The 142,770-nt window shown below is 49.3% G+C and overlaps 1 protein-coding gene across 1 annotated transcript; it reads left to right on the top strand.

Moving 5' to 3' along the window:
* Positions 1 to 46,311: 46,311 nt before the first annotated feature.
* Positions 46,312 to 133,701, top strand: FAM222A (family with sequence similarity 222 member A). The gene is made up of 3 exons (XM_083710154.1): positions 46,312 to 46,461; positions 92,883 to 93,010; positions 130,460 to 133,701. Exons 2-3 carry the CDS (start codon positions 92,929 to 92,931, stop codon positions 131,737 to 131,739), a joined length of 1,362 nt encoding a protein of 453 aa, XP_083566280.1. The 5' UTR covers positions 46,312 to 46,461; positions 92,883 to 92,928; the 3' UTR covers positions 131,740 to 133,701.
* The last annotated feature ends 9,069 nt before the right edge of the window (positions 133,702 to 142,770 follow it).

The following is a 142,770-nucleotide window of genomic DNA, read 5'->3' as shown; positions in this document are numbered from 1 at the left end:
TCAATTTGCATCTGGAGAAAAAACTGTATTTCTGAAACAAGAAAAATAATTTATTTGTTTTTGGATGTTATGTGGTAATGTCAAAGAGCACATCCTCTTTGAAGAGGCATCCTCTCCTGCGTGAGAGAAAGAGGACTCAGAACTGGCCATGCCTCTTTGGAGATGACGTTTGCCATTGTCACCACAAGTAGACTCTGAAATGGTATAGAGATAAGCTGATGCCTGTATAATGGTTTGGGTTGTGGTGGTGGTTTCTTGCCTTTTTAGTGGCTTGAGCATTTTACGATCATTCATTTGTTTATTTTATTGTATTGGTTCACTGCTTTTCTTACAAATGTAATTCAAAGTGAGGATTGATGTTTTTAGTGGCTGGAGAAACCCAGCCAGATGGGCGGGGTATAAATTAGAAAATAATAATAATAATAACAACAACAACAACAACAACAACAACAACAACAATAATTTACATTAAAGAAAATGAAAACACAACAATTCAGATTGAGGGCTAAAAACACAGTTTTAAAAAAGGCAGCACTAAACGTCCCTCTCCGCTAGAAGAGGCTACAATATTCTTCAAATTAAGGGCCTAAACCTCTTACAATTAATAGACTTAAGTTGACCATGTCCCTTACTTTCAATGGGTCTACTCTAAGTAGGCAGCCCAAAGTCCTGGCATGGCTGCACACTCAGAGCCCTGCTTTGCTGTTCCTTCTGTTCCCGGCGGTGCCCACAAAACATGACCACACAGAATCAAATTACAAGAAAGGATATTAGTTGGAAACATTAGGAAGAACTTTCGGACTGTAAGAGCTATTTGACTACCTCGGAAGGTTAAAAACCTCCTTCCTTGGAGGTCACCCCAAGGGCCCTTTCCAGCCCTACAGATCTCTGGTGCTGGAAATGGTGGATTGGGCCCAGTGTCTCTCATTTGAAGTATGCTGCAGGCTTTCCCTACTTTTAAGGGTATTGGAGAAGTCACATGGATGCCGTTAAACCAGAGCTGGAAAGGCCATCAGGCTACCCCACAAAGGGCCGAGCGGTTCTTCTGGCACGAAGAGGCATTTGCAAGAGGCGAGGAGCGAGGCCGCCAAGTGCTGCCCTCGCCACCTGCCTTTCAGCATTGATATTAAAGGCCTTGTTTTGTATTAGGCTGAGATGAGCGCTGGTCAAATAGAATTATGTACTATTTGCTTATGTTTGAAGACAACTTATCATAAAATTAGCCTCTGCGCTCCCTCCCGGGAGAGCCTCTCCTCTGAAACCATTATCCCCCTTTCTAGCTGGCTAAGGATTCCTGGCGGCTGAACCGCTGCCCCCTCTGGCAGGGCTTTTCATTTAGGACCAAGAGCAGGGCTTCCCTCCCAGATTTAAACCAAGGATTTTTGGGGTGCAAAAGGGTAAGTGCAACATCTGAAATAACACCAACAGCCTTGAATATTACGCCAGTGATGGAGAGCCATCAACTTTGGCTTCTGACATCTCTGGGTCTGGGATGATGCTGACCAGGCAACCCTATTCCAAATCATCATCATCATCATCATAATACCCCACCCATCTAACTGGGTTGCTGTTGAACCACAACCTGACCATTGGTCAGGCTGGCCGGGGCTGGTGCGGGGTGCAAGGTGTTAGTCTATAAAACCCTTAACAAATTGGGACCCGTTCACCTGCAAGATGTCTTTGCCCTGTATGAGCCCACTTGTCTGCTTTGATCTGCACTTTTACAGTCACCACATGATATTTATGCTCCATGTTTCTAATAAACCAATCTTTTCATGTAGCAGCACCAACACACTTTGGAACTCCCTGCTTGCTGAGAGCAGAAAGGCCCCTTTGCTCTACTCTTTTAGGCACCCACTAAAAACATTCTTCTTTAGGCAAGCCTACCCAATAGGTGTTTTTTAGCTTGTTGATTTTAATTAATTTTTCAATGTTTTAAATAGTTCTTTTTAACTGTTTTTAATGATAATTTCATTGTCTTGTTCTTTTTGAAGTCCAGTTTGAGGGCTGGTGGAATGGAGGGCAGGGCAGTAGACGGTAAGTGAGGGCAGACAGAGGTACAAGTAGGCAGAACTAACAGAAGCTGGAGCACCGCAAGGCTGCAATCCGAGGTGCCCTCACTTGGGAGAACAGCCACGCTGAAAACACCCACATTAAAAAAAGAAAGAAATCCCAGGCAGAGGCATCCACAGGAAGCTGGCAGGAGCACTTTTAAAGCAGAGCACGGGTCCTTTTGGATTCTCCAAGGATGGGGAGATTCTCAAAGTAGCGGAGAGTAAAAGGTTTGGGACGGCCGCTCTTTCTGGTGAATTAAAGGATGCAGCAAGGGTGCCTGATCTGCATTAAGGTGAGGTGTGGAAGGGCCCTCGGTGGGGAAATGCCACTGTGGTTTTTAGGTTGCAAGATTTTTCCCAGAGAGCTAGTGGCAATATAAAATATCAGACTAGGATCTGTGCTCTGTAAATATGATAAAATAATTGGAGAGCCAGCTTGGCAGAGTGGGAAGGGAGTGTCAGATGAGGATCTGGGAGAGGCCCAGGGTTCAAATCCCGTCTCAGCCACAAAGCTCAATGGGTGGCCTCGGGCCAGTCACTATATCTCTCAGCCAGACCTACCTCGCAAGGTTGTTGTGGGGGATAAAGTGGGGGGAGGAGACCCATATACACCACCTTGAGCTCCTTGGAGGAAATGTGAGATATAAATTGAATAAATAAAAAAATAAAACAGCAGCTGAGGAAGCAGACATGGCTTTCTGTCATTGTGTGCATATTTCACTCCCAGTTCTTACGAAAATGGTCCCTGTGACAGCATCTCTTCCTCTTAAGGAACAGCTTGTGAGAGCCAGGCCCACCCAGAAAAGTAGTTCCTCCCATCTCTTTTTCAGAAAAAAAAAGTTGAAATCATCACTATGCATTCCGCATCCCCTGAGCTTTCCCAGAAAGTCTTGCTCAATATTTCAGGGAGAACACCCTAGGACGTCTGATGTTAGTGAACACATTAAACAGTGATATAAATTTGTAATGAGAGGCTCAAAATGAATGGTACTTATCATTTATGGATGGAATAATTAAAGATACTGTACTTGGAGGCTTTACAGATTTGATATTTTTTTAAGAGAGAGTGAGAGTGAGAGAGAAAGGGCTGCAAATTGCAATCGATGGGGAAGAACAACTACCTCATGGCCAGAGAAAGCTGCAATCTGGGTCAGTCAATCAAAGCCCATTTTGCCTGTGGACAGAACATCCTGGGCACAACCCATAGTTTCTAGATCTATAATGCCACTCCATGCTGGCTTGGCCAGACCCACCTGGAATACTGGGTCCAGTTCTGGGCACCCCAGTTTAAGAAGGATATTGGCAAGCTGGAAGGTGGCAAGAGGAGGGCAGCCAAGATGATTAAGAGTCTGGAAACTGAGCCATTTGTGAGGAATAGTTGAGAGAGCTGGGGATGTTCAGCCCGGAGAAGAGAAGGCTGAGAGGGATAGGACAGCCCTCTTCAAATACCTCAAGGGCTGAGACATTGTTTTCTGCTGTTCCAGAGAGTAGGGCCCCAACCAATGAATTCAAACCACAAAAAAGGAGATTCCAATTAAACATTAGGAAGAGATTTGTGAAGGTAAGAGCCATTCAGCAGTGGAAACAGACTCCCTCCTTGGAGGAGGTGGGGTGGCCATCTGCCAGGACTTCTTTTGTGGCATAGCTGTCAACTGTCCCTTATTTGGCGGGAAACTCTCTTGTCCCGCTGCTGTCCCTTATTGATGATGTCCCTTAAATTTCCCAGGTTTCATGCTCGCCCGGCTCGGGAGGGAAGCAGTGGCTTGGGGTCCTCCGCCGTGCGAGAGAGAGCACGCATGAGCTGCCGCGTCTCCATCTCTCCCTTTTCCCCCCTTAGGGGTGCATCATGAGGAGCCGGGTAAGCAAAATTCCTTATTTTGGCTGCTGGTCCCTTATTTTTGAGGCTGCTGGTCCCTTATTTTCAAATCTGTAAGTTGACAGCTATGTTTTGTGGTGAGTCCAGCAATGCAGGGGATTGGAAGCCCTCAGACTTTGGTCTAGTCCCCTGCTTACTTTCTAGGGGGACATTGGCAAGTAGAGGGGCCCAGAAATGCACCAAGCCTTCCCTGTTGTTTGCTCCCAGCCTCTGGTATTCATTTTTTAAAAAATAAATTATATTTTTCAGTTTTAAGAATTTTACAGACATACAAATCAAATAATTTCCCAATAAACATACATATTTTGACTTCCCTCCACCCCTTTTGCGGTTTCTTACGATTTTAATTTTTAACACTGCATTTCCTGCATTATTCCATTTATTAATTACTCCCTAATTTTTCTTTAACATTATGTTTAACTGCTTGTTTTACGTTAATCCTGCTAATGAATTTCTATGTATACAAAAGCTTTTCAGATATTCCACAATTTCCCCCCATTCTTCTTGGTTTCTTATTGTTCCATTCAGTTTTGCCATTTTGGCATAGTCCATTAATTTAATCTGCCATTCCTCCTTGGTTGGAACAGAATCTTCTTTCCATCACTGAGCATAAATTATTCTGGCTACAGTTGTATTTTACATAACTAGGGGTTGTTGTTGTTGTTGTTGTTTGTTCTTTTGGTAACTCTGTGCCAATTATCCCTAAAAGAAAAGTTTCTGGTTTTTTAGTAAAAGCTATTTTAAACATTTTCTTCAATTCATTATAAATCATTTCCCAGGAAGCTTTTGCTATCTTACAGGACCACCACATATGATAAAAAATACCTTCTTTCTCTTTACATTTCCAGCATATATTTGATTTTGACATATATTTTTGGTAATTCACTAGGTGTCAAAATACCATTTATACATCATTTTTATATAGTTTTCTTTCTGAGTGTAACATCCTGTGAATTTCAGATATACGCTCCACAACCTCCCCAATGCAGCCATTTGAATGTTATAACCTCTATGTCTTGCCAATGTATCATCACTGATTTCACCTGTTCATCTTTTGGTTCCCATTCTAATAACACTTTATACATTTTAGAAATTGCTTGGACATTATTTTCTCATAAGTCTCTTTCAAATCATGAGGCTTAATTTGAAAAGCCATTTTTTGAGTAGGGAGAGCCACAGTGGTGTCTTTCTTTCCAACAATTTTTTATATTTATCCCAAACCTTATATAAAATCTTTCTTATGATTTATAAAACCTTTATGTACTCTGATTTTTCTATACCTTAAGTATGTGTGCCAACTGAACTGAACTTACTATCATGTTCTTCTAAATCTGACACCTGAGTATTCTTCAATGTCAACCATTCCTTTAACCAGCAAAGACAGGATGCTTCATAGTATAATCTCAGGTCTGGCAGGGAGAATCCACCTCTTTCGCTAGGAGTTTATATTTTATTCTTGGTTTCTTCCCCGAAGCACAGGAGGTTCCATTTAACCCTCACTGGAAGGATGCGTAGGAGCAGCCAAAGGAAACACATGTGAGTCTCATGTGTGAACGCAAACGGGTGACAAATGGATTCCGTTTCAACACGGACCTGAAGGCAGGACCCATGGAGGCCTAGTGAAAGTAGACAAGAAAAATGCTTAATGTTTATATAAAAGGGGAAAAAACCTGAAAACTCTGCAGCAAGCATGAGGAACATCTCTCCCCCCTCCGCTCTCTCTCTTTGCTTGTCAATTCTCTAAATTTTTGTCGGCATGGCAACGCCGCAGGTGAGTCTCGTTAAGCTTAATCCTTGAATTACGAACTACCTCTTCAATTGTCTGTAATTACTTTGGGGACGCTGTTAACCTCTCATTACAAACGCGCAGCTACTTTTTTTGGGGGGGGGGGTCTTTTCTCCCCCACCTTTTTCTGCTCCCCCTCCTAGAGACGTAGCTAAGAGGGCAAACGGTGGACAGGCCCCCTAATTTAGCCTTTTGCTCTTCGCAAGGCCAGGTCTTTTGTCTTAGCACTCAGGCATCATCTCATCCCCATCATTAAGTGGAGGACGGTTGCCATGGCAATTAATCATTCAATCCCTCATCAGCAACTTTTGCCAAATGTCACCCTGCTCTTGATCAAATGAGGAGAGCAAATTAAAGGGAGCCGCCTGTTGCCTCCCCCTCCTCCCTCTGGCCGCATTAATAACTTTGAAATGGCAAGATCCACTCTCCGGGGACATTTTGGATCTGGTCGGAGAGGAAGGAGCGCTTGGGGTTCAGGTCTGATCAGCTGAATCCCACTCTGGGGCACCCCACTGTCAGGAGCCAGACTCAGAAGTAGGTCAATGATAAAACACCTGATTTCAGTGATTTGTTCAAAGAAGCAAAGCAGCGCAGGCCTAGTGGTGACAGCAGCCCTTGCCCCCCCCCCATGAGGCATTTGCAAGGGCTGAAGGTCCCTCTTTCCTACCGCTCTCTAAGGCTCCCCACCCAGTTCCTTCCCCAGCAGCTTAAGGCTCTGTCTGCTTCTCTCTCTTTCCTCGGCGTCTTCTAGACCATGGCGAAGGGAAACTGGTCGCAGCAAGAGGGGGAGACTCCCCGGCTTCTTCTCAACGCTGTCTCCTGGGCCCCGTCCTCTCCTGCCTCTGAGCCTGGACCGCTCTCCGCCACAGACTCTTCCTGCTCACCAAACCCTGTGGCCTCTTCCAGCACCGCCTCCTGCCAGTCTGCTCCCTCTTCTTCCTCTAACCCCTCATTGTCGTCCCACCCCCACTCCCCATGGCCCAAAACGTCTTCCCTTGGGGGTCCCCAGCTGGTTCCTCCCACCACAACTCTGTGACCAACCAGTCCATGAAACCTTCCCTGCAGACCCTCTTGGGTGCTGCATTGGGCAGAGGGGACCTTTTGGTTGCTCCACCTGCCCTCAGATGTTTGGTGGGATGGGCAGACCAAGAGAGGACCTTTTCTGTGGCAGCCCCACACTTGTGGAAGCCCCCCCCCCCCCGAGGTGGCCTGGCACCTGCCCTGCAGAGCTTCCTGCAAATGCTGAAGATACACCTCTTGGGCCTGCCCTGTGGCCCTTGAGATGGATGCAGTTAAGACCTGCCTTCCTTCTGCATTTAAACCTGTAACTATTTTTGATATTGTGTTTTAACTGTTGTAACCTGCCCTGGAATGGTTGAGTTGGAAGGGTCCCCAAGGGTCATGTAGTCCAACCCCCTGCAATGCAGCACTCACAGCTGAAGAATCCCCGAGATGACCATCTACCCTCTCTTTAAAAACCTCCCAGGCAGAAGAGCCCCTCACATTCTGCCCATTGCTCCGTCGACCAGCTCTTACCCTCAGAAAGTTCAGAGTATCCTTTCTTGTAATTTGAATCCATTGCTTCAGGTCCCACTCTCTGATGCAGCTGAAAAACAATCAGGCTGGTGTTCCAGTCTCTGAGGTGGGTGAGTCGACATCAGGATGTGTCCCCATGGTCAGGCTCCCCCACATGCTCCCCTCTGGCCTTTCCATGCACCCCGCTGGCCTTTGGCTCTCCAGGACGTCCTCTTGCCATCAAGATTCCTACATTGCACGGGGGTTGAGCCAGATGTTTCTCGGGGTCCCTTCCAAATCAGCAGTTCTATGATTCGGAGAGAGAGACTGCTTAGCCACCAGCATCAAATGGGTTAATCCCAGCAGGTGCCTGGTGTGTTGAATGCAATGTCCTCCCTTTTGTGGCCTGATTCTTGAAAACAATCCTATCTGAAATCATTTTCCTTTTCGACCTGTAATTAGCTAGCTCCGTTTGCTGCATGCAAATTTGAGCCCCTTAATTGCCAGCTCTAACCTTGAGGAGGGTGGGGGCCCCAGACGCCACCCACTTTGCGCAGGCCTTTCTGAGGAAGGGCCTATTTCCTCTGCATGACCCACAGAAAAGGAAACTTGGGGGGGGGTCCCCATTAGTTCTTTCTGACCAATCTAGCTTCAACTACCGGGTGCAAGCAAGCTAGGTTTCAAGACAGAAGAGGGCAGTTCTATATTCTGTAGACAGGGCTTAAATTTGAGTCAGGGTTCAGCACCGGAATCAGTTCTGAAAGGCAAGAAAAGCCTGGAAGGTGTGGAATTAGTAAAACAGGAGGGTATCTGAGCATGTACAGAGTGATCTTTTTCCTCAACATGGAATTGTTAAATACGTTGACATTTTCCCCTTCCTCCACCTGGCTCAGAACAGTGTGCAGGTGTGTAAAGCTCATTTACACTAATCCAGCCAGCTGAATCAAAGAATCATAGAATTGTAGGAAGGGTACCCCAACTCCCTGATAGCTGGGGGGGGGGGCTAGCTGGTTTCTTTGCCCCAGGTGAAGCCTTCAGAGGGGCACCATTGAGGCTCCCAGCTTGTGTGTGTATGTACACAAAGGCATGTGTGGGGTGTGCCAAACCAGGTCTCTGACCCGGGTGAAATAACGCCTAGTTTTGCCCCTAAAAACTAGAATGTTGAACTGGTCCCAGAAATGGGATGTCCAGACCCAGCTTGGCTTCGGACAGCTGCAACCTGCTCTAACCAGCCCTTCTGGGTCCTCTTCAAAGGCAGTTCCACAGACAGGGCATTTCTGGGGTCTACCTGGGGGTTAGCAGAGCAGGGACTCGGAGGCTCCCTCTGTCCAGGCAGGAAACTTTGCAGCTGGTGCATCAGGTGCCTTGGGTGCCAAACCTGGGACAAGGAGATCCTCCAAGCAGTTTCTCTCTCAAATGAACTGTGTCACTGTCAAACAGTGTGAAATATTATTGGGGAGACTCTTTAGGCTCCACTACCTACCCAGCCCCAGCCAAAAGTAAGATCTCAGTGCAAAAGGCTATAAAGCAAAACCTGGATTTCTCCAGCTCTGAAAGCAGGTGGGGCTGCAGCACCTCAGGTTTCATTTTTCTTAAGTCTTTGCGAAGGTAAATTATCTGTGATTTCACTCTGGTGAGCGAAACACCTGTGCTTGCAAATGGCAGAAATAAATAAATAAATTGTGCCAGCAGCAGATGCCTTGTGCAGAGCAGGACAGAGCATGGCCGATCTGCAAGGAATTTGCTTCCTGGTTAGCATTCTGCTGCTGCATGGAAGCGATGCCAGGAGGGAGCAGAATCAAGTGATGGGGGAGGCTGTGAAAGAGGAGGAAACGGGCAGGTGATCTTCGCCTTGGGGGGGGATGCTGCCAGTCTACCATTACTTGCCTTGGGGAAGTGGGTGGCCTCCACAAAGAGGAGGATTTTTAGCATTTGATACAGGACAGAATTCTTCAACCTTGGCTCCCTTGTTGGACTACAACTCCCATCATCCCCAGGCAGCTTAGCCAATAGTAAGGGATGATGGTAGTAAAGGATGATTTTGATACTGATGATGATGATGATAATAGTTGTAGTCCAATAAGATCCAAAGACCCAAGGCTGAAGAAGGCTGGGACAGGACAAAGAATCAGCCGTCCTGAACATTTCAGCTTACATTTTAAAAGCAAGCAAACACAAGAGCAAGTTACTAGACTGCACTGAGGGAGGGGCGAGCCTGGAGATGGGGAGGGTGCCTGTTGCAGCAGAGCAGCCTGTTAGCTGGGGGCTTTAATGCTGCATGTAAAACCCTTGTCCTGACTGAACATAAAACTGCTAATGTCATCTGGTGTGGTCACATTTAGAATACTATGTGCAGTTCTGGTCCCCTCATCTCAAAAAGGAGACTGTAAAGTTGGAGAAGGTTCAGGAAAGGGCAGCCAGAATGATCAAGAGGGTGGAACAACTGCCCTGTGAGGAAAAGCTGTGGCATTTGGGGATTTTCAGTTTAGAGAAAAGACGAGTAAGAGGCGAACCCCCCCCAGAAGATATTGGGGGGCCAAAACTGCTCAGCCCCCATAACGTTGGCACCCCTGTTCTGCATAGCAGTTGCTGGAAACCACAGGAAGGGGAGAGTTGCTCTTGGGCTCAGTTTCTGCTTGTGGGTTTCCCAGAAGAGGCACTGGGAAGATTTGGGATGGCGGCAGCATTGGTGGGTGGGCTCCTTTATATTCACAAGCTCCTCTCTCTCTCTCTCTCTCTCTCTCTCTCTCTCTCTCTCTCTCTCTCTCTCTCCCCACACACACACACACACACACACACACACACTAGCTCCAAGCCAATGCCGAACAGAGTTGATCTTGTTCCATGTAATTACCAGGGAGAGCGCGGGGGAAGTTACACAGCGACTCAATTATAGGAAATTGTAAAATTGCATTAGGGAAGGTGGTGTTTAAAGGCTGATGCATTTGGACAGTTTGTCTCTTTCTGACTCCGGGAAATTGATTAGCCATCAACTGCCTTTGCAGGATGGGTTTTCCCCTCCCCTCCCCCCTTTTCACATATTTGAGAAGCTGGGAAACAGGCACAACATAGACATTCTGTATACCCTCCAACTGTCCCTATTTTCCAGGGACAGTCCTGGAATTACGAAAGCCAGCTTGGCTTCTGATTTGATCCTGGAATGTCTGTCCCTGTGTCCCCCACCAGTGCTGCCCCCACCAAGAAGAGGAAGAGTTGGCGCTTGTCCCAAGCGACAGCGGCTTCAGCTGCCAGGGAGCAACTCCTTGCCTCTCCATGGGCTCCGCTGCCAGCCTCCTCCCTTGGGCAGCTGGTAGTGGCTGGTGGTCCGCAGGTGAGGAGGGGGAAGAGACTGCCAAGCCCAGCCTTGCATGAGGCACCAACTCTGAGGGGCAGGCAGAGGAAAGGAAGGGGAGGGGAGTAGAGCACAAGGAGTCCTGATTTTTAAAAAACTAACTAACAAACAAACAAACACCTTTGTTTGTCCATGTCTAATCTTGCCCCTTTCTAAAATTTATTTATTGTTATGTGTTTTCCTTTTTGTAAATCTACCAAAGAATGAAATGAAATGAAATTGGGATTAAAGGGTATTCTTGGGATGGTGGAGGGTTTCTGTGCTGTTCTGTGGTGGTGATGGAACTCGCCCTTCTTCTGATAGGAAATGCTCTGCAGGAGGTGGGGGAACCAAAAAATGGGGGGGGGTCAGTTGTGGGGAATAAAAAATGTCCCTATTTTCATCAGAGGAATGTTGGCAGGCATGCATTCTCTACATTCAAATGGTGATTGGATGGGTTTCATCTGGCAGGAAAAAGGTTTGCACCCTCTGATTGTCCAGGAAGCAGCTGAACTGACTCACGTTGGCTTCTGCATCAGCAATGTTGTAGTTTCTCAAACCACATCTGCACCTTGCATGATACCCCTTTAAAGGTTCATGGCTTGCCCCAAAGAATCCTAGGAGCTGGAGCTTGTTAAGGACAGGGAAAGTTGTTAGGAGACCCCCTATTCCCCTCAAAGAACTACAGTTCCCAGAACGGTTTAACAACCAGTTCCTCTTCCCAGGGAACTCTGGGAATTGTAGCTCTAGATGGGCTAGGGGCCTGATCCAGTGGGCTCTTCTTGTGTTCTTAACCAGAAGGCATTTCCACGTATTCAGGGATGCTTTCACTCAACCCCAAGGTGGGTGAGGGATGAACAAACACCTGTGGGATCTTTCCCCCACAACCCTGCTCTTTTGGGAGAGCCCATCTCCAGGACGGCCCCTCACCCAGCCACACTTTCCTTCCCTCCCATCAATCTGCTGGATGAAGATGAGCCGTCATACCAGCTAATGCTAATGGCAGAGCTGCCTGCTGCCACAGGGATTGACTGGAGTCATCCAGAGATGGTGCCAGGATCGCACTGAACACGCTGGGTGTCCTTAAAGAGGTACCAGTGGAGGAATGAGCACTGCTGAGCACTTGGAGTCTGGGAAAGGAAAGGCAGCAGTCCTGCTCCAAAGGGCAAGCGAAGGTCCCAGATGCAGACCCCAACAGTTCCTCCTGAAAGATCCAGGAAGCTGGGGGTGGGGGGACAACCTGTCTCTGCGTGGGACCCTCGAGGTCTGCTGCCAGCCAGAGTACACAAAGCTGGGCCAGGTGAACCAAAAATGACAAGTCTCACCTGGTGTTTTCCAGTCGCAGAGAATATTATTACAACCTCCAGCAGGTGGCCGCAAGAATGGAGCTGGGAGGAACATAGCCAGTGCCTGCTGGATCAGGCCAAGGGCCCATCTGCTCCGACATCCTCGTCTCACAGGGGCCAGTCAGATGCCCTTGGGGGAAGCAACTCTCCCTCCTGTGGCTTCCAGCAACTGGCATTCAGAAGCAATGCTGCCTCGGACCGGGGAGGCAAAGCAGAGCCATTGTGGCTAGTGGCCCCTGGTAGCCCTCTCCTCCTCCATGAATTTGTCCAGTGCTCTTTTAAAGCCCTTCTGTGGAAGGGAGTTCCATAATTTAACTCGTATTTCATTTTGTCAGCCCTGAGTCTTCCAACATTCAGCTTCAAGGCCACAAGTTTTGGTGTTAGGAGAGAGGGAGACAAATTTCTCTATCTCCAATTCTCCATGCCATCCATGGATAATTGATAAATTTCTATCATGTTCTTTTTACTCACCTTCTCTTTAGATGAAAATGTCCCAGATGCTGCAACCTTTCTGTTGCACAAGTGTCCTTCAGTGCTGAATTGTTCAAGTAGAAATAGATCAGCCTTCCCCAATTATTGTTGGGCTACTTTGGCTTGTTAAAACACACCTGTGAAATGCAAGCTTCCTCTGGTTTTCAATGTTATGGATGAATGGATGGTGCCCTTTGGATTATCAGTTGCATTTTATTTGTAGTCTTGTGATTTTATAGTTTTATTGTTTTAACTTGTACACTGCCTTGAGAACAATTGCAGTAAATAGTGTATATACTTTAATAATATAGTAACCAACCTCACAGGTGTGGGAATGTTATAGATACTAGGAGCGGATATATTGATTAAATATTATCCTTCCTAACTCATGCTAGTCATACAGCAGAGTTCATTCCCCAATATATAACAGGAAGCTACTTTGCATCTTTGTTTGAATCTCTTTACTTATGCAATCCAATCTGGCATGCCCAGATTGGAGTATATTCCTAGCAAGACCCCTTTGATTCCCTCTTAAAAGAAATACAGACACAAGTCTTCCTTATAAATAATGAAAAGTTTACTCACATTCAGTTCACAGATGGATCCATGAAGGCAGACTTTAGCTTGTAGTTACAGATACAGTGTGGCTTACATCCTTGTAAGGATGGGCCCATGTGCCACTGGCAGAGAGTCCAGGAGAAGAAAAGGCATCAAAAGAGGAGGATGGCTGCGTGACTGGACCTTTTGTGGGGTCTGCAAGGGTCACGCCCACCTACCTGGTCACATGCAAGGGGAGGATGCTCCAGACCAGGTGGAACAGGAAGTTCAACTGGCTGGATCAACACCCCCCGTCTGTGTCCACTCTAGGCAAACAGGAAGTGATGTACTTAACTGCTTATGTTACATCCCACAACAGGGTTGTTGTGAGGACAAATGGAAGGAGGAACCATAGGGGTGCATAGAATGGAGATCTGGATTTGCCAGAAGATCTCTGGTTGATTTTCAAGGTTTTATGATAACAGAAACATTGTGAGATTCCACTCCCCCCCCCAACATAAACCTTTGAAATGAAGAAAGTGTGGAGTAACCAAGACCTAGAAGTGAATTTTTCTATGAGAAATGTGAGCTCTACTAATAGAATCATAGAATTATGGAGTTGGAAGGGTCCCTGAGGGTCATTTAGTCCAGCTCCCTGCAATGCAGGAATCTCAGCTGAAGGACCCATGACAGGTGGCCATCAAACCTCGGCTTAGGAAACCTTCAAGGAAGGAAAGCCCATGATCTTCCAAGGGAGACCGTTCCACTGCCAAACAGCTCTTCCCGTCAGAACGTTTTTCTGAATGTTTAGTCAGAATTTCTTTTCTTGTAACTTGAATCCACTGGTTTGGTTCCTACCCTCTGAAGCAGCAGAAATCAAGGTTGCTCATCTTCCAAGGAACAGCTCTTCCTTGGCTCTGAATTCAAAGCATTAGTCATTTGCCCCGGACTGGGTTGGTGAGTCTTGGGGTCTAAACACAAATCTCATGTCTTCCAGTCTGGATGTGCATTGCCTTAGACACCTTGTTCTCTCTCTCTCTCTCTCTCTCTCTCTCTCTCTCTCTCTCTCTCTCTCTCCCGTAAATAAATACAAATCCAGGACTAGTCTCTACCTCTCAGCTTGGTTAAAGCCCCTCTCCTCCTTTCTGCCCCCTTTGGGCTGTAGTGAGTATTATTTTAGAAATTTAAACCCTCCTTGCCTGCACATCTCCCAACAGAGACTGTCTTTAATGGGCTTACCTTCCACCTTTCCCTTTCCCTTTTTCTCCCTCATCAATTCTTGATAGTGCTGCAACATTAATAGCTTTCCAGGGCCCTCTTAATATGCCCAGGGACATAAAGTGGAGCCTAATCAACACATTTTAGGCAGAATTGCCCACATCCTGGTCCGGGTGCCATAAAAAACGGGTACCCATAGAAGCCTCTGTAATTAAGGCTTCCCTCCCAGCAAATCCATTTATAACGCTGAGGCTTCCCGTGTGCCTGAGCTTTTAGGCTGTTTTAACTCCTGCAGCCCAGGCGACAGTCTTCAATTACACAGCTGTGGATAATGGATGCTTCAGTGAGGGGGGTGGGGAGAGAGGCTTACAGCTATTCTGTTTCCCAGAAATGATAAATGAAAATAGATGCATTTCCTTTTTGTCCCCATTTTGCAAAAATGAAATAAAATATAGTCAGACACGCAGCTAGTTGCAATCCTCTCTTTGTCCTGAATTCCCACACAGATAACAAAAATGTGGGGGGCACTGAAAATGGGGGGGGGGAGATGGGGGCTGGGCCTCCCACAATCCCCTTTGCCTGCAATAAGAGATAAAAGTGGGGGAAATTAGGGGCTGTGTTGATGAGTATAATCAAGTTAATCATAGGCTTGACGAGGGGAGGGCTCTGAACCCCCTTCCCTTTTCACCTGTGACAAGTCAAGGAGGCTTTTCTGCTAAATATTTTGCCCTCTCCTTAGCGTTGGCTCCCCCCTCCAAACACAAGCCTGTGATGGGGGATGCTCCGACATTTGGGGGGGGTAGGCAGTGGGATATCAGTCCAGGTGGGCAGAACTCCTGCAGTTTCTGGGAAGGCCCAGCTGCCCCCAACTCAGCCTTCTTGATCCCTTGTCCCCTACATTGGAGGCAACAAAAGAGAGCAAGGAGACAAGGCACTGGGCCCTTTCTGCCAGGTCAGGCTTTTGGTACACTGAGCCGAGTATTGCCAGCTCTGACTGGCAGCACTGGGGACTTTTTAGAGAAAAGGCAAGTGAGAGGAAGCATGATGGAAGTTGATAAAAGTTATGACGGCATGGAGAAAGCGGAGAGAGAAGAGTTTTCTCCCTCTTTCGAAACCTCCAAGGAAGGAGTTCCTCACGAAGCACCTGAGGGCCATCAACTGGGATGGCTTTTTAAAGGGAGAAGGAGAGCGCCCTCAATGGCTATGGTCACACTGCACATTTTAAGCACTGGTGCCTCTTTAAACAGCCATTGCTTCCCCTGAAGAATTCTGGAGCTGGAGTTTGTTAAGGGTCCTACAATTTGTTAGGAGATTCCCCTTTTCCCCTCAGAGAGCTACAGTTCCCAAAGTGCTTTAAGGAATCGGTCCATCTTCCCAGGGGATTCTGGAAATTGCAGCTCTGTGGGTGGAAGAGGGCACCTCCTAACAACTAAAAGGTAGAAGGTAAAGGATCACTGGACGGTTAAGTAAAGTCAAAGGCGACTATGGGGTACGGTACTCATCTTGCTTCAGGCTGAGGGAGCCAACATTTGTCCACAGACAGCTTTCCAGGTCATGTGGCCCACATGACTAAACTGCTTCTGGCACAACGAAACACCGTGATGGAAACCAGAGCAGCACACAGAAATGCCATTTACCTTCCCGCCACAGCGGTACCTATTTATCTACTTGCACTGGCATGCTTTCAAACTGCTAGGCCAGAGCAATGGGAGCTCACTCCCTCACAAACCGCTGACCTTCTGATTGGCAAGTCCAAGAGGCTCAGTAGTTTAGACCACAACGCCACCCAACACCCACAACAAATTCCCATAATTCTTTGGGGGAAGCCATGGCTCTTTAAAGGGGCATCTTAGGGCTTTAACTGTGGTGCAAATGCAGCCTTCGCCATAATGGCTGGGTGCTGCTCCATTATTGGAGGTGGGGTGCCTCCTCGGCGTAACACTTGCTGGGGATCACGAGTGGGAATAGTGCTCTGAAGGTTCCCTGGCTCTGTGGCAGAGTCTGCCTGGCATGCACAAGGTCCCAGGTTCAATCCCCGCTGGGATCTCTTGCCTGGACTCCTGGAGAGCGGCTGCCAGCCTGTGCAGACAGTACTGTGCTCAATGGCCCAATGGTCTGATGCCGCACAAGGCAGATTCAGGTCCCGCTTGGGGGCTTCCATTGGGGGTGCCTGGTCAGTCAGTCTGAGAGGAGGAGGCTGGTCTCGCTGGGTCCCTTTGGTCTGGCCCAACAGCCAGGCTTCCCTTAGTGTTCTTGGGCATGGAGAGCAAATGTCAAAACTGTCTTCAAACTCAGGCGCCGACCATTCTGTGCCAAGGAAATCCTGAAGTGTGTAGCTCATTAGCTGCTGTTTGGCCTTATTACTTCTTCTTCCAATAATCGTTTTTTCCAGAACTGCCAATGTTTTCCCATTCCCATCTGGAATTTAGGCAGTAATATGGCTGTCTGAAAACAGGCGAGATCCCAGCAGGAATTCTGCCAGGCTCTCCCTCTCCCTCCCTCTCTTTCTCTCTCCTGCTGGTTTTCCTTTTGTCACCACCTCCCCCCTCAACAAAGGTGCCTCCCCCAGGAGGAAGAAAGTTCAGTCAGCCCATGCTAAAATATACATGGCTTCCTGCTCTGTATAAATATTCAATTGAAGGAATGAAATGCCACAAGAGCAACACAAGAATGGCATTAGTGCTATTTGGGTCAAATGTGCCACGCAGGGGAATTCTGACTTTGAGGAGCCTTGGGATTCAGGGGGAGCTCGAGACTCTCCTCTCGAGGAGACCTCTGAATGAAGCAAACTGGTAGTCGGCTGAGATCAGGCTGTAGGTCCATTTGTTCTGGCTTGAAAACCCAGCACTAGGCTGGAAAGAAGTCCTTCTTCACTCAGCGCATAGTTAAACCATGGAACTCCTTCCCACAGGAGGCAGTGATGGCCATTGACCTGGAGGGCTGCAAAAGAGGACTGGACAAATTCATGGAGGGGGAGAGGCCTGTTCATAGCTACTGGCTTGGCCTCCACGTTTGTGGAAACCACCGGAGCGGAGAGGGCTCTTTGTACGGATCCTGCCTGTGGGTTCCTCATCCTGGCGTTTGGTTGGCCACCGTGAGAACAGGGGCTGGACTAGATCCAGCAGTCGAGCTCTTCCTTTGTTCTTAGGAGCTGCTGCAACAACAACTGTGTGCTAGTCCTGTGCTGTGTCTGCCTTCTGAGCCGGCCCCAGGAAGCTGCTCTGGGTAAGGGGGGGGTCTTCATTTCAGACAGAAAGGGCCTGAGAGTTTCTCAAGAAATGCTTTTCAAGGTCAAAAGAAATTCAATAGATCTAGGCTGTGTGTGGACTACGTAGAAAAACCAATTGCTTCTGGAATGAAATGCTGTGTGCATACGCACCCTGAGCCTGGGGCTACAACCATCCATTTCCCTGAGAGTCAGACTGCTGAGCCTGGTGAAGAGCCCTTCTGAGTAGACAGGTGCAGAGGATTGTGCCTGGCAGCGCTCAGTGCCTGATCAAGAAGATGTGAGGTACTGCCAGTATTTAAAATAAGCTATTGTCTTTCCCATTGTGGATTTCCATTGCCTAGTCGCATTTTGTGTGTGTGTAGAGGTTGGCCTTTTTACTGATCCCTCTGATTTATTTTATCCCTTGTGACTTGTCTCTTATTCTATAGTTTTCCTTGTTCTTGGTGTTGTTGAAATGTGGATGCTGAAATAGGCCAGCTGTTTTGAAATGTTCTAAGCCACCTTGAGTGTCCCCTTTTTTCGTTCTTAATGGAGAGGTGGGGTATGCATAGTTTGAAAGAAAAATAGGCACATCTTGCCCACTCTTTCTCAATCCAAACTAGGTGAGTGTCCATCAGATCTCAGCCTTTCCTAATAAGCATTCATGGCAGAGGAGGTGAAAGGAGGCAGATTTTGTTGGTCAGGGTGGCAGGGTGGCTCTTCCAGGAACTCTGCACACATAATAATCAAGAGCCGCCTTCAAAGTCTGGGTGGGACTCCCCCTTGTTTAATGGCTGAAACTTCAAAGCCATCTCACCCTCATCTCCACCAAGCAGCAGTCAAAGCATCTCGCAGAGCTCCGCTCCCCATTAAGGATCAAAGTCCTGCAGCTGCAAGTGATTGCTTCAGTGCCTGGAGAACTTGTGAAAGCCGGATGCCCTAAAACAGGGGGCTTTTGCCTCCCACCCTTAAAACAGAAGGGCTACCAAATGGCACACATTTGGACACCCCGGGGTCTGTGGCCTGCTTGGGCTAGCACTGCAGGGAGCAGCCAGGTCAACTTTGATGGCCTTGCAACTTAAGAGAAGGTGCTGGGGATTAAACCTGTTTACAGGCTGGGGGTCTGCTGATTTCAACGGATGGAGGATGGAGGATGGAGGAGGGATCCAGATCTTTTTCATAAAATGCAGCAACTGTCCTCTGAGCCATGGGCTTCTTGCAAGAGCTGAAAAGACGTGTGGCCCCCTCTGTCAGGCCAAGCAAAGGTTGCAAACCGTCCTGCAACGAGCCCAGCCTCACTGGCCCTTGATGAAACAGGGAAAGGGGTAAGGAGGCCGAGACGGACAGCCACTTGCACCACCCTCCAGCATGGCACATGAAAATAGGAATGGTCCATCACTTTAGAGTAGAAGGTCCCTATTTTCAAGTGCAATGTTGGACATCAGAAGAGCCCGCTGGATCGGGCCAATGGAGGCCCATCTAGGCCAGCCTCCTGCTCTCACCGTGGCCAACCAGATGCCTGTGGGAAGCCCTCAAGGAGGCTTTGAGCAAAAGAGCTCAAGGAAGACTGGCCTTCATGACCTCTCCTTATAGATCCTCTTCCGCCTTTGGCTAATTAGCATTCAGTGTCCTTTTGTGTCTGTGTGTGTGGATGGGGTGTTATTTGTTTTATGGGGTGTGGGTGAACTGGCCTGAGATCTTCGGAAGAAGGCGGTATTGAATTAATAAATAAGGAGGCGAAGCATAGCCATTATGGCTAGTAGCATGGCTAGTAGCCTTATCGTCTGTGAATTTGCCTAATCCTCTTTTAAAGCCATCCCAGTTGGTGGCCATCCCTGCCTCCTGTACGAGGGAGTGCCATAGTCTGACTCTGCACTGCTTGAAAAAGGACTTTCATCTACCCTGAATCTTCCAACATTCAGCTTCACTGGATTTCCACGAGTTCCAGCATTATGAGAGAGGAAGAAAAACATATTTCAGTCAAATTCCTCCATGATATGCAGTTTCATAACTTCTAGAATGTCGCCTCTTACTCAGCAGCGGAGCATATGCCTGCGCTGCCCAGGGCGGGCGCATGGGGGGTGCCCCCGAGGGGGCAGAAGAGGCCCTCCCACGCCCCACAGTTCAGGGTAGGAGAGGGGCGGGGAAGCTGCTGCTCACCCTCTTCCTGCTCTCTGCCACCGGGTCAGACATGCGGGGCTTCTGCAGGCAGGTGCGAGGCGCCACCGCCACGGAGTGCGCACGGCAGCGCTGCCGCCGACTCTCCTGCTCTCTGCCGCCAGGTCAGACCTGAGCCGGCAATAGGTGCTGCGGCCGGGGCTGCCTTGCCATGGCTGAGGAGGGCTGCTCTCCGCCACTGGGTCAGATGAGCTGCCGCTGCCAGGCGTGCGATGTGCCGCGGCCGAGGAAGGTGGGCAGCAGCGCTGCCACCCACTTGCAGCCGCATTTTGTTGCATTTGTTGACTGAGCTAAAAAGTTTCAATACGTATTATGTTGACTTCTTGAGGTTAATTAGTTGTCAGATGAAGGTATGAAACTCGTTTTAAATATTATTTTTTTAAAAAAAAAAGTCTCGTGAGCCCCCAATTTTTTATTTTATTTTAAAAACACATATTTTTTGCCATTTTGTCACCCCCTGAGTGATGACAGCCAGGTGGCCCACACCCACTGCACCCCCCTTCCTACGCCGGTGCTCTTACTCACCTTTCTCTAAACCAAAAAGACCCAAATGCTGCAACCTTTCTTCAATGCATTTTGGTGCCCAGGGCAGGTTGGTACACCCCCCCTCCCGGCTGTTTCATGTACAAAAGCTGACGGGCACTTTTAACTTTACGTCTGCCCTGGCACCAGGACGGCATCTTCTGTGGTATCTGAGGGCAGCAGAACCAGCTCCTTTTGGAGGTGGAAGGAAGGCAGCTCTGCCATGGCAAATTCAGCTTGCCTTCCCAGCCTATGATGGCTCCTGGACGAGAGTTGCTTGTGTCTGTACTGCCAGGCAGGGCACCCTTTTGCTAAAACAGCCGTGCACCTGGGGCCAGGATTGAGATGTTCCTCTGCTAGAGATGCATCTTGGTAACCTTGCACCACGAGGCCCTGGATGCATCTCTGTCTAATTACTGCAGCCTGACCTGATGGAAATCAGTCCCTAGGTGATCAATGCAGAGAACGCCATCCAAAAGGGGAAATGCTATAATGGTGTTTAAATTGTTTTCAAGGCAAAGTTTAATTGGGACTGTGCACAAGGGCATTGTGCTAGTTGCAATGAGATAATTGAGCACCTCAAGGAGTCTTCAGTGTACACGGACAGCCTTGGAGATCAATTACTCTTTCCTTGAGTTGCCCCATGCCCCATCCACCACCCCCCCAAAGATGTCAAGATGTATTATTTTTGTAGCATTCTTAGGAAGGGAACGTATAGCACTAGCCCGGCTGGGGGGCGGGGAGTTATTATTCTTTCTTTTAAATGAAGTTTCTAGGTGTTGTGATTATGGTGAAGAAAAGTAAAAAAAAATGTGCCAGCTGTTGTTGTATCTTCTTTTCTTAAATAAATCTTGATCAAGCACAAAAGTAGAGCATCAGAGGCCATTTCAACTTTCCAAAAATTTCAAATGGACTTAGCCTCTCCTCTCAGTGCTCAAAGTACTTTTTCTGCAAGGAAAACCCATTGCACAGGCCTGTGACACAGGTTTGCATAAAATTCAGAGGTGCTAACGTAGACATATAGCTGCAGATCTTGCTAACTTATACCTATAGATGCAGATCTTCCAAAGGTGAAGCGGCCCTGTAAGCGCAGGAAAAGGAGAGCGAGAGAGATGAGAGGGGGGAACTTTGAAGGAGGAAGAGTTATGGGGAGCCCATTGCATAATACCCAGCCAGGGGCCCCTAAAGATACCCCTGGCAACTGTTATAAGAAAAAACCCGCTCCTTTTCCCTTATGGGGTATCCAAGAGCCCGTATAGAGTCTTTAAGTGGGTTCCCTATCGGTAGGAGAAAATAACAGAGCCCAACCAGAGATCTGCAATTCTGGGCTGCATCAATAGGAGTATAGCATCTAGATCAAGGGAAGTAATAGTGCCACTGTCTTCTGCTCTGGTCAGACCTCACCTGGAGTACTGTGTCCAATTCTGGCCACCACAGTTCAAGAAGGACACTGACAAACTGGAACGTGTCCAGAGGAGGGCAACCAAAATGGTCAAAGGCCTGGAAACGATGCCTTATGAGGAACGGCTAAAGGAGCTGGGCATGTTTAGCCTGGAGAAGAGGAGGTTAAGGGGTGATATGATAGCCATGTTCAAATATATAAAAGGATGTCACATAGAGGAGGGAGAAAGGTTGTTTTCTGCTGCTCCAGAGAAGCGGACATGGAGCAATGGATCCAAACTACAAGAAAGAAGATTCCACCTAAACCTTAGGAAGAACTTCCTGACAGTAAGAGCTGTTTGACAGTGGAATTTGCTGCCAAGGAGTGTGGTGGAGTCTCCTTCTTTGGAGGTCTTTAAGCAGAGGCTTGACAACCATATGTCAGGAGTGCTCTGATGGTGTTTCCTGCTTGGCAGGGGGTTGGACTCGATGGCCCTTGAGGTCTCTTCCAACTCTATGATTCTATGATTCTATAACCAGAGAATACTGAGAAGCAAAGCAGCTAGTAAGCCTGATCTTTACTGATCGGTTGCAACAGGGACCTCACTCACCACACGCAGGAGGGAGGAACCCAGAACAATGGTGTGCGCAAGCCCTTATATAGACTTTTGAAATTGCCCGCCCTGTAGCTCAAGACCTCCCCCCCCAAAAAAAAACCACATCATACATACATCACAGAAGGAGGCGGTCTACAGCAGAAATACTGTTTGCCAGGATGCCTGATTGCTTTATGTGGGCAGCCTGGCCATTCTTTAGTGATGGTAAATACTTTAATTCCTGGATCCAGGTCACAGGCTCACCCTATTCATACAAAAATACAGTGGTACTTCGGGTTAAGTACTTAATTCATTCCGGAGGTCCGTTCTTAACCTGAAACTGTTCTTAACCTGAAGCACCACCCTGAAGCAAAGGTCTTAACCTGAAGCACTGTTTCTGGGTTAGCGGAGTCTGTAACCTGAGGCGTATGTAACCTGAAGAGGTGCCACTGTACACCCTTAAGACATGTAATCAAAAGACAATGGAGGGGCTTTCCCATTTCCTTCCTCCTTGCAGAGAAATATTTGAGATCAATTTGGGAGAGTCAAAATAGTTTCAGGATTGCTCTCCTGTTTATATACATGGGGTTTATATACTTATGTATGTGTTTGCCTTGTACATTTATCAATGCTTGTTTTATATTTGGGACCTTAGAATTCTTGTAACACAACCATGAGGTTTCCATGAAAGGTTTGTCACCAGCCAGAAAGGACAGAAGAAAGAACGGATTCAGACAGAGCTTGCGGGATGCCTCTTGCGATCAGACGGAGAGAGATGAGTTGACTTGCAGAAGTTCATGCCCTTAGATTTCTGGCCCTGCTCTTCACTGCAGAGTCTACCTCCCCGCACCCCAGCGCAATTTCCAGTATGCCCACCGCCCACTGGCAATGTGTGGCAGGTTTTTTGGGAGTGGGGACCTGTGCCCAAAGGCAGGACCCTTCCATGTCCTGGGACACTGCACTTTGGGAAGTGCATGGAATCATCTCCAACACAAAGTCTCTTTGGAATCCACAAGCAGGTGTGGGAGGGGCCAGGTGAGCGGAACCAAGCCCAGTTCAACCTGCATCTCCAGCACCCCAGGAACCAGTCTGCTCTGAGTGAAGTGTGAATATTGCACATATTTATAATATTAGCTCAGAAGGACAGTCATGAGCAGGAAGGCCTGGTGCCTGCGATGGACCTTGAGGCCAAGGCCCTTTGGGTCACCAGTCAGCTTTTCAGTGGAGAGGGACTTCTGCAAGATCTCGCCTCCCTGGGATCCACACACCTCCTTCCAACCTTCCTAAGAGGAGGTCTGTGTGTCTGTGTAGCCCCCCACCCCCAGGAAAGGGATGGAAGGGAGCATGTGATGGAAAGGGGCCATGTGGCTCTGGAATGGCAAGCGGCTCTCAGCAGCAGACAGGGGAAAGTGTTTTATTATCCTGGTCATTAAAAGCACCATTAAAATCAGAACTCTGGGGCAGGAGGGGCCATTTGAACTGCAGCCTCACACACACACACACCCCTGGCACACTGGGCTGGCCTATTGCTCTCTGTTGGATGTCGGATTTCCTTCCCCTCAGATCTCCCCAAATGGCCCCCATTTGTCCACCACACTGTCTGAGTTTTGTCCCTTTGTGGCCTCACCCCAGTGCTCTCTTCTCAGCATGCTGCACCATCAAGTCAGAGCGCCAGAAGGTTCTTCCAAGTGGCCTCCCCTCGTCCTCTCACCTTCAGCGTCAGATGCTTACCTCCAAGCGGCATACGCCTAGATTCTGCATTTTGCCTTATCTTCATTTTGATTCACACCATAATTATGTTATGATTTGTTGTGACTTGACTGCTTTAAACAAATAAATTTTATCTACTTGGCTTCAAATGCATTCGCTCTTGCTCAGCTTTCATCGCTGTCTCCTCTATGAGCTTTTCCCTGGACTTTGCCCCACTAGTCCAGACAAAAATCCTTTCTGAGTGAACACCCAACCTCTTAATGGATGTTATCAATGAGACATTTCAGATAACCCTGGAGCTGGTGATTTGGAGTCTCAAGCTAGACTGCTCTTTCTCCTCCTGCCATCACCACCTCCTTCTGTTCAGGCCATAAATGTTACCTATTTGTTGGAGGCTCATAATCAGCATGATGTCCATGGAGGGGGGAGCACCGCTTGGCTGTGAACCAAACAAAATCCATCTTCATTGCGGCCAGCCCTTCTTTTTCCTGCTGACCCTTCCCGCATTAGGAACATTGCTGGCGCACCCTTTGTCATACGACTGCTCTTCCACCAGAGGATTTATAAGGGAGATCAGGCATCCATCACAGGGCCTCGCAACCATTCATAGACTGGATACATCTTCATTAATCTTCCCCGTGTGTTCCAGGTCGCTGGGGACAATTCCTTGGAAAGGAAACCATGCACTCCTGATGAGGAAAGGGACCTCTGCCCATTAGTATCCATTAAACCCAAAGTACACACTGCCAAGCAAGAGAGAGATGTGCTGAGGGGCGATCCTGGACTCCAAATGCCACTTGCTTCCTCTATCGCCTAAAGGAAGGCAGTGTGTGACTCAGCCTTGCCCAACCTTGTCCCCCGGGGGTGTTTAGGACTGCAGTGGGAGGAGGGCACCAGCCTGGGGAAGGCTGTCTTCACTAAGTGGTTATTTATGGCCTGCATATCTCACAACTGTCCTCCAAGAAAGTCAAGGCAGCATACACTATTCCACTTCCGTCCCTATATTTTTCCTCACAACAGCCCTGTGAGGTAGGTATGGGCAAGAGAGAGCGATTAACCCAAAGCCACCTAAAGAGTTTCATTGCTGAATTGGGATTTGTCATTGTTGTAGTGAGTATGTCTTTATTTAATTTTATAATGCCCAAAAAGGTTGTCTTTGCGTAGACAAATAATATTTGTGTTATTTGAGAGTCAAGTTTAGTTCCATATTTGCCATGCTTGCGACGAGGGCTGTCTTCAAAAAGATGGCTGCACTCTCTACATAATAAAGGGATGCCAAATGATATGAAAAGTGCCTGGAGATTCTAGTCCTTGTTGAAATCTCTAATTATTTGTAGCTTTCTCCATTGTAGCTGTATTTCCGAGTGACTGGTGTCAAGGGTCCAGTGTAAGATTTTGGGCTGTTTTCCTCTAACTTGCAATTCCTTTCTAAGATGTCAAGATAATATATAAGACCAATTCTTTTCACAATATTTCTATATTTGTATCATCAAAAATATTCAGTAGCATTGATTTTGGACAGCAAATGGTCTGAATGCATGGGATTCATTCCAATCTGTTACCTCCAAGGATGTGGACAGGATACTTGGACGAGTGAAACCGACCACCTGTCGGGGACTTCCGGGTTAGCGCCATCGGCGAATGGCAGAGTTCCTCCGATCGGAGGAGCGGGCTCCGTGGAAACTGGGTCTCCCCACCGCGGCGAAGGTGGGGACCCACTAGAAATCCCAGGTGGAGGAAGCCTGGGAACATGGGGTTCGGCAGGGTACCAGGAGCGCCTCCCCTACTCGCGGGGAACCCCATTTTGGGGCTCCAGAGGGAAGCGGGCTGAGCGGCGCAGTGCTGCGAACTGATTGCTACTTTCACGGAGGGAAGCCGCATAGCCATTGCCGGAGAGCGCTGATTTTTTTCCTGTCGACAATTGGACTCTAAACAAGTACCCGTGAGTAAAAACGGAAAATTGGATCAAGAAACACCCTAATTTGGCACCGAAGCAGGAAGGTTCAAAACAGGAAGTCCGTCTTCCGCTTTTTGTAAATAGACTGAAGCAAAAACCTTGTAAGCTAATAGCCTGGAAAGTTGTTTGTAAAGGTCGAAATTTCCTTCATTTATAACCACTAAAACCCCCTTGGAAGCAGGAGAAAAGGGGGGGGGGATTTGACTGTTTAAGCCCGCAGGAGAGGGAGTAAAGAAAAATAAGCTTCCACCGTCTCAAACCTGGGAACGGGGTGTCAGAGACAGAAATTGTTGGAGACGTCCATTGACTGTGAATGGAACATTTTGACAGATAGCTAAAAAAGAGAAACAAACTGATTTTCATGTTGCCTTCTGCATTCTAAAGAAACAAAATATTTGAAAATGGAAAGTAACTTTCTTTTGTTGGACATGCTTTAAAAAGATGGACACAAATAGAAATTGTCTCCTCTAGAGGGAGCTTGTCAAATTGTAGCTGAGGTTTACTTGGCGACTTTACAGCTGTGAGATTAAGATCGTGGGACCAGTCTTTTGACCTTGAATAAAAATGTGTTGGGAGGAAGTTTTGGTGCTTGCTTTTTGCAAGACAAATGCTTTGCTGGAGCAGTTGCATGAGAAGATGGATTTGATGAATGAGAAGTTGGATTTGATGACTGCTGTAGTCAGTGAATGTGGACAAACAGGGAATACTGACACAGAAATCATACAGGGACCAACTCAGGAAACTGGTTTTACTGGGCAAGTGCAAGGGCAGATGATAATGGAGGAGGTTGCGGTTGCACCTCAAGCAATACAAATGGAGAGATCCGAGGCCCTGCAGGAGCATAAGCCGCTGTTCTGGAAGATTGAAGTTGGACTGGGCCAGGGGGAGCCTGGAGCTGAGGAGGCTCTTAACTTTGGAGGGACTTTGAAATATGCTGTCAAATATTTTTTGGATTATATTGATGACTGTGGGGAGTGGGACTGTGGGAAATGGGCTGGTCTGATGAGGGGAGATGGAGATAATTATGGGCTGGAATCTCTCAGAGACCTACTTCTCAATGAGAAAGGAAAGAAATTAAGAAAGAGAACAACAAAAGACAAGGAAAAGTGCAAGTATAAACAACAAGAAGAAGATCTGCAGAAGGGGCATGGAAGAGATTTAAGAGCCTCGGACATAAGATTACCAGGTTGATGGACGAGATGGAACGGACAGTAAGGACTGACATAACCCGAGACCAGGAAGAAGGGACGTTGGATGAAAATTGGAAGAAAGTTTATAAAGAAAAATTTTTATTTTAGGAATTAGTGTAAAATTAATGAATATTAGGGAAAATGTTGGAATGAAACTGTCTGGCTTTAGTAGAAATGATATAAGGAGTTATGTATAAATAAGCATTAAGTTTTAAGTTTTAAGGTACTTTACGGTAAGATAAGGTTAAATAAAGTAAGGCAAATTGAACAACAGAATATGGTGAAAGATGGAAAGGATTTGCTGAGTTAATTAATAGGTTAGACTGTCAAGATAAATTATTCAATAATAATTGAAAAAGATGGAAAGAATTTGCTGAAATAATTAATTAAGCTAGAATACAAAAAGGGAGGTGTGAGGAGGTCAAGGAAACAAGCAAATGAAAGATAAGATATGTAATATGGGATTTGTATTTTTCTTTTTTTTCTTTTTTGTTGCTGTGTTGTTGTATTGGTTTTTATGTATCTTTTTTCCTCTTTTTTTCTTCTCTTTTTTGTAATCTTGAAATTCTTAATAAATATCATATATATATATATACCGACCACCTGTCTCCTTGATCCTTGCCCATCCTGATTAATGAAAGCGAGTCTGGAAGGGCTGGGCGATGGGCTCTGCGGGGTGGTGAATGCTTCCCTCTGTGAGGGAGCCTTCCCAGACCCGCTGAAAGAGGCAGTCATTAAACCGCTTCTTAAAAAAACATCTTTAGACTTGGCCAATATGGCCAACTATTGCCCAGTCTCAAATCTTCCATTCTGGGCAAGGCGATTGAGCGCGTAGTTGCTGAACAACTCTAGGCACGCCTGGATGAAGCAGGCCATTTGGATCCCTTCCAGTCTCAAGATTCAGGCCTCACCATGGGACTGAAACTGCTTTGGTTGTGCTGGTCGATGATCTCTGGCGGGTTAGGGACAAAGGTGAGAGCTGTTTCCTAGTTCTACTGGATCTCTCAGCAGCCTTTGATACCATCGACCATAACATCCTTCTGGATCGTCTAGAGGGGCTGGGAGCTGGGGGCACTGCTATACGGTGGTGTTGGGGGATGAGTGTTCAGACCCCTGGGCTCTCACTTGTGGGCTGCCTCAGGGTTTCATCCTCTAACCCATGCTTTTTAACATCTGCTTAAAGCTGCTAGGAGATATCATCAGGTTTGGGCTGGGTGTTCATCAGTATGCACATGATACCCATCTCTACCTCTCTTTTAAATCAGAAACAGTGAAGGTGGTGAATGTCCTGTGTCTGGAGGTGGTTGGAGGATGGATGGTGGCTAATAGATTGAGGTTGAATGCTGACAAGACAGATGTACTGTTTTTTGGGGGGGACAAGGGGCAGACAGATGTGGAGGACTCCCTGAATGGGGTAACTGTGCCCCTGAAAGACCAGATGAACAGCCTGGGAGTCATTTTGGACTCACAGCTGTCCATGTAGGCGCAGGTCAATTCTGTGTCCAGGGCAGCTGTTTATCAGCTCCATCTCATACGCAGGGTGAGACTCTACCTGCCCGCGGACTGTCTCACCAGAGTGAGTGTTATCTCCCACTTGGACTACTGCAATGCGCTCTACGTGGGGCTACCTTTGAAGGGACCTGGAAAGTACAACTAATCCAGAATACAGTATCTAGACTGGTGGGAAGACAGGCAAACTAATATCAGTGTACAATCATCAGTGTTGAAGCAATGATTCTTCAACATCAACTTCGTTGGACTGGTCAAGTTTGTGCGGATGCCTGATGATCGTCTTCCAAAGCTACTACTCTATTCTGAACTTAAAAATGGAAAGCGTAATGCTGGTGGTCAACAAAAGAGGTTTAAAGACTCTCTCAAGGCAAATGTAGTATAAACACTGACAATTGGGAAATACTGGCCTGCAAACACTCCAGTTGGAGATCAGCCTTTACCAAAGGTGTCATGGGCTTTGAAGACACTCGAACTCAGGACACTAGGGAGAAACGTGCTAAGAGGAAGGCACGCTTGGCAAATTCACACTGTGATCAACTCCCGCTCGGAAACCAATGTCCCTACTGTGGAAGGACGTGTGGGTCCAGAATTGGACTCCACAGTCACTTATGGTAGGTAAAGGTAAAGGTACCCCTGCCCGTACGGGCCAGTCTTGACAGACTCTGGGGTTGTGCGCCCATCTCACTTAAGAGGCCAGGGGCCAGCGCCGTCCGGAGACACTTCCGGGTCACGTGGCCAGCGTGACAAAGCTGCATCTGGCGAGCCAGAGCCGCACACGGAAACGCCGTTTACCTTCCCGCTGGTAAGCGGTCCCTATTTATCTACTTGCACCCGGAGGTGCTTTCGAACTGCTAGGTTGGCAGGCGCTGGGACCGAGCAGCGGGAGCGCACCCCGCCGCAGGGATTCGAACCGCTGACCTTTCGATCGGCAAGTCCTAGGCACTGAGGCTTTAACCCACAGCGCCACCTGTGTCACTTATGGACTCATTATTAAAACTGTGTTTATGGAAGACAATCTTACTCGGCTACAAGTGATCACCAAAGAAGAAGATAACACTGGTCCTGAAAGATCTACATTGGCTCCCAGTACGTTTCCGAGCACAATTCAAAGTGTTGGTGTTGACCTTTAAAGCCCTAAATGGCCTTGGCCCAATATAACTGAAGGAGCGTCTCCACCCCCATCGTTCTGCCCGGACACTGAGGTCCAGCTCCAAGGGCCTTCTGGCGGTTCCCTCACTGCAAGAAGTGAGGTTACAAGGAACCAGGCAGAGGGCCTTCTCAGTAGTGGCGCCTGCCCTTTGGAACGCTCTCCTACCAGATGTCAAAGAGAAAAACAACAACCTGACTTTTAGAAGACATCTGAAGGCAGCCCTGTTTAGGGAAGTTTTTAATGTTTGAAGTTTTATTCTGTTTTTAGTGTTCTGTTGAAAGATGCCCAGAGTGGCTGGGAAAATCCAGCCAGATGGGCAGGGTATAGAAATAAATTATTATTATTATTATTATTATTATTATTATTATTATTATTATTAATTTGAACCAGAGCTGCTTTGGTCCTGATCCAATACTGAAGTCACTGCCTTATGGGGCTGAAAGGTAATCAGCTCTCCCGAGTCACATACAGCAAAACAACGGCTGGTGTCTTCCCATCACATGCAGCCATTCTCCTGCCTTCTTCTACTCCAATGGTTGCTGGGCGCTGACAGAGAAGATGTGGAAACGCAGCATGCACAGAATCATGGAACTGGAGAGCTGGAAGGGACCCTGAGGTTCATCTAGTCCAGGGGTCGGCAAGGGCTGGGCTGGTCAGGTCCCGCGGAGATCTCTCCGTGGGCCAGATCATGCGCATACACAAAATTTCCGGCGTCTGGGCATGCGCAGATGTGATTTTCAGGACTGCCAAAGCGAGTCCCCGGGCCGGCTTAGCGCTTGCAGCCTATGGGCCGCAGGTTGCCAACCCCTGGTCTAGTCCTACCCTCTGCAGTGCAGGAATCCCAGCTACAGAATCTCTCACAAGTGACCACCCAACCTCTGCCGAAAAGCCTCCAAGGAAGGAGAGTCCGCCACCTTCCATGGTGGCCCATCTCACTCTCAAGCAGCTCTTCCTGCCCTGCCTGATGTTTAGTCAGAATTGCCCTTCTTGTAATTTGAAGCCATTGGTTTGGGTTCTATGCTCTGGAGGAGCAGAAAACAAGCTGGCTCCACCCTCCATGTGGCAGCCCTTTGGACACGGGCGCATCCAGGATTTTTGTTGGGGGCAGGCCTTTGGGGGGGCAGGCTTTTTATTGGGGAGGGGAGAACCTCAGTTTGCTATGTATTTTTATTGATTTTTATTTATGGGGGGGAGCTGCCCATGCCTTCAGATATGTGAAGATGGCTCTCATATCAGAGGTGGATTTAGGGCAGTGCAACCGTTCCCCCGCACGGGACGCTGAGCCGAAGGGGGTGCCACAGGTGTTGCAAATATGACGTAGTGCACACGTAGAGCAGAAGGCAAGGGGCTGGGGTATGTGTGCCGGGTTGTGGCCTTGCACAGGGCACCCCTAAAATTCAAAAGACCAAAGCCCCAGCTCATATCACCTCTCAAACTTCTCTTCCCCAGGCCAAACATCCCCAGCTCCTTCAACCATTCCTCATAAGGCTTGGCTTCCAGACCCTTGATCATCTTGATCACCCTCCTCTGCACAAGTTTCAGCTTGTCAATATCCTTCTTAAATTGCGGCACTCAATGGGACACAGTACTCCAGGTGTGGTTTGGCCAAGGCAGAATACAGCAATACTGTGACTTCAGCAACAGTCCATTGGGGTCCTAGGAGGACCTTCCCCATATCTGCGTGGTTGCAGATCCCCCCCCCCCCCATTTCTTCTGAGATGCAGGAAAGACAGCAAGTTGGGTGAGCTGGAGATTGCTCTCTGGTTTTTTATTTTATACAGACATTCCTTTTCTAGAATTGCAGCATAGAGAGAAAGAGACACAGGACTTTCACCAGTGGGGGCTGATGTGATGCTGCTGGGGGACTGAGGAGATTGCAAATTAGAAAAAGTCAATGTTGATTTCCCCCCATTTTATTTTAACAAGACATGCTTCCTTAATGCAAAAAGCTCCATGCACTTTGGGCAAACACGTGTGGGAAGGTGCCCCCCCCTTCCTCACAGCCTCTGCTCAGAAGCAAAGGAAGGTCCAACTTCAAGCTGTTTCAGCCCCTGGTAAAAGAATTGCTGGACGTGGCAGCTCTTTTGGGGGGCGGGGCGGGGGGGGGGAGATCGTATCCATGCCATCTTTGTTCCAAAATCAGTATTCTTGACTCTACCAGGGAAAGGAGGTCCCTGTCTTCTGTGGGGCCACCCAGCCTCTCCCCCCTCCGCTTGGCCTCTGGGCCACATCACTTCTGATAGGTCCTTCTGCTAGACTGAACCCCACCCCCCACTCTTAAAGGGCAATTACTCCCATGCCTAGAGGGACTCTTATGTAGAGCAGAACCATAATTATCATTAATAATGAGAAAATGGGCTGGCAAAGAGCCAGGCTGTGATCTATTTGTGTAACTGCTATGGGGGAAGATGGCTTCATACCAGCTGGGAGGACAAAGCCTCCCCACCCCCAGTGTAATCCTGAGAATGGGAACAATGGTCTCCTCTTCCTTTGCTGAGAAGGATCACTCCAAGATCTTGGGCAGGGGTCCTGCTGAAACGTAAATGTGGGACCTGCCTTGAGAGTGGGGGGTTTATTACCAAAAAAGCCCCCACAGAGTGTTATGGCAAAATCCGTGGCCTGGAGTACCACTTTCTCAGATGCCCCCCAAACCTTCTACCACCCAAAATCTGCTTGTCTTTCAGGCTCTTGGTTGGTTTCAGTTCAGCAGGTGGAGTTGACCAGCCCTCTCAGGAGTTTTAGGACAGTTTCTCTTGGACGGTGCTGCTCTGCCACAGATTTGTCCTTTAACCAGGGCTGTTTTCTCGCTGGAACACAGTTCTGGCCCCTCTCAGGTGGACGGCATTGCCATTCTAAGGCAACAAGGGAGGCGTTCATGATGAGTTCCTGCACCTCTTGCACTACCTTAAACTGACGTCTTGTCTTAAATGGTGTCTTGTTTGGGGGCCACATCTTGGTGGAAAGCAGGTCTACACATTTTATAAATAGAAATGTTCCTGCCTCTTTCCACCTTCTCCTTGTTTAGTCTGCTGGTTAAAGGCCTCCCTCATCCAGGCTCCTGAGGCTCACGGGGCAGCTGGGAACAGAGACCCTGCCCTTTTCCCTCCCGTTATTTATGTTTTCCAGTTTGGAGGGGGGTTGACCCACAGAATCCACATCAGGATGGACACCCAGGCTCATCTTGAGGGAGTGGCGCCTGCTCCAGGTTTGGCTTGTGCCCTCTGCACCCACAGGGGTGATATGGAAATCTGCCTTCTACTGAGTCACACCACTGGTCCACCTAAACCAGTGCTGCCTGCACTGACTGGCAGCTGCTCTCCAGGGTTATAGGCAGGGGTCTGTTCCTAGACCTACCTGGAGAGGCCAAGGATGGGACTTGGGACCGCCTGCATGCAAAGCAGGTGAACTCACTAGATGGGCTGCGGTGGGCTTACCTGTGTGAGGTGAGAAGCAGCAGCAGTGACCGGGTGCAGGTGACCAGGGGCCCCTATTTACATAGTTGTCAACTTTTCCCTTTTCTTGCAAGGAATCCTATTCGGAATAAAGGAATTTCACTTTAAAAAGGGGAACGACAGCTATGCCTATTTACATTTCTCACAATGGGATACAATATGTTTTTTTCAGGATTGGGGTAGAGAGCAATTGAAGTCTTAGCTAGATTCACTGAACAGGTGGTGCAGCAGGTGCTGCTCATAGAACTAGGCAGGGGCAGAGGTGGGTGAGAGGTGTTGTGACGTGGGGTTTGTGATTTCAGCTCTCTTGACATAATATGCTGGAGACAGTTCTCTAGTAACACTTCTTTATTAAAGCAACAAGACTAAGACTTGAGGAGGGGAGAGCTACATTTATAGGGACAGGGAACAAGCTAGAAAGGATACATTTTGGAGGGAACAATATCAGGCAATCACAGTCCTGCCTTTTGGAGGCAACCAATAAGACAGAGGATCCAAATACAGCAGCTTAAATGAACCAATAGTAGCTGTACCCTCTGGAACCAAAAGGCAGTTACTTTACCCTAATGCAATACAGACAATAATAATACAGATATAAAATCCTTTGACTCAATACACAACACCCCTCCCCCCCTAGTGAGCACAGCAGACGTAATCTCTCAGGTACTGTGGGGTCCTACAACTTCTACTTGATCTCCTGACAACAGGTGTTGCCGGTTCTGGATTGGGTGTCACCTGTGGTAGGGGGGCTGCTATAGGGGTTTCGTCAGAGTCCCAGACATCTCAGGGTCCCCTACCTGTACCTCGTCATCCTGAGGACCAGCAGACCCTGGTTCATTTGCTGAAGCCCCTGGTGATTGCACCTCTGGGCCATTTTCACTCTGGTCTTGCAGCTCTGCGTCGTTAGCCAGGGATGAATTATCAGACTCCTCCCTGCTGAGCGCCCGGCGCCTCAGCTGATCTATATGTCTCTTCCAAACTTGCCCATTTTCCAAGGTCACATAATAGGACACAGGTCCACTAGTCCGGTTGACCACACCAGCCACCCACCGCGAACCTCGTTAATAGTTCCTCACCCAGACCAGATCTTCAGGGGCGAGATACCTTGTTGTGTCAGGCTCAGCTTGGGGGGTTGCTCTTGCATTACGGTTTGGCATTTTATCCGGGTGGACATAATCCAACACCGTTACCAATCTTCTACCCAAGAGCAGCTCAGCTGGCGACTTGCCCGTCGCAGTACACAGCGTCGCATGCTGCAAAAATAACATTCGCGCGATGCGAGCTGACCAGTCACCCTCCATTAAGCGCGCAATGGATTCTTTGGCTGTTCTTACCATGCGCTCCGCCTGCCCATTGGAGGATGGGTGAAAGGGTGCGGATGTGACCCCTCTTATGAAGTTATCAGCCAAGAATGCCCTGAATTCTTGGGATACAAAAGCTGCCCCATTATTTGATACAATGGTCTCAGGTAACCCGTGGGTTGCAAACAGCTGCCTCAACACCTTGATTACGGCAGCTGATGCCATGCTAGGGACCATCGCCACTTCTAACCATTTGGAATATGCATTGACGATAACCAAAAAGACCTTCCCCTGGAATGGCCCAGCAAAATCTAAGTGCAGCCGGCTCCAGGGAGATCTGGACTGCTTCCACCAGTGAACTGGTGCTCTGGCCACTTCTGGCCGCACCTCTTGGCATGCCTCGCATGTTCGTGCCCATTGTTCTATGTTCTGGTCCATTCCAGGCCACCACACATAACATCAGGCTAGCGACTTCATCCTGACCATTCCCGGGTGTCCCATGTGAAGCGTCTCAAGAACCCTGTTTCTCAGTGGTGCTGGGATGATCACCCTATCTCCCCACAGGAGACAACCCTTATGCATGGATAACTCGTGCTGCCTTGTCGCATAAGGCCTGAATTTGTCTTCATGCGGACCACCTGGCCACCCCCTCCCCACCCAAGTGAGCACACGGGAGAGAACAGCATCTTTCCTCGTTTTCTCAGCAATATCAGTAGCCGTTACAGGAGCCCCCGGAAGTGTTTCCAGCATCATTATGTGCTCCGCTGGAGCAGGATCCTCATTGCTCCCGCCAGGAAGGGGCAATCGACTCAGCGCATCAGCGTGGCACAACCGCTTCCCCGGCACATGGGTCAAGGTGTACTGGAACCCGTTCAGGAATATAGACCAACGCAACATTCTGGGGGAGAGAATTTGTGGTGTTTGTTTGTTCGGGTTGAACAACCCCAACAGTGGTTTGTGGTCCGTTTCAATGGAGAAATGACGACCGTACACATAATCATGGAACTTTTTGATTCCTGCCACAATTGCAAGCGCCTCTTTGTCAATTTGAGCATAGTTGCGCTCCGTGGCCGACAACGTACGGGAATAGAAAGAGATGGGCTTTTCTGACCCATCCGGTTCCCTATGACTCAGCTCCGCCCCCAGACCGTATTGAGAGGCATCACATGCCAGGACCAGCGGCTTCGACTCATCATAATGAGCAAGGACGCTCCTGCTACTCAGCATTCCTCGCAAGGAGTCAAAAGCCTTCTGCTGCTCCTGCCCCCATCGCCACACATTCTTTTTCTGCAACAGTCTATGTAATGGTTCAGCTACCGAAGCTTTCTGGGGTAAGAACAAATGATAAAAGTTAATAAGTCCCAGGAATGACTGCAACTCCGTCTTGTTCTGTGGTCGTGGTGCCTCGATGATGGCCTGTTAAGAGGTCTGCCGGGGGTCTTGCCATTTTTTGATGACGTTTTGATTGCTGGAAAAGACCCACAGGAACTGGTTGCGCGTGTCCGTGCAGTGTTGCTCAAGTTCAAGGAGGTGGGGTTGCAACTAAAAAAGGAAAAATGCAGTTTTGGGGTGCCAACTGTGGACTTCTTGGGGTTTAAAATTGATGCATCAGGCATCCACCCCACAGATGCTAAGGTTAGTTCTCTAGTAACACTTCTTTATTAAAGCAAACAAGACTGAGACTTGAGGAGGGGAGAGCTACATTTATAGGGACAGGGAACAAGCTAGAAAGGATACATTTTGGAGGGAACAATATCAGGCAATCACAGTCCTGCCTTTTGGAGGCAACCAATAAGACAGAGGATCCAAATACAGCAGCTTAAATGAACCAATAGTAGCTGTACCCTCTGGAACTAAAAAGGCAGTTACTTTACCCTAATGCAATACAGACAATAATAATACAGATATAAAATCCTTTGACTCAATACACAACAAGAGGGGGCCCAGGACAGGGGTTGGCTGTGCCTCCTCACAGGGCCCCAAGAGGCGCTGATGCCTGCCTGCAAGTCCTGTGTCCAGCTCGGCACCACCACTTAAGAAGGACGTTGACAAGCTGGAAGGTGTGCAACCAAGGAGTGGGCTAAGTTTAGCCTGGGAAAGAGGAGACTGAGAGGAGATATGATTCCCATCGTCCAATATCTTGAGGGGTGTCACCTGGAAGAGGGAGCAAGCTTGTTTTCTCCTGCTCCGGAAGGTAGGACCCAAACTAAACGATTCAAGTTACAAGAGAGGAGATTCTAACAGGTGGTCAACTCTCCTTCCTTGGAGGTTTTAAGCAGATGTTGGATGGCCATCTGTCAGGGATTCTTTATCTGTAATAATAATAACAACAACAACAACAGTAATTTTATTATTTACACCCCGCTCATCTGACTGGGCTTCCCCAGCCACTCTGAGCAGCTTCTAGCATGTATAAAAACATAATAAAACACCAAACATTAAAAACTCCTGATATAGGGCTGCCTTCAGATGTCTTCTGAAAGCTGTGTGTAGTTGTGCCTCAGCTGCTGAACACCTTGGGAGTCAAACATTCTGGCTCCCGAACGATCAAAAACTGGAAGTGAGTGTTCTGGGTTTTGAATGTTCTTTTGAAAGCTGAACGTCTGATGGGGCTGCGCAACTTCAGATTGGCTTCCTGCAGCCAATCCGAAGACGCGCTTTGGAAGTCGAACGTTTTGGAAGTTGAACAGACTTCCGGAACGGATTCTGTTTGACTTCCGAGGTACAACTGTAGTTCTTTATCTCCTTGACATCTGATGGGAGGCCGTCCCTGCATTGCAGAGGGTTGGACCAGATGGTTTTGGGTATACTGTATCTCCAAACTCAACCATTCCATGATTCCCACTCCAGAGCTGCTCAACTGTCAAAGAGAAATAAAAGCCTCTGGGCTGGGCTGCCCACACTCCCTGCAGAGACTTCCCCCTCACTCTCACTCTCCCCCCGCCCCCATGCACACCCACATGGGCCACCCACCCAGTCCCCCCTTTGCGGTCTCTGAGCTCCATCTTGCAGGCAGGGCGGCAGCAGGCCTCCTCCCTCCGCCCTGGCGGCCCCTTGCTCTGCCTTCCTTGCCTCCTTCCTCTGGCATTGCATCTTGCTCAGGAGAGACCTGGCAATAACAAAGAGCCCCTTATGACAGGGCCTGCACAGGATATGAAATGCATGCCAGCGAGATAAGCCGCCATCGCCCGTCAGTCATCCTGTATCTCTGGTGGCATCAAAAGGTGCGTGACGAGCCACAGCCAGCTTGGAGTGACGCCGGGCTCTTTCGCCTCCTCTCTTTGCTCGGCTTCCACCCTCCTCTTCCTAAGTGTTGTTCACGGAGGAATAAGACCAGAAGAAAGGCACTTCCAGCAGGCTGCTTTTAGCCTCCTAATGTGCGGAAGGGAAATGAAGAGAAGAGAAGAGAAGAGAAGAGAAGAGAAGAGAGAGATGCTGCGGTGGGACTACTGGGAGGATTGGGATCAGAACTGGGTGCAGTTTGACAGGGTAACAGACTTTGTTGGGAGGTGTTAGACCCTCCTTCACTGGAGGCTTTTAAGGAGAGGTTAGGTGGCCACTTGCTGTGATTCCTGCGTTGCAGAGGACTTTTTTTTTATTTATTTAATCATTTTTTCAATACAGACATCAACCACAAAAAACACATACAGCAAAAACTACAATAACACTAATAATACAATTTAACAATTCAGATTTGAGTACTGATATACCTATAACTACACCCTTTTAACAATATTTCCCCACCTCTCCTCCCCCTACTTCCCACCACTTTCCGCCTTATCGCTTAAGTGTTCCTTCCAAATTTCTTCATATTTATCCATTCTTAATTTGCATCAATATGCAATTTGTTCGTATGTAACTAGTCTGTCCGTATTGTCAATCCATGTACTCAATGGGATCTTTTTGCGGCTCTTCCAATTCATCAAAACAAGTTTTTTTGCTTCTAATATGGCATGGCACATCCATTTTTTTTGCATTGCAGAGGGTTGGACTAGATGACCAAAGTCCTCATCCAAAGCCTTACTGGTGGACCCGTCTCCTGCAACCTCAGCTGTCCATCCCCCCAAACCCCACATCCCTGAATGACTTCCTGTGAACTAGAGGCGGCTATACAGAAAGCACAGACTGTTTCCTATGATTGACTGTAAGAGATTTGTTGGGTCTGAATAACTCTTGGAGACTATAAATAAATTGCGGGGGGGGGGGGGGTCAACAGCTGACCTCTTGACCTTGACAGCCCTGCATGTGGGAACTGATCCTAAATTCAGCACTGATGTAAAAATACTGCAACTGCATGTGGCCTACACATTTATCCTGCGGTGCACTTTATTCTGCAAAAACTGTCACCTGGTCACTCTTCCTTAGGCAAGAACTAGCAGGCAAGGTCCCTTCTTTTCCAGGATAAGGGAAAATAGCCTACATTCAGGTATCTGGGTGGAAAGAGGGATGAATAGCATTACTGCAGGATGTTCAGTGTACACAGCATTTTAGAGGGCGATGCAAGCAAAGGTTCTCTGCCCTGAACAAATTTTGGCAGCATGCAGAGCTGCACAGACTGTAACCAGAATTTTGGTAGATTTCTCCAGAAAATCTGGCTGCCTTTCCAAATCTGGGGCTAACTATTTTCATTTTGTATTGCCTTTATTTTGTCAGTACTGATAGTTCTCATTTCAGTGCAAGGCCTATGGTGTTCTTTAACATTTATAGGCCATTGCATTGCACCATGGGTTTTGTAGTCTTTAAGGCTTTATAAAGAGCAAGCCCCCCCCCCCATATCTCCCTTTCTTTTTGTGCTTCTTTAGCTTGTAAGCACGGAGATGGCTGGGGTTGTGGGTGAAATGGTTAAAATATCCTTCCCAGCTGCTGTTGTGGGTGAGGAACTGCTATTAATTAAAACCTGAGTGCTGGAAGGGCAGGTTGCGATGCAGGGATGTGGTTCCTCTTGGCACGTCCTTCAGCCTATTGTCTTCTCTGCCAATATGGGGAGGGTTTTGCAGAGGGTAAGAAGCAATGATTCCCACGTATTGATGGCCGAGCAAATCAATGCTATCTCCCTGTTCCATGCGTAGGCACCCATTGATTTTTGTTGTTGTTGGTACCTCTCTGTTTATGTAATGTCTGAACTTTGCACAACTCAACCGTTTAATGTGCAGAAAAGAAGGCCTGTTGCCATGAAAACAGATCTCTGGATGACAGCGTAATGCCGAGTTCTCCTTCTTTCCTTGGACTGCACTGAATGTATTTTAACCTTGATAAGTCAATAACTTTGTACAAAAGGGAGCAGAAGCTGATAGGGCTTTGAATGCATTGAAACCTCCCCCCCCCCCCCCGGTTTTAATTCCCAGGAAATCGCTCCGTCCTGCAGACCGCTGAAAGCCATTTGAAATGAAAAAAGGCTGACATTTTGAACGCCAAGAAGTGGCCTGTTTCTGCATTCACAAAGGATGCGGGGTTTATTTTATTTTATATCTTTCCTGCTTGGTAAGAAAGGCAGTAAAGCTGGAGAGTGATGGAGGCAGATGTGTGGGGTGGGGCGTTCGAGGAAGAGGCCTCCACTCTCCCTTTTCCAACTGCATCAGGAGGGAGATGGGGGGGGGTAAGATTGACAGAAGCCTAGAGGGCAAGCCTTTGCCAAAAGCAAAGAGGGCCCCGGCCCGGAGGGAACAGGTTGTGCTTGCCTGTGACAGTCCCTTGAACAGTCTGAGGGACTGGCAGAGGACCCAGAGGGAGTGGAAAGGGAGACATGAGGGTGAGGTGATCAGGTTGTGGGAGATTTGGGGACCACCCGTGAATTAGTCTGGGTCCTGGGTGGGAGCCAGGAGGCTGATGAGGGCTGCCCGAGAAAGTGCATTAGAAGGGGGGTGGGACTGCCATCAGTACTCAGGGATGGGACCGCTAGCAGTATCTTTTTATTAGGATTGTATTGATTTGTCTTTGCCTTGATACTTCTGGTGTTGGGTTTTTAATATTTATGTTGTTGTTTTAATTTGCTGCACACCTGTTAGAGATATTTTCTATATTAAGTGGTATAGAAATGGCCTATAAGTAACTGTCCTCTATAGCTATGGGGCAGATCACATGCTTGGTGTGCAGAAGGTCACAGAGTCAATTCCAGGCTCTCCGGGGATAAGAGAATAAGAAGAGCCTGCTGGATCAGGCCAGTTCCTGCCTCCCCAGTGCAGCATCTTGTTCTCACAGGGGCCAACCCACAAGCAGGACCTGAGCTTAAAAAGCACTCTCTCCTCCAGCGCTTTTGGGCAATAAATCATAAATCAGCTGCTGCATCCTCCTCAGCCAGCTTGGTTGCCCCTTTCCTGCTCTACAATATTCATTTTGTATTGCAAATGCAGTCGCACCATGGATTTGCATAATGGCATTAGGATACCAGCAGCTTTGTTTTCTGTTCCTTTCCTAGAGATTCCTAACCTGCCATTTCCCCCCTTCCTTTTAATGCTGTATTGTTTTTAACACTTGATTGGGGGCCACCCAGAGTGGCTGGGGAAACTCAGCCAGATGGGCGGGGTATAAATTTATTATTATTATTATTATTATTATTATTCCTGGCTGCTGTGCACTGGTTCATCATCTTCACTGAGCTCTCTGCTGTGACCCTAAGGTATCGCTCCTTGTCCATCACCGGCAGTTCAGACCCCTTGAGTATAAGAAATTAAGAAATTTTTTTGCCCCCCACATCATCATCATCATCATTGAATTTATATACCTTCCTATATTCTGAGGTCTCAGGGTCTCATCATGTGCCATTTTACAATTGTTTCCTTTGAACTGGACTTGCAATTTTATCTCTGAATTGTGCCTTTGGAGCTCTTAACAATCCCTTTTTATTTTAACAACCCTGAACAATCTACTATCTTCAGCAAACGTGGCCCCCTCACTACTCACTCCTAACTCTAGATCATTTATGGACAAGTTAACATCTTCCAGTATCTAAAGGTCTGCCACATGGAAGATGGAGACAGCTTTCTGCTGTTCCAGAAGATAAGATCTGAGCCAATGGATTCACAGGATTAGAAAGGAGATTCTGATTCAGTATCAGGAAGACCTTTCTGGTGGTAAGAGCTGTTTGACAGTGGAACGGACTCCTTTGGAAGGCGATGGACTCTCCTTCCTTGCAGGTTTTCAAGCAGGAGCTGGATGGCCATCTGTTCAGTTGTGACTCATGAATTGCAGAGGGTTGGACTAGATGACCCTCGGGATCCCTTCCAACTCTACAGTTTTAGGATTCAAGAGATGCCAGTCCTTGGGAGACTCCACTTTCTATTTCTCCACTTTCAGAGAGCTGTTCATTTATTCCTACTTCCTGTTCCCTGGTGTTTAGCCAATTCCTGATCCACAAGAGGACCTCTTCTCTTATTTATTGACTGCTAAGCTTACTTATAATAAGGGACGCGGGTGGCGCCGTGGGTTAAACCACAGAGCCTAGGACTTGCCGATCAGAAGGTCAGCAGTTCGAATCCCTGCGACGGGGTGAGCTCCCGTTGCTCAGTCCCTGCGCCTGCCAACCTAGCAGTTCGAAAGCACATCAAAGTGCAAGTAGATAAATAGGTACCGCTCTGACGGGAAGGTAAACGGCGTTTCCATGTGCTGCTCTGGTTTGCCAGAAGCGGCTTAGTCATGCTGGCCACATGACCCAGAAACTGTGTGTGGACAAACGCCTGCTTCCTTGGCCTATAGAGCGAGATGAGCGCCACAACCCCAGAGTCGTTTGTGACTGGACCTAACAGTCAGGGGTCCCTTTACCTAAGCTTACTTAGGAGTCTTAGGTGAGGTACTTTGTTGAAACTTTTTGAAAGTTCATGCATGCTGTGTGATGCGTAAGACCTCTGCCTGGCACTTTAAAGCGGTGCTGCCAGTCAGAGCAGACACCATTGGGCTAGATGGATCAACGGTCTGACTCTGTGCAAGGAAGATTTGTGCAGGGATGGTGGGGAGGGAAAGAGCACCAGCTTGGCATGCAGAAGGTTCCAAATCCAGCCTGCAACATTTTCTCTATGTAGGGTTTGGAAATGATGCCCTGTCTGAAAATCTGGAGAGCTGCTGCCAGTCAGTGTAGCCAATACTGAACTACTGTAAAAAGACACATCATCTGACTCGTATACAGCAGCTTCCTGTGATCCCATACCTACAATAAAGTAAATATACATATTTGCTTCCTAGGGATGAAAGTGAAATTTGTTCCATCCACATTTTAAAGTAACTCAGCCTCATTCACTGGTCCCAGATTTACATGCAGATTGAAGGACAGCAAACGATTGAATGAGAATTTTGTGATGCAGCTTTAGTTTCTAAATTGTGTGCAAAATACATGTATTTTATTGGGAAATGTAGTATTTTTCTGCATACAGAATGCAGATTTTTAGGGATTAATTTTTCAAAATGAAAAAAATGTGTGTGGAATTTACAAGGGTTTTTTTTTAAATCTACAAAAAATGGACTTGTGATTGAGCACATGTGAAACTGGATGAAATTCACAATGCAGCCAAAATAAGAATCATTCAGTCAGAAAGAACCGCTCTGAAAAAGATTCCAGCATCCTCTTCTAACAGTGGTCAGCCAGATGCTTGCGGAGCCTGCAAGCAGAACCTGAGCGCAACATGGATTCTCCCCTCTTGTGATTGGCAGGAGCTGGAACTCAGAAGCATTGCTGCCTCAGGCCACAGAGGCAGAGCAGGTGGCTAAGAGCTGCAGACGGGCAGTCTTCTCATCTGCAAATCTGCCCAGTCTTCTGCATTGCAGCCATCCCTAATGACATGTCAGGTTCAGTTAAAAGCAATGGTGTTAAAAAGGTGTTTAGATCTCCAATTAGATTTAGATTTTGGATTTGGGAGAGAGTGAAGCTCTTCCCTGTTTGGCAGAATCTCAGCTATCAAAATGAATCTGCTACCCAGGATGCTGTTTTTTATTCCAATCAATTTAAATTGTAAATAATTTAGGCTACTTCAAAGAATGGAAGGAGGATATTTCTAAATTCATCTGGCAGGGGGGAAAGCCAAGAATTAAACATAAAATTATGATAGATATAAAAGAAAGAGGAGGCTTTGCCCAGCCAGATCTGCAAATGTACTATGATGCAGCCTGCCTGTGTTGGTTAAAAGAATGGATTACGTTGGATAATGCAGACATCCTGGACTTAGAAGGTCATTTTTTAAAAATTCAGCTGGCATGCATATCTCTGGTATGGGAAGGTGAAAATTTATAAAAGTTTTGTGAATCATATTCTAAGGAAGAATTTGTATAGAGTTTGGGAGAAATATTAAAATCTGCTGGAAAGGAAAACACCTTTATGGCTCTCTCCTATCGATGCTATTACAATTAAGAGAGTCAATATGGATAGACAGGGAATTGCTGCACTTTACAGAGAGGGAACCTAAACTGAAATCAATGGAAAGTGTAAGGAGCCAAGTTACAGACTGGTTACAATATCATGTTGCATGAAATGTTTAAAATAGACAGGAAAAATGGTTTTTCAGACCAAAGCTCACAATTAGAAAAAGAACTTCTACAAAACAAAGAAAAACTTTTATCTAAAACGTACAATCTAAAATGCTCCACCTGGCCTAGGGGGTGGGGCCCAGACTCACCCAGCCTTCTATGTTAAATATGTATTCTGTAGTTGACCTCCTTTGTAATGTTTTATTTTGAAATCTTTAAGATACAGTCATATCTCATGTTGCGTCCGGTTCAGGTTACGTCTTTTCAAGTTGCGTCCTGCGGCAACCAAGAAATACTGGAACGGTTACTTCCGGGTTCCGCCGCATGCACATGTGCAGAAGCACTAAATTGCGCCGCATGCGCAGACGCCGCTCTTCTGGATGCAAACGCTTTGAGTTGTGGACGTGCCTCCGGGACAGATTACGTCCGCAACTCAAGGTTCTACTGTAATATTTTCTTCTGTTATGTCACTTTGACTGTATGCTCTATATTTGACTTTCTTCAGATTGTTTTATTTATGTTTTATTGATTTAATATGCTGTAAACAGCTTTGAGATTTTTCTTTAAAATATAAAGCGTTATAGAAATTAAATAAATAAATAAATAAAAAGACAAGCTTGTCAAAGCCTCTATGACAGTTTGGGCAATAGATATAGGACATAATATAGATTTTAATCTCTGGGAAAAACTTTGGAAGAGCGATCTGAAGTTTACAGCATGTTATTCTTTGAAGAACTACTTGAAAATGATTTACAGATGGTATTTAACTCCGAGTAGGCTTGCTAAGATGTATAAGACTGAATCAGATAAGTGCTGGAGATGCAATGAGGGTGAGGAAACATTCTTTCATATGTGTTGGACCTGTAAGAGGGTAAAAGAGTATTGGGAAATAATTCATAATGAATTGAAAATATGTTTAAAAGTACTTTTCAAAAAAACCACACACCCGAGTCCTTTTTGTTGGGGATAATTCAGATGGAAATTCCCAGATGTAAAAAAAGGTTATTTATGTATGTGACTACTGCAGCCCGTGTTTTGTTAGCACAAAAATGGAAAATGAGCGAGGTCCCAACTAAAGAAGAATGGCAACTTAAAGTGATGGAATATGCGCAGCTTGCAGACCTAACATATAGTATAAGGGAACAAGAAGAATATACATTTAAAGGAGATTGGAAAATGTTTATTGCTTATATGGAGGGAAATTGTGTACACTTGAAAACGTTGCCAGTATCAGTGGCGTAGCGTGGGGGGTGCAGGGGGTGCCGGCCGCACCGGGCGCAACATCTGGGGGTTAGGGGGCGCAAATCCACAGGTTAGGGGGCGCAAATCCATGGGTTAGGGGGCGCAAATTACTTGCCTTGCCCCGGGTGCTGACAACCCATGCTACGCCACTGGCCAGTATTAAGATAAATTCAAGAGTGTAAATAAGTCTTGATGGATGTAATAATGGAATGCTGAATGGTTTAGTTTATGTAAAATATGCAGAGATTTATAATATGCAAAATGAACCATGGAAAGAGAAGAAGTCATTGATATTTTAAGGTTCCTTAAATGAGTATTCTAAATTGTAAAACAGAAAACTATATACACACACACACACACACAGTGTTTAGAATGAAGATGTGAGTTTTTAGTTTGCAGTTGCTGTTTTAACATTCCAAAGCCTCCCCTTGCTTTATCTTTTTTGCAACCTGCTTTGAGGGTTCTTTTTTTTTAACAAAAGTCAATCAAGCGGAGTCCCGGCCGGGGAGTCGCCTTCCGCCTCGGCGGGTCCCGCGCTCGAATTTCCCCGCGCAAGAGCCACGTGCCGCCTTGCCGGCGGGGGCGGGGCCGAGCGCGAGAGACGCTTCGTGGCGTCGCCGGGGCAACGGCTGCCGGGGAGACGGGGGCGGGGCCGAGCCGCGTGCGCCTTGCGCCGGGGAGGAGCGCGCGCGCCCCGCCGCGCCTGGCCGCCTGCGCCCGGCTCGCCTGCGCTCAGTGTCGCCGGAGCCGCCGCCGCGGACGGAGCGGGCCAGGAAGCAGCAGCCGCCGCCAGCCGGGCAGCCAGCCGGAGGCCGGAGGCCCGCCCGTGGAGCCGCCTCCGGGGATGCGGAGCCGCCAGGACCCGGCTGCCGCCTAGCCTCGCCGAAAACCGGATTTGGGCTTTGCAGCCGCGCCACCGCCGCCTCGTCCTCGGTTTGCTCCGCGCCGGGGCAGCGGGGGCGCCGCTCGCCTTCCTGGGCGCCGGAGTGGGAGAAGCCTTCCTCTGCCGGCGTCGCCCGGAGCCCGGGAGCGCCCTTGGCCGCCTGGGGGGCGCGGCGCCCTTCCTGCGCCCCGGCGGCCGGCGAGGGTCCGGGCGCACACAAAGGGAGCAGCCGCCCGCCGGCGTCCCCCGCTGCTGCTGCCCTCCATGTCGCCTCGGCCGGGCGGCGCGCGGCCCCGGCGGGAGAGGAGCGCGGCGGGCGGCTGGCTCCCCCGGCCCGCCGAGCCGCGGCGCGGCCCTCGCTGCCCGTGAGGCGGCGGCCCATGCCCGGGGGCGGCGGCCCGGCCCGCGGCGGCTGCTGCTGCTGCGCGTCGCCCGACCCCGCGCCGACTCGACCGCCCTGGACCTCCGCCTCCTCGCGCGCTCTCCGGCCAGGACCTCCTTCTCTCCCCGCCGCGGCTCCATGGCTCCCCGGACGCGCCGGCTGCTCCCGCCGGGGGCGGCCTGAAGAGGAGGAGCGCGGCGGCGGCGCTTGCCGGGTAAGGGCCGCGGGGCGACGGGGCTCCGGCCTCGGGGCGGGAGAGAGGAGGCGGCGGCTGCCGAGGGCCCATCCTTCCCGGGGCGGGCAGGGGCGCCGCGCCCCCTCCTCTCTTCCTTGGGCTTTTCCCTCGCGCCTTTTGTTAGCCGCTCTGAGCCTTTTGTCGGGTTCTCTTTTTGCCACCAAGCTGCCTCTCAGTTGACATGCCTGTTTTCGGTGCTCGCGACAGCCCTGCCAGGTGGGTTGAGCTGAGAAATGTCAAGTGCCTGCCCCAAGGTCACCCCAGCCCCACAATAACTCCTTGCTGCCGTCCCATCTGCCTTGCTTCATGGGGGGCAGCGGGGGGGGGGGCATTCTGCTGCGCCCATGCTGCTCCTGCTAGCAGGGGGTGAACTTGCTGGCTGAGCTGCAGGTGCCTCTGGGGGCGCCGGAAAAGGGTGCTTTGGCCCCGGGCCAGTGGGAATCTCCTTGCCTGCCTGGAAGAGCCTTTTTCGCGGGGGGGGGGGGGGAGAATTGCTTCTGCTTAGGCCGGTGAAAGTGTAGTGAAGCTTTCTCAGAACTGACAAGAGAGTGGTGTTTTCTTTGATTACCTGGCAAGCCTTGTGTGTGTTGGAAATCACCTGCCCCCCACCCTGGGAACGTGTGTGGCGGATGGGGGGGTGTGGATGTACCTTCCAACTCTGCAAGTCTGTGATCTGTGTGGAGAGGTTGGTGTGCCCACGTGCCTCACCCCCCTTGGTCCTCCTTGGGGCAGGAGCAGGAGGTGGGCATGTACCTGTGGTTTTTAATTTCTAAAGGAGCACAGGGGTGCTTTTAATGAAAAGGGTAAATGTTGCTGACACATCCTCATGGCAGCAGTGGGATGGAGAGCAAGGGAGATCTCAACCAGCCCACCTCAGCAGTACATTGATTTTCTTTTTAGGCTACTGTTAGGGATTCTTGTCATTGCATGTAAATGGAGGGGTTTTGGGTAGCGAGAGGAAATCTGCTGTCTTGAATAATACAATATTTTTTTGAACGGAGTGGAGGGTTGACAAGTAGACCCTCCTTCGCAGAGATGTGTAACCGGGGGGAGGGGCTGCAGATGTAGCTGGACCCCCCTTTTTAAAATTAAATTATTGAACGCTTCACAAACTTGCATGCTGCTGTGCTCCTGAATGCCCATTGCCCCTAACTTGGGCACATTGGCTTTAGAGGATGCTCCAGCAGCCTCTGGAGGGCCACACGTTTGCCACCCCTGCTGTGGAACTACCTGAGCCTCTTGTGCGCAAAGGGGGGGGCGGGGGGGGCAAAAGGCTTTTGCCTGGCTTGCAGCTGGTTGCTGGTCTGGTCCACCCAAGCAATTCTGTCTTTGGAACCTTAGATAAAATGCCCGGGGAGGGGTGCAGTTCCCTGGCTGCTAAGAAGCAAACCTCCATGTGCAGGGGCAGTCTGCATGATGGCGGGGAGGGGGCGGGGAGGTAGAGACAGAGCTTGGGGGCACCTGGCTGGCAAGTCCTGCGAACAGGACTCAGTGGGTTTGACCCAGCAGGGAGATGATCTTCTTGATGTTCCTCAGTTTACTCATTTAGTCTGTAGATTAAGAGAAATCCCATTTTGCTGGAGGAGGTGGAGGCTTTCCAGAACCTGCATTTTTGTTTGTTGTGCCCACATCAGGGGCTAATTTCCTGTTAAGATCATGTCCATCCTTGAATCCGGAATCTTTTAAGAAAGAACAAGCTCTGAGAAGTAGGAGTTTGCTTGGCTGTGTTGTAAGAGGCACAAACAAATGCAGCAAACATTATCTCCCCATCCTCTTGCAATACAGCTCACCTTCCAGCTGGCCCTTATCTTTCCATGAAAGGAGTTTACAGTAAATGTGTTTATTCCCCCACCCCCCTATTTTTTTTTAAAGTGCAGTCTCTGCATAGTGCCTGATGGGTTGGGCTGCACACAGTAATTCTGGGTCTCAAGAGGCAGAGGCGATGCAAGAGTTAAATTGCAGTGAGGCTGTGTGTGTCTCTGCCCCCCCATCCCTTTTAAGCTGATCTAGTTCCTTTCACATGACCAGGGATGGATGAGCGCACTAACCTTCTTCTCTCTGACTGAGCAGGAGCAGAAGAGCTCCCTTTAGTGTCTCTTACAAAGAAGCTGTTCAGCCAAAGAGCATCTCGTAATCTGAGGTCGGAGGCATCTGGCGAATTAAGGGCAGAAACTTAGGCGAGGGGTCTTAAAGGGGCCGTCTCTTAGGTGGGGAAGAGAGGCGTGCCTGTGAATGGAGATAAGGGGAGCTGTGTCAGATGCGACTGGTCTTTGTATTTAATTTATTTATATCCCTTCCTTTCCCCCAAATTGCCATTCAGGGTGGCTTCCAACGTTTAAAAACAGCACCATTGTAATTATTTATTATTAGTGGCATTTATTAATCGCCTTCTATGCCATTGTCTCAAGGCGATTTACCCATAAGATAATGACAAACAGTTAAAAGCATAAAAACAACCAGTACCTTTAAAAACAAGACTGGTGCCCTGACAAGTGGTGAAGACCCCTTTACCCAGCTGGGGAAGCCTGTCAGAACATTTCCAGGAGGTGTCAGCGGGCAGGGAAGCTTTTCCATAGAACAGGGGCAGCCACACTAAAAGCCCTTTTCCAGGTTCCTGCAGAGCATGGCTCTCCTTCCAAGGGTCTAATTACCCACCCAATGTCAGCAGCGTTATTGGCCCGTGGCCAGCACATTCTTAACGTTATAAAATATAAAGTAGTGAAAAAAGCTAGTTTAAAAAACCAACAGTTGTAATACACCAGACCCCGTTTAGAGCCAACAGTTTGCCCTGACAGCTGCCCAGTGGTCAGCGCTGCCTGCACCTCCCTTTCCAGACACAAAAGAGGGAGCCCGTCTGGCCTCTCTTGGGAGGGAATCCCGCCTTCTGGGAGCAGCTGTAGAAAAGGCTTGCTCTCGCATCCCCACCAGCATCTGGTGCTGAGGGGACTGAGAGAAGGTGCTCCCCTGAGGATCTTTGCCCCTGGGCAGGTTCAGGCCATAGATTTACTGGTCATCAGCAGCACTTTGAATTGTGCCTGGGATCAGATCAGATGTCAGTAAAGTGGTTTTAACTGGAGAGTAGCGTTCCTGGCTGCTGGTTCCCACAGTGGCAAACTGACCCTCTGGACTTAAGGACCCCAGCCTCCTCCTCTCCCCGTGGCTCAGCAAGAGAGCAACCCTGCCTGAAACCCCGGAGCACTGAGCCAGGTGGGCCAAGGCGGCTTCCTGCATTCCCCAGCTGGTCTTGGGATGGTGTCTGTTGCAGCGAGGAACTTTGGAGCTCACAGGGAGAAGCACCTGCCCAGTTGCAGGTTCTAGGAGAGGGACCTACGCCTGCTACGCAAGGCCAGGGTGCTTTTCTGGGCTGCTTGGGAGCTGCACTTCAAAACGTCTGGAGGGCACCCGGTTGGCGAAGCCTGGATTGAACGTCCTCCTGCTACAGTCGTTTTCTGCAATGTACTCCCATGCTGTTGATCCACATGGATGTGGTGTGGCAGCAGAGTAGGAAGCTGTGGTTTATAACTCTGTGTTAGGAGCTGATATGTAAATATTCTGGCCTTTGAGCAGACCTATGCTCCTTGCTTTGTAGCTTAAAAGGTAAAGGGTTCGTTAGGTTCAGTCGTGGCCGACTCTGGGTTGCGGTGCTCATCTCGCTTTATTGGCATGACTAAGCCGCTTCTGGCGAACCAGAGCAGCGCACGGAAACGCCGTTTACCTTCCCGCCGGAGTGGTACCTATTTATCTACTTGCACTTTGACGTGCTTTCGAACTGCTAGGTTGGCAGGAGCAGGGACCAAGCAACAGGAGCTCTCGTGGGGATTCGAAACACCGACCTTCTGATCGGCAAGTCCTAGGCTCTGTGGTTTAACCCCTTGCTTTGTAGTTTAAGACTAGCTAAATTGAGGGATGGGAAAGACCACCTTCATGTTCTATCAGCGTCCATGGTTCTTGGGTGCCAAAGCCAGATTTAAAATTTTATTTTTTTAAGCTGGTGCCTGGAGTTTTCCACCATGGGCTAATTGCAGACCTTAGTTGGCAGATAAAAACCATATGTAAAGTAGTTATTATTCATTTTTTAGAAACTTAGGTTGGAGCAAAAGTATGTAAGCTTTCAGGCTTTGTAGGTGCTTTGCTAGGTGAAATGTGAAGGGAGCAACATTTCTGGCGCAGATGGAACAGGTTGGCTTAGTGGCTGAATACATTTTCGCAAGGAAAAACCTGCTTTCCAAATAGCCCAGCCCTTGTGAACTTTTAAAGCCTGCGTACCTTTTAACCCGACTTAAGTCACTTGAGTGAAAGATGGTAGCTGTGGGGTGAGGAACCTGTGGTCTGAGGGCCACATTCCGTGCTGGGTGGCCTTCCAGGGCCATGTGCAAAAGTGGGCACAGCAACAAATGTGCGATTTGCCTTTTTACTACAAGGCTGCTTTTTCTCTCTGTGCTGCATCCATCCAAGCAAGCAAGAAGGGGGGGGGCTGGACTTGGCCCCCCAGGGCTGCAGTCCCGCATTCCTGATTTAGAGGGTGCTGCCTTGTAAGTGTTTTGCATGGATTTGGCCTCTCAGCCATAACGCTCTATGATGGCCTTAGCTCCCCGCCCCCCGCCAGCACACCTCACAGGGCTGTTGTGAGGCTGAAACAAGATTGCCTTAGAATGGCAGAGTTGGAAGGGACCGTGAGAGTCAAACCCAGGACCCTCAGATTAAGACTTTTGTGCTCTGCTGAGTGAGCTAATGTATATGAAATGATAAAACAAACCAAAAAGGGTGGGGGGAGAAACTAAGGTAAATGGTAGCTTTTAAGGTTGTAAGCTCCTTGGGCAGTGGTGGAGTTGCTTGTATAAAAACCTTGAAATAGTCGGGGAAATGGAAAGAGGGAGAGAGTTTATTTGGATTTGTAGCGAAATCTCAGCTCATTTCCTCCTCCTGTGCTGGAACCTCTTGATAATGACGGTGCCTGCTGATTATAGAATTGATCATTTGAAACCAAATAAAACCCTTGGCTTCCTTCAACTTTATACACCTTTTGAAAGGCTCCAAGAATTTGGTGGGTCTGTCTCCCCAAGTGGCACCTGCCACTTTCTTTTCCCTGCATAAAGATCCATCTTCGGTTTTAACAGGTCGATAAATCTCCGCTTCCAAGTCCCACCTCTCAGTTTCATGCTGCAAGATATTTCAAGCCTGAAGAGGGAGGGCCATTAAAAATGCAAGGCTCTGAGCCGCTGGGTAGTGATCCGGGGCTGCAGGAAGGCAAAACTCACCCTTCCCCCCTTTTCTTCCTAAGGTAACACTAATGTCTCAGCAAATGAAACTGATCTGTAGAAAATGTAACTTGAAAAAAGAGACATTGCACATACCTTTGTAAATCAAGAAATCTTTATAAAAATCTCTTTTTTAAAAAAAAAAAGATGTTGGCCATGTGCTTGAGTAGTGAAATGGGACTTCAGTGGCCCACTTTCTTGTTCCCTGAGACCACCTCTTCTTTCCATGTGTGAGGATAAAGAAATATTTCTTTACAAAGTGGATTTCAGTTGAGAGTGGCGCTCAGAACTTGTTGAGAATTTGATGGCCTTTCACTTTGGAAGAGTCCTGATCCTGCAACCCAGTTGCTAAGACAGTGGCTGCCAAAGTGACTACTTCTGGCCCTTGGGGGAGGGGGGGTGCTGACGGCGTAAATGGCTATCAGACTCTGAAAAGCTGGTATCACCGGATCACATCCATCAGTTTCATTGTATTAATTAGACTAAGTAGTTTTAATTAGATTTTGCAGTAAAGGTGTAATGCATTGTTGCAGTTTTGAATTTTATTGTGTTATTATCTTCCTTGATGGGTCCTGCAGACCACTATTCTGAATCATGCTTCTTATAGGGCAGGGGAGGGGGCACTTGGGGTGAATTCATGGAGCCAAGGGGGGGCAGTGGCTGGGGAAAGTGTGGGGCCCCCTGCTCTGAACTCTTATGTGCAGCAAACCTGCTACTCCTCCCTGGAGTGGAGAGGGAGGAGAGGCAGTGGAGGGGCGTTTCTGAGTTCCCGCTGCTCCTGCTTGCAAGAGAGTCGTGTCAAGTGGCTGAATGTGCCACACAGCAGTGTGTAAAGGCTGCAGGTGTGGGGGCCATTAATGGCTGCCCTGGTCTGCCTGCCTTGCCAGCTGCCCTTACTAAGCCTCCGAGTAAGCGGAGAAGCTAGATTTTTGCCATCCACCGTGAAAACATGCTTAACTTTTTCTGTAATGAAAAGAAAACACAGCTAATGTCATTTTAAGAATAATTTAAAATGTGTTACCCAATTGCAGCCCATTTTGCATCCTTCTCCAGGCTGCATATATGGGTTGCTTTGTTTTTTATTTGAAAATAATGATCTTGAGCTTATTACAGCATGATACTTAACAGTCTAAAATGGAGAAAGGGGGAAAGTGGAGGTCTGAGTAAACAGGGATTCTTTATAAGAGGTTCTTTCAGTTGCACCAGAGACTTTCCTGAGTCCTTTGTATGGTGCATGAGGTTCTCCCCCTCCCTCCTGTCCTCCTGCCCACACGCAGAGTGCCTTCTTGTTCCTGAACAACCACAGGTGGTCTTCTTTCTCTGTGGCAACTAGTACTTAAGGGACATATCCTGATGGGGTCAAAAACTCTGCTTTGATCCCTTGCCAGCCTGTAAAGGAGGAAAGAGCTGGCCTGTTGCTAATGCCTTGAGAAAATATGTGACTCTCTGGACAAGCTGCTATGCCAAATATAAATGACAAATTGCATTCAGGACTTTCCAGGCAAGCGAAGGAGCCAGAGAGGAAGGACATTTCTCTCCTTTTTCTCTTGCCTGGTGCATTCTTTGGAAAAAGCTAATATTCCTGCAAGGTAATTCAATCAAACAACGATTCCTGTCTGCAAATGCGGCAGAGAGGCAGGCTTACAAAAGCCCCTGCTTTTATTATCTCCTGCTTGCTCGAGAATTGCTTTTCTCCCTCGAGTGAGCTGGCTAAAGCTGGCTTTATTATGTTAACCTATTTGTGTGTCAAGAGCTATTGTGCCGCTCAGTATCTCTGTTTGTGTTTGCTTGGCACTGCAAAGAAAAGGGCAAGGGAAGGGAGAAGAGGAGGAGAAATGGCCTGCTGGTCAGTGCCTGGCACTTGGGGGGGGGGCAGCACCCCTTGCTTGCGTCTCCCATGATTGCTCAAGCCCCAAGGAGGGGTCCGCCATGATTATCAGCCTGCTGCCTAATAATGTCTCCCAAAAAGCGCACCTCCTTGAGTTTTTGTAGTGTTTGCGGCAGGGATGCTATTTCTACTTTGGTTGTGCAACCTTTGCTCACCTAGTGCCCCTAAATGTTTTAGCCTGCAGCTAGAGGCTACCAAGGCTGCTGAAGGCTGCGCCCCTATCTGCATCTAAGTCTCCCTCCCTCCCCCCGGTTTTGTAGTATCTGACACAGACCAATGGTCCTTCTAGTTCAGTATTGCCTACACTGACTGGCAGCAGCTCCCCAGAGTTTCAAATGGGTCTCTCTTAGATGCTGGGGATGGAAGCTGGGTCCGTCCTTCTGCATGCAAGGCAACTGCTCTACCACTGAGTGAGTTATGCCCTTTCCCAGATCATTAGCCCAGCTGGGGAAACCCAGTCAAATGGATAGGGTATAAATAAAAAAATTACTAAATGTATAAAATGAATTGGGTGGTATAAAATATATGCAGGGCGAAAAAGAACCATGGAGGTGGAAGTCTTTTGATAAGAAATTAGAGAATGAAAATGTAAGATGTGTATTATAGGCCTTTGAAAGTGCATAAATAAAAATCCAAAAAACTAAATAAATTATTATTATTATTATTATTATTATTATTATTTGCCAAGTCCAGTCGGAGCAGGAGTGTCTTAAGTTCTTGGACAGAGAAGAATTTCCCCTCCTCCTTGCCTTTGCTGCCCCAAAATATTTTTAACTGGATGTGGCCACCCAGAGACCTCCTGCCCTCATTTCTTTTGTCAAAAGAGCTCAGGACAGTGAGCTTGATGCTTTTCTGGTGTATCCTCACAACAGCCCTCCGGGGTGGGCCATCCAGTGTGCGAACAAGTACCTGGCCCAGGATCTGAGCTGTCCTGTCCAACATTTAATCCCTTTGCCACATCAGCTGGGTGTTAAATAACTGAACCCCCAAAATGTAAAAATCATGGTGGTTCCTTTCCCCTCAGCTGCTCCTCTGAGGATTTAATGATACTGCTTCAATAGACCAACAGTTTGGAGAAAATGAAGAAAGATGTTGGGTTGAAAGTATTCCAGGATGGAGAAAGCTCTTGTTGTTTTGACTGAGAATTAGTTAATTAATTAATTAATTAATTAATACTTTTAATTATTTATACCCTGCCCATCTGGCTGGGATTCCCCAGTCACTCTGGGTGACTTACAGCATATATAAAACATTAAAATATCAAGCATTAACTTCCCAATACAGGGCTGCCTTCAGGTGTCTTCTAAAAGTTATGTATCTTCTTGACATCTGAAGGGATGGTGTTCCACAGGGAGGGCGCCACCACCAAGAAGGCCTTCTAAGAAAGCACTTTAAAAAGAAAGTATGAAGGAGCCGGTGGTCTTTTTGATTCACATGTCCCAGGAGTCTGCAGGTAAAGGGTGAAAGTGCATGTGACAGGTGTATTGGGGTAGCCCTACCCCCACTGTTAATAACTGGGGGGCGGGGGGGCGGGTTGCATTCAGTTGCATTCAAATGCCTTTCTTTTGAAATGAAGCAAAATGCTGTCACTGAATTGATCTTTGCTTGATCCCATTGTCAAGTTGGCCCAAGTCCCTTTTCCCTGTGTTGTGGAGGTCAGGGCCCCGTGAGATTGTGTCTCCTTTTCGTAGATTCTGGAATCCTGAGCCGCTGGTCTTTTCTTGCACGGACCTCACCAGGTCTAAAACGGATTGGGATCCCCAAGTATCCTTCAAGATGGATTGAGTCATCCAGACTCAAAGGCGTAACTGAACCCCGTTTACCTTCCTGGGTGTGTCTCCGGACTTTCAGTACTGTGGGGACTTGAATAATTTTGAAGGCTCCACCCAGGGTGGGTGCCTGTTGTGACCCTGTCTGAGTGAATGGCCTCCTCCCAAAGCAGGTGGGAAATCCTGCCGTCTGCCTCCTCACGGGATGCCATGGAGCCACTCTTGGACACTCCCTAAACATGCAGCCAGCCAGCTTACTGCCCCCAAGGAGACTCAAAAATGGGGGTGGGTGGGGTGTCAACTCCTCCATGTGCAGGGAGCCCCCACGACCCAGAAGGGCTACCTTTTCTTCTCTTTTTCATAGCAAGTTATGATTTATTGATACGCCGTCTTTCAGCCCAGAGGAGACCCCGAGGCGGCTCACAAACAATGCAAGTGCAGATAAACACGTAGCAATATAAATGCGGTGAGAATGAGACAGACGAGTAACATTTCCAGAGTATTTGAGGGCATTCATTTTCCTGCCCCAAAGACAGCAGATTGTCCCCCGCAAAAACATGAAAATAAAGAGAGAGCCACAGGGAGGACTTAAAGTAGCAGCTCCTCCTTTTAAGGGACCAAGGAAGGCGCTGGGAGGCAGGTGCAGCAGCCTCTGTCCTTGAGAGCGAGTTACAGGTTCCTACTTTGGATCTAGTATGAAAGCTTCCTCCAGCTGCCAGAAGTTTGCAGACGCCTCTGGTTGGGAGGCCAAATTGGATTCCCTTTCCTTGTGACATGGCATTAAAAGCCGGGGGGGGGGGAGATGTTTGTTTAAGCCTGTTATGGGTCTCTTGGTGACCCCGAGTGCACCCTTCCACCAGGGCACATGAAATTCTCTCTTGGCCAGAGGCTGTGGACGCACTTAGAGTTGGGCTGAACGTTACCTCACTTAGCTAATAAGCTGACGGGGGGGGGGGGAAGGTTAGGATGACCTCTTGAAGATGCACACAGCCGGATGTGCCCCCCAGGGCTGTGAGCTACTAAAGACGGAAAGGTGTGCAGATTCCTCGCTCAAGACAGATCTTTCCTGAATGGCAGATGGATGCTGTCTCTGGTTAAAAGGGGGAAGCCTACAGCCCAAAGGGTGTCTGGCTTCTGTGGGGGAAGGACACAGAGCCCCAGGGGCCACTGAACTGCCTGGGGGCCATTTCTGGAAAAGTTGTTTTGCTCCTTGGTAAGAAACAGCCAAATAATGAGCATCAGGAGCCCCAGTTTGAAAGTCCTTGGTCCTCATCGGCTGCTAGAATTAAGACAGGGGCACATTAGCCCAGCTTTTGTCCATCCTCTTAGCTTGGTGGCTTCCATTATCTCCTCCCGTTACTGCTCTCCTAGAGGGCTGTGGTGGACACATGGGAAGGTTAAAAGGGTGTCTCTGTACATGTGCTGTTATCGTGCCCTGATTCTAGAGCTGTGGTTCTCTTGCTGTTTTGTGCATTGCATTGATTTTGTAGCTGTAATGGAAATGCTCCCTTCCTCCTAGAGGTTTTGAGGCCCAGCACTTACTATTTTAGAAAATGAGCATCCAGTGATTGCCCCCCCCCCCCGTCACCTTGCAGTAAATGCTGTGGGAGGATTGCAGCACAATTCCATTTCTGTGAGCTGATGGGGATCCTTAAAACAACGCCTTGTAAATACCTGCCCCTCTTTGTCACCTGGAGGCGATTCTGACTGTCCCCTGGGTGCTCCCCGGCTCCTTTTGCAAGGAGCTAGCTTGGTCTCTGGGGAGCAGAAGTGCCCCCAACTGGGGCTTTTATTTAACCCTCTTCTTCTGCCGTATCTTCAATGGGCAACCAGTCACAGGCCAAACAAGGTGCCTTAGCTTCCCTTTGCGTTTATTGCAAATGCAAAACCAGGGCTTGGGGGGTGTCTGGAGGGGGAAACGCAGCTCTGCGCTGGGCCGGAAGCCATGAATGCAGCAGCTCAGTCCCATCCTGTTCCCCCTCCGCCCGCTTCTTTCATCCTTCCTCCCTCCCTCCCTCCATTTCAGGGTCTCGTGGTGGCTTTTTCCTGGAGAGGCGCACAAACGCATCTCTTTATGGCTGGCTGTAAACAAGCTTCCAATAAAAACAAGTTAATGACCTGAAACCGACAAGAGCCTGCTGGGGATTTTTTATTGCCCTGGAGACTCCTCTTGCCAACGAGGAGACGGAGCAGCAGGGCTGTCGTGCCACCCCCACCCGTCGCCCCAGCCTCCTCCCACCGCCGCAGAAAGGCCAGGTGATTTCTGGTGATCTCTGCTGGGGCCACCTCAAGTGCTTTAACTGATTCCGACCTTCCTTGGGCATTTAGTTCAATAAAAGTTGCAGAAAAGGGCAACCGAGGAGCCGGAGTTACACAGAAGATGGAGCAAGCGTGTACCAGTGGCTTCAAGCTACAAGAAAGGAGATTCCGACTTAAGTATCAGGAGGAATTTCCTGGCAGTAAGAGCTGTTTGACGATGGAACAGACTCCGCCTTTGGAAGAAGGTGCTGGACTCTCCTTCTGTGGAGTTTTTTAAACACAGGTTCATAGAGTAATGGGAGAGTTGGAAGGGATCCCAAGTGACAGGAGCGAGTGAGCCTGGGTTCTGCTTGCCAGTTTCCTACGGGCAGCTGGGACCAGGATGCTGGGGTAGATGTCCCCCCCCCCCCAGCCTGATCCAGCGGAGCACAGGGCTCTTCTTGTGTTCTTAAACTTGCTCAATGTCTCTTGGTGGCAGTTCACTGTCCCATTGTGTGTATATGTTACTGGGGGTGAAAATGGGTCTGATCCATTCCTACTAGCCCGTAACTGTCTTGTGGACTCATAGCATCATAGAATGGTAGAGTTGGAAGGGACCCTGAGGGTCATCTAGTCCAACCCCTTGCAATGCAGCCATGACAGAGGGCCATCCATCCTCTGCTTGGAAACCTCCAAGGATGGAGTCTGTTCTTCTGTCAAACGGCTTTTACCATCAGAAAGTTCTTCCTGATATTTAATTGGAATCTCATTTCTTGCAACTTGAATCCATTGGTTTGGGTTCTACTCTCCAGAGCAGAAGAAACAAGCTGGCTCCATCCTTCATGCAACAGCCCTTGAAATATCTGAAGATGTCTTTCTCATGGGGTCGGTCACAGTGAAGTATGTGAGGATAAAAACTGTCCCTAAGATATCCCTGCCCCTCTGGGAAAGGCCTTCCATCAGCTGCTGCTCCTTTTAAAAAAGAAGCCTTTTGTTTCACCTGCCTAACTTCTGTAGGCCATTTTTTTTAGCAGTAGGAGGAGAATGCCATGGGGGGGGGGAGCTGGGAGCAAAGCTGCCTTTGTGGTTGGTAAGCAAGCCCTAATAGAGCTTCAGGGGCTTCATCTGCCCCACACAGCCAGGCTCTGTTGCAACTTGCAGGATACCCAGGACCTGGCAGGACGAGCAAGAAGTGGCCCTCCTACTCCTATGCCATAATTTGCCAGCTGTGTTAGCGCCCTGCTTTAATCTATGACCCCAGGCAGGTTATTGAGTGTGCAGTTAGTCATCCGAGAGCGACTTTATGTTTTAGAAGACCAATTAAACAAAAGCATGCTTCTAGACCACATGGGACCAGAGATGTAGGCAATTGCAGGTGAAATATAAGGTATCTGAGAAATGTTGGGGTGGTGTGTGTGTGCTCCAGGCAGCCTTTGCCCTGTTCCACCACTGCAAGAATAAAATAGGTGAAGAAAGCAGAAATATGCATTGAGAGGTAATTTTCATGCGTTCTCTTGGACACGGAATGTTGATTAAGAATCTGGATCGTTTTAAATATTGAGGCCCTGCCGATGGTATGCAAAACGGAGAGTTCTGTCCATGGCGGAAGAGTTCCATCACAAAGAAGGAGCTATTGCTGCTTCTGCCCCAGGTATAAAGCCTGCCCCCAGTCCCAGGGTGCAGTGAGTGGAATAGCCGGGCAACCAGCAAAGCCTCTTGCTGAATGACGCTAACAAATCAGTGGCTTAGAAAGAATTAAATTTGCAGCGACTGTAGCTAAACTCCATTCACATGTTGAGAATAACAAGTTAACACACTGAGGAGGTGGTGAGAGAGGCCTGTAGCTTTTGATGCCTGGTGCACCTGGCTGGATTGGGTTGAATTGCCGTGTATATGTTACAAAGCAGCTCTTGCCGCAACAAATGATAGATCGGTTTGCCTGTTCATCATGACTCAAGGATCCCCCATGGATCTGGGGCAGAAAAGCACAGATTCGGTGGAACTAGTTGTGCGTTTAGGCTGCAGCCTGATGTTTGTCATTGAAGGAGGTTGGACTAGAGGACCCTCGGGGGCCCCTTCCAGTTCTGTGAAATATGGCTGGAGTCATCAGCTGGGGGTGGCGGGGTGAGCTGGTTGCTTTGCTGGATTCTTGCATGGACCCCTTCCTAACTGTGCCCTCGGCACCCTGATGGGTTTGCCCCAAGCCCCAGCTCCAGGGGGGCGGGCAGAAGCTGCTGGCTTTCTGCACCTCCAGTTGCCTGGGCAGTTGGGTGCGGGGAGAGAGGGATAGAGAAGATTGAGGCTGGGGACCATTTTTCTAACTCAATAACTGGCAAGACAAGACGGAGTCTGCAGTCCGGAGATATAATTAGTTTGCAGCCACTGCACTTCCTTGATTTAGCTTCCTCGAGCTGAACAAGACAAGGCTGCTCGACCCAATTAGTGGGTACATCCCAGCAGATAAGAGGCTGTTTCTCTGGTCCAGAAATCCGGGGGGGGGGGGTATAAAAGAGTGGGAGGAGAAAGAGAGAAATTGTTTGGGGGTCTTTATTCCTCGGAGTTGGAGAGATCTGTGTGGTTTCCTATAAACAAGATAAAATTTGTTAGCTGAAAAGTTAACAAATTGTCAACTGTAAAACCAGTAAAACTGCTTCTGACCTCAGGGAGTCACCCCAGACCACTGAGGGCCCTCCTGGCTTGGACTGGAAGGTTTGCTTGCCATCCTGAATGGCCAGTTGTTTTTGGGAAACCCCCAGCAAGGAAGCAGGTGAGCCGCCCCGGTGCCTTGGGTTCAGCATCCCAGTGCTGCTGCTGGGTCAGACTCCAGCCTGCCTTGTTCACCCTGCTTCCAGCAGTGGAAGCTGAGTGCAGAAGCAGCGCCCTCCTCTCCCTGAGGGTGGGACCCAAACCAAGGGGAAGACAGGGGAACGGACTCCCTTGGAAGATGGCAGGTGCTCCTTCATTGGGTGGCCGTCTTGGCAGGGATACTTCAGCTGCGATGTCTGCAATGCAGGGGGCTGGACTAGATGACCCTCAGGGTCTTTCAACTCTACGATTTCTTGTGATCCCAACCATCCTGCCTCTGACAGTGGAGCTAGGAGCCATTGATGTCCCCATCCTCCATGAGTTTGTACAAACCCCATTGAAGGCCCATGAAGTTGGCAGCCATTGGTACATGTTGCCCCTGTGAATGGATTTGCTGCCCAAAGAAGCTCTTCTTGTCGTTGGTGCTGGACCTGCCATACCACGTTTCACACCTCTCTCAAGGGGAAACATGGTGGCAGTACATGACATTATGTAGTACATAGTTAAACTATGAAACTCCCTCCCACCAGAGGCAGTAGATGGGTCAGCCTTGCCGGCCTCCCCCAGCTCTGAACCGGAGTGTCTCTAAAGATAGCACCTCTTTCTGTATCAGGGAAGGTCAGTTTGAGGGGACAAATTTGGCCTGGCCCAGGGAGGGCCACCACCTTGGATGGCTTTAAAAGAGGATTGGACAAATTCATGGAGGAGGGAGCTATCGGTGCTACTTGCCACAAGGACTACTAGCCACAACCGTTAGGCTCTGCCTCCAGTAATGCTTCCACCTATCAGCTGCTGGAAACCGCAGGAGGGGAGAGGGTTCTGGTGCTCGGGTCCGAATTTGCAGGTTTTCCACAGGCACCTGGCTAGATGGGCCACTGGCCGGAACCACCAGGCTCTTCTTTTCTCCTTTTGCTTGGCAGCCCAAAACGTTGCAATGGTGCCCCGAGCTACAGTCCCCAGGGATGGGGGCTTATCAAACCACTCCGGGAGGGGACCGGGGTCTCCCTGCAGCTGCCAGCATCCTTTGCAAACAACAGCTCCCAAGGTTCTCTGGACAAAGCCAGGATTGTCTGACGTGGCATCATAGCGCTTTCAACATATGTCGTGAGTGGGCTGGGGTTGGCAGGGCGCTGGGACAAGTGGTGCAGCCCTTTCTGTCTGTGTGCATCCCCTTTGTAATGTTGTGCGTCAATTCCAAAAGCGTGAAATAGACCCTGAAGCTCCAGTTTTCCTTTGTGTTGGCTGGCTTAGATGCACTCATACCTGTTTTTTGAATTCTTATCCCTCCCTACTTTCCTCTCTTGTTTGGAGGCAGTTTTGTGGCTTGGCTCCCTTGCTTGTGTCTCCTGGATTTGTGCACGCCGTGGGTCCTGTTCTGAAGGCGCTCAGTGGCAGAGTGTGGCACAAGGCCGCAGGTTGAGTCTGCGATGGCTACCAGTTGAAAGACTCTCCGGGGATAATACTGCATCTGATGTTGTAGGAATGGTATAAGGCAGCTTCCTATAGTCCGTGGGGGTGGGGGAGACAATGAAATGATATTGTTTTCCCTCCCCTAGCCAAGATCTCACTCAACCCCTGGTGAAGTTGAGGCTGGGCAAATAAATTAAAGCCGGCAACAGATCAAATGGCTGAGAAGACAGAGATGATGGATCGCCAACGCTTGGTGTTTTGGAGAGGATATTTAAAAGGGAGTTGCTAGAGCTGCCTGAAGCTCCATCTGGTCCAGCTTCCTGAATCCAAAGCAGATGCCTCCAGGACGTCCACAGGCAGGATAAGAAAGCAATAGTAGGTCTCCCCTTTAGCACAACCCATCAGATTGGCATTTGGAGAGGGAGAGAGAAAGTGCCCCAGAACATGTTTATTCTGTTCTCGCCTAGTATGAGCTCCCTGAATTTGTTTACCCCTTAAAAAAACCCCTACTTTTTTTTAATTAAATACATTTTATTAGTATTTTCCACACAACAACAACAACACGAAAAATATCGAAAAATAACAATACTTTTTTAGTTTTTTGAATGTTGGTTTTTGTGTGTTGTGTATTGTTAAACAACCTACATTTTAGTGTGCGCTAGAATCTCCCCGTTGGATCAGACCAAAAGCACATCTAGTTCAGCCCGGCTTCCCACCATAACAAACTAGGTGGCCTTGGGGGGGCCCCCAAGCAGGATATGAGGACAGTAGCCCTTTCCTGCTGTGGTTCTCCAGAGCAAGCTAGACTTTGGTAAGGGTCATTCACTGGCCAGAGTGCTGCTGCTTCTTTATTTATGTATGTATGTATGTATGTATGTATTTATTTATTTATATTATTATATTGTTGAGCTATGAGGGTGGACATGGATAGTCAAAGAAGGGGTTTGATCTCTGTTAAAGCTGTCTCAGTCGGTTTCCCACACCATATCTTGTGGCAGGGAGTCCCTGAATAACTCTGGCCCTACACATAGCAGTGGACATGCCTTGTACCTGGTGTTTACCTCTATGGATGTTGGTGATCTGACACTAAGTAAAAGCGAAACGAAAGAAGTGCCATGGTCAGATCACTTCCTGGTGCAACTGGACTTCTCTGCGACCCTTCCCCTCTGCAGGGAGGTGGGACTGATTCAGATGGTCTGCCCCCACCACTTAATGGATCCAAATGGTTTACAGAGAGTGGTAGGGGATGTCTTATCCTATGTTGATGGCCTCTCGGCTGATTCCCTGGTGGTCCGCTGGAATGTGGAGTTAACCTGGCTCTGAAGTGCCCTCTCCGATTGCATGGAGTTCAGATGGCCCCATGGTTTTCCCTGGGGCTGAGGGTGTTGAAACGGCTAGAACATCAGTGGCCAAAAAACTCATTCCAAGTTGGGCTAAATATGGGTTAGAGCTCAACATTGAGCCGACCAAGTGGTGATGGCGAAGATGTTCTTCGCCGCCTCTATTGCATCTGCAGAAAACAGTTGCAGGAGACTCTTTCAGGTGATGCGTAGGGTGATAGAAACACCTTTGCCATCGGGGTCCAATAAGAAATCCAAGATCTCCTGCAACAAGTTTTTTGCGGGTAAAGTGACTCGAATTTGGAAGGAGATAGACTCCACCATGAGAGCAGGTCCAGGCAGGAGATTCCCAGAGCTCTGTCTAGTCACGTTGTAGAGGGTCAGTTTCAACCTGTTACCTTTGAGGATGTGGACAGGCTGCCTGGCCTAGTGAAACAGACCCTCTGTCTTCTTGACCCTTGCCCACTCTGGCTCATAAAAGCCAAGCCTCTTGCTGGATCCTAGCCAGGATGGCTCTGCCTGCCTCCCCAGTCAAGGCAGCAGCGCTGGAAGGTGCGGGGGGGGGGGCGACGCTTGTGCTCAGGTCCTGCTTGCGGGCTTCTCAGTTTGGGATTGGGGCACCTGGCTGGCCACTGGAAGAAGAGGATCCTAGATTAGATGGGTCGTTGGCCCGATCCAGCAGCCTCTTCTTACGCCATTATGAGTGGAGCTGGCTGGCTGCCAACCTGACAGCATTTCAGCTCCCACTTAAAATCTCTGATCGATGGTCAATTGATCCTTCTCTGAAAATCAGAGCCACTCAAGGCAACACGAGGGTGCTACGTGAAAATGTGTCTTTAGTTTTCTTTCTTTCTGGACTCTTTCCTCTTTCCCCTCCTGGCTGAACATATATCCACCTCCTGCCTCATCCCCCCCCCTTACAATGTCCGTTGTTGCTGCTTTTAGAGAGGCACTGACCCTTGTCCTATTCCTGCTCCAAAATTTGTTACTGCAATAAAGCCGAGAGGTTGTTAAAGGATGTCAGGGATATAAACTGCGTACTAAAAGTTCCCTGTCGAAGCTTTAGATTGTACGAAATCTTGGTTTAATTGCCTCTTTGCTGGATTTATGCAGCTTATTCAGTAACTCTTTATTTTGTGTGTGTTCCAGTTTTCTTCCTCCCACTCTTCTGTCCTTTACTCTTCAGGTGTAGTTGGAATCAGCTTTGCACTCAAAACATCAGCTGCTCCCAGAGAAGATGAATCACACCCACACCCACCAGCTCAAACCAACATGGGCCAGGAGTCCAAGGGAACGTAGAAAATTAGGCTGTCAGCTGCAGACTTCTGCTACCTAAGAACCTCCCGCTTTTTGTTTGCCATTTTACTTATCAAAAAAGGCCAAGTCTCTAGTCCTCCTGACTGTGAAAGCGTGCTTGGAAAGAGCCTGTGTGCAATGCTTTCTGGGCTGGGGGAGAGATGCCTTTTCCTGCAAGTCTTTGGCACTTCTTTCCAGTGGCAAGATCTGTTGCTTGTAAGATGGGGGGGGGAGGTGTTGTTCCTGCTGGTTTTGTTCCCTTCCCACAAGCAGTGGGAGTCTCTGCCTGGTTTCTTGGCAGAAAACTCACTGGGTTGGCTGGCACCTTTTTCTTGGCTCTCCCAGTTTTTTCCTCTGGCAGCCGTCACAAGAGCATATGCCACCTCCCTCCCTTCCTCTTCCTCTTCCTCTTCCTCTTCCCTAAGTAGGTAGCAGGGGAAGGGGGTGCTCTTTGAGGTTTGAGACCTGGATCATGCAACCCTACTGCTGTGTGTGGGTGTGGCAGTCTGGGGGCCACCTTATCAGGCCCCCAGGACTCTTCCCATCCACCCCGCCCCCCGCCCCAGCCCTGTTCTGTGCCTCCATGGAGTATTTTTGCCTGCTGGGAGGTGTCCTTGGGCAGCAGTGATGCCCTTGGAAGATGGAGAGGTGCGGGGGGGGGGGATGCTCAAGCCTCTGACTTTTTATGTAACTGGAATGTAGCTTTCTGGAGTGAAGTCTTTGCAAAAGGAAGGGGCACATTTAGTGCCCTGGTGCCACCCGTGCCACATGGCTGCTGGAAGCTGCCCACAAGGAAATGTGGCCCTTCAGACAGAAAGGGCTTTCTGTCCCTATTTTAATGCAACAGGGAGACAAGTCATTGGTTCTTCGGTGAATGACTCTTCTATTGCTTGAGAGCCAGTGGCACAGTGGTCAGTGTCAGACTAGGACCTGGGAGACCAGGGTTCAAATCCCCACTTGGGTGTGAGGCTGGCAGGCTGGGTGTCACGGCCCTCATAGGGCTGTTGTGGGGTTCAGATGAGGAGGGGGAGGAGAACGCTGCCTCCTGCCTTGAGCTCCTTGGAGGAAAAGTGGGAGATACATGCAGTGAAAAAGCAAGATGCCGTCCCAGACAGCCCCCTCAATTATGTGTGCTAATTGTGAAACAGAGGTAGACTATAAATATCAGTATAACTTTTTTAAAAAAATTGGGGGCATGGGTGAGGTCCACGCTGCCCAAATTCTCTGGGTTTGCAAAAAAAAGGGGGGAACAGAACAGAACAGAACAGAACAGAACAGAACAGAAAGGTCCTCTGTCCAGCAGGAGGTGGACTCAGTGCAGCTGATTTACCTTCTCTCGCTCTCTCACTCTGTGTGTGTGTGTGCGCGCGTGCGTGTAAATATGTAAAATGCGCACCCCCCTTGCACATGCATGCACCCCCCACCCCCGGTGGAGGGGGCCCCTTCTCCCACCACAGGCCTGCCCGCTTGCTTGCCCGCCCAGCTGTTCCTGGGTTATTAATGCACGACGCTGATCATGGGCTCCCGTTGTAATCATTAAAACTATTAGAAGGGAAATGTTCGCTTGAAGCTAATGTCAGCCTCTCTCTGTTCTGCTTTGCAAACGCTCACAATTAATGCCAATCAGGAGCCAGGAAGGAGCCAACTTGAAATTGCGTCTGTTTGATCTCATTTGTCAGCTGTTGCCGTTCTGTGTTGTACATTTTCATACAATTGCTATAAACATAGAAGGGAGCTGGGGGGGGGGGAGTGCTTCATTCTCTCTCTTCTCCACCCCCCTTCCAAGTGAGCATTCACCATTGTTCTGTATGTTCATTTTAATCATTTTGTATTTCTCTGCCTGTCATCTGGTCCTCGCAGGCAGCCTCGAGTGGGGAGAAGAAAGTGGGCCTTTGTAAAACAAATACATAGATCTTGATAGATGCCTCATTTTCTGATCCGGTGGCTGTGCGAGATTATCTGCAGCTAAATAGGAAAGGCCTGTTTAAATTCCTCTTTTCCGCAACGAGCCGCTTGCTTTGCTCTGAATGTAGCAGATGTTTTACTAAGGCTTGTGGGGGGGTTGGTGGCTCAGTCTGCATCTTTTTTCTTTTAATGTTTTAAAGGAAGTTATTTATGTGTGAGGAGAGAAGTGCAAAATCAGGGATGGTTTGACGGGGTTTGCAGCACTGCTCTGTTAACCTGAAAATAATAATAAATTGCATGAGGTAAGCAAAAGGAAAAGTGGACTTTTTAAATTATTTGGTTGATTGGACCCGTTTAAGCGTTGGGTCAGTGCAGCTGCCACACAGGTGAAGGAAGGGGCTTCTCAGGAGGCTAGCCCTGCCCCCAAGACCCACCTTCACTAACCTGGGGCCTCCAGGTGTTTGGGGCACAGCTGGCATCAGCCCAGGGTGCTGAGGCTAAGGGGGGATGGAGCCCAGCATACCTGGAGGGCACCAGGCTGGCCCAGGCTTGTCGTGATGTCACTTTGCAAACCAGCCACACTCCTGGACAGTGCGCTGTGAGTCCTGCACGGCAGGGGTTGGGTGACCCTCGGGGCCCCTTCTGTGCTGGATGCTCCCTGGTCTTGGAGTCCTGGATTCCACGCAGCTTTTCCTCCAGCAAAATCTGGGGCAGCTCTGTAGGAAGAAGAAGAGTGTGGATTTGATATCCCGCTTGATCACTACCCAAAGGAGTCTCAAAGTGGCTGACATTCTCCTTTCCCTTCCTCCCCCACCACAAACACTCTGTGAGGTCAGTGGGGCTGAGAGACTTCAGAGAAGTGTGACTAGCCCAAGGTCACCCAGCAGCTGCATCAGGAGCGGGGAAGCGAACCCGGTTCACCAGATTACGAGTCCACTGCTCTTAACCACTACACCACACTGGCTATCCTGTGTGTCCTGTTTTCCTACAGCAACCCTCAGCCCCTCTTCATAGCCAGCCCATGGGATTTGGACACAGGCTGCCCCTCCCTTTATGTAGAAGGGGCTCGTAGACTAAGGTTATCAGATTTTTATCAATTAATCCAGGGACACTTTTCAACTTCAATGGATTTTGTACTGGGGAACTGATTTGTAAATCCGGGGACTGTCCCTGGGAAACGGGGATGTCTGGTCGCCTTATCATAGACCCCTCCCCACCTCCCAGATTGACCCGTTTCAGCACCAGCCTGCCAGCTTGGCAGGCAGCAAAAGTGGCTTGATCTGACCAAAAATTGTCAAACTTCACAGTCCTAACAAAAGCACCCTAAAATTTAAGCTCACTTCATTCTAGCAATAAAAAAGTGAGGAAATATGTTAAAGGGGCACCAAAAATAGATTCTCTCAAGCAGTACTGATATATCGCTCAGGGCCGGTATGAGGAGCAGACCGTGATGTCGGCTTCGCTCAGCGGTATATCTCTGAGTGAAAGCGCCATCCCACTCTGCCCTCATGGCAGCGGAGAGGGAGAAGCCGGCTGTCTTGGCGAGGGGCTCAGGCACTTTGTCCCTCCGTCTGCATCCGCTGAGCAGTTAACCACTAGCAGCAGGAGCGGGCTGGGGCTGTCCCTTCCCGCTCTCCAGCTGAGCTGCGCAAACAAGCCAGTGAGCTCCTGGGTGAAACCGCCTCAGTTCCCCAGGTGAGAGCTGGGCAGTTTCACCTGGTGTCTCACAGGCAGAGGCCAATGCAGCTTGTTTTTACAACATTGCAGTATATATGTTTGGCTGGTGATACACCACAATGTTGAAAAGCTGATATTGCCCAGCCCTAATAGGTGAGTGGAAGGTAGATCAGGACTTTCAGTAGATTACTAAGGATTTCTGAATCCTGCTTTGTTTGCAATAGTTGTCGGTGGGCCTCAGGGATCTAGAGTAAGGGAAGAAAACCCAGGTCCCTCAAGGGGTCTTGAAGTGCACCCCCTCACCCCCTGGGCTCGATTGCCGTTGGAAGCTGTTGGCCATCGCTCCATCTCGTGGCACGTGAGCTTTTGTGTGAATGATCAGGTTATATTGTCTGCTCTGCATCTGCTGCCTTCTGATTTCCATTGGGTGACCCCTGAGTTCTAGTATTGTGAGAGACGGGGTGGGGGGAATTCCCCTTTCTTGTTTTTCTGCAAACTGATATTCTAACCTCCTTGCAGCCCCCCCCCCCCCCGGCTCCTCTTTCTAACCTGGCAAACACACAAGTCCAAAGTGCCAAATGACTGCAGTGGTTGCCTTGGACAATGACTTTATGTTGGTGTCCAGTGAACCTGTCCTACAAGTTCATTTCTTGGCATCTTTTGGTCTTTCTTTTGCAGCAAGTAATGATTTAATGTTTGAATATTTCCCGACAGAAACGAACCACACCAAGCTTGCAAGTAGGGTTCCCATTTCAAGTCCAAACAAAGAGTTCAACATGGCTCTCTCTGTTCCAGTGTTTTTTAATATTTCATTGTTCCTGGCACAAGTTATTATTTTATTTGCTCCAGAAAACCCTACAGCAACCTCCTAAACCTGTCTCTTCTCTCTTCTCTCTTCTCTCTTCTCTCTTCTCTCTTCTCTCTTCTCTCTCCCCTCCCTCTCTCCCCCCACCCACCCAGCTGAACTGTCTCATTTAAAGAATTGCATCCATTGTAGACGGGTTAGGGGTCTGGCTGTCTTAGAGCTTTGTGTTGCAAAACAGTGTTGGGGGTGATGGACGTCCCATCAAACCGTAACCCGATTAGGCAGGGGAGGGCCACAGCAGAGGTTGGGAGCCAATGGTGCTTGAGGACATTCTTCCCCAGGAGCCCCTGAATGGAAACCCCATCTGTCGACTGGTAAAGCCTTTCTCTGCTCCCGCTGTGTGCCTCTGATAATGGGGGCCGCCTTCAAAGGAGCCCCCCTCCTCCCAAGCAAGAGTTGGATGCTTCCTGAAGGCCCGTCCCAGGAGGGGAGAGAACGAGTGGTGGGTGCGCTGCAGAGACCCTATTGTGTGCGTTTGCCCTGCACGAGGGAGATGGGGCGAGTCCCAGACGCCCCAGACAGTGGGAGTGAGTGAAAAATGGCCCTTCCATTCAGCCACGACAGCTCCTTTTTGCAGGTGGCTCCGGGGGCGAAAGGTCAGGAAGTCGGGCAGCTGGCACAAAGGCGAGGCAAGGAAGCCGAGCATGAAGGCGATGGGAAGAGATGCTGCAGCCAGTGGGAAGGAGGGCCAGGAGGAGCCGCACTGGTTTCCAGGCAGACGGGAAACGAGGTGCCCTCTCCACTTGCATGGAGTTTCACCCCCTGCCACTGAACTGTGTGCCCGCCAGGAATGCCCCTTCGTGAGCCACATTCCTGAGAATCAGAAGCGGAGCTGGACCAGATTGGCCTGGACCAGATTGGCCTGTGGTTCCCCCCCTCCCTCCAGTTCCCTGCTGAAAGTGAATAATGATGAAGAGACCGGTGCAGTTCACAAGGAAGGGTACTTCACAACCGGGGAGCCACCACTGAAAAGGCCCTGTCACAGGCCAGCACCAACCAGGCAGCCCCTGGTGGTGCCACACAAGGATTTTAGGTAGCAAGGCTGGGCAGGACTCTTCTCTGCCTGAGATTGTTGAAAGTTGCTGTCCATCAGAGTAAGTACTAGGTGAAATGGACCACTGGCCTGACCTGATTATCAGGCAGCTGCCCATCTTGCCCAGGCAAGGGACTGAGGCTGAAATTGCGCACTGTGGCACACAACAGGCTTCTGCAGCAGCACACAGATGCAGACTTCCAAGGCGCCCGTCTCTGTCGCAGGAGGTCAGGACACTTCCTCCGCTATGACCTGATCCAGGGGTCAGCAAACCTTTTCAGCAGGGGGCCAGTTCACTGTCCCTCAGACCTTGTGGAGGGCTGGACTATATTTTGGGGGCGTGAACGAATTCCTATGCCCCACAAATAACCTAGAGATGCATTTTAAATAAAAAGGCATGTTCTACTCATGTAAAAGCATGCTGATTCTCAGACCATCCGCGGGCTGGATTGAGAAGGCGACTGGGCCGCATCCGGTCCCCGGGCCTTAGGTTTCCTACCCATGAGATCAGTGCATCGCTCAGCCCTTTCAGCTGTTCTCCAGACGTTCCAACCAGGTACTCCAATACAGCTCCCACCAGTTTGTGCTGCCTGGGACTAAGAAGCCTTGTCGTGCAGAACACCTGGAGGGCCCCAGGTCGGCAAAGCTTGCCCTCATTTCCTCCTGTCCCTTGCAGGAGTTCTCAGTAGGGGGATTTACCTCTTTTTTTCTTCCAGAAGTGGCTGGATGCAAATGACCTTTTTATTTGTCTAAGGTAGATCTTGGGTCTCTTTGCTAGAAATTGCCCTGATTAGATTATATATAGTGCTAATTCTGCTTTTCTTAATTAATAAAAAAATCAAGAGTGCCTCTGAAAGTGACTGTGCCCAATCAATAGGCTGCTGACAGTGGCATAATTTGTAATTCCATTTGTAATTTTCCATCAGACATCTGTCTCGGTTCCTTGTGAGTCAACATAGATCTGTGCAACTTTACCCAACTGGCTCTGTTCCAGCAGTGTGGGGTGACTTTCCCCCCCTGTAGCTTAGATGGATCTCTGGCGTCTGTCGCCATCAGGGTGAACACACTTTCCCCTGGTCCCAAATGCTGATTTATAACCAGAATGGTATGCACTTTGTGCCTTAGAAAAAGCCCACACCCAGCCCTGGAGGACCCACAGTCTTTATCCCCATAAAGAACAGAATTCTGCAATCTTGCAGATCACTGAACTTGACATGATGTTGAGCTTCGGGCAGTGAAGCCTCTGGCTCTGATTGGTTGAGCTTCTGTGACCCTACAGAACAGAGCCTGGGAGCTGGGGTGGGGGCAGACTTCAGACTTGCAGGGTCTGCTCAATGTTGCCCCCTCCCCAACTGGAAGATCCATTAATTGGAGCCTGATCTAAAAGGCAAAAGGCAAAACTTGGAATAAAAGTATTCTGAGCTCAGGAAATTGTTTTTGAGTACCAGAACTGAACCTAATATAATGTACTTTGTTATCCACAGCTTTCTATATTTCAGTGTGGTGGTAGTGGTTAAGAGCGGTGGACTCGTAATCTGGGAAACCGGGTTCGCGTCTCCGCTCCTCCACATGCAGCTGCTGGGTGACCTTGGGCCAGTCCCACTTCTCAGAAGTCTCTCAGCCCCACTCACCTCACAGAGTGTTTGTTGTGGGGGAGGAAGGGAAAGGAGAATGTCAGCCGCTTTGAGACTCCTTCAGGTAGTGATAAAGGGGGATATCAAATCCAAACTCTTCTTAGCCAGTATGGTGTAGTGGTTAAGAGCAGTGGACTCGTAATCTGGGGAACCGGGTTCGCTTCCCCGCTCCTCCACATGCAGCTGCTGGGTGACCTTGGGCCAGTCACACTTCTCTGAAGTCTCTCAGCCCCACTCACCCCACAGAGTGTTTGTTGTGGGGGAGGAAGGGAAAGGAGAATGGTAGCCACTTTGAGACTCCTTCGGGTAGTGATATAGAGGGGTATCAAATCCAAACTCCTCCTCCTCTTCTTCAGCAGTGTAATTTGGAAAGGGGGGTGGGATTTTTGCCCCTTCTACTTTTATATGGTATGGTGGGGATTTAGAGATCCTTGATGATCACCTGTAAACCACCCTGAGATCTGCCAGTAGATCCCAGTCCACCTTCTCTCCCCCCCCCCCCCCGTTGCAGATTGACGTACAGTGTATTTATTTCTCTATGCAGATTGCATTCTGTGGACATCATTCACTTCCTGGGGCTCCCACGGGAGAAGGGCAGCATATAAAAACAAGCTGTATTTGAAAATAGTAAAACAGCCAAATTTAAAACACTTGGACAAGCAGATATGTTTTGACCAGGGTTGAAACCATTGTAAAATCCGGTTCCTGCCTCGCTTGGCCGACAAAGAGCCTCTTTGGAAGATGGTCGGGTGTAGAAGAGGGGTTGTCAACCTGGTCCTTGCCGCCCACTAGTGGGCGTCTCAGGATTCTAGGTGGGCGGTAGGGGCTCTACAGGACAAGCGCTGGTGGGCGGTAAGGAAATTTGACCATCAAGAAAGATGCATTGGTGGGCGGTAGGCATAAAAAGCTTGACTACCCCGATGTAGAAGAGCATGAGCAGAGCCTGCCGGATCAGGCCAGTGCCATCCGGTGCCCATGAGTCCCCCATGAGATGCTTGTGGGAAACCAGTAAGCAGGACCTGAGTGGGAGAGCCACTCTCCCCTCCTGCAATCTCCAGCAGCTGACATTCGGAAGCATCTGGGCCTCTGACTGTGGAGGCAGAGCACAGCCATCCAGGCTAGAAGCCGCCCATCGCCATCACCGCCTCATTCCTCTTTTGCAGCGAGTCTCATAGTCACACCTGGGTCCCAAGCGCTTCAGGGTTCTTCTGCCTGCCTTTTCTTTTTTTGAAGCAAACCATCGCTAGGTTTCCCATTCAAAGTGTGATTTGCCCATGTGGACAAAACGGGCAAATGGCAGTGGGTTCATTCAGACGCAGGAAACACTGAGCTTTCCTGATCATAATGCCAGCACTTCTTCTTCCCCGTTTTCTACCTCTTGTGTGATGGAACTGTGACTTTTTGAGTGATGTGCTGGAATGTGACAATAAATACCTTTCCCCCCCAGTGGGTGTGATGTGGCACAACAACAACCCCCCCTGCCTTCCACACAGGCCCAAGGGGTGCATCTTCCAGGTTAAAGAGACTTTAAGTGGATCTTTGCTGGACTCAAACAACATGGATGTGAGCACTAAACGTGGCCTCTATTCCACTAGTTTTCCAGAATGGCTTTTATGTTAGGTGAAAACTCAAGTATTGTGCGGAAATTGTCAGGGGAAACATCAGGGGAATGGAGCAAACTGCTGTGTGAGTTCAGCCTTGGCTTTGCTTCAAGCTAGACGCAACAGGATTCTTCAGCTGAGATGCCTCCATTTCCAGGGGTTGGGCTAGATGACCCTTGGAGTCCTTTTCAACTCTACAATTCTACAAAGAGAGAGTTGTTGCACACAGTAAACCGGAGCGCATTAGCTCATGCATGTGGAAACTGAAGGCTTCTTAAGGTTTGTTCTTGCTGCTCCAAGCTCTGCTTTGCATTTTGGCTGCCCTGGGCCAGTCAGTTGGGTAGGTCATAATTCAGTTTTTAGGGGGCAAGTGCAGAGTTCCAGCTTGCTGGCATTCGTGTTAAATTTATGTTTTACTTTAACCCAGGTTTAAAGGGGCATTTAGTATATTTGAAAAATGAAAATAAAGCATGCTTGAAGTGGGATTTTTATCTGTTCTCTGGCAGGCTGCAGGATGAGGCCAGTGGGTGTTGTTTACCTTGCTTGGGTCACATCCTGCACAGGCCAGCTGCAGCTTCCTTCAGCTTTTGAGCCTCTGCTGCTTTAGACTTTCCTTTGCTGATAAAGATCAGGTTTGAATGGGAGGCCTGCCTGGACTAAATGTATGCAAACTAAATCAATTTGCAGATAATGATTTACTTTGCTTAGTTTTGCTCTTTAGAGACTTTCGGGGGTTTTTTAAACTGTGGTTTCCCCCCTTTACTTTTGCTGGGGGATGGAGGGGAAAGTGTGCTCTGTGGATGGAAGAGATAAGAGCGGTTGGGAGCCTGAAGTACATGGAGGGATTAGCTTGGCTGTCTTTGTTCCATGTTCATATGGGCAGATTCAGAATCTTGAGTGCCTACGATTGTGTTGTGGGTGCGCACACCAGAAGCTACTGTTGCTGCTCATGTGGCTTTCTCGCAAACCCCACCAGCCCCACACTCCCCTTGCCAACCCACAGCCTTCCCTTTACACCTCACCCAGACCCCCTAGCCTCACAGCTCCTCTGTGCCCCCCCCATCCCTGCTTTAGTCAAAGCTGCCTTCTCCTCATGCAAATCCAGGACTGTGACGCTGGGATGAGGCAGATCACTTCCTCCAACGGGGACTGCATGTTGACTGCCTTACAGACACATAGGTGGATAGGTAATTAGAAAACAAAGCGTTGCTGGCTCTCCTGAATGCAAAGTGAAATCCTAGAAGTGGGGGGGGGGGGCTAAGCAGTTCTCTCTTCAGAGTTTGTCTTTTGGGCTTTGCACCTCACCATTCACCTCCTTCCCCTCCTTGGAGGAGCAGATGCAGCCATTCAGAATTAGCAGGTCTGTGCAGGTGACATGATTTACTCAGCTTGCAGAATCCTAGAAGCCAGAGCTTGGCAGAGAATGTCGTTAGATACTTCCTCACACAAATAAAGATGCAGCCTTGACGAGAGCTGGGATAGCCTTCTGGAAGTGGATATGCAGCTGGTTAGATATGCTGCAGGGCTTCAAAATGAGAACTCTTGGTTTCATGAACTCTCCAGACCACACATTTTTCTCAAGTTTTCCCCATAATCCATGAGAACTAGGAACTTCCTTTAAGAGAGAGAGAGAAATTGCCGTAAGGTCGAATTCCATGCCTTGCTTGGGGAAAATGCTGGTGTAAGGAATCTACAGCTACTGTCCCTGGGTGCCAGGCCCTTCCCACACTCGCCCTGCCATGTCTCCAGTCCAAAGCCTGGTCTTCCTTCATTTTGCCAGCCAATTATGTGCCTTTGCTTTGCCTTCTGATCCTCTTGTGTGGCTTTTCTTTTTAATCTTGAAATGAAAAGATTCAGACGTAACATCTACCACTCTCTCCTATATAAATAAAGGCATAGGGGCTCTTACTTGCAGAGCAATCTTAGGCATGTCTACTCGGAAGTAAGTCCCATTGAGGTCCCTAGGACAAGCACATGGGATGGCAGCTTTTAATGCCTTTGCAGATCCACTTTGTCCCTCTCTTGCTCCCTCCCTCCCTGTCACTCACTTGTCATGGGCTGAGCTTTACAATAGTCCACCTTCAGCAGAGAAGAGCTCCTGAGGCAGCATTTTTAATGCAAATGAGGCAGAAGAAGGGAGTTACTGGCTGTATTATGAAAATCCACTGTTGGAGCAGGAAGGATTTGGGGAGACCTCCCATATTGTATACATGAAGGAAAGTCGGGACCATAGAATGGTAGAGTTGAGAGGGATACCCAGGAGTCATCTAGTCCAACCCCATGCAATGCAGGAATCACTGGCAGATGGCCACCCAAACTCTGCTTAAAAACCTCCTAGGAAGATGATGGGAGCTGGTCTCCCTCCCAGTAGCAGATGGAGGGCTGCCCCACAGTTGTAGCTGGGGCACAGGGGAGGAAAACTCAAGGAACATCCATTTTTGCAGGGTAGGGGTTTTGTGACCCCCCCCCGCTGCCGCTGCCCAATGTTGTTTTGAAGAAGACAACCGAGCTTCTTTAAATTAACAGACTTAGCGGAGCAGGGGAGGGGGGGAGGACGCCCCCCGGTCCCCCCCCCCCGGTATTATCTGTGGAGAAGCCCCCTCTTTTAATCAGCAGTGTCTGTGTCTCTTTAAGATCACCAGGCTTTTAAAGATCACACAAGGGGTTAGAGGAAAATTACCCTTGACTCTTAACATGCTAATATAATCTTGAACCACATCTTCAGAACGGCAGCTAAAATTGCTTTTTAGATTAACATTTAATTATTAACAGGTCTCTCTCTCTCTCTCTCTCTGAGCTAGCAGGCTGCTCCCCCCCCCCCTTGCCAAATATATTAGGCGGGTCTGATGCAGACATTTTCAAGTGAAGGTGGGGGGGAAGGAGGGTGGCAGGGAGGAAGGTCAGCCATGCCTCCGACAGCCCCCCCCCCCCCCCCGGTCTGCTTTATTGCAAGCCGTTGGCAAGGTGCTAGTGAACTTTCCCTTTTGGGTTTTTTATATTTCCCATAATTTACAGAGGGGTGACCTTTCCCCAGATTAACTCATTCTACCACCCAAACTGTCAGCTTTGCTAATTGAGTCGCCACTCATTTTCCTTTTCAAGGTTGAGCATAAATTACACCGCAGTTTCCAGCTTAGCAACCTGGGGGGAGGAGGGAGGGACACACACACACCCCACACACCCCACACACAAACACGCACAGTAATTCAGCAGTGACTAGCCTTGGAACATGTGAGGAAGGAACAGAGGGTCCTTCTGAACATGTGCAGAGTGCATTGCTATCCTTTCCCAGTGTTGCAGCTTGGAGTGGGCTCAGGTGGAGTTGCCTCATGTGGTCTTGAATCCTCGAGCCTCTTGGGACATTGGGGTTTTTGAAGAGGACGTGAGGAGCTGAACAGTTGGTGCCCTTAGGACCATCAAAATGTAGAGCTGTAAGGGACCCCAGCGGTCATCTAATCCAACCCCCTGCTTAGGAAGGCCAGAACAGCCTGGCTTAGGAAAGTTGTTACAGGTTGGGTTTAATAATTGGGCGAGGAGCCTCCAAACTGCTTTTTTGTGCTGACATTTGTTTCCTTGCAAATGGCTCTTGAGCAGTTTTCCTGATCAAGCCAAAAAGAACATTTTGAGAAGACAGGGCAGATCCCTAGAATTCGGGTCATGTCAAGTTTGGTGAGTTGCTGAGCCTGCCAGATGGGATTCCACCAAATGTGAAGCTTTAACACTTGGCTGATGGTAAAAGCTGGATCTGATGAGGCTTAAAACAGACCGGAACTATAATCTGTGTTGAGGTTTTACCCTCCAAATGACATCCTCACAAGAACCCTGCTGGGTAGGATAAGCTCTGAGAGAGGGGGGGCCTGTCCCCCAGCAAGCTCCGTGGTGGAGCGGAGATTTGAACCCAGGAGTTCCCTGCCCTACTCCAGATTGCGACACCACACTGACTCTTGTCTGGGGTCCAGATTCGGCCCTTGACCGTTCAGCTTACCGGGGACGTGGAGCCAGTCTACCTCACAGGGTTGCTGGGGACTAACATGAACTTGTGAAATAACCATTGTGGGAAATGGTATTAATGTTCCTGGCTGCTATATGTAATGACCTGTCTGTGCACCAACTCGGTGCTAGTGCTGTACAGACAAGGGAACTTTGGGTCCAGGTCAGGGGAGGTAATAGTCCTTCTCTCTTCTGCCTCGGTCAGAGCCCTCCTGGATTCCTGTGTCCACTTCTGGGCTCCCCACTTGGAAGAAGGATGTGGACCAGCTGGAAGGTGTGCAGAGGAAGGCAACCAGGGGGATCAGTTATCTGGAAACTGAGCCTTACGAGGAACGGTTGAGGGAGTTGGAGATATTTAGCCCTGAACGGTGACAGGATCACCATCTTCAGATACCTGAAGGGTTGTCACATGGAAGAGGGAGCAAGCTCCAGGACCCAAACCAGTGGATTGAAATAGCAAGAAAGAGATTATGACTAAACATTAGGAAGAAATTTGTGACAGTGGGACAGACTCCCTCGGGTGGTGGTGGACTCTCATTCTTTGGAGGTTTATAAATAGAACTTAGATGGCCATCTGTCCTGGATGCTTCAGCTGTGATTTCTGCATTGCAGGGGGTTGGACTGGATGACCCTTTGCGGTCCCTTCCAACTCTACAATTATGTGATTCTGTGGAAGTTTATGGACCTTCTGCCAGATGGATTTAAAATTATGACTAAGAATAAAAATAAAAAACCAGGCAGGGGAAATGTTGTGTATCGGTGGAGATGTTTGAATGGTCTGAGGACCGATTTTGGTAATGAAGAAGGTCCTGCGGAGGGAGAAGGCATCATTCCAAAAAGGGACAGAGCTTGGAGAAAAGATAGCTGCCTTCCTGTCAGGTAAACAGAGGCAGCCAAATGGCATGGCTTTGAGGCTGCCATGGATTGTGCCAGAGCAGGATGCCCAGCTTTTGACCTGCTGGGAGAACCTTTTGGGATTTTCTCCTGTGCCAGCCCTGCCAGGAGATGTGCAAGGGGATAGAAGTGCGGAAGGTTGTGCAGGAGAACATCCCAAAGAGGGGATTTGGCTCCCGTGTCAGTGAATGCTCTGGTACTACCATTTTCCTTTTCATTTGCCAAATTCTGTTGTAGCCCTGAGTGAAACTTGGTGCTGTCTGAATTGGGCACCTCTGCTTTTGATGGGGTTTGGGGAACTCCTGAGCATATTGGTAGGGGGAGGGCACCAAATTTGGAAGATTTGCCCATGATGCACATCTTGGATTGAGAAGATGAATTGGGAGCCCTGCCTTTCTCCTTTGAAGTCTTAAACCACCTGTCCTCCTGTGACTGGCAGGCAGATAGCCCTGCTCACTTGCCCAGGGGCCCGTGGGTGTCCTGAATGCGTCTCCTTCCGCAGCCCTGATTTTGATCCCTTCATCCCTAGAAGTCCAGTGTGCTCACTATCCATTGTGCCACGGAGCCACCTGTTTGGCCTGTTGAGATTGTGGCAGTTCCCAAATCTTCAGAAATTGTCTTTGGGTTGGTTAGCGTTTCTTCAGCAGCCTCTCTGGCTCTGAATGTGTCTCTCTCCTCCGCTCTGGCCTCCATCCCCTTTCCCTTTTATCTCAGCCTTGCCGGGCAAGGGGGGAGAGAAGGACCTTATCTTGCCACAGGGACCTTCAGCGCTGGAGATAAGGCCCATCTTATCGCCTGCGGATGTCAGAAAAAGTGCCAAAGAGTTCTTTCATTGGCGCATTAGATGTCGGCTAGGTTTTTTTTCTTTTATTAAAAAAGTCACAAAGACCTTGGACTTATAAATAGCCTCGATTTTAACGATAGGCTTTCAAAATTAGCAGGCGTTAAGAGAAAAGGCTGTGAAATGGGAGCTGAAAAAAGCAGTTGGTTGCCATAGGGTAACTTTTAGAAAGGCAGCTATTTTTAAAAACCGGAGAGTGGCGGATATTGAATGCATTGTGTTGTACCGTTGCTTTACGGGAAGCCTGAAGGCAAAAAGGTGCAGCTGATCTGTTTTGAGTTGGCAGGTGCGATTCAGACCCTCCACCATTGATGGTCGACAGAAAATGCCTCTTCTTGTCCAGAGAATCTGGGGTGGAACTCCCCCTCCCTCCCTCCCTTTCTGCCTCCTTGGATCCTTGGCCCCTTGCCCACATCCCATAATAAGTTTATGGGATGCAGTGCCACAAGCTGCTTGGTGACAGCCACTTGCCCAGAGAGCTGTAAAGCACACAGATCTCTGGAAGAGGAGGGGGGAAATGTCTGTCCGCAGGGACTTGCCATGTACAAGTGTCGTCGTCCCCCCCCCCCTTATGTGGGGGTTGCATTCTGGGCCCCTGCGCACATAAATGAAATTGCATAATAGGGAGGACATAGAGAGAGACTCGCCCTGGAAATCAGTCAGGCCGCTGCCTCCCTACCTGGAGGGGGGGGGAGCCTGAGCAAGTGGCGGCAGCGGCCACGGAGGGCGAAAGCCTAGAAAGGGGCCCAGCAGGGCCTTTGGTCTAGCGTCCTTTCGTGGAACCTCCATGTTCAGAATCGGTGTACCTGTGAGTATGAGCTCCTGGGGATGAACCACAGAGGAGCCCTGTTTCCCGTGTGGCTTCCTAGGGGCACTTAGCTGATGACTGCGGAAGGGGGCAGGACCTGGCCTGATCCAGCCCTCCTGCAATGCACAGTTTTCCTTGCCCTTGAGTCCTGGGAGGGAGTCATTCTCTCCCCAACCCATTTCTGTAGGTGACCTGCTATATTCAGCCCAGATTCAGCACTTCCGATATATTTCAGGAAGCTGTTTGTTTGCCTGTTCTCTGGACAGCTCTTAAGATACCATAAACAAATTTGGCATGGTGGTTCCTGAGATCAAGGGCAGGTTTTAATTTGTGCTCGGATAAGATTGGACACCATTTTGAATCAAGGCTGAACCTTTGAAAACAACATGGATTTTAACAATGGATGTCAAAACTGCATTATTTGTTCCTGAGCCATGGCTGCTGGTTCATTGCAAGAGGGGTCCTCCTCCGCCTTTTCTGAGCTGCAGCTTGCAGGGCAGAGGGCCCCCCATTTCTCAGTATGCCTGCCTCCCCCCTTCTCTCCCCCTCTGTAAAACAAAACCAGAAGGAGCTGTGGGCATTGGTGCTGACGGGCAGCGTGCCTTAGTGTGGCCCAGTGGTGGCTCTGGCCTCACCAGGATGCTGGCCAGGGTGCAACGGAGATCTTGTACCTGTAGAACTGCCTCTTCTTGCGGTGGGCAGAAGATGCTCTAGGAGACAAGGGGACCAAAGCATCTCTCCAGGTTCAGGTGGTTTGAGGTTTTGTGGCTAATTAAGAGTGATGTGACCTTTTCTAGGAGAACCTGTCAGCGGAACTTATTGGGGGGGGGGGTATGAGAAGGATGTTGGCGCCCGCGGCACCCTTTGCCTCTTTCCCTTGCCACGTGAGTTTAGTGACCCAGAGAAGGAAATGGGGATCCACAAATACAGTTGCTAACAAACGGTGATGGCTAGAAATTTAATTTTGTTCTGGAAAACCTGCTGGGAAGAGTCTCAGAAAGGCAGTGTCTTGTGCTAGGATCAGCGTCATGTAGGTTGGATGCTTTTGAAAAACACCTGGTGCACTTAAACTTTGCCTGTGTGGAGCAGAAAGCGCAAAAAGGCCGTCTCTTTTTCTGACAGTGGCTTCCCAATACAGCCGTAATTTGTGGGTCCTTGGAGAGAAGCCTCCCTCCCTCCCTGGATCATGAGGATCCCCAGGCTGCTGCGAGGACGGAGGCTGTATTTCTGCACGTAGAGAGCACCTCCATCACATTCGCTGCATCTCTGCTTTCAGAGTTTCATCAGAGGCAGTAAATGCTTTTGAGTAGCCATTGCAGGAACTGCAGGGAAGGAGAGTTGCTCTTCTGCTGGGGTCCTGTTTGCAGGTTTCCCATAATGAGCATGTGGCCGACCATGGTGAGAACAGGGTGCTGGAGTCTTGTCAGCCTTGTCCTGCAGGCTCTCTTCCTTCCTATCCATTGCAAGGGTGACCCTCTGCTGTTGTGCAGTTCTTTATTTCAGGTGAAACAGAAGGCCAGCAGTCCTTTTCCATCTTAGCCGAATACCCCAAATAGACCCAACTGGAGCCTGGTGCAAAGAGTTGTGGGAGCTGGGGGGGGGGCTCCAGAGCATACCCCTTGTGGCTAGTGGCCATCAGTAGCCTTATCCTTTAAAAATCTGTTCAGTCCTCTTCTTAATGCATCCACACTTTGTGGCCATCCCGGCCTCCTGCTGCAGGGAGTTCCATAGTTTAACTATGTGCCGTCTTTTTTTCTGTTCCAAATCTTCCAGCCTTTCGCTCTCTTGGGCTGTTTTGCATCCCAGTGGCCTGCTGGATGAGGGAACTGGTGGGAAGTGTATTTCTCTAGGAGACTAGAGCAGCAGCTGGAGGGGCTGCAAATGGGTCTCCAGCCTCCATCTCCACTTTCAGTGTCCATATTATAAAGCCCAGACAGCAAACTCTGGCTAAAGTGGGCAGGAAGAGAACTGTGTGCTGAGCATGGTCTCTTGCTCTATCTCTGGCCAGAGCCAGCTTGGAACTCAATCTGGGGTGGTTGGGAATTAGTTCAAATGCAGATGAAGCTAACTAAGCTAATGTTAAGCATTTGAACAGATCAGCCTCAAAGTCTCATCAGCTGATTCAGGGCCTTGCACTGTGCCCCCTTCCCTTTCGAACAGTCCTCCTCAGATGACAGTCAATCAGGACAGCTGGCTTCTGTGCCCCATCTCGGCCCCTCCATGTGCAGACCACGATAGGTTGACGTTGGGGGGGGGTGTTTCTCATGCTGGATCTCCTGTAGGAATTAGGGATGCAGAAGGTTACAGCTTTGCAGGATTACTGTTTGTGCATTTGGGGTGGGATCCTAGAAGGGTCCCCAAGGGACATCTTGTCCTACCTCCAGAAAAGGAGGAAACTCAGCTAAAGCACAGGTGACAGGTGGCTGTTCAACCTCTGCTTAAAAATCCACTGCCTTCTGAGGGAGTCCATTCCACTGCCAAACACTTCTTACCCTCGGAAAGTTCTTCCTGGTGTTTAGCTGGAATCGCCTTTCTTGTAACTTGGCTCCATTGCTTTGCATCTTCCCCTCTGGAGTGGCAGAAAACAAGCTTGCTCCATGTGACAGCCCTTCAGATATTTGAAGATGTGTTTTTATGTGTTTTTTAGATTTCTGGATTTTGTCTGTGTTGCTTTAACTGATGTAAGCAACCTTGAGTCCTGGTTGGGGGGAAAACATGGAGTATAAATAAATGTTCTAATAATAATAACAACTCACCTGCAGCTTAAACTCCATGTTGGGAGATCCCCTCTCTGCCCCATTTCGAGACACACAACCCCCATGGTTGGCCCAGTGCATTTTCCTGCAAAATCCAAGCAGCTTTTCAATTTTGAGGCAGTAGGGTAGGTCTGAAAGTGAGAGCATTTGCTGCCAGTCAGTGTTGACAGTACTGAGCTGAATAGATCAATGGCCTGACTGTACAAAGCTTAGCCTGTTCCTAGTAGGTTTGCTCCTTCCATAGGTTTCATGGCAGCTCCTGTCTGGCAGCGTACCTTGTGCTCATGCCGCAGAAGCTGCAGTGGACCCCTGGCAGGGCTGGGGGGGGGGGAACATAGCAGATGGAGTACCCCACTAGAGATGTGGTAGATCAGCCTGGCTAGTTGGTCTCCCGCCACTCTCTGTTCCACAGCCTCCAAAGCTCCCTCAGGCATTTCCTCCTCTGCCTCATACCAAGCCAGACCTTCATGACCTAGACCACCAGAAGAGCCCCTCTGGCTCGGGACAGCGGGGTCCCCTTCAGCACAGCCTCCTGTTCTCACGGTGGCCAGCCAGGTCCCTGTTGTGGGGAAGAGCCTCTGGCCGCCTTGGGCTTCCAGCAACTGGCATTCAGAAGCGTTGCTGCCGTGCAAAGCTAAAATTTGCATTTGTTGCTTTGCCCCCCTTTTTCTCTGGCATGGGGCTCCTGGAAGGCTGTCCATACGTGCCCTTGGTCTGCAATAGGGTCCCTCCAGGCAGAACTGCATGGAAAGAGACCCTGATGCTTCCTTGCACTCGCATGGTTGCTGAGCAGTTTGGGGTCTGTCTGTGCATGCTCCATGACATCACAGCAGATGAGCCAATCCGATGGGGAGCCTGGCAGGCCCCCGTGCAAACCAGCTTGACCTTGTTACCATACGGATATAAGAGGCAACTGGTTTTGCGTTAACCTGCGCCCTGTCTTCAGTTCCAGGAGTGGGTCACCTCTCAGGTTTGAGGTCTGTCATAATGTAGCACGTCACTCTTTGTGTGATGAGGAAAATAGGAAGCTGCAGTTCTAAGAGTTTTCGCTTCCCAGAATTTCTTCCCCAGCCGCCTTTGCTCCGGCTTCTCCAGGTGGCAGCGTTGGTCTCCGGGGAGAGGAGGGCTGCCTGTGGATTTGCCAGGAGGATTAACACAAAGCGCCAGGCGGGCAGGGAGGGCCAGCAGCAGCACCCTCCTGCCAGAGACCCAGATGGCGAGTACCTGTTGGCTGGTCATCAAGAGCTGGAGGAGACGGCAGGTGGGATGAGGCTTAGGACAAGGAGGGCAGGCGAGGGATTGGAGCAGCGCCATGGCTGTGCAGGAGAAGTGCTGCGGAAAGGGGACGGGCGGACGCCTTTATTTCAGGGAGCATCTCAGCTCTGCAAATAAAGAACGCTGTATCTGTCTACTCCAGGGCTATTGTTATTGCTATTTATTTACATTCTGCCTTTTCCCCAGACCGGGACTCCAGGCAGCTTATGGATAAAAATGCAAAAACGGAGAGAAAACTGGGAAAGCTAAAAACATAGAAAGGATAATAATTTTAAAAAGCAATTACAACAATAATTGAAAAATGTTTTATTTTTACACACACACACACCCCAGCACAATTGGACAAAGCAGCAGTGGCCTGACCCAGTCTTGATACTTAAAATTATTATGGTCACTTTCCCTCCCCCCTATGGTCCCCAGGCTGGGTGCAACCTTAAAAGACAGTAATAAAAGCAAGTTTAAAGCTGCTTACAGTCACAGAAATAGGGTGGATTGTGAAAATCTGTATCTCCAAATGTCCAATGCCAGGGTAAAGAGGCACATAATGACAATGCACCTCTGGGGGGCAGAAGTTCTTCAGCTGAGGGGCCACCACAGAGAAGGCCCTCCACTCGCAGGCCACCACTCCCTGCCATTTCTCAGGGTGGAGGAAGTACTAGGAGGTCCCCCTCTGCTGATGGCAGCACCCAAGTGGGTCTGTAGGGAAGGAGGGGGTCTTTCAGATATTGGAGGCCTGAGTTGCTTAGGGCTTTGGACGTTAACGTGAGCACCTTGAATTGGGCCCAGAAATGAACTGGCAACCAGTGCAGCTCGTTTAAATCGGGTGTTATGTGGATCTGAACAACACCGGCTGGTAATCTGACAGCTGCATTTTGGGCCCATGAAAGTTTCTGAGTTGTCTGCAAGGGCATTGGCCTCCCCACCCTTTGGGAGCGACCAGGGATTGAGCCTGCGACCTTGGAAATGGTTTGGTGGAGCACTGGCTTCTCATTCGGCTGGGAGAGGCTGGCTGTGTTCAGGACACAGGAACCACCCGAGAATTGGAAACTGTGGACCTAGTCCAGGTGCAGCCCCATGGCACAGCCCCACTGTGGCTCAGCCATGCCTGGGGAGTGGCAGCAGGAGCCACAAGGAACCTTGTGTGGCCTCGGTCTTCTCTCTGGGAACTCACTTGTGGGCCTAGTGTGATGTGCAAACTGGGAGTGTCAGGATACCTTAAGTGAGAGGAACATAGGCCCCTTCCTGCAAAATCTGCAACACATGCATCCCTCTGGCTGGTTTTTTTGCACCTTGCATGAATTGCATCTGATTGCGCCCTAAAAACCCCACCTCCTGCCTGCCTTGTGGCTTTTGTTGTTGTGGAGTTTAGCTGCTTCCCAGCGCTCTAGCGGCTTGCTAGTTCCCTGTATGACCAGGCCAAGGTTGTAATCCTGGCATTGTGGAGGTGAGCAGCTGGCTGGCTTATCAGTCAAGTGTATTCAATTCCCAAATAAGCCCTGCTCTGTTCTCGGATGTGTGCGCGTATATGTATTTTCTTCTCTCCAACTACATAATTTCTGACTGATTGTGATATCATATTTTAAAATTACCAGAAATCAAAGCCGGGAAATGGATATCGCTGCTTTTTACCACGAGCTGCATTAACGAGGGACATATAACGAATGCTCCTTTCTCTGTGTCTCGCTCCTTTTCTTAAAGACAGTAATAGGAGAAAATTGGTTTTGAAACAGAATAAAAGTCCCTTTCAGAGGAAAATCACTTCTTTCAAGGTACCTTTGCAGACAGTAAAATAGTCAGTGATGAAAGGTGGTTGTGTGATTGTCTTCTGCTTTTAGAGAGAGTCTGCTACAGATGGGGAAATACAAGATTGGGATAATTACATGGTAACGAACTCTTGTTGTGAAATTAGCATCTTAAGAAAAATAGTGAAAAAGGCTTTTATTCATGAATACTTCATTACTAGGAGGAAAGTGGACCAATTTGGCAACTCCAGGCACCTGTTCAGGATTAAATAACTTTTCTCTTGGCGCACCTTTCCCTCGCAAGTGTAGCATGTTTTTGCCGAACTTTTTGGCTGAAGGAGAAATGGATCCTTTGAGGTGGTCCGGAAAGGGACAGCAGAAGCAGCCTCTTCAGCCCAACTGGCCCTGTGGGAATGGCTTCAGAAAGGTGCAAACACTTCTGTGGTTTTTGAAAAATACCAGAAATCAAGTCAGGTTTCCCTACGCACAAGGAACAGTTGTTCAAACTTTGGCACACCACATGTGCTGTGTGCCTTGATTGCTACAAGAACGGGCAGAAGGGGGAAATGTATACTTGCAAAAACTGTTTAGGAATAAAAAAAAATTGTACATTTTGGAACTGGTTTGATTTCTCCTTTTTGTGAGTGTTTTGCTTTTCAATATTTTTAAATTTGGTTTTCTACATCTTGCTGTTTCTCCACTAGCTCAGTTTTTAGCTACTCATTCTTTTTTACTTTTTCAATGAAATCTGATATAATATGCACACATTTATAAGTGGCACCAGTGTGACCTGGTTTTGATGCAGGGACTTGAACCTCCCTCCCCACAGGACAAGAACCCACAAGCAGGATTTGTGTTGAGAAACAAAAGATTGCCTCTGTTCTTATAATAAACTGCAAAGTGTCTAAGTGCGTACTGCTGTGCAGCAACTGAGTTTTAAAAAACTATTTGAAAGCCTGCATATATACAGTCATTTGAAAATAAATACTTTTATCATTCTTATTATTTTTAAACTCACTAGCTACCTTTTTTGCCATTGCAATCCAAAGCAACTCGCAACAATATGTAGATAACATACATTAAAACCATCACAAAACAAAAGCGTAGAAAAATAGAAAACACATTCATGGTTTAAAAAGGCAGGATTAAAATATCCTACCCATCCAAGGGGCCACAGGTAGTTAAAATACCAAAGCTCTGGTGAAAATGAAACTTTTTGCCTGGTGCCAAAAGATGCGTAATGATGGCGCCAGGAGGGCCTCTCTAGGGAGAACATTCCACAAGTGGGGAGCCATCACGGAGAAGGCCCAATTCTCGTGTTGCTAGCTCTGGACCTCCCATAGAGGAATGCGGGAGGGACAAAGGGCAAAATAAACAGCAAGAAGCAGCAAAGGTTGCAGGCAGCATAAAAACCTGTTTGAGCCCAAGCCTGTGCTGAGCTGGCTACAGCAGCAAGCCAGAGACATGAAGCGCTGCCTCTGAACATGTGTGCAGAGACCCCTTCAGTTGTTTCATTCCATTATGAGATCTGGGTGGGTGGGGTGCTTTGAAAATGTATTTTTCTTCCTTCCTTGGTTTTAAATGTACCCGTCTGGTTTTTTGCTTCCTTGCTTGCAAGTTGCCTTAGAACTGTAGAGGTGGAAGGGGCCCCGGGGTCACTCAGTCCAACCCCCTGCAATGCCTTGAGTTGCCATTGGTAAGAAAAGGTGGCCCATAAATTTACTGTGCTATCGCACAGCCCTTGTAAAGGGAAGGTGTCTCTTGGGGTAGGCGGCCTCTCTGGCTGACCGCTCATGGCTGCCCTGTCCTGCCTGCCTGCCCCCTGTTTGAAGGCCAGAGTTCCCTCCTGAGGTTGCCTTTTCTCTCTTGGGGGACGAGTCACGAGGCAGCAAAGGACACAAGTCTGTTTGGAAGGGAGGAGGACGATCCGCAGGGAGGCTGAGAGCGAGCAATTCCTTGCTGTCCATGCTAATTTATCAGCCTGGAGAGGAGACGACCAGCCATTTCCGCTCACGCCTGTAGGCTGCGTTCAGGGGGAAGGACGTTGGGCTAAATCGTGCTGACATAACCATTAACCAGTTCACTCCAGTCAGAGGGGACGGACGGTGTGCAGTCTCCCACTTCATGAGCCGTGATGAGGAAATGTCCCCGGGGGGAATCGTGCCAGGGGCAAAATGCCAGAGCAGGAGGGAACTTCCCTGCCTTTCCCCAGCACCCTTCCTTGCGCTTCTGGGCGGGACGAGGGCCGGCCGTGGCCCCTTCTGGGCTCCCACCCGCAGAAACATCCCAGGAGGGGTGACCCTGAGCCTGGCCAGCCAGCAGCCGCCCCATTTTGGCCAGGCACTTTCCTCGAGGACCCCTGGCGGTTTTGTTTGCTTTCCATGCAAATGGAGTTGGTGCAGCATGGGATTGCAACTGCTTTCCCTCAGCTTTATTAATTTGAAATTTTGTCTGCACAACAATCTTCTTTTAAAAGCAACCAGAAGTTTACTTACATTCAGTTCACAGTAGGTTCCCTGAAGGCAGGCTTTAGCTTGTAGTTACAGAAGAGAGTGTGGGTTCATTCCATATGGGGATTGAACCCATGTGCTGCTGGCTGAGAACCAGCAGACAGCAAAGGGCATCAGGATGGAATAAAGCGAAGAAGAAGAAGAAGAAGAAGAAGAAGAAGAAGAAGAAGAAGAAGGGAAGATGGATGTGTGACCAGCCCTTTTATGGGGTCTCCCAGGGTCACGCCCATCTACTTGGTCACATGTAGGAGGAGGATGCTCCAGACAGGTGTGACAGAAAGTCCTCCTGGCTGGAGTAACATCCCCCTGTGGGTCTACTCTGGACAAACAGGAAATGTTGTATTTGACTGCCTTCTGTGATGTTACATCCCACATAATTTAGATTTTCTTTTTGTTTCCCTTACCACCACTCTGAGATTTTAAGGGCCTGCCTTAGTTCCACCTGTGTAATTTCTCCTGGGGGCGTTTTGCTCGCAGCCTTGGGGAAATGGTGCCTGCTTCCATTTGGCATATCCGAAGGAGGAGATTTGGTGGAGGCAGAGGGAAAGGCTTAGCTGCAGGTCTTGCACCTGTTCTTCTGGCTTCGTCCCTGTTCTGCTCCGCCCATCCCTCCAGCATTTCTCAGGAGGTTGCTTCTAATTAGCAGCCCAAAAAGGTTTCCATGAATTGTTTGGAAGTCACCCGGAGCAGAGCAGGGACACTGTTTTATTCCAGTTCCCTCTGCAGTCAGGATTGATGGTGAGGAAAAGGGATTTGCACACAAGCTGCTCCTGCGCCCGCCATGCCGCAAGGGTGGGAATCCAGACTGAAGGATCAGGAAGAAAGGGGTGGAGATCTGCTGCAGGGTTTAATCTGAGTCCAGGACAAAGAGCTGATCTTTACATGGACAGCAGTCACGTAGGACCCTGATATTTGGCACTGCTTGCAGATTAACAGGCTGCATTTTTTTAAAAATGGCCCCCTTTGGGGAAGGTGGTACAACTAGGGCAGGGGTAGGCAGCCTAAGGCCCGGGGCCCGGATGTGGCCCAGTCGCCTTCTCAATCCGGCCCACGGACAGTCCGGGAATCAGCATGTTTTTACATGAGTAGAATGTGTCATTTTATTTAAAATGCATCTTTGGGTTATTTGTGGGGAATAGGAATTTGTTCATTCCCGCCCCGCCCCGCCCCCAAGAAAATATAGTCCAGCCCACCACATGGTCTGAGGGATGGTGGACCGACCCAAGGCTGAAAAAGGTTGCTGACACCTGAACTAGGGGGTTAACATTAAAGGGCAAAGAGCAGCAACCATTTACTTACCTGTGTGTGTATGGGGGGCACCATTTATTTTGTCTTTTTACCTTGGGCACTAAAATGTTTTGAGCTGTCTTGTGTTCTTGGTGGTTAAAGAAAACATACACTGAGAGAGACAGCATCCCTGCATTTAGAAATGAGCAGCTAAGGGAGGAAGGCTGTAGCTCCAACTTTAACCATTACCTGCTAATTTTCTAAGTGTAAGGATTATTTTATTGTAAAAAAAATGAGAGGGAATCTAAGCATGCAATTCCCCACCTACAATTATGGTAGTAAAGTTCCAAGAAATAGTGCACAGTTGTTCTAAAGAGAGGAAAATCTGCTCCAAACCTATTTATGATGCCTGGGCTTAGACCAGGAATATGTTAGGGAAGATCACATCGCTATCTATCTAGATCAAAGGCCAATTAAAAAAACAAAGCCTCATATTTCAAAAATGCCCATCCTATGAAGTGCCCCTTAGGAACAACTTTTAAAAATGCAATCTGAATATGATACAGTCCAAACATTTTCAGTCATAATATCTTAAAATAAAATCCATGAATTTTTATCTAAGATATCTAGATAAAAGTCCGTTTTTCCATTTAAAAGAAGTAGTGTGACTTTTTGAGGTTAACCGTACATCAATATTTTGAATGTTTGTTGCACTGGTTAATATTTAGACCAAGATGGGGAAACCTGTGACACACACCCCCCATCTCCCACCCCCCTGAGCCGACATGCCAAATGGTCAGAAATGGTGGGAGGTGCATCCAGCAGCGTCTCACCCCTAATTTAGCCCCCGAGGTGTTTACTTTCTGGGCCATGGGAAATCCGGCTCTGGCTGCTCCTGGGTTCCAGTGAGGCTTTCTGGAGCAACAAACCAGACATCTTAATTCTTGCAGCAGGCAACAAGTATGCATGCCTCTTGGGTGATTTGCACGAATCCGGATGTTGGAAGGCTAATTTTAAGTCAGTCCACCTGGAAACAAGTGGAGGCAGTAGGGAAAGAGGGAGAGTTGTGCCTTTCCTCAGAGACAGCCAGGCTCCGGCACTCCTGAGACCAAGAGGCAGCTTTCCTGATCAGATAACCTTGTCCTTCCAGGCATATGCTGAGTTCTTGCAAGCTGCCTGATGGTTTAAGCCGACCTCCCCTTCTTTCTTCTCCCCACACTTGCTTGTTGCTCCCTGGGTAGGCCAGTCTTTCCTCCAGCAGCCAGAGGTCTGTGTGTGAAGTGATATATGCATCCTGACAAGCAGCTGTCAGTGGATTTCAGCATGGAAGCATAATGGAACAGAAACCTCCTCTCGGAAGGACACTGTCTGCTCCTTGTACATTGCCAGCCGACCTTTTCCCTGCGCCTGGTTGCAGTGGCAAGGCCATTCCAGACGTCACTCAGGGTGGGGAGGAACGAAGCATAATTTATGCCATGCGCTGCACTTCCCAAAGGATAGTGCCGTGTGCTGAGCTCCAAAGGAGCACATTGGTGGCTTTGGCCTCTTTCCCCTCGCCTTGACTTGGATCATCTGGATTTCAAGGGCAGCCTGAGATGGGGCAGCTGAAAGCTCCTGAGCCCGCATTCCCCTTTTGCCAGAGGGAGGGTGGAGCAAATGCTGCATGCTGGGGGGGGGGGGGGCATTTGCTACTTTTCGGGTGGAGGGGCGACACCCAGTGTGAGTTGAGTGTTTTCTAAAACTTGGGGAAAGTTTTGTGTTTTGTTTGTTCCCATCAGGTGTTGCTGGTAAAACTTGCCCTGTTGGGAGGACTGTCCTATCAAACAAATACAAGGATTCTTTGGTTGTGATTTCTGCAATGCAAGGGGTTGGACTCTGGGGTCCCTTCCAAGTAGACAGTTTTAGGATTCTGTCATCTGCTGGGAAAAGAGCCCACATTTGTGCCACTTCAGCTTTTATTGATGCTTCTAGGGTTATTCAGCTTTTATTGATGCTTCTGAGGTTATTGGGGGGGGGGGGGCTTGGTGTTCCTACCCACCCAGAAGGAAGTGATAGAAAAACACTTTTGGAAAACTTCCATAGTTGACTTTCTGTCGCGTCCTTGGATCAGCCTGCTGAGTCCTCCATGGTGCACACATTTAAATTGTAATGCTCAGACCATTCTGGAAGTCACTCAGGGCTAGGACAGAAGGCAGTGGGTGCGGGGTGATTAAGCATAAGTAATTTAAATAATGTTGCCAAGACTGTCCAGATTCTGCACCAAGAAAAACAATAATAAAGCTGGATTCAGCAAACTGTGTGTATTATGCAAATTAGGCAACTAGGCACAATATGTCTTATTTGCTGTAATTTATTTTCCTCTCTGCCATTCTGCATACATTATTCTGGCTTTGTTAGTCATGGGTAGGGCCTCAGAAATTCCCTAGAAATATCATTCAGCAACTTCTGTTGTTTTGAGGCTTCTGGCAGTATCTCCCTCGTCCTTTCAAGCACATCTCCACCACCATAAGGCCTATGTCCTTCGCTTGTCTTGAATTCAGCTGCCTGGTGGTGCACTCTGAGCTATTCTGTTTAGCAATCTTCTTATTGACTCAGTTTGCAAGGTCCTCTGAAGTGGGAGAATCACACAACTTAGTCTGCATTCACACAGCAGTTTATTCCACAATATTTCCCTCTTAATTTCTGCATTATATTTGAACTTTCATGCAACTTAAAAGCCACTTCCATAAATTTAGCAGAATATAGTGCAAGTTTAGTGCTCATTTCAGTGTTATTTCCAACAGATTTTTTTACTGGAAACAAATTACATGGGAATGAGTGCTAAACTTTCACTATATTACGCTATATTTCTGAAAGTAGCTTTTACATTGTTTGGAAGCTCAAATATCTCGTGAAAGGTAATAGCTAGGGAAACATGAAAGTGGAAATAAACTGTTGTGTGGATGCAATCTGCATTTTTCCTAGGCTGTCTGTGATGTCTGTTATTACTGACTAGTGAGGTTCTAGGGGTCTTAGTAGACCACAAGCTGAACATGAGGCAAAGCCAATGCTATTCTAGCCTGCATCAACAAAAGTCTAGTGTCCTGATCAAGGGAAGTAATAGTCCCACTTTCTTCTGCCTTGGCCAAAGCACACCTGGAATATGTTGTCCAATTCTGGATGTCACAATTTAAGAAGGATGTTGACAAGCTGGAACATGTGCAGAGGAGGGCAACCAGAATGATCAAGGGTCTGTAAACCAAGCCTTAGGAGGAATGGTTGTGGGAGCTGGGTATGTTTAGCCTGGAAAGACTGAGGGGAGATGTCTAAAGGGTTGTCCCATGGAAGATGTAGCAAGCTTGTTTTCTCCTTCTCTGGAGGGCAGGACCAGAACCAATGACTTCAAGTTACAAGAAAGGAGATTCAGAATCAACATCAGGAAAAACTTTCTGAGGGTAGGAGCCGTTCAACAGTGGAATGGGCTTCCTCGGGGGGTGGGGGGTGGCCTCTCCTTCCTTGGAGGTTGGATGGCCATCTGTCAGCGATGCTTTAGTTGAGATTCCCGCATTGCAGGGGGTTGGACTAGATAATTCCATGATGCTATGACTCCCTCCAGTTTTGCTGACTGACGCTCTTCCGTCTTTTTGGGTCCCCCGCAGCGCACTCTGGATTGACGCCACTGGAGCCTTTTCCCGGCCACCAGTCATGTTGGCCTGCCTGCAGAGGACACAGAACCCGCCCAGCCAGCACCTCACCTGCCCAAACAAGGCCCTGGAGCCACGCAAGTGTGAGTAGACCCCCTCGCTGGTTCTTCTGCGGACTCGACTCACAACTGCCTTCACACAAACCAAAGCTGGTGTTAGTCGTAACGATTCCCATTGTGGGACACTTTCCAAGGTGTGCCTCTGTGGCCACATCTCCACCATGTGGGTTAAATCGCTATGGAACCATTTACAATAGCTGCAGCTTCCCCCCAAGAGTTTTGGAGCTGCGGTGTACTGGGGGTGCCAAGAGTTGTTGGGAATGTGCACCCCACACACACACTTAACAGAGATTGATTGTGAAGCCACCCTGGGAATTGTAGTTCTGGGAGGGAAATTGCTGGGACAGTTATCCCCTAACAACTCCCAGCACCCTTAACAAACTACACCTTCCAAAATTCTTTGGGGGAAGCTTAAAGTGGCGTTGTAATGTTTCAGATGTATGGTTTGAAGGGAGCTCAGCCCGTGTGGCCAAGGAATGGCCAGGGATAAAGGGGGAGACCTAGGTCCCTAGAGCGGAGGAGAGAGTGGAAAGTGGGTGGGTGCTCAGGGGTAGCCTGCAGTCTGGGGGCCATGGCAATCGGCCTAGTTTCCTCCCCCAGCAAAAGTGCAGCCATTGGTGGCATGGGAGCGGCGCTCTCTCCATCCCACGAGGGTTCTGGGCTGTTGCTATTTTGGCTCAGCATCCCTTTGCTGGTTGGTGGGGGCTGGGAGCAGAGAGCCGTTTGACTGGAGTGGGTGGGGTGGGGGTCGCACTCTTCTGAGTCTTGTCACATGGAGAAACACGGCCCCCTGAGTGAGCTTGACCAGGGTTTGGCATGGAGAAGGATCCCTGGGCTGAGAGCAAATGCGAGGGTGGCAGTCGGAAGGAGAGAGAGAGAGAGAGAGAGAGAGAGAGAGAGAGAGAGAGAGCGCGCCTGTGCTTTCTCTGAGCAGGGAGAACGGCTGGCCCTTCCTGCTTCCCCTTGATGCTGTCTGGCCATATTGAAAAGTATATTTGTTTAGCAAATAAGAAGAAGAGGAAGGGCAGGTGGGAAGTGGAGACGGGAGCTGGGCTTGGATGGATGGGGGAAGTGGGTTCCCGTGGCTGGGGTGGGGAGCACCCTTTGCTGCCGTGCTGCGACTTGGGTGCTTGCCAGCCAGGGCCCCATGCAGTCAACGCCCCGAAGGAATTGCTCCCTGCCTCCCCTTCCTTTTTATTTCCTTCTCAGGCCCCTGTAATTATTTTTCTGGGTTTTGCTGTGACTCTGCGGCTCCTGATGAGTTGGCCTTTCAGATAAGCCGTAAACTAGTTACATTAAAATAGGTTCCGAAAGGTCACTCATCAAAGCACCTGTTCCTTGCGGTCTTTGTCTCTCCATCCAAAGCTGTGATTAAATGTCTATTTAATGAGCCCGGCTGAGGCTGGCTGCGGTGACCTCTCTGGCTGCAAAGGCGCATTAAGAGTCTCAAGTGATGAATGTGTGTTTTTAAACCAGAGGGCTGGGTGTTGGGGGTTCCCCCCCCCCTCCCCTGTCTTGCATCAGGACCCCTCTCTCCTCTTCTCCCTTCAAGTGTTTGCCGTGTTCCAGGCCTGGAGATGAACATTTCTGCAGCATGGGCTTCTCAAAAACAAATCATGCCAGACAAATCTCATTTCTTTTTTTGACAGAGTTACAGCCTTGGTGGGTCAGGGGAATGATGTGACGTCATGTATCTTGATTTCACTAACGCTTTTGACAAAGTCCCCCAGGATATTCTTGCAGAGAAGCTGATCAAATGGTGGCCTGCGCAGCATTTGAGGAACTGGACTTGCAGTCCTTCTTCCCCGTCCTCTGATGGACGGTTGTTGGGGTAATCGGAAAAGATGGCTCTTCTTAGAACTAGGCACGATTTAGAAGCGACTCTGATTACTTAATTTGCTCCTGAGTATCTCGGCAATTATCTTTATGGGCCTTATTTCTTGTCCTCTGGCGTCGTTTCCCTCGATATTAAATGAGCCCACCTCACAGCGTGGCAGCGGCTGGCCTGCCACCACCACAGAATCCTATTATCCTGCCTGTACTGCTGAATAATTTTGTATTAATTTCACATCAAAGGTGAGCCTGTTAATGTTGGCCTCCCGCCTGTGCTGGAAGGCACAGGGGATGCTGGCATTTCTGAGGCTCTTCCTCTGCCTTTCTCCTCCTGCTGTGGACATGCTGGCTGGCTGCCCTGGGGGGCTGTCAACAAGCACCCCTCTCTCTTCCCAGTTTTCCTTCTCCCGTTTCTCCTGGGCTTCCTTCGTCTCGCATAGTGGTGCATTTGCAGCAGGAACGGTGAGCTTGTTGCCCTCCATAAGTTATCGTTATTGTTTATTAAATTTGTATAGCATCCTTCACCTGTAGATCTCTTCAGAGGGTCTCATGTCTGTGCCCCACATGTGCCCCAATGCAACCAGTGCTATGGCCCTGGTGGGTCTGGAAGCTTGGCAGTGAGGTCCTGCTCACTGTTGTGGCTTCTGTGGTCCCTGCCACAGGGCGAGGGGGCAGCCTCAAGGAGGTAGTGAGGGCCAAGGAGTCAGGGCTGGTTGTGAGCCTCAGTTGTCCATTTGAGACTTGTGGGTATAGAGCAATATATAAATTCTAATAACAACAGTGATGGTAGTGGTGGTGAAGATGTTTCACTCAGAGCCAATTCTCCAGCTGCAGTAAAGGTAAAGGTAAAGGTACCCCTGCCCGTACGGGCCAGTCTTGACAGACTCTGGGGTTGTGCGCCCATCTCACTTAAGAGGCCAGGGGCCAGCGCTGTCCGGAGACACTTCCGGGTCACGTGGCCAGCGTGACATTGCTGCTCTGGCGAGCCAGAGCCGCACACGGAAACGCCGTTTACCTTCCCGCTGGTAAGCGGTCCTGGTTTATTTTTAAAGAGGTAACTGACCTTGCACCCGTCTCTCCTCCCCCTGCCCCCCCCCCATGGATGCATCCTCCACAGAGCTGGATCCTCCTCTCTCTGCTCCCACCTGCAGGAGGACAAGCCTTGGGGCCGCCTTTCTTCTTCAGCTAGGCACCCCCTGAGTGCTGTGCCGCTAAAAATCGGGGCAGAAATCAGCCTGCCCTTTCCGTCTCTGGGGGGAAAGCGCTTCTCTCTCTCTGCTGATTAATTTAGTAATGGATTTCTCCCTTCCCCTTTAATATATGATTTTATATATTTTTCATACCAGGCAGCATTAGTGTGCAAAGCAGTGAAGTTTTAGAAGCAATCAATATCCCTGAGCTATGGAGCATGTGGAGCATTATTTCCAACTCTGATTTGGGGATTAGCTGGTCCTGCAAAGGGAAGTTTTTATATATATCCCTTTAAAAGGAGTAAAGGAAAACCAATAGTGGGTGAGTCCAATGGTCAAGAAAGCAGTTTCTGCCCATGCCATAGAGGGAAGTGAGGGGCAGATGGGGCTCGTCCGCCTGGGAAAGGAGCCCATCTAGGAGAAGGAAAACTCTGATCCTAAACCTCCACTGCCTTGCGGATATCTTCAGGAGAAGATGTTGACATGAGCCAACAGTGTGACGCGGCAGCTAAAAAAGCCAATGCAATTCTGGGCTGCATCAATAGGAGTATAGCATCTAGATCAAGGGAAGTAATAGTGCCACTGTATTCTGCTCTGGTCAGACCTCACCTGGAGTACTGTGTCTAGTTCTGGGCACCACAGTTCAAGAAGGACACTGACAAACTGGAACGTGTCCAGAGGAGGGCAACCAAAATGGTCAAAGGCCTGGAAACGATGCCTTATGAGGAACGGCTAAGGGAGCTGGGCATGTTTAGCCTGGAGAAGAGGAGGTTAAGGGGTGATATGATAGCCATGTTCAAATATATAAAAGGATGTCACATAGAGGAGGGAGAAAGGTTGTTTTCTGTTGCTCCAGAGAAGCGGACACGGAGCAATGGATCCAAACTACAAGAAAGAAGATTCCACCTAAACCTTAGGAAGAACTTCCTGACAGTAAGAGCTGTTCGACAGTGGAATTTGCTGCCAAGGAGTGTGGTGGAGTCTCCTTCTTTGGAAGTCTTTAAGCAGAGGCTTGACAACCATATGTCAGGAGTGCTCTGATGGTGTTTCCTGCTTGGCAGGGGGTTGGACTCGATGGCCCTTGTGGTCTCTTCCAACTCTATGATTCTATGATTCTATGAAAAGGCTCAGAAGGAAGCCCTCCACAAATCCAGGGTGAGGACTCTAAGACAGTTGGATGGTGCCGTGTTTGCCTCCTTCTAGCAACTCCTGCAGCCAAGCTGGTGCCAAACGTCTGGCTCTGCTTTCTTTGGACCACAATAGCGTGGCTGAGAGCGGGTCTTGTGTTTGGGCTGCCCAGGACCTCTGTACACACTGCCTAGGCTTGTGCCCAGGGGAGGGGGGTTCATTTCAGTGCTGCTGACACAATGGCTTGACTTCACCCCCAGACGTGCACTCCATTGTCTCTCAAGAGAGATGGATGCCAACAAGTTATATCCCACCTTTTTCTCTAAGGAGCTCAAGGCGGCGTATGTGGTTCTCTGCCTCCTCCTTTAATCTCCACAACCACCCTGTGAGGTGAGTTAGGCAGAGAGGCAGGGACTGGCTCAAGGTCACCCAGTGAACTCCATGGCGGAGTGGGGATTTGAACCCTGGTCTCTCCCAGGTCCTAGTCTGACACTCTGACTTCTGTACCACTTTGGCTGCCGGCTGCCCAGCCTTGTTTGACGCAGCCTGGATTTATAGCCTGGGAATGTTTTCTTGAAACAGAGTAACTCGGCCCAGCCTTCCTTGCCACTGTCTGTCAGCAAAGCAAGGTGGACCACAAAAGGGGTCGTGACCAGACTGAATCTGTGCCCTCTCTTTAGCTGTGTCAGGTGATGGTCTTTTTATCTTCAATTTCTCTCGCCCCACTTCTGTGTTTATAGGAGCATGGGGCTTTACTTTAAATTATAAATCAAACACCCCCCTCCTCTGCTCAGCTGCCCTCTCACTCCTCTGTTGTCTCCCTGCAACTGCAGAGCCCTGGCTCATATTTTAATTAAATGTCACTTTCCGCATGCCTCTGCCTTTGCACTTTGCCTTGCCTGTATCTGCTCCTGGAACCCCGGCTGCTGTTTCTACTACAAACGCAGGAAGTCTGTGCTGCCGCTGTAACGGCTAGAGATCAATATTCTTCTCCTGAGCTGGCTGGTGTCTTCTTCCACGAGCAATTAAAAAATACCTCTTGGAGGGGTCTCAATGGAGCCGATCAGTGGGGCATCTTGAGTCTGGGACATGCATCTCCTGTCCCAGGTCCTGGTGCCTCTCCTTGAGCTTGCGGTCTCTGCCTTCCACTGCTCACAAAGCGTCAGGCACCCCGGCCGACACCAGGCTCCCTGCTCCCTTCTTTGGCAGGGTTCAACTTTCCTTTTTCTTGGAACGAAACTGTGGAACCAAGTTGGTGGCCCTTGTTGCCCTTCTGGCCTAAGTTGCCCCCTCCAACGGACCATCTTTAGGGGTCATTAGTTTCAGAGATGGCCTGCTCCAGAGCCGGGGGAGGCTGGCAGGGTCGGCCCCCGGCAATTGTGCTGGGCTTTGCAGCAAATGGCAGGAGCCCAGGAAGCTTTCTCTTTTTTTATAGAATATTTATTAATTTTTTTAGTAATAATACAGTAAAAGTAAAAAAATAACAAAAAATAACAAAAATACAAAAATAAAAATAATTAAAAACACACAGATTTTCCATTGCTTATTTTCCTTTAGCTTGTTTCCCGGACCTCCTCGGACCTCCCTTTTTTGTATTCCAATTCAGATAGTTAGTTCAGCAAATCCTTACCATTAAATTTTTACCTGTTTCTAACCCTTTTTTTCATATTCTCTTAAAGCATTACAGCTGGAAACCACTTAATTTCTATCCAACATCATTCTAACATTCATTAATTTTACAATATTTCTGTAGGTAGTCTTTAAATTTCTTCCAATCTTCTTCCGCCAACTCTTCTCCCTGGTCTCGGATTCTGCCAGTCATTTCTGCCAATCCCATATAGTCCATCACCTTCATCTGCCATTCTTCCGGAGTGGGTAGGCCTTGTGTCTTCCAGTACTTTGCAATAAGTATTCTTGCTGCTGTTGTAGCATACATAAAGAAAGTTCTATCCTTCTTTGGCACCAATCGGCCGACCATGCCCAGGAGAAAGGCCTCTGGTTTCTTCAGGAAGGTATATTTAAATACCTTTTTCATTTCGTTATAGATCATTTCCCAGAATGCCTTAATCCTTGGGCACGTAGGAAGCTTTCTTGTCCCGTTGGTCCATCTAGCTCAGTATGGCCTACACTGAGTGTTGGAAGCTCTTCTGAGCTGCAGCCGGGAGACCTTCCTAGCCCTACCTGGAGATGCCAGGTTTTAAACCTGGGAGCTTCTGCATGCAAAGGAGAGGTCCTGGCACTCAGACCCAGCCTACGCTCATGAGAGGTGGAGGGAAGAGGGGGTTTAGGCCATCGGACTTTTAAAAATGGGCATGCACTTGCGGAGGTGGCTGTGCTGCTCAAGTGATCCACCAGATGTGATCCGTTGGCTTCCTATCAGGGACTCCCTGCTGTTGGTCACCCTGGTGAGCTCCTTCCGGAAGATAAAAATCTACTTGTCAATAATAATAACAGCAACAGTTTTAATACAACAATCATCAGCTGTGTACAAATGCTGCTGGGTATTCCAAGAATACCACTGTGCAGATTTCAATATTTTATTTAATATCCTTTTCCCTTGATGATAGAAGCTAATAATCCCCCCACATCCCATAATTACTATGTTTTTCAAACCTTTTTTGCTCCCACAACATTAAGGCTTTGAAGATGCTTCCGTGTTCCTTGACAGTGCCTCATGGATTCGTTGACCAGATCCCTTTTTGGCTGATCAGATTCCCAGCCCTTAAGTGGTGGGTCATTTTTGCAGGTATCAGAAGAGACTTGCTGGATCTAACCAAAGGTCCATCTCAGTCAGACCCTGTTTTTCAACAACCCCCCCAAAACATCCCACTGGAGAAGGCTGGGGGTGTCCACAGTAGCTTTGGGGTGCTGGGTGGCTGTCTCTCTCCTGGGGGGGAATGAAAGCCCATGGGGTGGGGAATAGGGGGTGGACTGGGCCTGCAGCACAGCTGATGTGTTTGTGGGTGGCTTGCTGGTCCCCTGGGTCCATTGGTGCACCTTTATCTGTACCTGAGCACTTTCAGTTTTATGCCTTCCCAGCCATACTGGGGGGGTGGGGGCTTGACGGGACTTATTCCTGCCGTGTGTTGCTGTCCCCTCCCCTTAATTAGTAAGAACACAAAAAGAGCCTCCTGGATCAGGCCAGTGGCCCATCTAGTCCAGCAACCTGTTCTCACAGGGGCCAAGCAGATGCCCGTGATGGGAAATCTGCAACCCCCAACACAGATGTTGGGTCACCCCCAGCCCCCCAAATAGAATCAGAGAGTGTTATCTTGCGCAGTCTTCTCTGTTTCTGTCTCTTTGCCCGCCCCCTTGGATGGAGGCTGATCCTGGCCTGCCTTCTCCCCCATGGATGCAGAGAAGGATGAAAGGAGGAGGAGGAGGAGGAGGAGAAAGACAAGAGGGAAAGAAAAGTAGCGTGAGCGTTGACAAGACTTTTCAGAAGTCCTCTTCCAAGGCCCCATTACACAGTGTCCTTTTGTGTTCCCTGAAAGTATTTTGGCAGCTTATCTGCCAAAGGTTTTCAGCCTCTGAAATGCTCAAGTGGGAGGTTCAGGGATGCTTTTGAGGCATCTGTTGCTGCTGCTGCTGCTGCTGCCGCCGCCGACTCTGAATGGGATAGCCTTTGGGTACTTTGAGATACTGCTTTCGACGACTAGAACTTAAGTGCCCCTGCCTGTATGCGCCAAAGACCAACGAAAGCTCTTATGGGCATTCAGAGGCACACTAATGCGTTGTGCATGCATGAATGGCGCCCTTTTCTGAATTGGGGGTGTGTTCTGCATTCTTCCCCAGGGCACACACAAAGCTTCCTTGGGCATAAGGGGGTCCAAGAGACTTCTTACAGAACGCCATTGTTCAAATCTCACCTCGGTTGAACCACGTCATGTGACTGAGTTCAATCTCAAAGTGCGGGAGACCTTTCAGTTCAGTGAAAAGTCAAGTAAGAGGTGGCAGGATAGGATCGTAGAATCATAGAGTTGGAAGGGACTGAAAGGGTCCTCTAGTCCAGCCCCCTGCAGTGCAGGAACCTCTGCGAACTTGCACCCCCTTCGCTTAAATCCTATGCAGAAAAACTCAGAATCCTGCCAAATGTATAAAATTAGGTGGGGCCTGGAGAAAGAGGAAAGAGAAAAGTTTTTCGTGCTCTCTCATAACCCTGGAACTTGTGGACATCGAGTGAAGCCAGGTGTTGGAAGATTCAGGAGTTTACCTCTATTTATTTCCAGCTATCATTCATGCCATACTGGCTGCTCTTAGGAGGAGGGGGAGCTAACAAGTCAGATTATTTAGAGCAGGGGTTCCCAGTTAGCTAGGTACTGCAGACCTTATTTTTCCAAAGCCAAACCATGGACCCTCTACTTTGGAAAATGTTGATATCTCCATGGTAGGTTTGTTATGCGAATGGTGTCACAGATCCCCTGGGTGGATCACATGGACCCCCTGGGTTCCGTGGACCACCAGCTGGGAGCCACTGCATTAGAGCAACAAAGGAAGTATCTAGGGGCTGCTAAAAGGGTCCGGATGAGGAGGCAGTGCCTTGGTGGGCAGTTGTGGCCTGTTAGAGGTGGCAAGTCCTCGGATCTTCACAAACTCTTTCCTGGTGCCTCTGGTGGCAGCAAATCTCTTGCTTCTTTTGTGTGCTTCCAGTGCGCTGCTGCCCTGGTGTTTCCTCCCATCGCAGGTGTGTCTCTGAAAGGGGAGATAACAAGAGCTGCTTGTTTACCAGAGCCTGCCAATGAACAAAAGGGCTTTGACGCTGCGTTTCAAATGCCACCTCTTGCAGTGAAAACACTGCTTTTGAGCATGATTGGATTTCGTGCCCAACCAGAAATAGGAATATTTTCCTAAATGTGGCAAGCACTGCACTCGCCGGTCTTTCCAGCACATAACGCTCTGTGTCTCCCATGTTCCCTTCCCAAGAGTCCCCTCCTCTGCAGGGCAAAAAGAGAGAGGGAGGTTCAGGTATTCATTAATCATAGATAGTTGTGTTAAAAATATAAAGGGAACAAAATCAACAAATCAGGTTTCTGTACAAAAATCTGGGCTATTGCATGTAAACGATACTGTCAGCCTAATCTGCAGAAACCTTTTTGTGTGTGTTGTGGGTACGGGGCAGTGGGGGGGCTGCTGCTTGGTGTGGTCTATTTCCCTGTGGCACACCCCGCCAGAAAAGTTTGCCTGGCCAATTCTTGGGCTCAGCCAGAAATGCCCCCGGCCCACATGCCCTTGGTGGGCAGGAGCCAAAGGAACAAAGTAAGCGGAGCCACCAGTTCTGCTGTGCAAAAGAGCAGAAGTTTCTCCATGCCCCCCCCCCCAATCTGTCCACCCTCTAGCCGAGAAAAGGGAATGGGCACAGCTCAGTGGCATTTGCTTGGAGCAGGGGGAGGGAACCTGGGCAGAGTCTGGCGGGCCAGATGGATGGAGAATGGGGACCTCTGCCTGAGGACCCCCACCCCTAGGCAAGTTGGAGGAGGCTGGATTGCAGGGGGTTGGCCAGGGTTCCCCTCTGTGATTCTTTGGTGAAGCTGCCTTGGCCCTCTGGATTTTAACAGCTGCATGCAAAGAATCCTGCCCTGTTGTTAGATTGTAGGATATTTTCAATTCTTTCTGTTGGGTTTTGTTTAAAGCTCCGCTGTGCCAGAGGTGGAAAATAAGATGATAAACTCCCACCTCCCCACCCTTCAAGAGCTCTGTTGTTTTCCGCTCTGCTTCCAGGTGTGATACAAAACACCCAGCGGATCTGGGAATGTGCCTGCTGTACCTCAGAGACACAGAGAGCCTGTGGAATTTGCGGCACTGCATTTTCTGTGCTACCTTCGCATGTGATTTTACACATGCAAGCCTGTTTACCAAATCCATGTCAAGTTCACCTCCATGCCTTTTGCATCTGTTTTTGCCCCAAATTGTCCACCTGTAGCAGACCAGCCTGTAATGTTTCTTTCTGCATAAAATTGCAGGCAGCTGTGGATTCTTAATCTCTCTTTCTAGGAAACAGTCTTAAGTTTGTTGCATAGCAGTGGAGCCTGGCTTTTTCTGGTCCACCTGCAGAGGCAGCAGGAGGGCGTTGCACTTGTGGAAATTCCCTCTGTTGAGTGTTACGGCTAAAATCTGGGTGCGGGGCTACACTGCCACCCAGATCGTCGGACTAAGTGTCCGCGGGTCCCTGCGGAAGAAAAATGAGCTCAGCCGGACAGGAGCAAAATGCGGAGATCCAAGGTATATTGCGCAACAGGTTCAAGACCAGATTGAACAGCGAGAAAGGGGTGACATGAACTTTTGAAACTCCCTCCATGTCCCAGAATACAGTGCAAAATACATCCCAGTTACATCATGAATACATTAAGGAAAGGTTGGGTTACACAGATTACATCATGAATACATTAAGGAGAGGTTGGGTTACATCGCATTAACATAAGGAAGAGGGAGGGGGGAATATGCAGAGCTGGAGATATGCGCAGATAAGCACTTCCTGAGTGTATGCATAGTCTGTCACCTGGCATTGCCCGGAGGAAAGGTTTGGCAGAGTGATTTGACAGGATTAGGGTCTTGACACCTTACTTGAGGAATTAGGGGGGACAGGGGAGGGGTGATGGAATCCTAGAGAAATTGAGCAAATATATTGTAGTGAAGAAGACATGCCCCCCCCTTCCGTAACATGAGTGATAAAAACTGTTTTAATTGCATCTGCATTTTTTAAACAACAACAACACCACCTCTTTCAATAGCTTCCTAATTAATATATTATACTAATTTTTTATTATAATAATTTTTATTGGTTTTTACATATACTTTCTTACATAACATCATAGTGTACAAAAGTAAATAAAACATTTGGCTTCATGAGCCTAGAACTTCCCCCCTCCCCGACTGATGGTTTTCAAACCTATTCTCTATGTACTGCATTTTCTTATATAATCTTGTTTACATACTAAATTAACTGTAATAAGTTTGACCTTACAAAACTTCTTGTAGCCCTACTAGCGATGTTAGTTATTTACAATTGTCCTTCAGATATAACACAAATTTATTCCAGTCTTTCAGAAAAGTCTGATCCTGCTGGTTCCAGATTTTTCCAATCAGTTTTGCCAATTTGGCATAGTACAGTAATTTCATCTGCCTCTCTTCTTTTGTTGGCAAATCTTCTTGTTTACATCTTTGGGCTAATAACATTCTCGCTGCAGTTGTTGCATATAAAAACAATGTTTCATCCTGTTTATGTATTTCTCGGCCTACTATACCTAACAGGAAGGTGTCTGTTGTTGTTTTTTTATAGATATATATATTTCAACATTTTAAAAATTTCATTATATATCATTTCCCAGAAGGCATTCACCTCCTTACAGGTCCACCACATATGATAAAAGTACCCTCTTTTTCTTTATATTTCCAACATTGATTATTTGTTCTATATATTTTTGCTAATTTCACTGGTGTTATATACCATCTATACATCATTTTCATTATATTTTCTTTAAGTGAACTGCATGCGGTAAAATTTACCCAATCCTCTAACTGTATATTATGACCAATATCATTTGCCCAATGTATCATTACAGATTTAACTTCTTCATCTTTGGTATGCCATTCCAAAAGTAACTTATACATATTCAACAATATTTTAACTTTGCTGCCTAATAAATCCATTTCAAACCTAGATCTTATAAATTCAAATCCATTTTTCTTTTTATCTTCTCTAAACACTTCATTTATTTGACGATAATGCAACTAATCTTTTACTGACTCTTTTATCTCTTCATAAGGTTTCAATTTCCACTGGTTATCCATCTCTTTCACCAAATCTCCACAGGTGGCCCATTTTTGTTCCATATTTAACTTTTTTATAGATGTTGCCTCTAATGGCGACAGCCACCATGGTGTTTTACGTTTTAATAAACTCTTATATCTACTCCATACCTCATAGATTGATTTTCGAATTATGTGGTTCATGAACTTTTACCATCTCATACCATAAATATACATGCCCCCTAAACCTATTGTCAAATCCTTCCAGAGCTAATAGATCTGTGTTTTTTAACAATATCCAATCCCTTAACCAACACAGGCAAGAAGCTTCATAATACAATTTCAAATCTGGCAGGGAGAAACCTCCTATTTCTTTAACATCTGTAAGCAATTTGAATTTTGTCAGATAAATTTTGTTATTACTTTTTGCCACTCTTTGAAATTACCAAGCCCATTTATAATTGGGATTGACTGAAGATAATTTCATTCTTCCCCACACTTCTAGATCTCTTTTAATACCATTCCATACCAGTATATATCTTTAAACAAATTTATATTTTTGATGTTAGCCAGATTCCTAAATATTTAACCTTTTTTACCACCTCAATACCTAATTTATGTTGCAATTTGTCTTTTACATATCGATCCATATTTTTAACAAGCATTTTTGTTTTCTTTTTATTTAATTTAAAACCTGCTACCTGTCCACGTTGTTCAATTCTTTCCACTGCTTCCATTGCACTGGTTGATGGGTCCTCTACTGTTATAACTAAATCGTCTGCAAAGGCTTTCAATTTATATTCTTTTCGACCGACACCAGTTCCTTTAATCTTGTCAGTTTTTCTCATATTTCTTAGAAGGACTTTCAGGGCTGTTATAAATAATAATGGCGATAATGGGCAACCTTGTCTGGCAATCTAGCTTTTTGGTCTGAATAGATTGCTCTGATCCCTTTTATAAAACATTGTCCCATTTCCATTACAGTGGTACCTCGGGTTAAGTACTTAACTCGTTCCGGATGTCCATTCTTAACCTGAAACTGTTCTTAACCTGAAGCACCACTTTAGCTAATGGGGCCTCCTGCTGCTGCCACGCCACCGGAACACGATTTCTGTTCTCATCCTGAAGCAAAGTTCTTAACCTGAAACAATATTTATGGGTTAACAGAGTCTGTAACCTGAAGCAAATGTAACCCGAGGTACCACTGTAATTCCAATGTTTTATTATAAATTCCCAAGAATAATACCCATGGTATTTTGACAAAGTTGCAGGAGGAAAGTTTTTCTCTTGTGCGCACCCATAAAATATCACCTTAATTTCCACGTGGGTTTACACAGGAGCCGAGACAAGATTCCCAAACCCTCCCTTGACTCTGCCCTGTTCAGCTGCATTCCCAGGTGTCCCTGGCAGCTGCTCCTATGTTAGGACCATGGAAATAAATTCTCTGCCATAGTTGAAGACAGGAAGTTGGGTGGCCTGGAGCTGACCCCCAGTACTCTTCCATCTTGCCAGGACTTTGCTGACTGACCCCCAGGTTTTGACTCAGCAGAAAGCGTTTGGAGTCTCCATGTTCTTTCTTGGTTATCATTGCATGGGGTGTCATTGGTCCCTGGTAGCTCCAGGTAGGACTGAGAATGTCCCTTGGCTGAAACACTGGAGAACCACGCACCAACTCTGCATAGAACAGTTTCCCAGTATTGCTATATCTATATTCATTCCTTTTAAGTGCATTTTATTGTTGGTTTGCATAATCTTAATTTATGGCCCAAATGCTTGTCAGCCTGCACCTTTATCTTAGTCTTATCGTGGTCCTCTCTGATGGGCATTGCTGTTTTTCAGCGAGAGGAACGGGGCTTTGTCTGTGGTGGCACCCCACTTGTGGAACTCCTTGCTCCTTTGGAGGTGCAACCGCCATCCTCATACTTGAGTTTTGACCATCAGCTTTATCCACCCAGGCTTTTCAGATAAGCTGGTGTTTGTGCGGTTGTATGTGTTGTTCTATCTGCTGCCTCACTAATATAAAGGCTCATGCATTGTCTGGGGTTTGATTTATTTAGGCATTTTCTCTCTCTTAGGTTAGTTCGGCTTTTGTTGTATTTTATGTTGGAAACCTTCAATAAAAAGCGATTAAAAATATATAGGCATTTTGATGATTGTTGTTGATCTGGTTTATTGTTGTGAACCAACCTACAATCTCAATTCATTTTATTTTAATTTTTATTTAAAAGCATTTCCTTTGCTTTAGATTTTGAAATTCGTAATTGATGCAAATCAAATAAACAAATGCATAGGTCATTCTCGCCTTCTCTCTTCCTAATCTCCCTTTCCTGCAGCTTGGCTTGCTTTGGCTTGCAAATTCTGGCCCCTTTCTCTCTGCTTGCAGCCCTGTAGTAGTTGTGTTGCACATGCCGGGAACAGGTGGGTAGATGGACCTTCTCCACTATTGCATGGCAGGAAGTGACAGAGATGCTGTTTTTGGGTTTCCTTATTCTCCAGTTTACCAAGCTTAGTGAGGGGCGGGCTGGGGGAGGGGGCAGTACCCACTGCACTCGCAGCCAAAGCCACAAGCGGGGGGGGGGGGGAGTAAGCTTGTAAAAAACAAGACTGTGCATTTTTACTGGTCTGTTTTGCAATGTGCCTGCCTTCCTTTGCTGCCCTGTTTTATATGCCCATATCCCTGGCCATAAAAGGTAAAGGGACCCCTGACCATTAGGTCCAGTTGTGGCCAACTCTGGGGTTGCAACGCTATTCTCGCTTTAATGGCTGAGGGAGCCATGTGGCCGGGTCATGTGGCCAGCATGACTAAGCTGCTTCTGACGAACCAGAGCAGTGCACGGAAACGCCGTTTGCCTTCCCGCCGGAGTGGTACCTATTTATCTACTTGCACTTTGACGTGCTTTTGAACTGCTAGGTTGGCAGGAGCAGGGACCGAGCAACGGGAGCTCACCCCGTCGTGGGGATTTGAACCGCCGACCTTCTGATCGGCAAGTCCTAGGCTCTGCGGTTTAACCCACAGCGCCACTCACGTCCCATCCTTGGCCATAAAACATGTTGAATTTCCCTGCCCCCCTTTCTCTCCCCCTTAGTTTCACGAGCTGACCTTGGGCCAGTCACCCTCTCTCAGCCTAACATACCTCGTGGGGTTGTTGTGGGGATTAAGTGAGGAGGGGGAGAACCCTGTTTGCCACCCCTGAGCTCTTTGGAGAAAGAGGGGGGAGTCTAAATGGAGTGAGAACATTTTTGCACTGGAGGCTCTGCTCTTGGTTCGGCCCCTTGCCAGTGAAAGGAGCCTCCAGTTAAAAGCTTCAGGCGCCGCTGCTGCAGCCCTTTGTGCTTTGAGCGTCTTCCGAGAGTTCCCTCCGCCGCGCTTGACCAGTGGGGTCCGTCAGCGCAAAGGAGGCCCCTTCCCTTCCCGCGAATCAAATATTAATCTGCAGCCATTCAAGGAGGATGTTGCTTAAATGGCAGAACAGAGAGGCTGGGAAGCGCCTCCGGCATCCTGCAGGGCCCTTCAGTTGCGTTTATGCGCGTCCTCTGCGCAGCCTCTCCTGTCGTCCTGACATCTGCCCGCCCCTCATCTCTGCGCCTGCTGCTTCCTTCCCCCGCTTCCCTCAACTGGGTGGCAGAGAAGGCCAGCAGTTTCACGAAGGCAAAGCGTTGCTGCTTCTGCAGCTGCAGGTGCCTCCCTCCTCAGATTCCTAAGCCCTTCCGCAAAAGAGCTGCCTGAGTTCTGTGGGGATTTTGATTTCTGCCTCACGTAGAGCAGCGTGACCCGGAGGAAGGGCATTTCCAGAGACTCCCTGGTTCAGATCTCACAGAGGCAGCAATGCTTCTGAGTACCAGCTGGTGGAAACCACAGGAGGGAAGAGCTGCTCTCGTGCAAGGATCCTGTTTGTGGGTTTTCCAAAAGAGGCCTCTGGTTGGTGGGATAGATGGGCCCCCATTGGGCTGATGCAGCACCCAGGCTCTTCCTGGGTTCTCAGGTTGCACCTCTGCCACGGACTGCAAGGCGGGTGTCTCTCTCTCTCTCTCTCTCTCTCTCGCAGTGCCTTAGCTGAACCACGGACTGCTAGAAAGAATGGAGTGACAATCAACGTGTTTGCATCTCTTTTGCATACAGAGATTTGCTTCTTCCTTTTATAGATTTAGAGGGATTTCATGCACAAGTGCTGGTCTTTAAAGCAGAGGACTGAAGGTCCAAAGTAACTTTTGTCCCATGCAAAGTCTGTGGAGAGATGTCCTCAGATAGCCTGCAGTGCCAGGGCTTGGGGAAGGGCACCTCTCTCTTGCAAACAGGATCCCCTGTGGCATCTCCAGGAAGGGCTGGCAGAGGCTCTTGCCTGAAACCTTAGAGAGCTGCTGCCAGTCAGTGTAGACGAGACTGAGCTAGATGGACCAATGGTGGCATAAGGCAGCCTCCAACCTTTTCAGGCCCCCCCCCCCACACCCAGCTTCTTCTCCCCAGCTCAACCCTTCAACTCTTAAGCTAACTGAAGAGGCAGGGCACTTCCAGATGGCTGTTTGTTGCAGGATCTTCAGAGGATCTAGGCATAGATGTCCAGCCCATATGTCCAGCTCCCCCTCCCAGTGTTTAATCCAGATTTACCTTTGGGGGATGGGGGACCCAATAAGTTGTCAACAACCCACTTGCAACCTGCCTGAACAACCTGCCTCCCAAGAGCAGCCCAGAGAATATAGCCAGTGTCTCCATTGCTATGGAGGGGTCAGTTCCTTGCATCCAGGTGGGACTCAGAGAAATTCTTCCCTCCCTGTTTGTGGGCGCGTGCACACACACACACCCCCGCAGGAGCCACATAAGGAGCTCTTGACAAGACCGGCTGGTGCAGCCAGGGCGGTGATCTGTTTTGTGGCTGGCACAGCACCCTCCAGCTCCTGAGCTCAAGCGATCCTTCAGGAGAAGCTGAGTTGCAGGCCCTCTCTTGGAGCTGGTTTCGCTCTTCCCCTGAGATTTAGGTTCCCAGAGGTTATGCAGAATAAACTGGTGCAGACAACTCTTAATCTATGCTGGTTTGCTCCAATTTACAGCCTCTGGGCTTGCAGTTGCCTGATTTTGTCCTAATGGGGCCTGCCAATCTGTACCCTGCTAGATTACTGAGCCCAAGAGGGTTCCCTCCATCCCTAGTCCAGGAAGCCCTCCCCCCCAACATCTTTCAAGACCTGATGGAGACACCCAGCTGGAGGTTGTTTTAAGGCGACAAGGCTGCCCAGGAGGAAAACACTCCTGTTTCTCTTATTCTGAACCCCCCAGACACACAAACACAGCGAGTTTGTTTTCACGCTGACCCTAAGTGGCACAGTGTGTGGCATCAACAGCACCAATTCCTCACGAGGAGACAAATGCAACATGACACACGTGCGTAGCAGTATCTGCGGTGACACTTTGGCAGCAGATAATAAAGAGCTTGCCCTGAGGTGAGCAGATCTGGCAATGGCGTTTTGAAAAGCCTCTCTGTTAACGGACGGGCTGGTTGGGTGGCAGCAGTGGAGTCGCCTCATCTGTTCCCTTGTGTCTCCTTACTCTCCTTACGCAGGAAAGTTGGGAGGGTGTAGCAGCAGGGCCTTGTTTTCTGGGCTCTGCAAGGCTCCCTCAGATTTGGAGAAAATTGGGAGGACAATCCTGAGAAAGCTTCTGGGATCTCTTGGCTAGAGAAAAGAGGGGGGGCACTTAGAATCATAGAATCACATAATTGGAAGGCACATCTAGCCTAACCCTTTGCAGTGCAGGAGCCCCAGCTAAATAACCCCTGATGGATGGCCCCCGGGCCTCTGCTCAACAAGCGCCCAGGAAGGAGAGCCCACCACCTTCCAAGGTCTTCTGTCCGCAAGGAGCGCTTTGTCCTTTCAGCCGTCCCAGCATGGGCGCTTCCTTACTCGGGGTCCGTCCTGTAGCTCCTCGGTCTCAGTCTGCCCCACAGGAACAAGCAGCAGTGGCTCTCTGGGGTTTGGCAGAGCATCTTCCCTGGCCTTACTTCCCTGGCCCCACTGGGGACTGAATCTGGAACCAGCAGGGGATCAGCTGCTGTGCGCCAAGGAGGCGTCTACAAAGTCAGATCTTTGCTCTGTCTTAGAATCATAGAGTTGGAAGAGACCACAAGGGCCATCGAGTCCAACCCCCTGAGTCTTAACCCACTATTGTATGTTCTGGTCAACAGCAGCTCTCCAGAAATTCAGGGAAAGGGGGGGGGGTTTCCTAGTCTTAAGGTCTGGGTTTGTTTTGGGTTTTTTAAGGCAATATTGGTCAGCCATCGAACAAACCTGAAACTTACTTTGTGCCAATCACTTCCTCAGCTATAGAGCTGTGGCCCCACCCATTAGAGCACAGTGGATAAGATCTCCCCAGGGAAGTTCGCCTGGTGCATTCCCTACACAGGCATTATTTTAGACATTCAACTGATTAACATTCTATGGTTTTTTAAAATGTTTTTGTGGGAGGGGGAGTTGTTGGTGTGGTTTTGGTTTTGTTTTACTTTGTTTTATCTGTTCTCATTTTGTGTTTTTTCTGTTGTGAACTGCCCTGGGATCTTTGGATAAAGGTGTAATACAAATTTAATATAACAACAATGAAGAAAAAGAAGAAGACCATGACTTTTTGGAATTTATTAACTGTCGTTTTGTAAGCTGCCCTGAGACCCTAACCAAGGAAGGGCAGGGAACAGATGCAACAGATAATCCAAAAGGCAGCCCCTTCCCCACTGCTCCAGTCAGCCAGGTATGTGAGGAGCAGTCAAGGAACAGAAAGTGGTGCCCAGAGAATGAAGGGAGCTCCTCTCTTGGCACCATCTAGTTGCAGGTAGCTCATGAGAACAAGCCCCCTGCTTCTAACGCCACCCGGCTCCTTTCACCCCCGGAGCCCCAATGGGCAAGATGCTTCTCTGTTTACTCTGGCAGTAGCAGCCCAATTGCTCTGGTTGTTGAGCACGCAGATTCTCCCAGAGTTTTAATTTCTGTCAGTGTGAGGCTGGGCTGAGATGGAGCCGTGGGCAGAGCCTCCTTGCCCCTTGGTGTGTTCTCAGGAGGTTGGGAAGTTGTGTGTGAGAGAGTGAAGCAGCAGCCCTTCTTTGGAGGCCCCCATGCCAGCTTGTGGCTCTGGCACCCGCTCTGGTCCTGCCAGGAAGAGGGAGGGAGGGGGATTGCCACCTCCCTCTATTTGCCTTGAGGCTCGCAGCTCTTAGCTGTCAGCTTCCGGATGAGCCCTTGCTCCTTGCTCCTTCGCTGTAGCTTGAGTTCCTTGGGAGCCAAATCGCAAGACAGGCTGACAGCTGAGCAGTGGGGGGACAGACCCCTTCCCTCCCCCTCCACAAGGGCCTCTGCAATCGAAGGGGCTCCACGATTAACCCTGCCTTGTTCTCCACTTTGTAACTGATTTTTGGCACATTTTTTTAAAAAAGTATACGGTTAAAAACCAGGGTTAATTAGGCGCCCTGGCAGCTGGGCCTTGGCGGAGGCCATTGTGTGCCTGAATTTAACCGGAACTGGTTTCACAGCGTAGTCTGCTTTAATTGGTAACTGTTGTGAGTTTGGGCAGGCCGACTGCCGCCTCACGCAGGCCTAGCCAGCCTCCCAATTAGGGGCTTCCCCCTCCTCTCCCCACAGTAAGAATGCTTCTGTTGAGCCCCTGTGGGATGCCTTCCCTCCAGCCCTCTGCCGGTTAATCTGATATATACAATGGGCTGAAATTGGTGCGTCTCCTGGGAGCCGTCCTCATTAGCCCTGACTCCTGTGATGTCACGGCATGTTCACTGCTGTTGGCGAAGGTTTCCTGGCTGCAGAATGTTACTCAGAGGCAAGGGCTCTGGGGGGAGGCGCAGAGATGGAGAGTTTTGGAGGAGGGTGCGGGGAGCCTCTGCATTTTGCATCTTGAGTCCAAGTAATGTGCGTCTTGGCTGTTGGTCTGTGTAGTGTTAACCTTTTATTACGTTGCCCAAATATACTCCTCTTTCTGTTTTGGGCCAAGTGCTTTCTCTGCGTAAATGGTCGCTCCTGATCGATGCTTTCCCTGCAAGAATTTTGGTTCCCCTCAGTTCCGCTCAATGCCATCAGCTCCCACAGCAGCAGCTGCTTTTCCCCTGAATGGAGCTCCTTTTCTCCTTCACGTGGGTGAAGCCCACCAGACAGTCATAACGATAAATAGCTGGCCGTATTTGTCCACGTCACTGAGGACAGATGTAGTCAACTCAGCGACACTTTCTGAATCACTTCCAAAGCAATCGCTGAAACGTTTTTTTGGTTGGGAGAATACTTTTCGACATTGCTGAAAACGTTCCTGGAAAGTAGTGAGTCCTTGTTAGCTCAGCCCTTGTTATTGCTGCAAACCTCCTGGGCTGGGTCTTTGCAAGGCAGCTCCCAAGCATCCCTCTGGCGCCTGAGCATTCACCCCAGGGGAAGGAGGCTGCTGTGGGCATCAGCGCTTCCATGCAGCTCTCTTCTGTGACAGTGCATGTGCTCCTCAACCTGTCCAGGATACATTGCAAGTTGTCTGTGCAATCTGTGGCCGACTTCACTTGTGATGGTTGGGCCACAGTCCTAAACAGGAGTCCTGGGGGCGCAGCAATGCTTTTGAATGCCACTTGACGGAACCCATAGTGGAGGAGACGGCTCTTGTGCCCAGGTCTTGCTTGCGGGTTTCCCACAGAAGAAACCATTGTGGCCATTGTGAGAAGAGGGTGCTGGGCAAGATGGGCCCCCTTGGGCCTCATCCACCAGACTCTTCTCGAGCTGTACAGTGTGAGAGTGTTCCAGATTTTGTGGGGCAGGGGCCTTGCTTTTTATATTTTGCCCCTCCGTTCCAAAGAATGTAGAGTTGCTTGGCTGGATCCAAGGAGAGATCTAGTGTACAGACCAGCATTTGGCCTCCACGGAGAGCCAGCCAGATGAGGGGGCTGTGACAGCCACAGGCCTCTCCCATTGCTGGGTCTCCATTTCCTAGAGTTACCAGAATGGTGTGAGATGCAGTCACACACTTGTGTGAATATAAAGTTGGCCTTGGTGCACTTTGGGTGTGTGCATGGGGCTTGGCCTTCCCTCACATTTAACCTTGACTTTGCCACCCTTCCTCCAGCACAGGGTGCCAAATGATGGTTGCACTCGATGACATCAAATAAACTCACAGTCCATGCCGTGTAGTTCAGACTAGATGTACCAAATTAGACGTTGACGGTCCATGGGCTGGCTTGGCATCCATCAGCTCTTCCCACCCCCAGAACCTCCTTCACACACCCCAATCAAGTCCTAAGATTTATTTCCCATTGCAATATTCCCAGGTCTGGGCCTAAATCTGCCTCCAAGCCAGCCTGTTGGCCAATTTGCAGGGAGCAAAACACTCGCCTTGCTGCAGGCATAATCTCATAAGCCTCTGCTGCCATCCTGCCTGCCTGCCTGCCTGCCTGCCTGCCTGCCTGCCTGCCTGCCTGCCTGCCTGCAAACCGCTCTCCCTCCAGTATAGATTCGCAGAGTAATATAAAAAGCCATCGGATTATTACTGCAGGCGATAGGTTTTCCATTTACAGTAATAAAATACTGAGGAAACAAAACAATTTAAAATTCTAATAAAATTCAAAGCAAATCTTCAGCAGCTGAGATGATTCAATTATTTAGCTGTTATTGAATGCAAAGATGGGGGATAGGGAAGAGGTTGTGGGGTTGGGAGACGGGAGGGAGGACTGCTGGTTTGGGGTTTGTTGTCCTGGGCAGTGTCTTCTGTGCCAAATAAACAGCAGGGTCACGCCAGGGAGCCAGCAGCCAGCCGTGAGAGGTGAGCATCGTGGGAGGCTGGGGCAGAGGCCACAAAGGTGTGCCATTGGCTTTTCTGGAAGGAAAGGTCAAAGCATTTTGAGGCTTTAACCTCTTCTGGAGAAACAAAAGAACAGCTTTCCCCAACAATGGCACCCTTCTACTCTTTGGCACTACATCTCCCCTCGGTTGTGCTGTCTGCGGCTGATGAGAGTTTCAGTGCACAAGAGCTGCAGGCCTCTAAACCCAGTTTCCTTTATCCATAGATTCATTCATTCATTCACTGCATTTCTGCCCCAACTTTTTCTCCGAGGAGCTCAGGGTGCGTGCACGGTTCTTTTCCTCCCATTTAATCCCCACAACAACCCTGTGAGGTAGGTTGGGCTGAGAGAGAGAGTGACTGGCCAGGTTCGCCCAGTGAGCTTCAGAGCTGAGTGGGGATTTGGACCCAGGCCCTAGTCTGACAATCACACCACCCCTGGCTCTCAAACCAGTGCCAGTAGGTAGTGAGAGAAGTTTTGCCCACCTGCAGAATGCTAGAATTCAGAGCCACCCAGTGAAACTGATTGGCCCTGGCTCAGGACAGACGACAGGAAGGACTCCTTTGTGGGGCTCACATAACATTGCAGGGGGTTGGTCTAGATGACCCTTTGGGTCCCTTCTGACTCTCCAATTCCAACTCTACAAAACATAGGACCCGTGGGGTGCAGCAGTTGAGGGTGCTGGGCCAGGGAGACCGGGGTTCAGCCCCCCACTCAGCCATGGAACTCCCTGAGCCACCTTGGGCCCGGCACTGCCTCTCCGATTAACTTACCTCACAGGATTGTTTTGAGGATAAAATAAGGAAGGAAAAGACCCATGTGTGCCACCTTGAGCTCCTTGGAAGAAAAGACGGGATATAAATGTCTTGCTGAATGAAGCTGCAGCCACACATTGTGGTGGCTGTTAGTGTTGGGTGTGTTCACAGTGAAGTTGTATGTGGCTTGGGGGCCATTTCACAGTGCTCCCCCACTTTTCCTCACATCAGCAGGGCTTCATTGGTGTCAGATTCACCACACCAGGAGGCATTGACAGGCCAGGGCTGACTCTGCCCCAGGCTTGCTTGTCGCCATCAGAAACACATGATGCCCAAATGCACCTTCGCCTCTCCCCAAACATCCAAGAGATCTCTCGATGCCTCGTACTTCCTGGCTGGGAGGAGTGTGAGGTTGTTGAGTGGCTCAAGGGAGAGAGGAGGCCAAGTTCCCTGAAAGAAGGGCTGCAAGAGGGGGGGGGGGCTCCCATTATGCACACACTCAGGTAGGAGCACACAGCCCAAACCCTCATCCCCACAGAAGGTTTTCACAAAAGGTCTTTGCAGCTTGGCTGGTGACCCTGTCCAGCACCTGAGTTTTATAAAGAAAAGAACAGGATTTGCGTGCATCTCGGACAAAGTCGTTTGAACTCAGATTAAGAGCCCTGCCCTGGAAACGGAGCAGGTGTCCAGTAAACGGCTGGGGGAGCACAGCCTTGGGTGGCTTCAGAAGAGAAGTTCAGTGACTGTTTAACAAATGGCACCAGCAAAATGACTTTTCTGCCTAAATTTGGCTGCTGAAACGAAGAAGGCAAACCAGGTGCAGGTTTTTGTATGAAAGGGCTCCGCGCTCAGTTCAGTTCCAGTGTTGCAAACCCTTTGCTCAGAGGCAGCCTTTTCTTCCCTTCTCACTGGTCTGTGATCAGTAGGTTTTGGGATCTGGCAAGACAGAAGTGGGCTCAGCCCTGCCCTGCCCAATCCAGATTTCTCCCCCCCCCCAGGGTACAGCGTTTTCCAGGCCATAAGACTGTAGAGTTGGAAGGGACCCCAGAGTCATCTAGCCCACCCCCTGCCATGGCGTTTCTGAAGCCCCTCTGCCCGCACGCACCGTGCCCCGGCCTTGGCTTTAGTCAGCGCTCAGCCGGAGCAGATGGCAGCAGCCTCCACGGAGGAGCACCTGGTGCCTGGGCCAGAGAAGGGCTTGGCTGTGCAGCCACTGACAGCTCCGCTTGCAAGAGGAGAAGGGGTGAGGGAAAGGGCAGGCCGTTGGTGCTGGCAACCGCGGCTGCGTGTCAAGGCGAGGCTGCCTTTGCATGACGGGTGACGGGGTGATTGGGGAGAGTAATTACGGCCCGTTAGAAAGCAGTAATTACTGCAGTGAGGGAGAGGCGCTTGCCAGCGGAGTGCAGGAGTGCGCCAGGAACCCTCTCGGAAATTGGTAGCTCTATAATTTTCCCAGTGGGGGTTCGCTGCGTCACCCTGAGATGTGACAACACATGGAATTTGCAGCTTGTCACAGCGAGCCCAACTGGTGTTCAGGCGGTGACACAGCCTCTCTCCCTGACCCCCCCCCCCACCCTTGATCTGGGAGTGATCTTCCAGGGGCTGCTTGGTGTGTTTCCTGCGCTTGACTCACGGTGGCAGAAGGCTGGCACCCAGTCTGGCTTGTGCCAGGGCAGGTGGGCACTGCAGCCCATGCACAAAAGGGCATCAGTTGCTGCATTGGGTGCAGGAGAGGAGCTTCCTGGGAATCTGTGCCTGTAGTTAAAGGAATCAGGAGCAGGTGGATCCCCTTCTGCATGTGTGGGGAGAGCTTTGGTGGCCCCTCGGGAGCCACTGACGCTCAGAGGGGCAGCCCTTCAGTGCCCTTCTCAGTACTGTATCCCTCCCTCCTGAAGGCTAGGGAAAAGCAAGCTAAATTATGCAAGTCAGTAAAGAACTATGGAATAAATTATGCAAAATCAGAGGAATTAAAGACATAATTTATTCAGGGTCATAGGGTTCAGCTCTTTTTGACCCGGGATTTGGATAGCCTGGGAGTAGAATGTTAATAGCTTTTAGCCTGGGCGACACACGACCCCAGCTTGAAATCCCATTGAAGTCAACGGGGATTTGAAAAGAGGGAATAAGTGCACAGAAGAGTTTGCATGAATAATCTTCACAATCCAGGCCCCAAACAGGGAGCCATGCACCCCAGTGAATGATGCCTGCAGAGCAAATGAACCCAAGCTGCTTGTTTGGGGAGGCCAGGCACCTCCGTGGTTCAGGTGTGGCTCTGCGGCTGTTGCTCACCAGCATTGTGACACAGAGCAGGAGAGCGGTTTGTGCAATTCCTGCCTCTGCAATGGGCAGGTCGCAGTGGCCGCAGCCGGTCTCCTCCTTGCCCTCCTCTGGCTGTGGGGCTCAGAAGCGCTGGAACAGCACAGCTGGATCTTGACCTTGCAGGCACTCGCCCCGCTGCCCCCACCTCCAGACGGGAACCTTTCCCACCAGCCCTCTCACTGGGAGCCGTTTTCATTAGGGATTCTGCGAGTGTCACCAGTTAATTAGCGTCATGTTAATTGAGTATTTGCCATGCTTCCTCCTCCAAGGACAGCCGCGCTAGCATGGAAGGGAATGCAGATGTGTTGTCCGGAGGGTGGTTGGGGTGGCAGCCGACCTTGTCCTCCTCTAGCCCTGGGTCCCGGCAGCAGCCAGACCACAGGGCAGAACCCCATCCGAGCACTGCCCTTGGGTAGTCCACAGTGTGGCAGGGCATTCCTGCAGGGTGAGCTCTTGGGAGAGAACATACAGAGAGCTTGGCTCCTCTGGAAGATGTTTAGGGCTCCTGGGGCTCTAGGCAATGTCTCTTTTGTGTTGTTTGCTCTGCCCAACAGAGCAGGGATACTGAGGCATAACAACTTCTTCACACGGCACTAGACTATGGAACTCCCTCCCACAGGAAGTGGGGATGGCCACCAGCTTGGTTGGCTTTGAAAGAGGATTAGGCAAAAATCACGGAGGAGGAGAGGGCTCTGGAAGGCTATGAGCCAGGGTGGTCATGGTTTGCTTCCAGGGTCCGAGGCAGTTGCTGGAAGCAAGGGAGGCGAGAGTGTTGCTCTTGCTTGCAGGATTCCCATAGAGGATGGGCTGCTGGCCTCATCCAGCAGGTGCTCTTTTGATGTTCAGGCCAGGGGCCCACCAACTCCAGCATCCTGTTCTCACAGGTGCCTGAGGGAAGCCTGCAAAGAGGACCCGGGCACAAGAGCGCTCTCCCCTCCGGCACTGCTGCCTCTGACGATGGCCAGTAGCCCAGAATCCAAACAAGCACCAGGTGCGTGTCGGGAAAGTGCAGAATGCAATTGCCTGAGAATCGCCACTTGCCTTACTTGAAGAGAACACAGTTCTTGCCCTTTTAGGGGTTGGGAAGGTTTGCTTGGATGCTGTGGGCAATGCCTGCGGAGAAGGAAGGGGGGCAGCAGTCAAGGGGTGGGGCTTCACTGCCATTCGTTCCTCCTCCCATGGGATGGCGGCAGTGGCATCCTGCTACTGCTAATTGTTGCTTGTAATTATCTTTGTACCCTTAATGTGCATTGTGACAAGAAGACCTCAAGGAGGTTACTGTGTTTGGATTTTGACATTGGAAAAGCAGTCGAGAGATGGGAGGAGACGAGGTCAGGAGGAGGGTTCGAGTTCAGCGCACTGAAGATTATTTGCAAATAAGGGATGCAAGATGGCAACCTTCTCCAGCCAGGTGCCCCCCAGATGTCGGCCCCAGCCAATCGGACCATACTCCCACCCTGAGGACTTTGGCATGTGCCCACAGGACCTAACTCCTAGGGGCCGAGGTCCCTTCACCCCCCCAAAAAAAAAATTGAGGGGGCCAGCCACCCCCAGTTAATAGGCATTGCCATTCAAATGGTGTGCATGTGACGTGTCATATTATGTGGGTTAGGGCTTACCTGAACACCCCCCCCCCAATATTTTATTCAAGCTGGCACCCCTGTGGAAAAGGTGGCTTGGAGGATGAGAGGGAGGTGGAACTGGCCAGCCGTCATCTCTGTGATCAGATCAGCCTCTCTTTCCTGCTCCCTGGCCCTCCCTGCCGCAGTCCACAAGCACATGGGCTGGTGTGGTGCAGTCCTAGGAAAGGCCAGGGTTCAAATCCACCCTCAGCCGTGAAGCCCACTGGGCCTCTCTCTCAGCCTGAGCTACCTTGTTGTGCAGATAAATAGGGGGGGGGGGCATGTACCTAGACACCCTGAGCTTCTTGGAAGCAATTAAGAAGCAAGTCTTTCTTTGGCCTGCCTCTGGGGAGCTCCTCTGGGAGGCCTCCCTTCCCCATCGGCCTGTGTTGTGTCTGCAGCCGCAGAACCTGCCCAGCCTAGACAGACAGACAGACAGACAGGCTATTTTCCTCCCTAAGTGATAGGCTTAGCTGGGCCTTTGCGGTAATAATAATAATAATAATAATTTTTTATTTATACCCCACCCTCCCCAGCCAAGGCCGGGCTCAGAGCGGCTTACAAGCAATAATAAAAACAAGATGAATGATTACAAACTTAAAAACAAAAATAAAACACAACAATTAAAATAATGGAACATTAAAATATTAAAATGTAGCCTCATCGCAGGAGGAGAAGGAAAAGAAGGGGGGGAAAGAGAGAGGGGGGGAGGGAATCAAACTGGCTCCAAGCCAAAGGCCAGGCGGAACAACTCTGTCTTACAGGCCCTGCGGAAAGAAATCAGATCCTGCAGGGCCCTGGTCTCATGAGGCAGAGCGTTCCACCAGGCCGGAGCCAGAGTTGAAAAGGCCCTGGCTCTGGTTGAAGCCAATCTAACTTCCTTAGGGCCCGGGACCACTAGGGTGTTGTTATTTATGGACCTTGAGGCTCTCCGTGGGGCATACCAGGAGAGGCGGTCCCGGAGGTACGAGGGTCCTAGGCCGTGAAGGGCTTTAAAGGTCAAAAGCAGCACCTTAAATCTGACCCTGTACTCCACCGGGAGCCAGTGCAGCTTGAAAAGCACTGGGTGAATATGCTCCCATGGCAGAGACCCCGTGAGGAGCCTCGCTGCAGCATTCTGTACCCACTGGAGTTTCTGGGACAGCTTCAAGGGCAGCCCCGCATAGAGCGAATTACAGTAGTCAAGCCTGGAGATGACCGTCGCATGGATCACTGTGGCCAGGTCGGGGCAGGAAAGGTAAGGGACCAACTGCTTGATGCGGTGAAGGTGGAAAAATGTCGCCTTGGCTGTTGCTGTAACCTGCGCCTCCATGGAAAGGGAGGCGTCAAGGATTACACCCAAACTCTTAACGGAAGGCAATGGCACTAATTGGGCCCCCGCAAGAGAAGGGAGTTGGTCCCTCATCCCCATGCCATCCCGACCTAGCCATAGGACCTCTGTCTTCGAAGGATTTAGTTTCAATCGGCTCCCACGAAACCATCCAGCCACAGCTTCCAAGCATCTGGTCAATGTGTTTGAGGCCGAGTCGGTGTGGCCATCCATCAGCAGATAGAGCTGAGTGTCATCAGCATATTGGTGACAGCCCAGCCCAAAGCTCCGGATAATCTGGGCAAGGGGGCGCATAAAGATGTTAAAAAGCATCAGGGAGAGAATTGCGCCCTGCGGCACTCCACACACCAAGGAGTGGCGCGACGACATTTCCCTCCCTAGTGCCACCCTCTGTCCCCGACCAGAGATAAAAGAGCACAACCAGTTACGGGCTATGCCCTGTATCCCCACGTCTGCGAGGCGGTGGTCCAGAAGATCATGATTGACCATGTCAAAGGCTGCTGACAAATCTAAAAGGATCAGCAGTCCTGACCCGCCTCGATCCAGTTGTCTACGGAGATCGTCTGTTAAGGCAACCAGAGCCGTCTCCGTCCCAAAACCAGGACGGAAACCGGACTGAAATGGATCTAATGCCGATGTTTCCTCCAGAAACCTACCAAGCTGCTCAGCAACCGCTCTCTCAATTACCTTACCCAGGTATGGGAGATTTGAAACTGGGCGGTAATTGGATAGGTCTAAGGGATCTAATGAAGTTTTCTTTAAGAGTGGACACATTGACGAGATATTGGCAGCCAAGGATCAAGTGGCAGCTGGATGTCCTGGGCTATATTTGTCTTGCTGGCTCGTGATGCGGCCGTAATCCTCACAGAGAGCGGTCAGGGTGAAGACACCAAAAGCTCAGAGGGTCACCGGCTCCGTTCCCAAAGGCAGGTGCTGCTGGGCGGGCCAAGGGGCAGGCGTCAGCTCCCGGCTTTGGAGGGGCCCTTGAGCAAAATGCTCAGCCTCCTCTGCAGCAGATGCCAGGCCATGCCAACCCTTGGCGCCAGCCCTGCAAGGTGGGCCCTTCAGCAGCTGTCCAGGTGCTGAAAGCGGCTCTCCCACGAAATCATATAATCATAGACCGGTGGAGTTGGAAGAGACCCCACCGGTCATCTGCTCCAACTATTTGTCTTGAGCATAAGGCACTGATAATGAGGAAGGCCGTCTCTGAATATGGGTGACGTGTTCACTTATCACGGTTAATAACAGACCCCTCCTCCAAGAAAGAGGTCTGCCTCTCCTCTTTTGAGAGGGGCCACTGGATGCCTCTGCTCACAAGCAAGTCGTAGGGTCATCAAACATTCCTTGCTATTGCCTCCCAGAACCTGGTGCTCTTATTTATCTATTTCGGAAGATTAATGCACTTAAAGCCATTTCCAAAGAGAATAAAACAAGAAAATTAGCAGTAAAAACAAAACATTTGAAAGATAGAATCAGCAATAAACTAAAAATAGATTAAAAGATACATCAGCATTCTACATGTCTGGGTGGGTTTATCTAAACAAGGATGTTATTTAGCAGGCTCCGAAAAGAGTTCAGCGAAGGCAGGGAGTTCCAAAGTGTGTGGCTGCTGCCACACTAGAAGATTGATTTCTAACAAATTGGGAACATGTGTTATGTGGCACCTCAGATCAAAGTGGGCATATTCGGGGTAAGGCAATCTTGCAGGTAAACTGATCCCCAGTTGTTAAGGGCTTCACGTTTTAATAGGAGCCCCTTGCACTGGGCCCAGGGGCACATTGGCAAGCAGGGCAGCTCTCTGAGTGCAGGTGTTGTACACAGACAGGATTTAGCTTGTCATTCCATGCTAAGAGCTGCCAAGAGACAGAGGAAGTTGCTGGTTCTGAGTCAGAACCTCAGTTGTTCTGTTGTGTTGTATTGGGTGTTTTTTCTTCTTCTAATATATGTTTATTGATTTTTTTCCAAAATGGCAACAAACAATAACAAAGAAGCAGAGGACAAGGACTGTGTGGAGCACATTATTGAAGTTGGAATAAAATGAACAGAAGGTTCAGGACACTTGTGCAAACGTCATAATAAAATAGATTCTGCTAAGGGACATTGGGCTGCCCTGCATGATGACATTTGGAAATGTGTCCCTGTTAATTCTCTTCAACCTCCAAGCGGTTTTCAGTTCAGTCAACCATAGTATCCTTCTGGAGCGGCTCTCCAAACTAGGGGTGGCTGGCACGGTGTGACTTGGGGAATGCTTTTCAGCCCCGTGGAACCTTCAGTGAGGGGTTCCGCAGGGCTCAATCCTATCCCCCATATTGTTTAACTTCTACATGAAACCGCTGGGTGGGGTTATCCGGAGGTTTGGAGTACATTGTCAGCAATATGCTGATGACACTCAGCTCTGTTTCTCCTTTACATCTGCAGGTGAGGCAGTGGAAGTGCTGGACCGATGTCTCGCCTCCAGTCATGGACTGGATGAGAGCCAACAAAGTGAAGCTCAATCCAGATAAGACGGAGGCACTGTTAGTGGGTGGTTCCCTAGATCAGATGGGTGGGAGATCACTTGCTCTTGATGGGGTTACACTTACTCTGAAGGAGCAGGTTCGTAGCTTGGGGGTCCTCCTGGATCCTCAAGGCTCAGGTGGCCTCAGTGGCCTGGAGTGCCTTCCATCAGCTTCAGCTGGTGGCCCAGCTACGCCCCTATCTGGACAGGGACAGCCTAACTACTATTCTCTATGTTCTGGTAACCTCTAGGTTAGATTACTGAAATGTGTTAGGGCTTCCTCTGAAGATGGTTCGGAAACTTCAGATGGTGCATAAATTTGGTGGCCAGGTTGCTCACCAGAGCAAGACGGTTTGAGCACATTACACCAATCCTGGTCCAACTGCACTGGCTACCAATTAGTTTCCAGGTCCAATTCAAAGTGCTGGTTTTGACCTATAAAGCCTTAAACAGCTCAGGACCGCAAGACCTCAAGGACCGTCTCTCTCCGTATAACTGACCTGGACCCTGAGAGCCTCCTCCTCCACAAGAGGTCCGGAGGGTGGCAACATGAGAACAGGACCTCTTCTGCAGTGGCTCCCCGTCTGTGGAATGCTCTCCCCAGAGAGACTCTGGCGCCTTCATTATACACCTTTAGGCGCCAGGCAAAAACGTTCCGCTTTAACCAATCCTTTGGCTGATTGGCACCCGATGCCCTTTTAAATGTGTTATGGGAGTGGGGGTTATTGGGTTGTTGTTGTTCTTCTTATTTATATGTCAGGGAACTGACATCAGAGCGAGAGGCGGAGGCAGGGCTCCAGAGCGATTCCGGAGAGGGGACCAGCAGGGGGGAAGGAATTCAGCGCAACACCAGTAGAGAAGGGAGGGAGATGGAGGAATTGGAGACTGGTCTCCAAGACCCTGCATCAGAGACTAGTGGAGAGAGCGCTGGCACACCCCTGCCTTCCCCTTACTTGCGCAGACGAGTTCCGCGCAGGGAAAGTAGGAGGAGACTTGGCGTCAAACAGCTCTTATGCTGGAAAAGGTTCAAGAAACGCCCACTTACAGATTCTGCAAGCGACTGACCGGTCACGGAGTGTGGGCAGTCAGCCAAGGCATGGTGAACCAGGCAATCGGACTCAACTAGCAGGCAACTTACGCACAAGTAACCCCTTACAACCATTACATTATATTACGTATTTTGTGGGTTTTTTATCTTGTAACTTTATGGCTGGACAGTTTTATCCTAACGTATCTCCTTATATGTTTTGTTAACTCTGTTGTGTTCTAATCCATGTATACAGTGCAATTTTTCTATGCCAATAAAAGAGATTGATAGATAATTTTATGTTGTGAACTGCTCAGAGATCTACGGATGAAGGGTGGTGTGGAAATTTAATAAATGTAATAATTAAAATCATAAACAGAACATTAAAAACAAGCAAACACACCATAGCACCTTGAATTGGCTACTCGTATTAAGTTGACACCGCAGTTGACAGTCTGGGGCTCTTCTGGAGGGTCATAGAATCATAGACTTGGAAGAGACCACAAGGGCCATTGAGTCCAACCCCCTGCCAAGCAGGAAACACCATCAGAGCACTCCTGACATATGGCTGTCAAGCCTCTGCTTAAAGACCTCCAAAGAAGGAGACTCCACCACACTCCTTGGCAGCAAATTCCACTGTCGAACAGCTCTTACTATCAGGAAGTTCTTCCTAATGTTTAGGTGGAATCTTCTTTCTTGTAGTTTGGATCCATTGCTCCGTGTCCACTTCTCTGGAGCAGCAGAAAACAGCCTTTCTCCCTCCTCTATGTGACATCCTTATATATATTTGAACATGGCTATCATATCACCCCTTAACCTCCTCGTCTCCAGGCTAAACATGCCCAGCTCCCTTAGCCGTTCCTCATAAGGCATCATTTCCAGGCCTTTGACCATTTTGGTTGCCCTCCTCTGGACACGTTCCAGTTTGTCAGTGTCCTTCTTGAACTGTGGTGCCCAGAACTGGACACAGTACTCCAGGTGAGGTCTGACCAGAGCAGAATACAGTGGCACTATTACTTCCCTTGATCTAGATGCTATACTCCTATTGATGCAGCCCAGAATTGCATTGGCTTTTTTAGCTGCCGCGTCACACTGTTGGCTCATGTCAATTTTGTGGTCAACCAAGACTCCTAGATCCTTTTCACATGTACTGCTCTCAAGCCAGGTGTCACCCATCTTGTGTTTGTGCCTCTCATTTTTTTGGCCCAAGTGCAATACTTTACATTTCTCCCTGTTAAAATTCATCTTGTTTGTTTTGGCCCAGTTCTCTAATCTGTCAAGGTCGTTTTGAAGTGTGATCCTGTCCTCTGGGGTGTTAGCCACCCCTCCCAGTTTGGTGTCATCTGCAAATTTGATCAGGATGCCTTTGAGTCCATCATCCAAGTCGTTGATAAAGATATTGAATAAGACCGGCTCCAAGACAGAACCCTGTGGCACCCCACTAGTCACTCTTCTCCAGGATGAAGAGGAACCATTGATGAGCACCCTTTGGGTTCGGTCAGTCAGCCAGTTACAAATCCACTGAGTGGTAGCATAGTCAAGACCGCATTTTACCAGCTTCTTTACAAGAATATCATGGGGCACCTTGTCAAATGCCTTGCTGAAATCAAGGTGGACTACATCCACTGCGTTCCCTTCATCTACCAGGCTTGTAATTCTGTCAAAAAACGAGATCAGGTTAGTCTGACATGACTTATTTTTCAGAAATCTATGCTGACTATTGGTGATCACAGCATTCCTTTCTAGGTTTCTTTCACAGTTTGCTTAATGATCTGCTCCAGAATCTTCCCTGGTATTGATGTCAGACTGACTGGGCGGTAATTATTTGGGTCCTCTCTTTTCCCCTTTTTGAAAATAGGGACAACATTTGCCCTCCTCCAGTCTGCCGGGACTTCGCCTGTTCTCCAGGAATTCTCAAAGATGACTGCCAGTGGTTCTGAGATCACATCTGCCAGTTCTTTTAATACTCTTGGATGCAGTTCATCTGGCCCTGGAGACTTGAATACATCTAAACTAGCCAAGTATTCTTGTACTATCTCCTTAGTTATTCTGGGCTGTGTTTCCTCTGCTGAATCATTTGCTCCAAATTCTTCAGGTCGGGCATTGTTTTCTTTATCGGAGAAGACTGAGGCAAAGAAGGCATTGAGGAGTTCAGCACTTTCTGTGTCCCCTGTTTGCATTTCACCATCTTCTCCTCTGAGTGACCCCACGGTTTCTTTGTTCTTCCTTTTGCTACGAACATACCCATAAAAGCCTTTTTTGTTGCTTTTAACCTCTCTAGCAAGCCTGAGTTCATTCTGTGCTTTAGCTTTTCTGACTTTGTGTCTACACGTGCTGGCTATTTGTTTGAATTCCTCTTTGGTGGTTCCCCCCTTTTCCATTTTTTGTACACATCCTTTTTTAATCTTAACTCAGTTAAAAGTTCTTTAGATAGCCACTCTGGCTTCTTTAGGCACCTTCCATGTTTCCGTCTCATTGGTATTGCCTGAAGTTGTGCTTTTACTATCTCCCTCTTAACAAACTCCCAGCCATCATGAGCTCCCTTTCCTTTTAGTATTACTGTCCATGGGATCTCACCCAGCACTTCCCTAAGTTTTATGAAGTCGGCTTTCTTAAAGTCAAGAAATTGAGTCCTAGTATGCTTGGCTGCTCCTTTCCGCTGTATAGTAAACTTCAGAAGAGCATGATCACTCGCGCCTAATGATCCTTCCACTTCTACCCCACTAACCAGGTCATCAACATTGGTTAGGACCAGATCTAAAATGGCTGTTCCTCTTGTTGCTTCTCCCACTTTCTGGACAATGAAGTTGTCTGCAAGGCCAGTGAGGAATCTGTTTGACCTTATGCTCTTGGCTGAGTTTGACATCCAACAAATATCCGGGTAATTGAAGTCCCCCATTACTACTATCTCCCTTCCTTTTGCATGCTTGGCCATCTGTTCCAGGAAGGCATCATCTATGTCCTGCCTTGTTCCCAACGGACTCAAGGCGGCTTATAAATAAAATCAAAACAGCTGGAAAAAACCACACAGGAATAGAATTAAAACTATATACACACGATCTATTAAAACACTACAAATCATAACAATCGAAACATTGCAGCACCAATTCTTTCCTTAAAAACAGCCTAATCCTGAAAGTCTGTTGAAATAAGAAAGTCTTATTCCACAAGGAGGGAGCCAGTCAAACCTCTCCAAGGAGGGAGCTCCAAAGTCAGGGAGCAGCCACCACCGAGAAGGCCCTCTCCTGTTTCAGTTACTTTCAGTGGCCAGGGCAGTTAATCCTGGGTCCAGGGCCAGAGATGGGTTTCTTAGTACAAAAGGGTCCCCAGGGTTTTATGCAGGGGCCTTTGATACTCAGGGGATGCAAAACGGATGTGCAGAGCACTGAGCTGCCACCCTTTTCCAGGGACACCAGGAATTTATGTGATTATTTAGAGCAGCTCCCCCCCCCCCCCCGTGCTTTACAAATATGTTTGTCTCCTGTCAACACTTCCCTGCTGACTGGGGCTGAGGAGATGTTGGTGCAAACCATCTTTGAGGCGTGGCATTTGAGAAAGCCACTTAAAGTCCATGCTTCTGAGATGTTGCCAGCCAGAGCTTGAAGGCAGCAACTTTCCCCTGCTTTGATATCCCTGGCACCTGTTTTTTCTGAGGTAGACTGCCTCGGAAGCAGAAGGCTTTATCCTTCGTTATCACAACTCATAGCTCTTGAGAGACCAAGAAGGCTGATCCTTCCCAAAGGATCCTGGGACAGTTGGCTGTGTAGATCAGTGGTGCCCAAAGAGGGTGGTGGGATTACTGGGGGGGGGGGTGCTAAGAGGCAAGAGGGTGGCAGGGGGCACTGGAGGTGTAAATGGCTGTCAGGCTTGGAAAAGTTGCCATCACTGGATCAAGTTCATCAGTTTTCTTGATTTAGTTTCCATTGGATTTTCAGCAAATCCTTAGTGGGTTGTGCAGACTACTGTTCTCAACAGGGGCTTTTTGTAGGATAGGGGGTGCTGGGGAGGAGTTTATGGAACCAGAAGCACGGGGGGGCTGGGGGGAAGGGAACCCCTGGTTCAAATGCAGCCGTGGATCTAGCTCATTCTTAGCTCTCCAGGTTAAAATGGGTGAGCATTTGGACACCCCCCCCCCCACCTATTTGGGCTTCCTGGTTTTCCTGGCTGTGGCAGCAGGACACAGCTAGGGCAGATCTGCCGTCCTCAGAACAACAGCAGGACGCGGCATCACCCTGTGTGCAAAATGTGTGCTTGTCCATTTGCGCTTCACTTGAGCAGCTGCCCCTCCCCCAGTCCATTAATCGCAGGCTGCCATTAAAACCCACCGCAGCAGGTCGTTTGAGAAGCGAGGCGAATGGGTTCACTGGCCATTTCCCCATTACATTAATGTTATGGGCTTTTTACAGGTGTCTTAAATAGACATTGTTATTAACGAGTCTATTAAGTCAATTAAAACCCAGTCCTTTGAGCTGGATTTAATGTAGCCACTGGGAGAGATTGGGGGGAGGGGGCTAGAGGTATTTTTGGTTTCCTGCCATGGTATAAGGAGCAGCCGGCCACTGTAGTTTCTTTCTGCTCCTCTGCTGCCTGCCTGCCTGCCTGCCTGCCTGCCTGCCTGCCTGCCTGCCTGCCTTCCTTCCTTCCTTCCTTCCTTCCTTCCTTCCTTCCTTCCTTCCTTCCTTCCTTCCTTCCTTCCTTTCTTGTGTCGTGTCTCACATCCGTCTTTGGAGATAGGCCTCTCCATTCCTGGGAACCAAATTTTCATTTTCATTATTATTATTATTACTGTTCTATATTGCATATATATCGCACCTTTTTCTCCAAGGAGTTCAGGGGGGCCTGCATGGCACTCCCCTCCTCCATCCCCATAAAAACCCTGTGAGGTTGGTTAGGCGAAGAGGCCAAGCAAGGATTTGAACACATGCATCATGGAATACAAAGCTGCTTTTAAAACCACCACCCCCCCGGCCTCTTGTGCTGGCGGGGGGGAGCCGGGTGCCGAGGCAGAGCAGCAGCACAGGCCAGGAGGCCGGTGTGTCCCTCAGGTCTGCCTCCCTCCCTTGGCGAGCAGGAGACGGTCAAAGCCCAGAGAAAGACTTGGCATGTTGTTTTTAAATGACTTGGTAGCAGCTCCCCCCTTTTTTCCGCCCTCTCTCAGAGGCAGCCTTTTCAAACACCTAATTTATTCCATCTATTAGATAGATTTTGTAGATTTAATCATTTTCACAGTTGGTGGCTCATTGGATACTCAAGATAAACTCCAAATGAAAGTATAATGGGAACGACAAATGAGTTTTTGCACCAGAAATAGCAGAAACTTGCTCAAGAAGGGAGTTTGAGAGGAGCAAAATATATATAATTTCTCCTTCCGCCCCACCCCCACCCCTTCTTGGCGCTGCCTTTTGCTGACTACAGTAGGTTACTACAGTTAATTTCGCCAGTTTTGTTCATCTGTAAAATTGCATAAAAGTGACATTTTTGTGCTCATTATAAGAAGTGCTGATTTATAGCTGGTAAATGGAATCCCCCTCCCTTTTGTGTGTGTGTGGAGCTCTCATAGTAGCGTAAAGCACCCATGAAATTGCTTGTATAATGTAGTTTAAATCCAATCTCCGAGAGAGATTCCCTCCCTCCCCCCTCCTTGGCTAAGGAGATGTTTCCTCTCCCCACACCAAGTTTATTTAGGCTGCTTGGAGAATGAAGGGGGGGCGGGTCGTGTGTTTCTTTTGGTTGCTGTGGTCCATTTCAGAAGAGTGAGCCAGCTACTCATAGAAATGTGGAATTGGAAGGGACCCTGGAGGGTCATCTCCTCCACCCCCTGGACCACCGGCCAGGCGGACGGGGGCTGGCGTGGTCAGAAGGACGGATCTGCCGTATATGTAATACAAAAAGGGCAAAGCACATTAAAAGTATCTGGAGGTTTCAGTCCTTCCTGAAGTCACAAATTAGGCACAATCTTCTCCATTATCCCAGAGTGAGGGGCACCAAGCTTCCAGCGTAAGATTTTGGGCTGTTTCCAGCTGAGTTGCAATAACTGTTTAAACTGATTCTTCTGACAATATGTTGACATTGGTATCATCCGAAAATATTTGGCGACATTAATTTTTGACAAGCAATAGTTGGTTTACAGAGAGAATAAACCAATTTTGAAGGTGTTTTTTTAAAAAGCAGTTTATTCGCGAAAGAAATAGGTGAATGCCCACTTAACGCTGCTGCCTGCCTTTTTGTGTCCTAGGTGAAGTCATGGCTCCCCTGCATTCCCCGCGATACCCCAGCCCAGCTGAACTGGACGCCTACGCGCAGAAAGTGGCCAACAGCCCCCTCACCATCAAGATCTTCCCCGCCAACATCAGGGTCCCACAGCACAAGCACCTTAACCGGACAGTGAACGGGTACGACACGACGGGGCAGCGCTACAGCCCCTACCCTGTGCACGCCAGCGGCTACCAGGGACTGCTGGCCATCGTGAAGGCTTCCTCCTCCTCCAGCAAAGGTGTGGTGAAGAGCACAGAGGGCAAGCGGACTAAGATGTCCCCTGCCCACGTGGCCGTTGCCCCCTACCCTGTGACGAGCACTTTAGCCCCAGGCCCCTCCTGCGCAGCGCAGCTGGGCTACCACGGCAGCCAGAAGCAGATGGAGGCCCCCGCGGCCCCCAACGTCACGGTAGCCACCTCGACGATCCCGCATGCTGGCAGGAGCCTGGCGCTGCCCCAGTCCAACCTGCCCTCCATCCAGAACATCATTTTCCAGATCAATCAGCAATGCCAGGCGCAGGCCAGCCAGCCGCTGTGCCAAGGGGTAGTGGTAGCCAACCCCAGCCCCGCCAAGCACGGCGCCGCCACCGCCGCCGGATTTGCCACCATGGCAACGGTGGGTGCAGCCGTGGCGTACGCGGGTGCCGTGCTGCCTGACTGCCGCAAGGGGGCTGAGCTGGTGGCAGGCTCCCACCCGGGTGGTGGGCACCTTGGTGCCAAGGCCAGCCTCTACCCCGACGGCATGGACTACCTGCTCTGGCAGCAGCAGAAGCCGCAGCAGCAGCAGCTACGCATGTACAGTGCGGGCAGCGGGGGTGGGGGCGCCGTCAGCAAGTCCCCTGAGGTGTGTGCCGGGGTCCTGCGTGCCTATCCCATGACGGGCACGGCCGACAAGGTGAGCTCGTCCCCGTTGAACTGCGTGGGCATGCACGGGAACTTCTCAGTGGGGCAGTACTTTGCTCCCCCCTGGAACAGCATCCTGGTCACTCCCAACAGCGACTGCTACAACCCCCCGGAGCTGGCCAATGGGCACCGCGAGCTGGGCGTCCAGCCCTCGGACGGGCTGCCCAGCTTGCCCAGCAAGACGCTCTGCAATACCTCTGTCCTCAGCAGCAGCCTGCAGTCGCTGGAGTATCTCATCAACGACATCCACCCTCCGTGCATCAAGGAGCAGATGCTGGGCAAGGGCTACGAGACGGTCTCCGTGCCGCGGCTCCTGGACCACCAGCACGCCCACATCCGCCTGCCCGTCTACAGATAGGAGCCGCCGGCACTCTGCTCTGAACCTGGAGGGCAAACCGCTTCAGCTACGGACCCCCCTTTCCCCCTGCTTTGCCCTCCCCAGCGCCGCCAGGGCCCAGACGGCCGTGGCGAGCAGGGGCCCCGAGGAACGCAGGCAGAGGCAGGCAGCAGCATCCAGAGACTCGCTGGGATCATAGAGCTTCGGTTGTGCAACCGGCTGCCCTGGGATGGAGGAAATTGCTTGTCTATATAGCTCAGAAGTTTTTGTTTCTATTTCTTCAGAATGTGAACAGGGAGACGCTGTCCAATTTTGCTGCTAATCCAGGGAGAGAAGGCTTCGCTCTGTGTGTGTGTGTGTGTGTGTGTGTGAGAGAGAGAGAGAGAGAGAGAGAGAGAGAGAGAGAGAGAGAGAGAGAGAGAAGGGGGGTGTGAGTGTGAGTCTGTGACCAGTTGGATTTGCATGTGGAGGGTCCCTTTCCCTTCTCCCAGAAAGAAGTTTCTGTCCTGTGCTGAGTTCAAGTGGGAGCTTTACGTGCATCACAGTGAGGGGGTGGGCGGGAGTGGATCGAGCCCCTTCCCCAGCCTGCTCCTAGGCATCCAGGTGGCTTAGTTGTGTAGCTTTGCCTACTTTCTAGTTGAAGTCTGTAACTTGCACTGTTTCGATTTAAAGCTAATAATTGGGGAAAGGTGTGAAGCCTATTTAAGGAAGGAAGAAGAAAACACTTGAAAAAAACTTGAAGAGACTTTTTTGTTTTGTTTTAGTTGAATCTACTGTACATTTCTGCGTTTGGCTGCTACACAACAGAGTCCCTCTGCCCTATGTCAGCATAGCCCTAGGTGATTTTTAAAAATTAAAACCTTACATTTTATTGTTATTGTTATTAATATTAATATTATTTTTAACGGCAATATTGCATTGCCTCTTTTTGTCTGGGAAGCCAGCCTATTCAGCCAGGAAGTTGTGCTAGAAAGAATGAGAGGCCATATTTGAAGGATTGTCGTCCCCCCCAGTGCCCCCCCCCCCGGTTGGCCGTTCATTTTGACTATTTCTGTCTCTTTCAAGCCCACCTGTGTTGCACCTGCCTGCGGATGCACAAGGGCAGAGTGCAGGAAAGAAACTAATTTACCTCTGAAATGTCACAAGCAGAAGACTTGCTCCATTTTTGTTTCTCCCAAAAAGTTAATGGAATCAGACCCACAAGGGCCCATGTGACGTCATGCAATAGGTCCCCCTGCAGCTTGGCTTGTGGCTCGTGGTTTTTGCATTAGGCTGGACCCAGGTCTAAATCAGGTCAGAAGCGTGGCTGGGCGGCGGGACAAGTGGGGTTCGTAAATGATTTCAGAAGAATTGGAGGTGAGCGTAGATTTCTCCTCAGCCCAGCCAGTGTCGTGTCCATTACACAACAACTCCTCACCTCCACCTGCTCTGATCAAGTTGCAGGAGCCTTATGGGTTCTCAGGCAACACATGCGGTTTCGTTGTTGGCAGTGTCTACTGTTAAAGAGGCAGGTTGCAGCTGAGAGGAGGAGGACTAATCCCATTGAATGCATCCAGTGTGTTGTGTTTAGTTTTTCTTTCCAGCATATTATAATTTGCTTACTTTAATTTCCTTTTTTTAAAAAAAGAATTCTCCAAAAATATTCCTTCTGCTCTTGTCATTCAACCCATGTAATTTATGTTTTAATAAGTTTTATTCAAGGGACCTGCTTTGTGGGAATCACAGAGGAGTTTCCTCCCTCCCCTCCCCACTGTTTAAAAGAAGGAAAAAATAAGAGTGGCCCAAAAGGGGTTGTGCTCTGAATATAGAGGTACTGTGTCCTTAACCACCTGTTCCAGCACTAAGTGCATTTACAAATCTCTGAGAATGTGTTTTTTATATGAAAAAGTGACCATTATATTCTACTGTGAGAAGTGCATTGTGCACTATATTGTTTTAAAAATGAGAGAAAACAAAAAGTTGGAAAAAAAACAGCAAACGATGTCTCTGGATGTTGTCTTTCTTTTTTCTCTACCCCCCCCCCACCCACCACCCCCACCACCACCAAAAAGAAAATTAAACCTGGGCTTTCACTGGCTGTCTGGTTCTGGAATTTGCTTGTATACCTTTTGCTCTCCCTTCCTGTTCTTCAGTGGGCGGGGGGAGGAAGCAGGGCAAGTCACATGGAGGGCGGGGGACCCCCTTGGCCCCCCTGGTGGGAGCGCCCTTGGCCACATGGAGTTCCTCCGTCCACAAAGGAAGTTTCCCACCCATTTCAGCAGAAGAAGCAGGCCTGCCTGGGTCTCCCTAGACGCACTTGGTGCTTGAGGAAGCATTGGGGAGCCCCACAGCCTAATAATAATAATAATAATAATAATAATAATAATAATAATAATAATAATAATAATATATTATTTGTACCCCGCCCATCTGGCTGGGTTTCCCCAGCCACTCTGGGTGACTTCCAACAAAGATGAAAAATACACTAAAATGTCACATATTAAAAACTTCCCTGAACAGGGCTGCCTTCAGATGTTTTCTGAATGTCAGGTAGTTGTTTATCGCTTTGACATCTTATGGGAGGCCGTTCCACAGAGCGGGCGCTACTACCGAGAAGGCCCTCTGCCTGGTTCCCTGTAACTTGGCCTCTTGCAGTGAGGGAACCGCCAGAAGGCCCTCAGAGCTGGACCTCAGTGTCCGGGCCGAACGATGGGGGAAGAGACACTCCTTCAGATATACTGGACCGAGGCCGTTTAGGCCTTTAAAGGTCAGCACCAACACTTTGAATTGTGCTCGGAAACATACTAGGAGCCAATGTAGGTCTTTCAAGACCGGTGTTATATGGTCTCGGCAGCCGCCCCCAGTCACCAGTCTAGCTGCCGCATTCTGGATTAGTTGTAGTTTCCGGGTCACCTTCAAAGGTAGTCCCACGTAGAGCGCATTGCAGTAGTCCAAGCGGGAGATAACCAGAGCATGTACCACTCTGGCGAGACAGTCTGCAGGCAGATAGGGTCTCAGCCTACGTACCAGATGGAGCTGGTAAACAGCTGCCCTGGATACAGATTTGACCTGTGCCTCCATGGACAGCTGTGAGTCCAAAATAACTCCCAGGCTGCGCACCTGGTCATTCAGGGGCACAGTTACCCCATTCAGGACTAGGGAATCCTCCACACCTGCCCGCCTCCTGTCCCCCAAAAACAGTACTTCTGTCTTGTCAGGATTCAACATCAATCCGTTAGCCGCCATCCATCCTCCAACCGCTTCCAGACACTCACACAGGACCTTCACCGCCTTCACTGGTTCTGATTTAAAAGAGAGGTAGAGCTGGGTATCATCCGCATACTGATGAACACCCAGCCCAAACCTCCTGATGATCTCTCCCAGTGGCTGCATGTAAATGTTGAAAAGCATGGGGGAGAGGACAGAACCCTGAGGCACCCCACAAGTGAGAACACTCATCCCCCCCACCACTTTCTGAACACGGCCCAGGAGGAAGGAGTGGAGCCACTGTATGACAGTGCTCCAGCTCCCAGCCCCTCAAGACGGTCCAGAAGGACGTTATGGTCGATGGTATCAAACGCCGCTGAGAGATCCAGCAGAACTAGGAAACAGCTCTCACCTTTGTCCCTAGCCCGCCGGAGATCATCAACCAGTGCGACCAAGGCAGTTTCAGTCCCATGATGAGGCCTGAATCCCGACTGGAAGGGATCCAAATGGTCCGCTTCTTCCAGGCGTGCCTGGAGTTGTCCGGCAACCACTCGCTCAATCACCTTGCCCAAGAATGGAAGATTTGAGACTGGCCGATAATTGGCCATCGTGGCCGCATCTAAAGATGGTTTTTTAAGAAGCGGTTTAATAACCGCCTCTTTCAGCGGGTCTGGGAAGGCTCCCTCACGGAGGGAAGCATTCACCACCCCACGAAGCCCATCTTCCAGTCCTTCCCGGCTAGCTTTTATAAGCCAGGATGGGCAAGGATCCAGGAGACAGGTGGTTGGCTTCACTCGTCCAAGCAGCCTGTCCACATCCTCGGAGGTAACAGATTGGAATTGATCCCACACAACTTGACTAGACAGGACACTAGCACTCTCCCGCCCTAGCCCTGCTCCCATGGTGGAGTCTACTTCTTCCCGAATCTGAGCGATTTTATCTGCAAAAAACTTTGCAAAATCATTGCAGGAGATCATGTGGCCCGTACTGGGCCCCGATGTCGCAGGTGGTTCTGCTAAATTGTGAACCACCTGAAAAAGTCTCCTGCTGCTGTTTTCTGCAGATGCAATAGAGGCGGCAAAGAAAGTCTTCTTCGCTGTCGCTATCGCCACTTGGTAGGCTCAACGTTGAGCTCTAACCTGTGTCCGGTCAGATTCGGAATGAGTTATCCGCCACTGGCTCTCTAGCCGTCTCAACAATTGTTTAATTGCCCTCAGATCCGTGGAAAACCACAGGGCTGCCCGGGCTCCATGCAATCGGAGAGGGTGCTTCGGAGCCAAACAGTCAATAGCCCTGGTTAACTCCACATTCCAGCAGGCCACCAGGGAATCGGCTGAAAGGCCATCAACATGGGATAAAGCATCCCCTACCACTCTCTGGAAACTATTTGGATCCATTAAGTGGCGGGGGCGGACCATCCAAATCTGTCCCACCTCCCTGCAGAGGGGATGGGTCGCAGAGAAGTCCAGTTGCACCAGGAAGTGATCTGACCATGGCAATTCTTTTGTTTCGTTTTTACTTAGTGTCAGATCACCAACATCCATAGAGGTGAACACCAGGTCCAAGGCATGTCTGCGGCTATGGGTTGGGCCAGACTTATTCAGGGACAGCCCCATGGAGGCCATGCTTTCCACGAAGTCCCGAGCGGCCCCTTGTAAGGTCGTGTCGGCATGGATGTTAAAATCCCCTAGGACAACCAAGCTAGGTGTCTCCAGGAGAACATCCGCCACAACCTGAAGCAGCTCGGGCAGGGAATCCTTGGTGCAGCGGGGAGGTCGGTACACCAAAAGGAATCCTGTACTGCCCCTATTGCCCAACTTCCAGAACATGCACTCGGAAAACTGGGTCTTCCCAATAGGACGCCTGGTGCAAACTAATGACTTCCTAAAAATCACTGCAACCCCCCCTCCCCGCCCACATGACCTGGCTTGCTGTGCGTAAGAGAAACCTGGTGGACAAGCAGCGGCAAGGACAGGCCCATCTGCTTCATCCAACCAAGTCTCTGTTACACATGCCAGGTCAAGTCCTCCATCCATGATCAAGTCATGGATGGCAGTGGTCTTATGAATCATTGACCTGGCATTGCACAGCAGCACCTTCAGGTCATGTGGGTATCCCTTGCTGATTCTAGTATCCATCCGGTCAGGACCAGACCCGGAGGCAGGGATAGTCCTCAGACAACGACTAAACCTGCCTCCTCTGGTCTGGTCTTAGCATAACTCCTCCTACCCGTGATCACTGAGATTGTCCCAGTGCATCTCCCCCCCCCCCCCCGTGGAACATGCCCCAGCCATTTTGTTGGCTGGGACCTACTCCCCGGCAGCCCTGACCCCTCCCCTTAAGAACAAAATAACACCTTAAAAAAACAAACCAATAAAACAATACAAACAAAAAACAGTAAAAATTACAAAAACATAAAATCAAACAAATTCCCAGGCCCAATAAACATGCATCCCACCCCCACCCACCCCACATACAAAAAATTCAAAAGAATTTTTTAAAAAAACATTTTAAAAGCACTCTGCACCCCTCCAGCAGTAACAGCAAGTGGTGAGTGGCAGGAAGGAGCAGGGCCCCCAGACACTCACACAGGAGAGTCACCAAAGTACATGTGGGTCCCCAGGTGGGGAGCAGACCGCTTCTGCCCTTACTGACCACAGGGGAGAGCCAGATCACCCCAAGGAAGGGGGCTGAGGATGGATCCTCTGTCAAACTTCTGGTGTGTCAGATTTTCCCCAGTGTGTCATTTTATTTGGAAATGAGTCTTCATAAGGAAGTGTTGAACTTTTGCAGGGAGGGTTTTTCTATAACTTGATTTATTGACATTCTGAAGATTCGTACGGCATAAGACATCACCCCTCATTTTTTAGTTTTGCTGTTCCCCTCATGTGCTCCCTCTCTCTAGTCATGCAAAATATTACCACACAATTTGGAAGCCGTGTTTTCTTCAACATTTCCTAATCCCCTTCTCTTTCTTTGTGAGATTTTGCTTCTCTTAGCTGTGCCTTGCTTGATTCACTATTGACCCCATAATTAAAACACTGATTTCCCTCATGTTTTGCTCCAGATAAGCTTGCATTGTACTCCTCAGAATAATGTGTAAATTAGAAGAAAGTGTCAACACTGAATGCTGAGCTGCCTCTGCTAGTGTTGCCACCCCTGTTCATTGTTTGGATGAAGAAACAGAAAATAGATGGCGAATTCTTCAATGATAGAGGTCCGTCTAACACAGTTTTACCACACCAAGGAAAATTTTATAATGGTGAATCATTACAAAACAGTTTTCTCTCCCGCCTTGTGGTGTTATTTCCCTGTAGAAAATGATCCCCCAAACCCCTTTTTCCGTTGACTTTGGGACATAGGGCGGCTTTTATTTATCTTCTGAAAGGATTAAGAGTCCAGGGCATTTCCTTGGCAACCGCAAAGGTCAATAGATAATTTATATGATGCATAAGAAGTGGAGCTTTTTGCCAAACAGCAGGACTCTCTATGCCGGCTCTTGAAGTGGGTTTTCAGATCCAGCTGGTGGTCTGGATATGCCCCCCCCCCAAAGACACACAGCCATGTCATCCTCTTAAAAAAAAACCTTGTGCTCCTTTTCTTAAGACAAAGACCACAAGCTTCCTCCCCACACCCCAAGACACTTTCTCTCTGAGGTGAATTTATCTCCTGTCAGGAAAAGCTGTGATGGAGGAATGTTATTTATTTGTCTTGGGGGGGGGGAATTGGCCAGCAGGCTCCTTCCTTCTTGCTCCCTGCAGGGTCTGTCCTCTGGGGTTCCCAGGCAGCTGAAACAGCGCCTTCTCCCTGCCATGACCCCATCCGCTGTGGGCAAGGGGGCAGATTACTGCCCCAAACAATGAGCTCCTTGCATTGGGGATAATAGTATTAAATGCCAAAGAGGTTTCGGCACAGGGCTGCTATCACTCACGCCCTTGTCTTCCCCCTGATGCGGCATATGGTGCGCCATTATGTGGGCCTCTGGCCTCGCAGAAAAGCTTTTGCGCTTGGGAGGCTGGCAGGACTCTCGCTTTGAGGGCGAGACTTTCCCATACTGCCTCTCGCTTTATCGTCCAGAGGAAAAAAGCGGCACCTCTTCCAAATAAAGACCTCAGATGGAAATGTGGCAGCACCTAAAAAGGGGGTGGGGCGCTTCATGGTCTTTTAAGCTGAAAAATGGGCCCTTGGCTGAAATGATGCACAAAAGCCCCAGAGGTGATTTTGTTGAATCGGGGCTTTCTGATCCTGAGAGGAGGGAGCCTGGTGCGCTCTCTTCATTTCTGTTTACTTGCTTTTATGCCGTGGCCTTGAAGGGGAGAGACTGGCATGGATGAAAATATGTGCTTGCTACCAGGAGAGGTGGGCTTTGTGTGATGTCTTCTCCTCTCCCCACATGAGCCTCCCAATTCCCAAGCGCTCCCCTTTCTTGGAAGAGGGGTGGTGCTGCTGCTCACACAAAGGTTATTCTATATCTGGGCAACGGCTGCGCCTGTGGGATGCTCCTCAAAATTGCCTCTATTTGTCTTTCCTTGCACACATAACAACCTGTCTTCAAATTTCATGCTCTGCATGGAGAGCGGAAGGCAGATGAACCAGGAATCCTGAGAAATCCCGTAGAGTCTGGGTGTCCCTCTGCTGGCAGAAAACGGCTTCAGACTTCTTGGAAAGAGGGTCAGAACATGGCCCAGGAAAACAGCGCATGCCAATGGCCACCACTTGGCTGCAGTCGGAGCCGGCAGGGCAGCTTTTCAAAGGCATCTAGTTAGATGCTGTAAGAGCATCATGTGTACTTGTGTCTGGGTCTGGTCAGTGCCTGGGTGGGAACTGCTTCGGGTTCCAGGACAGAAGGAAGGTGGGCTATAAATGTAAAATATGAGAAAGGGGGGGGATCAAGCAGCAGAGAAATGTCCATTTCAAGAGTCACACAGGACGGCATGTCTCTCTCACCAGGATAATCTTCCTTGGCCATTGCCAACTTCCCCACTGGAGATGGCAGAGGTAAGGGCAGGAGGAAGACAGGAAGGTGCCTTGCCCCAAGTCGGACCCTGGCTCTGTGGAACCTGGTTTTAGGAAGCCCTGCCTGGAGATGCTGCAGGGGGTGGAGACGGACCTTCTGCATGCAGAGCAGATGATGTACCCACTGAGCCGTGTGGCCCTTGCCAACTATACAAAGGATGGGTGCTGAAAGTACCAGTTAGCAGTGGTTCAGGCCAAAGGTCTATCTAGTTCAGCCTTTTGCAACCTTCGCCAGACGTGGTTGGACTACAGCTCCCATCCTTCTTACCCAGCATAGCCATTGGCCAGGGATGATGGGAGCTGTAGTTCGAGAACATTTGGCGACCCAAGGTTGAGACAGACTGATCTAGTCTCATGTGATCTTTTTCACAGTGGCCAACCAGATTTTTCAACTCTATTTTGATAAATCTTATATCTGTTTTTTATGTATAATTTATATTTTTTATGTAAAGTGCAGCGAGGTTTTGTTCGCTTAATGGTCTCTGTCGAGAAGCAGGACAGAAGGGCAGTAGTCTTATGATGATGTCCAGTGAAAGGCATTCAGAGGCTGATGTATATAGAGCCATCACGGCTCATTGCCATTGGTAGCCTTGCCCTCCGTGAATTTGTCTTACCCTCTCAACTATGCACTGTGTGGTTTGGGCATGTAGAACACACACAATGCATGCCAGGAGCCTGATGTGACACTTGCTCTTAGGTGCATGCAGAGTGCTTTGTCTTCATTCAGTACAGTCCACATGCACACCATCCCAGCAGTGGCAGACCTTAGGGTCTCAAATTCCACCGCCTCGGTGCCTTGCAGAACCCCCGAGGCTCTGTGCCCAGCGGACTGAACTCTGCTAAATCCACCTCTGATCCCAGGGTCAAGGGAAGGGTTTCCATTGCCGTGATTAACCCTTGCCTCCACTATGGGAAATGTCCCTGGATCCCATGGCTGCAATTTGGGCAGACTTCTTATCCTCTAGAAGAGGTCCCCTCCCAGGACAATCTCTCAGCAGGGAAATCTGATTCTCTTCCTACCCTTGTTCCTCCCAGATGCATCAAGCAACCCACTTCCTCCTCCGCCTTACCAAGTAGGAACATTTCAAGGGCAGCTGGGGGGAAATGGCTAAGCCTTGGAGGGCCTGCGGATCTCACTAGCAGGGGTGCAATGGGGAAGTCTCTCATTTCAGCAGTTGCTTTTCATGCAGCCCATAGAGGGGCCAAAGGCTTCCTCCCTCACACTAGGAAGACACAGGACCCCTTCCGGTCCCACTCTTGCAGCCTAAACATGGAAGAAAGGGCAGCCCTTTAACTGCTGCACTTGGATGCCAGGCCAAGAGTTGTGCCAGGGAAAGGTTTGTTCCTGCTGTGGTGGCTGAGTTGAGAAGCATCATGGACATCCAGCAAAGGACATCCAATGAAGCAAGTGCACCAGCTTGCCCCCGCAATTGTGGGGGGCGCTGCCAGGCGACGTGGGCATGCCATGTGCACACGCCATGCTACATGCTGATATCACGCATACTCTGACTTTGCTTGTGGGGAAGTGGAGAATTTGCACATGACTTTCCCACATCTCTGCATTCAATTCCCCAGCTTCTTTTACTTTCTTATTGGCTGTGATTCCTGCCTTGCAGGGGGCTGGACCAGATGGCCCTTGAGGTTCCTTCCCGCTCTACTTTGAATGTCTCTGCTCTGCTCCGTGTTCAGGAGACCCAGCAGGAGGCCGGGTGGGAATGCTCCCCAGGTGAGGAGAGGAGGAGGAGGAGGTGGGGGACCCAGGCTAGTCCTTCTGGAGGGCGCAGGAGAAAGAGGGATTATGGCCTCTCCCCGCGCGCCTCCTGTAACTCCGGCTCCCGGTGTTTCTCTGGATATTTATGGCAAGCTGGGAAGGAAGCCCTCGCTCAGTGGCACTGTAGCCACCATGACAGCCAATCAAGGGAACAAAGAAGGATTGGCACAAAGGGGGGAATTTCACTGAGGCTTGTGCTACGGGGGGGAGGGGCTGGGGGAGAGAAATCAGCGCAAGAGATCTGACTGCCTTGTGGCATGTTCAAATTAAATTGTCTTCAGGAAAAATATTTGCTTAGATCTTTTTTTTAAAAAAATGTCGGGGGGAGAGAGGCGAATAAAAGACACTGGAGGTGCTGCATTCTGCAGAGGAAACGGGGGAAATGGAGGCTGGAGGAGTTTCTCACGGCCAGAGACAGCCACTCGGTTCAGTGTTGCCACATCAAGCGCTGTGAGCCAAAGCCACGCTCGCTTGGCCCAGCTGGGCAGTAAGAACAGCTGGGGGGAGCAGCCAGTGGCGTAGCGAGGGGTGCAGGGGGGGTCGGCCGCACCGGGCGCAACATCTGGGGGCGCGCGCTCACACTCGCAGCTCTCTGCCCCCTGCTAAAATCCACGGGTTAGGGGGTGCAAATTACTTGCCTTGCCCCGGGTGCTGACAACCCACGCTACGCCACTGGGAGCAGCTGCTGGGCATGCAAAGAGCCCTCCACCCCCTCAGCCCCAGGTGTCTCCAAGCAGGGCTGGGAAAGGCTCATTGTCTGCAGTCCTGGAGAGCCGCGCCAGTCCGTGAAGACACTGCGGAGCTGCACCGGAATAAGGCAACTCCTTTGGGGGAGCAGCTGCTTGGCATGCAGAAGGTCCCTGGGTTGACCCCCCCTGCAGTCCTGGAGAGCCGCTGCCAGTCAGTGTAGACAATACTGAGCCACACGGACCAGTGGTGCATTGCAAGAGGTTGGACTAGATGACCCTTGGGATCCCTTCCAACTCTACAATTCTGTTCTATGAACTTCCCAATTTAATTTTTTAAAATGGAAATATTTATATACCTCTATCATAAAAGTATATCAGAGCGATTTGCAA

The sequence above is a fragment of the Podarcis gaigeae genome (assembly GCF_964106915.1).
Source record: "Podarcis gaigeae genome assembly, chromosome: 13".
Lineage (NCBI taxonomy): Eukaryota > Metazoa > Chordata > Lepidosauria > Squamata > Lacertidae > Podarcis > Podarcis gaigeae.
Note: the sequence above shows the minus strand (reverse complement) of the source record. Positions and strands in the feature narration are given on the sequence as shown.

What these genes read in the sequence shown, in the direction of transcription:
- FAM222A (XM_083710154.1), top strand. Translation starts at nt 92,929, where the DNA reads ATGTTGGCCTGCCTGCAGAGGACACAGAACCCGCCCAGCCAGCACCTC. An exon ending in GGCCCTGGAGCCACGCAAGT is followed by an intron (nt 93,011 to 130,459) that starts GTGAGTAGACCC and finishes TTTGTGTCCTAG; the next exon opens with GTGAAGTCATGGCTCCCCTG.